This window comes from Plecotus auritus (assembly GCF_963455305.1).
Source record: "Plecotus auritus genome assembly, chromosome: 5".
Classification (NCBI taxonomy): Eukaryota; Metazoa; Chordata; class Mammalia; order Chiroptera; family Vespertilionidae; genus Plecotus; species Plecotus auritus.
The window spans coordinates 182,696,262-182,807,700 of record NC_137776.1 but is presented as its reverse complement, the minus strand read 5'-3'; the positions used below and the strand labels follow the sequence as shown (position 1 = coordinate 182,807,700).

The following is a 111,439-nucleotide window of genomic DNA, read 5'->3' as shown; positions in this document are numbered from 1 at the left end:
CACTCCAACACACAAGATAGCTGCCCCCATGTGGTCAAAGATCCTGCCCCCATGTGGACACAAGATGGCCACCACAAGATGGCCAGCAGGGGAGGGCAGTTGGGAGGGACTAGGCCTGCAGGGAAAGGCAGTTGGGAGGGACCCAGGCCTGCAGGGGAGAGCAGTTGGGGGGGACCAGGCCTGCAGGGGAGGGCAGTTAGGGGTGACCAGGCCTGCAGGGGAGGGCAGTTGGGGGGGACCCAGGCCTGCAGGGGAGAGCAGTTGGGGGGGACCCAGGCCTGCAGGGGAGAGCAGTTGGGGGGGACCAGGCCTGCAGGGGAGGGCAGTTAGGGGTGACCAGGCCTGCAGGGGAGGGCAGTTGGGGGGGACCAGGCCTGCAGGGGAGAGCAGTTGGGGGGGACAAGGCCTGCAGGGGAGGGCAGTTAGGGGTGACCAGGCCTGCAGGGGAGGGCAGTTAAGTGAAAACAGGCTGGCAGGGGAGCACTTAGGCATCAATCAGTCTGGCAGGGGAGTGGTTAGGGGGTGATCAGGCTGTCAGGCAGAAGAGGCTAGGGGCAATCAGGAAGGCAGGCAGGCAAGCAGTTGGGAGCCAGCAGTCCTGGATTGTGATAGGGATGTCCGACTGCCCGTTTAGGCCCGATCCCACCGGGATTGGGCTTAAACGGGCAGTCGGACATCCCTCGAGGGGTCCCAGATTGGAGAGGGTGCAGGCTGGGCTGAGGGGCACACACCCCCGTGCACGAATTTCGTGCACCGGGCCTCTAGTAAATAAATAAAAATAAAATAAGGCACCACCACCATGCTGGGGCCTTGGGGAAAACGAGGAGGCTGTTTGCTGTCTGAGCCAGCGGGCCTTCGGGTGCCCCCAGCTGACGGTGACCAGTGCCCACGCCCCTTGGAGTCAGGCCCCAGCCCCCTCTGAACACGCCCTCCACAGAGCCAGCCAGCCAGGCCTGGGAGCCCCTGCGGTGGGCCTGGTGAGGCTGAGCCACCACGTGGACGGGCTGTGACCTCACATCCAGGCCTCCTGTCCTCCTGTGTGACATGATGACGATGGTGACCACCATTTCAGATGGTGACCGTGAAGACGAATAACAGCAGCCATCGTAAAACGGTGCCAGCGAGCACAGGGCCAGGCTCCCTTCCGCGGGCCCTGCAGGCCTGGGGCAGCCTGGGGGCTTTTATTTTCTACCCCCATTTCGCAGATGCAGGCTCATAACAGCAGGTAACCCGAGCCCCAGCCAGCAGAGCCACGCCAGACCCCGGTCCCCGCGGGATGCTGGCACGGGATGCCGGCCCTGCCCCAGTTATCGGAACAAAAACCGCAGCTTCCCTGGGCCCCGCCTGGGCAGATACCTGGCCGATGGCGCGGAGATAGGGCTGCCGAGTAAATAAAAGTGCCGGCGGGGCTGCCAGCCCGGCTGGGGCTCTCGGGTTCTGGACACTCGAGCCTCCCGGACATTCCGGCGGGGAGGGGACGGGAGGTGGGGGAGGCGCTCCAGGGTCAGGGGGGTGGGGGGTTGCGGTCAGAGCCGCGCCCGCCCTCTCCACGCATTCCGTGCGAGCGGAGGGCGGGAGAAGCCCAGGTGCCCCCCCACGCCCCCCTCCAAGGACGGAGCTGTGCACCGTCCCCCACCTCCCCAGCCCTCGGGCCGGGACTCCCGGGGCAGGCGCGGCGCGACGGAGAGGGGGTCTCGGCTCACCGCCCCTCCCAGGCCCGGTTCCGGTGGGCCCGTCGCGGTTCCCTGAACGAGCCTTTCCAGGGCCCGCCAACGCCCGCGACCTCTCTGGCCCGCCGCCCTCCCTCGGGGTCTCGCGGTCAGCGGGGTGTCTCCTCCCCTCGCCGTTTCTGCCCCCCTGGCCAGGGCGGCCCCTGCCCCGCTCTCAGGACGGCAGCCTGGCCAGAGGGAGGGCGGCGCGTGGAGGAGGGGAGCGGAGAACGCCCCCCAAATTGCCACTCGAGCCCCTGCTGCCCGCCCTGGGGGGCAAGGTGGGGCTGCAGGGCCCCAGGACCGCGCCAAAGGCCGCCCCTTCTTGACTCTCCCCCAGGTGTGTCCCAGAGCTGGAGGGGGGCCTGGCCCAAACTGCCTGAACTCTCCACGGAGCCTCCCGGCCGCCCCCGCTCCTCCCCCCACATTCTGAGGGGTGTCCCAGGGCAGAGCCGGATTGGGGCCCCGCGGAAAGAGCCCCCTGCCCCTCCGCCCGCAGCCCGCCGCCCGGACCCACGGAGCCCGGGCTGGGAGGGGCGCTCATCGCGCACAGGGTCCCCGCGTCCTCACCTGCGTCCATGGCGCGGCCGGCGGCGGGGCGAGCGGGGCGGCGGGGCGAGCGGGGCGGCGCAGCTCCCGGCGCCCGGCGCCTCCCGCCGCCGTCGGACCCGGCTCCGCTTTCGCCGCGGGCTCGGGTTTCCTGGTGCGCGGCGCGCCCGGTTAATAATTGACCGCCGGGCTGCGCGGTGCCAACAGGTGGCTCCCGTGCGCCCAGCGCGCCGCCCGGCCGCCCACCCGCGGGCAGGGAGGTCGCGATGGGTTCGCAGCGGCTCCCGGCGAGTGGGAGGCGGTGGGAGGCGGGCAGCGACCGGGCTGCGGTGGGAGCGCGGGGCGATGCTGAAAGGCCCGCGGGCCGCGGGAGCCGGAAGAAAAGCGCGGAGACCCGCACACGGGCCCGCACAGTCGGGTGTGCTTTCTGAAAGGCCCGGAGGGGGCCGGGGCGCGCACCTCTGACACGGGGCCATAATGTATGAAAACAGATTTTATTCCCCACACCTGGGTGCAGGTGGGCTGGACCGAGAACGGCACCCGCGGCGAGAGCAGCGAGAGAGGTTTCATTCGTTTTGGGGGGCTGCAAGCCGCTCTGCTGACGTGGGGTCTGGTCCGTCTGGCTCCTCCCAGGCCCCGCGTCCTCTGGTTACCGGAGCTCTGCTGTGCTCACGGCTGCAAGCTCCCTGCGCGGTACCTGCCAAGCACAGGTCTTTCTCTGCCCGTTTTATTCCCTTTGACCCTCTCACTTCCCCGGATTCCGACTGCCGGCCGCGGAAGGAATGAGGGAAGCAAAGTCACCATTAGAGCTGACAACTGCGCGGCAGGACGCGCCGCGGGAGCTGGACTCGGTGGGTATTTGAAAGTGGTTTGACAGACACAGTTTATCTGCACAAAGGCCCTCCTCCAAGGGCCTAGGAAAACCAGCAGGTCTGCGCGTTGAAACGCAACAGGAAACCACTGGAGCCTTAGCCAGGCGACCACAGGCAGCACCATAGTGACACAGGCCCTGGCGCCGCCCCTGGGCCCTCACCTGTGCGGGCTCCCCCCCCCCCCCCCCAATGCACAGGCCCCATCACACACGGAACCCTCAGGCAAACCCGACCCGAGGGCCACTCCCAGGCGTGTGCTGTCTCTCCTTTCCGTTGGCATGTCCATTTGGCTCTGAAAGTCTACACTTCTTTTCATAATGTCTTCCCTGTCGCTATGCACTCTGACCCAGCTGCTTTCTCTTCAAATGGCTGTGAAAACTTTATTTTTTTAAATATATTTTATTGATTTTTTACAGAGAGGAAGAGAGAGGGATAGAGAGTTAGAAATATCGATGAGAGAGACATCGATCAGCTGCCTCCTGCACACCCCCTACTGGGGATGTGCCTGCAACCAAGGTACATGCCCTTGACCGGAATCGAACCCGGGACCCTTCAGTCCGCAGGCCGACGCTCTATCCACTGAGCCAAACCGGTTAGGGCGGCTGTGAAAACTTTACTTGAAAATAATGTCAACCTCGGGGGGAAGCCAGAAGGATGGGCACATGCCCCGAGAATGTCTCCTCTCACAGGGCTCTCTGCCCGGCGGAACCAGCTCAGGAGTGTGTGCTGCGCTCAGGGGCCATGTCTTCACTGCTAGACGCTTCTATACGGAGACAAGGCTGACAGGCACCGGTCCCCGCGGGAGTTCCACGGGAGACCCGGAGTTCCATCGCTCGCCATGACGTGCGCTGACCACCAGGGGGCGGCGCAGAACGAAGGAAGGCCTCGGCCGGCAGGAGCGAAGGCCCTGGCTTGAAGCCAGAAGGCCCTGATGGCCCTGGTCGCCAGCCAGGCCTAGGGACCCTACCGACCCCAGCACGGCCTCCAGTCCTCGGATGCTTTCCGAACCCGTGGGCAGATCTGGGGGCAGCTGTCCCAGGGCCTCTGCCATCTTGGTGAGGTCATGGTCAGCAGGAGCTGAATGTAAAGGCGGGGGGGGGGGGGGGGGGGGGGGGGCTCCGCAGGGCCCTGGGTGAGACAGCTCTGCCTTTGTCCCCTGGGGTCCTTGGGGAAGTCCCCAGGTGTGCGCCATTCTTTATGTCAGTTTCTCCGCTTGGGGTTTCTGCATGTGTCTGACCTGGGTGCCACCGCCTTAGGGACGACTCTCTTCCTACCCAGAGCCACAGGTGCTGGTTGGCTCCCGTCTCACAGAAGGGCAGTCCCTTTTAGGCGCCAGCTGTATGCAGAGCACCAGTCCCAGGACCCTGCTTGGGGGGCTGTGGCTTTGACTCCCGCCCCTAAGGCACCATCTGGTCCTGGCCCTTTATGGGCAGCTTGACTTCACCACTCGCTGGCTACGAGGACCTTCTTCCTGCCAGCGCCTGGATATCGTTGAATATGGTTGCATTTCCCTTTCCTGCCCCCGTTACCAGAACAAAAACCACAGATTCGGTTTAGAGTTCTGTATTCTGGTTAGGGATAGGGTTGGGGGTTAGGGTTACGGATAGGGTAAGGGTTACGGATAGGGTCAGAGATAGGATTAGGGTTAGGAATAAGGTTAGGGTTAGGGATATGATAGGCATAGGATTAGGGTTAGGGATAGGGTTGGGGTTGGGAGTTAGGGTTAAGGGTTAGGGATAGAGTTAGGGTTAAGGGTTAGGGGTTAGGGTTAGGGGATAGGGATAGGGTTAGGGTTAGGGGTTAGGGTTAGGGGATAGGGATAGGGTTAGGGTTAGGGTTAGGGCTAGGGTCACATCTTGGAACAGGGAGTGGGGCTATGATTAGGGTTAGGTTTAGGGTTAGGATTAGGTTTAGGGATAGGGTTAGGGATAGGGTTACAGATAGGATTAGGGTTAGGAATAAGGTTAGGGTTAGGGTTTGGGTTAGGGATATGATAGGCCTAGGATTAGGGTTAGGGAATGGGTTAGGTTTAGAGTTAGGGTTAGGGATGGGATTAGGGTTAGGGTTAGGGTTAGAGTTAGGGTTAGGGTTGGGGTTAGGGTTAGAGTTAGGATTAGGGTTAGGGTTGGGTTAGGGTTAGGGTTAGGGTTAGGTTAGGGTTAGGGTTAGGGTTAGGGTTAGAGTTAGGGTTAGGGATGGGATTAGGGTTAGGGTTAGAGTTAGGGTTAGGGTTATGGTTAGGATTAGTGTTAGGGTTTGGGTTAGGATATGATTGGCGTAGGGTTAGGGATAGGGTTAGGTTTAGGGTTAGGGGTAGGGTTAGGGTTAGGGTTTGGGTTAGGATATGATTGGCGTAGGGTTAGGGTTAGGGTTAGGTTTAGAGTTAGGGTTAGGGATGGGATTAGGGTTAGGGTTAGAGTTAGGGTTAGGGTTATGGTTAGGATTAGGGTTAGGGTTGGGGTTAGGAATAGGGTTAGGGATCCCAGTTACAGGCAGGGAGTCAACACAGTGGATTTGCACAAGGGCCACCCTAGACACAGAGAACTGCCCCAGTCCCTGATCCAAGATGCTAACCCTGACCCTGACCCTGACCCTGACCCTGACCCTAACCCTAAACACTAACCCTAACACTAAACCTAACCCAAGGTCATTTCAGACCAGGTGAGCAAACATCAGAATACAGAACCCTAACCCTAACCCTAACCCTAACCCTAACCCTAACCAGAATACAGAACCCTAACCAGAATACAGAACCCTAACCCTAAAACCCTAACCTGGCCAGGCTCACTGTGAATGCGTGAATGGTCCTCTGTTTTCAGGGCCCCTGTATGTTCCTCTCAGTTCGGGGGTGGCTTTCGCATGCTGCCCGGGCTGGGCTGCCTTCATCAGCTTCCCTCTGTCCAGGTCCACAGGCTCAGGAGGCCAAGCCCCTTGCACACTCTCCCCGATGGGCCATCCCGTGACATTTGCCCACCACGTGCCCGGGAGGTAACTTTGCAGCAAACATGCGCACGCAGAGCCGCGGATGTCCAGGCACCGCCGAAGAGCAGGGCCGGGCGGCTCCAGCATGCGAGCGCTACCGGCCGCCTCAGACTACAACTCCCGCCATGCCCCGCGCGCGCCCGCTCGCGGCGCGCTCCCCGGAAGTGGAGCTCCGAGGGGGCGTCTCCGACCTTAGCGAGGGGGCGGTCGAGGCGGCTGGTATAGGGAGGAGACCGCAGCGAGGAACCCGATGCCGACCGGCGGGGCTGTAGATGGCTTCGCCTGGAGGCGACGACCGCGGGGGCGCCACGCCCGAGTCGGACCGGCCTCACCAGCGGCCCTTCCTGATCGGGGTGAGCGGCGGCACCGCCAGCGGCAAGGTAAGGGGCCAGGCGGCCCGGCGGGGCCTGCGCGTCACCGCGACCCCGGGCCCGGCTCCGTCCGGGGAGGAGACCCGAGCCCCGGGCTGCGGGCGGGGGCGGGGCGCCGGGAGGGATGGGGCCCCAGCGCGGGCGGGCGGGCCCGTGTCCGGAGCCGGCTCGGTGCGGAAGCGTCCTGGCGGGAGGCGGCTTCAGAAGCCCCGTGTCTGCGTCCCAGTCCACTGTGTGTGAGAAGATCATGGAGCTGCTGGGACAGAACGAAGTGGACCACCGGCAGCGGAAGGTGGTCATCCTGAGCCAAGACAGGTTCTACAAGGTGCTGACGGCGGAGCAGAAGGCCAAGGCCTTGAAGGGCCAGTACAACTTCGACCACCCAGGTAGATCAGCCGCCCTGAGGCGGCCGTGGGACGGGGTCCAGGGTTGCGGAGCGCTGAGTGGGTCCATGCAATTGCCCAGACACCCCGAGGTGGAGTGGGCGCTGGGCCCTGGGCCCTGGTTGCAGCCAGCCAGTGGGAGGAGTCCACTCACCTCCCCCCGGGGGCCTTTGCACCCACCATTGTCCACTGAGGTCTTTCCCTCCCCACTGCCGGGGCCAAGTTCCTGAGAGGCCCACAGTGGGAGCAGAGCCCAGGGCCCTGAAACTTTGTTTCCTGGTTGGTCGGGGGCCAGGGGAACAGGTGGCAATTGGGGGGTTGGGGAGGGTCATGGCCAGAGGAGGCCAGCCTGCCCTGCCCGCCACGACCCGAAGATCGCTCTGCGGCTGACTCCCAGCTTCATTCTGTTCCGGGGACAGCAGCCTGGTGGGGTCAGCAAGGACAGGGCCATGCTGTGGGTGCAGGACTGCAGAGGGCGCTGCAAATGTAGGCTGTAGAGGCCACTGCCCGCCCCAGTGTTCCTGAGGTCCCGGTACCACCAGCATCAGCTGTGGCGGAGGAAGCGCCCCCACCCTCCCCCTCCCCCACCCCAGTCCCAGCACAGGACGCCTGGACTGTCTCGCCTTTGTGCCATCCCTGCAGATGCTTTTGACAATGACTTGATGCACGGGACCCTGAAAAACATCGTGGAGGGCAAAACTGTCGAGGTCCCAACCTATGACTTTGTGACCCACTCCAGGTGAGCAGGTGATTCCGGGAGACAGGGCGTCCCCTCCGGGGCTTACAGGCCGCCCGCAGCAGGCCTGACCCGTGGGTTTCTGTGGCCACCCCTCTCCCACTGTGATCTGTTTCCTCGGTGGAGTCAGTGCCGCTCCCTGCTCTCGCCCGCAGGTTACCGGAGACCACGGTGGTGTACCCGGCGGACGTGGTCCTGTTTGAGGGCATCCTGGTCTTCTACAGCCAGGAGATCCGGGACATGTTCCACCTGCGCCTCTTTGTGGACACGGACTCTGACGTCAGGCTGTCGAGAAGAGGTAAGGCGCTCTCGGCCTCCCTGCCCCTGGCCGAGGCTGGGCGGTCATGTCCGGGTCTGACGGCGGCCACCGGGCTCCTGTCGCTGCAGTTCTCCGAGACGTGAACCGCGGGAGGGACCTGGAGCAGATTCTGACCCAGTACACCACCTTCGTCAAGCCAGCCTTCGAGGAGTTCTGCCTGCCGGTACCGCCTGGCGCTTATTTGGGAATGCCTACGCTTTCTTCCTCCAGAGACACGCCGCCTGGTTCTGTGGGAGCTGGTGGGGTGCACGTGTCTGATTTATAAATGGGGAATTTAGCTGGTACCCAGCTACCCAGGGAGTTCTCAGCTCTCCAGGCCTCCTCTGCCCTTGCTGCTCCCTCTGCCTAGAAAAGCCACTCCCCGTAGCCACACCAGCTCCCTCCTGCTTCAGGCCTTTACCCTGGTCACCAGATTGCCTGTGCAGGGTGACCCCGAGACCCCTCTGCTCCTGGCCTCGAGCCTGCTGTCCCTGTTCCCGGGGGGCTTCTCTTCATCTGACGGCACAGGCTGTCTTGCTTACCCGCTTTGCTGGCCTCCATCTCCTGTCCGTTCAGCAGGGAGCCGGCCAGGGAGCCGCGCCTGGCCCTCCTGCAGGTCTGCTGCCTGCAGACACAGCTGCCCCGGGCTGTCCCTCCTGCCTCGAGGCGCATCTCTTGTAACATGTCTCCTTGGCCCAAATTCACATGCTGACACCAGACGGTTCATAGGTCCGTCCCCGGGGCCACACCGTTGTCTCCTCCCCTCCCTGTGCTTTGCCTGATTCAGGTGTGTCCCCGGCAGCCCTGCCCCTCCCTCGCACAGGGCTGGCGAGAGGGAGTGATGCCCGGCACGTTGGCAGCTGCACTGCGGCCGCTCTTGTGTGCTGTGCACCCTGCGCACCTGCCACTCCTGCGGGGTTCTTGCAGAGGAAGCACGTGGTGGGGGATGCCACGCTCCACGTGGCCCAGTGGATTAAGTTGTTAGCACAGAGACCTGTCCTGGAGACAGTTCGTGCAGAGCACAGCATTTCAGAGATGCAGGGGATACCAGTTCTGGCTGCCTGGCCACCTGCTGCTGCACTGCCTGGAGCGCCGTCCTCCCCTCCTTGATAACTGCCCATCCCTGCCCCCTACCCCTCCTGCCTGTGACCCAGGTCCCGGGCACCCCAGGGCTTGCTCCTCTGCCACTGCACCGAGCTGGCCCTGGGCTCCTGGATGTCACCTTGGCTGGGGCTGGGGGGTGGGCAGGTTCTTAGCGATCCTCCTCTTTGTGTTGCAGACAAAGAAATACGCGGATGTGATCATCCCCCGAGGGGTTGACAATATGGGTAAGAACCAGGCCTGATGGGCTGCCTGACCCCTGTCGTGCCCAGAGCCCGAGACAGGCACTGTCCCACCCGCCATGGTCACTGACCGCTTTGCATTGTGTGTCAGCTACACCTCCATAAAGCTGGTGGGCGAAGAACTGCTAGCACAGAGAAAGCTGGTGGCAGTCACTGTTAGCAGGGAGTCTTAACCAGGCTGCAGGTCGGCAGAAATGCTCGCTGACCCAGCCAGCAAGTCGGTGCCCAGGCCTGGACGTGCGTTTTCTGTCTGCTGAGACCCAGTGCCGGACAGACGTCGGCGAGGGGGCGGAGGGCGCGTGCGGCTGACGCGCTCTTGTCTGTCTCTGCGCAGTCGCCATCAACCTGATTGTGCAGCACATCCAGGACATCCTGAACGGGGACATCTGCAAGTGGCACCGCGGAGGGGCCAACGGGCGCAGCTGCAAGAGGACGCTTCCTGAGCCCGGAGACCACCCTGGGGTGCTGGCCCCCGGCAAGCGTTCGCACCTGGAGTCCAGCAGCAGGCCGCACTGAGGAGGGCGCGCACCTCCCGCCGGCCCCGGAGGTGCCCACCTGCCCCCTAACACCTGCTGCTTCCTCTCCGCATCTGGGACGGCCCGTGTGAGAGTCAGGGTCCTCAATACCGGGGCCCTGGAGGCATGGTCCCACCCAGGTCGATGGGGTGGGGGCAGTATCTGTACCTGCTCCCTCGTGGTGAGGAGGATGGGAGGGCCTGGTCACTGAGAAATGCCACAGGGCGAATGGCTCCCTGTGACGCTCGCTCGGGGAGACGGGCCATGTGCTGTGGGAGGAGGAGGGACGCCGACACTGTGCTCAGTGTTCTGACCGTGGTCTCACGGCGAGTCTTTCTGGTATGATCTCACATGTGCGACCGAAAGTGTGAAAATACTTCCCCTTTTTATGTTGTGTTTCCTAACACCGTGTAGTGTGAGCTTGTAACCCAGTTTGCTGACCCGCAGTGGGTGGTGATCTAGCCTGGACACGACGTGAGGACCAGCGATGCCTTTCTCCCAGCCTGGGCTCCAGGGCAGGGTGGGGAAGGAGCCTTGGGGACTGGTGTTTTTAACCAGCACCAGACAGGAAGCAGGGACGCCCACTCGCCCAGCCCCGAGCCTGCCCGGTCCCTGCTGGGGCGTGTCCACCGGGGACCCTGAGCCCAGGGTGCTGTCCCCACCTCTAGCCAAGGAGTACGCTGGACCCAGAGGCATGAGCGAGTGCTGAGGCCAAAGCCAGCCCGTCTGTCTCCCTCACCGAGTCCACGCCCCAAACCCCGTGGCCTGTGCCGTCCTGGAGTCTCCCTCCCCACACGGTGGCCACGCGTCACAGGGGTCCTGCCCCATCTCTGCTAACCTGTGGCACTCTGGGTCCTTTCTGTGGAGTAGCAGCTGGTCCCACAACTCCTGACGTGGGCTGAGCTGTGGCCAGCGGCTGGGGACTGCGACAGTTTTGTCAAGTGTGTTGTGCCCTTTGGGGAGAATCAATAAATAACCAATATGAACGCCAGTGGTCCCTTTTTATTGTTTTTTAAAATATATTTCTTGGTTGATTTCAGAGAGGAAGGAAGGAGGGGAGAGAAATATCAATGATGAGAATCACTGATTGGCAGCCTCCTGCACACCCCCTACTGGGGATGGAGCCCGCAACCCAGGCATGTGCCCTTGGCCAGAATTGAACCTGGGACCCTTCCGTCTGCAGGCTGGCACTCTGTCCACTGCCCCTTTTTAATTACACCAAAAGGAACAGATGACACACCTTGACTGTCTGCTCCTCACAGCCTCGCGGTTTGCAGTCAGTGAGAGGGTTGACAGGGTCACCGTCTTCACTCAGGGACTGCGGCCCCAGCCGGCTGGTCTCACAGCTCTAGCTCAGGGCCAGTGGGTGCTCGGGAGGGAGGACCAGGCGTGTCTGTTAGCAAGCCCGGCCCGTCTGGTCTGACCCGAACACCCATCACTCGCACTCCCTGCCACCTCTCCTCCGTTGCCAAGTCCCGCACTAGCCACTCCACACACGTGTCCCGTGTGGGGCTCCGGGATTCGTGGGCACAGCGTGTTCTCCATTGCCCACATAAAGCGCTTCAGGTGAAGGAAAGCAGAGGAGCGTGCCTGCCAGGCCTGGCCAGCTCCCGAGCGTGTCCCGGTCCCGGCCAGGATGTCTCGTGCCGGGTCCTGCTAGTGTTTGCGGATCAGGATGTCCCAGCTCTCTTTCCAGCGAAGGGCCTGGAGGTCGCTGGGTGACAGCGACTTGTCCCCGTAGGTCAGTGGGCGCAGCACGTTAAACACGTGGCAGGCGGCGGAGTACCACGCCACCACCAGGGCGCCGAACAGGCTCCTGTGGAGCTGGGACCTGCGGGCGCCGGAGCAGAGCGCAGGTGTGAGGGGCTGGCTCTTCCCCACTGTGGCCGCCGCACGCAGCACCCGTCACCTGGTGGTCCCCGACCTGGCCTCTTCCTCCTGCCACCCTGCCCGTCACCCCCTCACAGCCTGCCTGGCGCCCAGCATGACCTTCCTCGCTGGCCTACTTCTCAGGGCTCCAACCTCCGCTCCACCTGAACTTGAACCCGTGTATCACGGCCCTCCAAGGCTCCCAGGCCCGGGCGGCTCAGGTGACAGCTTCCTGGTCTACCTCCTCTGCGCCCTGCGATCCGGCCAATAGGCCAATAACACTGGCTGTTCGAGAACCACCTCCCCGCCCCGCGCCCAGGTTCCTGTTCGCCTTCCTCCTGGTCTTCTCGACCACAGGCCTCCTTCCCCTCTCCCACCCCAACAGCTGTGCATCTCCCAGACAGCGCAGGCTGTCCTCCAACCCAGGGCCTCAGCCCACCCCTCACACTGTGATGGCCCCGCAGGAGCCCCTGCCCTCAGGGCGCCCCAAGGCCCACACCTGCACAGGTGCTCGCTGATGTGCTGCAAGACCACGGGCAGCAGAAGGATCTGGAAGGTGAGTGCGGGCAGGTAGTGGTAAAGGAAGAGCGTCTTCTCCATCAGGAAGAACGGGAGGTAGTTCACCGCCCAGCCGCCGGCACACAGGGCCCCGGCCAGCACCCAGCGCAGCCAGGAATCTGGGGAGGGGGGTGTAGGCCAGCGCTGACCTAAGTCACCTGCAGGCTCAGCTCTCCACTCCTCACCCCCCCATCGCTGGAGGAAGAACGGGCTGGTCCTCAGAACCCCCTGCAGCGCCCCGCTGGGTCCTCACTGTCCCTCCTCTGAGAAATACCAGCCCTTGGGGGAGGCCCCGCCTCTGCTGCTAGTCAGGGTCCTGTGTCTCAGGATTATCGGTGGGTACGTCTGGGAGCTGAGGGGCCCCCATCCAGTGGGGAGGAGGGACCAGTTCCCGGAGGCCCGTGGTGGGAGGTGGTGGGAGGTGCCTTTGGGCCCTGCCTGCCCTGGGGCTCATTCCTTTTCTGTTTGGAGATGGTGCTCAGTGGGTTTCTGTTACTAGCAAACACCAAACCCCCGTGGGCCATGTGGGAGCTGAACTGCAACATTGTCTCTGGAGAGACAAAATAATTTATGTCCCTGGATGCAGAAACAAAGATGCCACCTAAAGGCAGAGCTCCCTGGTGAGCTGAGCTCTGGTCAGAACGAGGAGGAGGAGAAAGGGGGGGAGCAGTGCACGCACCCTCGGGGAGCTCACAGACACGCCTCCGGCGCTGGAGCAGGTACCAGCAGAAGAGCAGGGCATACAGCGCGGTGGCAAGGCCGGCGGAAGCCCAGATCACCACGTTCCCCAGCAGGTGGATCTGAGCCTACGAGGACAGAGATGCCATCAGCGGGCCTCCATGGGGAGCCCCAGCCCCTGAGGGCACAGGCCTGTTCCTGACGAGGCCCTTTCTAGGACTTTCTGGGACGTGCTGAGTGAGCTTCCCTACAACCAGGAGGAGCGGGATTGTTTCCGACAGCAGGCTGCTCCCAGAGGGACTCCCACCGAGCAACGCAGAGCTAAGGTGCGTCCGGGGCCATTCTGCGAGTGACCACTCGGCCGCGCTCTGGGCCGGGAGGACATGAGCATCGGTAGCTCGTGTCATCCCAGGAGTGATGGCTGAGCAGGCTCTGCCGCCTTCACTGGTGCAGCGACAACTGCACAGGTTACCGTCTTTCCTGCAGGGGCCTGGAGGGAGCTCTGCCTGCTCAGCGCAGGGGCCGCGCACGGAAGGAAGGCGCGGTGCGCCCAGAGCAAAGGGCCTCCTTCCGCCGCAGCCGCGCCCTTGCTCCTCGGCTCTGCGAGGCCAGCCCAGGAGCAAGCAGACGCTGCAGGAAGCAGAGGGGATAAGGCCACAGCGCGGCGCTGCTCACACTGGTCCTGGGGTGCAGCCAGTAGGCGATGTTGGTGTCCAGGGTGACCCAGTCCAGCGGCGTGGAGCTGTACTTATGCTCCGAGTCGTCGCTCCTCACCGTCAGCATCCTCCACTGCAACACAGCCAGAGGGTCAGGCAGCCGGGCACCGCACGTGGGGGCCCACCTCCCGTTCATTTGGAACGAGGCCGCGGCGGCCTGACAGGCAGGCTCGGCAGACCTGAATTCCAACCTGCTGGTGGCCAGGAAGTGGCCGGCCCCAGGGCCTCCAGTCACCTCGTCTAAGGGCACATCTAGACCAGAGGCCCGTGTTTCTGGTCTCCATCGCATTGACTGGGGCCTGGCAATGTGGCATGCTGGGTGGCTGGGTGGCTGGGTGGCGGGAGGGAGGGACACGCTCCTTTCCCACTGCGTCAGGTCCCAGGTAAAGACTGACTGGGGGAGGCGAGGACTCCACAGCCCCCGCTCCAGCCTCCCGCTCCGCGTCACCTGCAGCTCCAAGAATCTGGCCATGAAGCTCAGGTTCCTGCTGACGTCCACGTGAGTCGGCGAGTGCAGCTCCAGCTCCCTCTCCTTCTGCTCCTGGCCTGGCGGACACACCAGGCCCGAAAGAACGGGAGCCGGCTAAGGGCAGGGAGCCGGGCACAGCGGCGGGCTCGGCGCCAGCCGCTTCCCTGCCTTTCAAACCCCACGGCGCCTGGCGGCATCCCGTTCTGCTCCCCCCGAGAAACTACCGACAAACGAGGGTCTTTAGACCCGTGAAAGCTGGGCTCACACTGCCTGTCGACCGCCGGGTGACCCCCCCCCCCCCCCCGCCGTTGGCAGCTCCAGCGGGATGGGAGGGGTGTTGAGTGCGACAGTGTGGGAGCGGGCCGCTCTCACGGGTCCCCGGGGACCAGCGGACTCACTCCTGCCGTAGCGGTGCTCCTCCACGGTCCACACGGCGCTCTCGTGGGAGCCCCGCGACAGCTGCTCCCCCACCACCTCCAGCTGCCGAAAGCCCCAGTCGGGGAGATGGGCCCCACTCAGCTGGAAGGCGGACAAGAGGGCGTGAGGGGCGAGCCAGGCCCTGGCTCATCCCGCCAGGGCCCCATGAGGTCCTCACGCCAAGGCTCAGTTCTGAGGACTTAGAAAGGCCCCACCTGCCGTGGAAACAGCGCCCACTTGGCACAACCGCCCGGGGAAGGGCAGGCTCGGCCGGGAGCCGCGCAGATTTGTGGGCTGAGGTGCAGGCTCTGGGTCAGGCAGCGCGCCCTTACCTTCAGGACGGCGGACGTGTTCAGGTGCACGAGGCGCACCTCCGACAGGATGGTCTTCCAGATCGCGGCATCCGACTCTCGGTTCACGATGTCCTAGGAGAGCAGATCTCCCGTTACATTCCCGCAGGCTTCCTTCAACGGGAAGGTGAGGCCGGTCACACGCGCTGAAACTGATGGCTGATCCTGGGGGCCAGCGGGCTGATCCTGGGGGGCCAGCGGGCTGATCCTGGGGGGCCAGCGGGCTGATCCTGGGGGGCCAGCGGGCTGATCCTGGGGCCACACTGCCTCCTGCAGCAGCAGCTCAGCCTTCAGGCAGAGACCAAAGATGGTCCCGCCCTGCGTTGCTGGGATGCCTGCTCACCCACAGGGCTTAGAGCTCGGCCCAAATGCAAAGACGGAGCAATGGAGGTTAGAGACCACCCTGAAAGCTGTCCCGGGGACGCCTGACATCGGATAGGAAACAACTGACATCGGAGGAGCACTTGGCATTGTCGCAGCCTTGCGAGGGTGCCGTGAGGTGGCGTAGGGGCCGCACTGTGGTCAGCCTGCCTCCCCCTCCTCCATGTGGGGCTGCTGGGGCCACCAGCAGGGACTGAGGAGGAGGAAGAGAGGGATCAGCGAGGAGACCTCAGTGACAAGCCAGCAGCAGGAGGGCGTGGGACCCTTGGGACAGCTCCCGAAGTCACGGAGCAGGCACAAACAACTCCCATGGAGGCGGGAACGTCAGGGGAGAGGCCGGCGAAGCAGGTGCGTGAGAACATCACAGCACACGGACGTCTGTCGCACGCAAACGGGGAGGAGGTGTGCTGCTGGGCACAGAGATGGGAACCAGCCTCCACAGCCCCCACCTTGCTGAGGGCCACCAGCCACACTCATCACACTGGACACGCAGCTCACACCGCTGACCACGCGGGCTGAGTGGGGAGCTGCCGCTACAGGAGCCTGGGGAGGCGGCCCCAATGCCATTACTCAGCTCACGCCCTTGAACTCGGACAGCCAATGTCCAGGACACCAGGACGTTCCCCGCCACCTGTCCTAGGACATCGCCTGCAGCTCTGCAGAGCGAGACTCGTCGTATAAAGGGCCATGCCGCCCCGGTCGCTCGGAGGAAGGCGGCCACTATCCCAAGTGCCCTGGGAAGGGGCCGCCCCAGGACCCCCCGAGGGCCAGGCCTCCCTCAGGAGAGCCTGCAACAGGACAGGTGTTCCTGTCAGGCCAGGGCCGCCCGAGGCTCCTGGCTGACTGAGGGTGCTGGCGCCCCGACCCCGGCTTCAGTGACCTGGTCTTGATGCCGGAGGCCCCTCCTCCTGGCAGAACCAGTGGGCCGCCGAGCCCAGCAGCGAGCGTTCACCCACCGCCTGTGAACGATTCGTCTGACAGCAGCGCCTAGACCAGGGGTGGGCAAACTTTTTGACTCGAGGGCCACAATGGGTTCTTAAACTGGACCGGAGGGCCGGAACAAAAGCATGGATGGAGTGTTTGTGTGAACTAATATAAATTCAAAGTAAAGGAGCGGAGGGGAGAGCCAGAGAACCGGATAGAACAGCCGGATCCGGCCCGCGGGCCGTAGTTTGCCCAAGGCTGGCCCAGACCCACCATCTGCGGAAGTCCCCTCCCAGCGAAAACACCCACGATCTGTGAGGCCTGTGTCACTTCCCAGTGACCCCTGAACCTGAATCAGGCTGAACGGCCACTTCCAACGTCCTGTTAGAAAGTGTGCGTGTGCCGACGGCGGTCACTCCGGTCTGCAGTGGCCGCGGACTCACCAGCCTCCAGAGGCTCTGGGCGGGCATGGAGATGTTGTAGTCGATGTAGCAGGACACCTCCTGTGCGTGGGGGTTCAGGGGGGCTGCCACGTCGTGCCTGCAACACCAAACAATGCTCACGGGAATTCCTCAGCTCAATGTTTCTTAAAGGGGAAAAGCCGCTTTTCAGAATCAGAACCAGCTCAGCCTAAGGGACAGCAGTCCCGTAGTTGCTATGACCCAAGGATGCGATAATCACGTTGACGGGAAAGCATGGCGAGGCGCCTGGAGACGCTGGATGGTGGTGTAGTGAGGGGCGGCCCAGCACCCGAAATACAGGGGCTGCTCAGAGAGTTGAGTTAGGTCAGGGCTGAGAGCCAACATGTCCCAACCCTCCTGACCCCACTGAACCCCAGTCCCAGTCCTGCTGGGCTCACTGACACATCGGGGACACCACCGATGGAGGCGCCCCACTGCACCCTGGGCGCACGAGCCTGGCCGCTCTCCCCTCGCCTGGCCCCTCACTAAAGCCATCTCCCTCCCTCTGCTCCCCCAGCTGCCGCCCCTGGGGTCCCCGCCCGCAGGGAGAACAGGTGAGCACAGCCGGGAAGCTGGGAGGAGGAGGGGGCGGCTGGACTCACGTGTTGAGGAGGCGGCTGGTCATGCCGTGCACCAGCTGCACCACGTCCCCGTGCCGCACGGGCCTCGGCGGGCTGCTCACCTCCAGCTGGTGCCTGGGAAGACAGGGGCCGCACGTCACCTGTCATGTCGAGGGCTCTGGGTGCTCCCAGTGGGACCATTTGGAACGTGCAGCCACCCAACCAGTGTGTCCCTTGTACGAGGTGAGTTCGTGCCAACAGCCATGTTACTGAACTCGGTTCTGAAACCTATGGCCACTTTCCAAGCCTCCAAACATGGTTCCGTCCACCTTCACACTGGGGCCGCTCTGTTACCTACGAACACCGCGGTGCCCGCTCAGAACTCCTTCTCTCTCACAGACTTGTTCAGTGCCCACCCGGGAAAGGTGCTCCGGCCCACTGGCCCCGGCACCGGGCTGGGTGCTGAGCACAGGCTGCCACGTCACTGCAGCAGGTGAAAACCAAATCCGTGAGCAAGCGAGCCATGAGCAAGTGGCAGTGGATGAGATGAAGCCACAGGACGGTGACAGAGGCAGCGTGTGGAGCCCTGGAGGTGGTCGAGGTGCCTCCGGAGGAACTGGCCTCCAAGGGTCAAGTACGGAGGAGCCAGCTGGGCAAGACAGTTACCGGCTGTGGGGCAGACAGCAATGCAAAGCCCACGGCAGGAGGCCGTCCTGCTCTAGCCATGCAGGGGCAGGTGAGGGGGTGAGGGCGGGAGTGGGTGAAGGCGGGCAGGAGGAGAGGGAGCAGTGAGTGGGTGAGGGCGGGCAGGAGTGGGAGCAGGTGAGTGGGTGAGGATGGGCAGGAGGAGCGGGAGCAGGTGAGTGGGTGAGGATGGGCAGGAGGAGAGGGAGCAGGTGAGTGGGTGAGGGCGGGCAGGAGGAGTGGAGCAGGTGAGTGGGTGAGGATGGGCAGGAGGAGAGGGAGCAGGTGAGTGGGTGAGGATGGGCAGGAGGAGAGGGAGCAGGTGAGTGGGTGAGGATGGGCAGGAGGAGCGGGAGCAGGTGAGTGGGTGAGGATGGGCAGGAGGAGAGGGAGCAGGTGAGTGGGTGAGGGCGGGCAGGAGGAGTGGAGCAGGTGAGTGGGTGAGGATGGGCAGGAGGAGAGGGAGCAGGTGAGTGGGTGAGGATGGGCAGGAGGAGAGGGAGCAGGTGAGTGGGTGAGGATGGGCAGGAGGAGTGGAGCAGGTGAGTGGGTGAGGATGGGCAGGAGGAGCGGGAGCAGGTGAGTGGGTGAGGGCGGGCAGGAGTGGGAGCAGGTGAGTGGGTGAGGATGGGCAGGAGGAGAGGGAGCAGGTGAGTGGGTGAGGGCAGGCAGGAGTGGGAGCAGGTGAGTGGGTGAGGGCGGGCAGGAGGAGTGGAGCAGGTGAGTGGGTGAGGATGGGCAGGAGGAGAGGGAGCAGTGAGTGGGTGAGGGCGGGCAGGAGTGGGAGCAGGTGAGTGGGTGAGGATGGGCAGGAGGAGAGGGAGCAGGTGAGTGGGTGAGGGCGGGCAGGAGTGGGAGCAGGTGAGTGGGTGAGGGCGGGCAGGAGGAGTGGAGCAGGTGAGTGGGTGAGGATGGGCAGGAGGAGAGGGAGCAGGTGAGTGGGTGAGGATGGGCAGGAAGAGAGGGAGCAGGTGAGTGGGTGAGGATGGGCAGGAGGAGCGGGAGCAGGTGAGTGGGTGAGGGCGGGCAGGAGCGGGAGCAGGTGAGTGGGTGAGGGCGGGCAGGAGGAGTGGAGCAGGTGAGTGGGTAAGGAAGGGCAGGAGCAGGTGAGTGGGTGAGGACGGGCAGGAGCGGGAGCAGGTGACGGGCAGGAGCGGGAGCAGGTGAGTGGGTGAGGATGGGCAGGAGGAGTGGAGCAGGTGAGTGAGTGAGGATGGGCAGGAGCGGGAGCAGGTGAGTGGGTGAGGATGGGCAGGAGGAGAGGGAGCAGGTGAGTGGGTGAGGATGGGCAGGAGCGGGAGCAGGTGAGTGGGTGAGGATGGGCAGGAGAGGGAGCAGGTGAGTGGGTGAGGATGGGCAGGAGCAGGAGCAGGTGAGTGGGTGAGGATGGGCAGGAGCGGGAGCAGGTGAGTGGGTGAGGATGGGCAGGAGGAGCGGGAGCAGGTGAGTGGGTGAGGACGGGCAGGAGGAGAGGGAGCAGGTGAGTGGGTGAGGATGGGCAGGAGTGGGAGCAGGTGAGTGGGTGAGGATGGGCAGGAGGAGAGGGAGCAGGTGAGTGGGTGAGGATGGGCAGGAGGAGAGGGAGCAGGTGAGTGGGTGAGGATGGGCAGGAGGAGAGGGAGCAGGTGAGTGGGTGAGGATGGGCAGGAGGAGCGGGAGCAGGTGAGTGGGTGAGGATGGGCAGGAGCGGGAGCAGGTGAGTGGGTGAGGATGGGCAGGAGTGGGAGCAGGTGAGTGGGTGAGGATGGGCAGGAGGAGTGGGAGCAGGTGAGTGGGTGAGGATGGGCAGGAGCGGGAGCAGGTGAGTGGGTGAGGATGGGCAGGAGCGGGAGCAGGTGAGTGGGTGAGGATGGGCAGGAGCGGGAGCAGGTGAGTGGGTAAGGAAGGGCAGGAGCAGGTGAGTGGGTGAGGATGGGCAGGAGGAGAGGGAGCAGGTGAGTGGGTGAGGATGGGCAGGAGGAGAGGGAGCAGGTGAGTGGGTGAGGATGGGCAGGAGGAGAGGGAGCAGGTGAGTGGGTGAGGACGGGCAGGAGTGGGAGCAGGTGAGTGGGTGAGGATGGGCAGGAGGAGAGGGAGCAGGTGAGTGGGTGAGGATGGGCAGGAGGAGAGGGAGCAGGTGAGTGGGTGAGGATGGGCAGGAGGAGTGGGAGCAGGTGAGTGGGTGAGGATGGGCAGGAGGAGAGGGAGCAGGTGAGTGGGTGAGGGCGGGCAGGAGTGGGAGCAGGTGAGTGGGTGAGGATGGGCAGGAGGAGAGGGAGCAGGTGAGTGGGTGAGGATGGGCAGGAGGAGAGGGAGCAGGTGAGTGGGTGAGGACGGGCAGGAGGAGTGGAGCAGGTGAGTGGGTGAGGATGGGCAGGAGGAGTGGAGCAGGTGAGTGGGTGAGGGTGGGCAGGAGGAGTGGAGCAAGTGAGTGGGTGAGGGCGGGCAGGAGGAGTGGAGCAGGTGAGTGGGTGAGGATGGGCAGGAGGAGAGGGAGCAGGTGAGTGGGTGAGGGTGGGCAGGAGGAGTGAAGCAAGTGAGTGGGTGAGGGCGGGCAGGAGGAGTGGAGCAGGTGAGTGGGTGAGGATGGGCAGGAGGAGAGGGAGCAGGTGAGTGGGTGAGGGTGGGCAGGAGGAGTGGAGCAGGTGAGTGGGTGAGGGTGGGCAGGAGGAGCGGGAGCAGGTGAGTGGGTGAGGATGGGCAGGAGGAGCGGGAGCAGGTGAGTGGGTGAGGATGGGCAGGAGGAGCGGGAGCAGGTGAGTGGGTGAGGATGGGCAGGAGGAGAGGGAGCAGGTGAGTGGGTGAGGATGGGCAGGAGGAGAGGGAGCAGGTGAGTGGGTGAGGACGGGCAGGAGGAGAGGGAGCAGGTGAGTGGGTGAGGATGGGCAGGAGAGGGAGCAGGTGAGTGGGTGAGGACGGGCAGGAGGAGAGGGAGCAGGTGAGTGGGTGAGGGCGGGCAGGAGTGGGAGCAGGTGAGTGGGTGAGGATGGGCAGGAGGAGCGGGAGCAGGTGAGTGGGTGAGGACGGGCAGGAGGAGCGGGAGCAGGTGAGTGGGTGAGGATGGGCAGGAGCAGGTGAGTGGGTGAGGATGGGCAGAAAGAGCGGGAGCAGGTGAGTGGGTGAGGACGGGCAGGAGGAGCGGGAGCAGGTGAGTGGGTGAGGACGGGCAGGAGGAGAGGGAGCAGGTGAGTGGGTGAGGGCGGGCAGGAGTGGGAGCAGGTGAGTGGGTGAGGACGGGCAGGAGCGGGAGCAGGTGACGAGCAGGAGCGGGAGCAGGTGAGTGGGTGAGGACGGGCAGGAGGAGTGGAGCAGGTGAGTGGGTGAGGACGGGCAGGAGTGGGAGCAGGTGAGTGGGTGAGGATGGGCAGGAGTGGGAGCAGGTGAGTGGGTGAGGATGGGCAGGAGTGGGAGCAGGTGAGTGGGTGAGGACGGGCAGGAGTGGGAGCAGGTGAGTGGGTGAGGATGGGCAGGAGGAGTGGAGCAGGTGAGTGGGTGAGGATGGCAGGAGGAGAGGGAGCAGGTGAGTGGGTGAGGATGGGCAGGAGGAGAGGGAGCAGGTGAGTGGGTGAGGATGGGCAGGAGGAGCGGGAGCAGGTGAGTGGGTGAGGATGGGCAGGAGGAGCGGGAGCAGGTGAGTGGGTGAGGACGGGCAGGAGTGGGAGCAGGTGAGTGGGTGAGGATGGGCAGGAGTGGGAGCAGGTGAGTGGGTGAGGACGGGCAGGAGTGGGAGCAGGTGAGTGGGTGAGGACGGGCAGGAGTGGAGCAGATGGTGTGGGCCCTGCTGGCCACCGTGCGGTCAGGCCTGGAGGCCCAGGACCTGTACGCACCTCCCGGGGTCCTTGACAATCCACCAGTTGTTGACATCCTTGAAGGGGTAACAGGTCACCTGCTGCTGGTGGGAGCTGCCCCGGCCGTTCTCGTAGCTGCACGGGAGGACCAACAAAGACTGAGTCTGCGGCAGCTGGGCGGCTGGCAGCGGGGGAAGGGCCCATCGGCCTCTCCCCTGGGCTCCGCAAACCACCCAGCCTGGTGTTTAGGGGAAACAAGGATAAAACATAGAGTTTAAATCTAAAAGGGGCTGCAACATGGGACCCTACACAGCACGCACGGCAGGCGGAACGCGACCAGTGTGGGGTCACCAGGCTGCCACGTGGCATGCCGGGCCCTCTGCCCAGCGAGCCCTCTCACTGGCTTACACGCAGAAATACCAAGACTCTGAGAGTCAGACCCAGGAGCTCCATTCCCTGTCTCCCCGCCCCTCCTCACATAACGTGAAAGCTGGTAACGGAAAAAAACGACCAGCGTCTCCTAACTCCAGCGCACGGCCTTCCTCACCGCAGCGGGTAGGTGCTCGGGTGGGAGTGGAGCCAGCAGGGCGCAGGCTTGCCCGAGGCGCTCTTCAGGGTGACCTGCGAGCCGTAGGCCACCTCCAGGGGCTGGCCTTGCGTGATCCGAGCCAGCCCCCCCTACAGAGGCCAAAAGGGGCAAGTGAGAGACAGGGTCCCCCCAACAGCCCTCCCCCACCTGGGAGCGTATTCGGGGTGCTGGCAGTTATAATTACGTAAGACACAGCTCTGTTGTGTTACACTGATCAGAACCACTGACTGCATGCCGCCTTGGGCGGCGCTCGGCTAAGCCGTCCACACGCTCCCTGAGTTCAGACCCGCCTTGGAGACAGGCTAGTGTCCGCTTACGAGGTGAGAAAGCAGCTTTCCGGCACTTCCAAACAGGTCGGTGTGACTTCAGGCCACAATCCTAAGCACCTCCACTGGTACCTTTGACTGTTTCTGCAAAGTTCGTGTGCATGAGGCCGAGCTGATCTATCCTCTGAGGCCTATGCGCCCGCCAGAGCCTGTGGGACCTCGCAGGGTCTCGGGGCCACACTGCGGTCACCCCGAGGAGAGCTACCCCTCCACTCACGTCTGCACCCTCGGGACACTCAGACCGTGTGAAGCGCCGAGGCCAGGCCTTTCTCGCTCTGACTCTCCCTCTGATGCTCCTCTGAGTGTTTGTGTAAGAAGCCGAGCCTCCCACAGTCTCTCACCTCCAGGCTGGCCTGGAACGCGCTGGACATGATCTGGTCATGAGGCCCAGAGCGGCAGAGCAGCGTCAAGTGGACGTAGAAGAACAGCAGGTACATCAGGGCCGGGACGACCAGCAGAGCCACTGTGCGGGCCAGCACGTGGGCCAGCACACAGACCTGGGCACACACCACATGGGGGACACACCACCTCGCACGCAGGCTCTCCAGCTCCTGCGCCCTCCTGACGCCTGTCCAGCAAACACCCATCCCACCCCGCGCACCCACGCGCAGGCTCCCCCTACGTTTGACAGAGCCCGGTCTCCGATCAGGCCCCAGGTGTGCACGGCGGCGACTCCGAGCACCAGCACGTAAGTGAAGACGCCCATGTACTTGATGCTGCAAAGACGGATGGAGGGCAAGTTAGAACGAGACAGAGACGAGGAGGGCGCAGGCGCTGCCTCAGACCCGGCCGGACTCACCCGACGGCGCAGGCGCAGGCCACTCCGGTCAGCGTCAGCCACAGCCACCAGCCGGGGGAGAAGGGCCTGTGGGCAGGGCGGAGGCAGAGCTGCGAACGCGTCTCCGAGATCCCTAGGGCGGCTGCCTGGACCGAGCTTCAGAGACACGGAAAATGGACCCCCTTCTCCCCATCACTGGTCCCGCGAGTTCTCTCTTTGGCCAGAGCATTTCTCCGGTTAGTTTAAGTTACAGAAAAATGAGGAGGTACTTATGAAGCCACGAGCTGAGGGCCGGTCTGGGTGGCTGCAAGACAGCCAGCGGCACTCCTGGAATGAAAAGGCTCAGCCCTTTCTGGGTCCACAGACGGCCCAGACTCTTCTTTCTCGTTAATTAGCAGGACAGGTCCCCGGGCCGTACCTGTGCTTCTGGGAGTTGGAGAACTTCAGGTAGGACAGCACGGCCAGTAGATTGAAAAATATCAGCAGCGACTCCAAAAGCATGAGCCTGGCCTGCGTGACCAGCGCGTTCTCTGGGGGGAGGGGGAGTGTGTGTTGGAAGGAGGCAAAGGCGTGAAGGTGAAACACCCACAAAGCAAACCTCCCAGCCGCTCAGAGCGGGACGGTGGACGTTCAGCATCGGGGAGTCTCCACAGTCATGAGGGCAAGTTCTTGGGGGGAGTCACACCCCCTGAGACCATGTCACTGAGCTTCTCTGAGCCTTTCTCTTTCTCATTTGCAGAAGAAATACCAGCTCTGTGGGCGCCGCGCGTGCCACGGCCTGATGTTGGCAAAGGGCCTCCATTTTCTCTGTTGGATGGTCTGACTTTGCACGTGAGTTCATTTCATTTGTTTGGAGACCTGGCTGAAAGGCCCTTTCTGAGGATTACCCACTAACCTCTGCCATCGCCATGGGGGGCGCTGGGAGCTGGTGGAACAAGGCAGGCCGTCAGGGAGTGGCAGACGTGGGTGCAGGCGTTACCTGGGCACCTATCTGGACAGCCCTAATTTATACAGCCCCATCTCGACAACGTGACGTCTGGCCACCCACCTCCATAGCCCCCAGCCTGAGAGCAGGGTGACCCCCAGAGTCAAATGTGGACCCACTGCCTGAGCCTCCTTCCATCCTCTGCGCAGAAGCTGCTGAGGGGGGCACGTCTACTGAACTAGCTCTCCTGGGCCACACACGGAAGTGTAGACAAGGCCCACCCGTGGCTCTCCTGCACCAACCAAAGCCGGCCGAGGCCCAGGTCTTACCGATGAGCATCAGCAGGGCGGCGCCCATGGCGGCACAGTGAGAAACACGGAGCTCCCACAGGATCTGGTAGGCCATCGGCACCGACAGGGCCCCCGCGAGGGCCGGCGGCAGGCGCAGGGACCACACGGGCACGTTGCTGCTGTATTCTGGAACGCAACCACCGCGGAGCTGAGTACGCCGGAGCCTGCGGGACCTCGCAGGGTCTCGGGGCCACAGTGTTCGCAAACGGAGTTTCACACTCGTAGACTCCAGTACGAACGTGCACAACACTGGGCCTCATCGGGAACTGACGTGTGAGCGCATCTTTGAGATGCGCTCGCTACCGTCAGTGGCACACAGGAATGAGACTGAGGATCTGAAATTAGTTGTTGCTTTACCTAGTTACACGTTTACCCCACCTATCTCCGAAGTCATTGTGGCCACGCACACGATTTATACACCCAAAAGAGAGAGTAATCACTGTAACTAACCACTAAGGTGTTTACCAGATTTTTCGAAAGTCTGTCACGTGCACCCAGACAATTGATCACATCCTGGACTCACGTTAAGAAACCACAGTTGTTCATTCCTGTGAAGGCCACTAGCTCCCCATTCTAACACATGCACATTAGCAAGGGCCGTGAAAATGGGCATGTACCTGCTCCAATTCTGTTCCACAGAAAGTTGCCGTCGAACCCTCCCAAATAACCTGTAACAGGATTGATCAGTCACGATCCGTTCGGTCAGCAATACTTCAGGAGTGCCAAACAGTGGCAGCCAATAGCAAACAACAGTAAATAAATAATAAGACATGACTTCTGCCCTCAAGAAAGTTCGCATATAACTTTTAAAAATATGTATATTTTTTATTGATTTCAGAAAGGAAGGGAGGAGCGATAGAAACATCAATGATGAGAGACTCATGGATCGGCTGCCTCCTGCACACCCCCGACCGGGGATCCAGCCCGCAACCCGGGCCTGTGCCCTGACTGGGACTCGAACTGTGACCTCCTGGTTCACAGGTCGATGCTCAACCGCTGAGCCACGCCGGCCGGGCTCTCCTACAGCTCTTGAAGGGTTCCTACCTCCCAAGGCCAGCAGCATGTGGCCAAAGGGCGGTCCACTGCCATCCAGAAAGAAGACCCGCTTCATGTAGAAAGAGATGTACTGCCCGTAAAATACTTCATCGAAACTGAAAAACAAACTCACACTGTACTTCGAGGCACCAGAGTGAATGCACACCTGTTTCCAAGCGGCTTCAGGGAGCGATCGGCAGGGTCAGGTCTCCACCCCAACCACGGCGGGTCCCCAGGCAGGAAGGCCCGTGTACAATAGCCTTCCCCGAGACACCGGTTCCGTTTCTCGCCCTCGCTTTGGACTTAGGGGTGTGCCGTTAGCCAGCCCCTGAAAGGCCTCGCGGACCCGAGGCTAACCCCCTTGTCCACCAGCTCCATGTAGGAACCAACTGTGACAAAAGGCTTTCAGGTGAAGACACGAAGGAATCACCGTCCATTTTTTGTGATGATGCTACTGTGGTCGTGGGTTTTATTAAGAATCTGGATCTTTAAGAAACACAAGTACACTGAATTACTTATGAACAAAATATGTCTATGATTTGCTTCCAAAAATCCACTGCAGGGAGGGGGTGGCCATCCTATATAATAAAAGGCTAATATGCAAATTGTCCCCTCCACCTGGAGTTTGACCAGGGGGCGGGGCCTGCTGGCCCCCACCCATGAGTTGATAACTGTTGAAGCTGGGTGATGAATACAGGGGTGAGGGGGTCATCATACTATTTTCCCCATATTTGTATATGTTTGATGGTTTCCATAATAACAAGTTAAACGAAGAACACATGTATTAGACAACAAATAGCCCTTCAACAATTAAAGGGACCGTTTCCCATTGTAACAGAGAACACCTCTAAGGTCAACGAGGACTCAGTTCCATATTCCTCAGCCTTCTGCCCGCCAACCTCCAGGTCTCAAATGGTCACCTGAAGCTTCTGCGCCTGCCCCAGACCCACGGGCAACACTGGGCAAGTGGACTCTGCAGGGGTTTCCTGGGGACAAACCAGCCTCTCCTCGAATTGCCCCAAACCCCGGCCCCAAAAAGCCCAGCGTTTCCCTCTCCTGTTCATGCTGTTTAAGAGACACTTGCTGTCGCCTGAACCACACTGTTTGGCTTACACCACGGCCCGGGGGTAGGTGAGGCGCCACAGCCGGCTCAGCAGCCCCACCGCAGTCAGAGCCACGACGTTCAAGTTGACATGCGCGGTCACCACTATGGGGCGCTGCAAAAACCCCAACATCTTGTAGAAAAGCAAGCCGGGAGGAGTCCCTGGAAAAGACCTAGAGAGTAAATGGGTGACCGTCAGGAAGGCCCCGGAGGCTGTGGCGAGGACCTCGGATACGCCAGGGAGCACCGCACTGTGGGAGGCACCCGCAGTCACCCCAGGTGGGAATTCAGGAACCTCAAGACGGAATACTCATTCACGAAACACCTGCCGAGCACTTTGCGGGGGGGGGGGCGGGGGCAGAGGGGAGGACGCTGTGAATGAATGAGGCAGCTTTCCCGCCCTCCCCACTGGGCATTGTGGCCGGTGACCTCCACCTTCTGAACCTCAGAGCCTCTGCCCCACGCGCCTCCTTCCCTTCCCGCCTTGCGCAGCACCAGCCCCTGGCGCCCCCTTTCTCACCCGGGGGCTTCACCCTCCCTGGACCTCCACTCCTCGAAGGTACGTCTGCCCTGGATGCCCCCGCTCCTCTCCCCGGGCGCCCCCCTTCTCTCCCGCAGGCTGCACTCGCCCCGGACCACTATTCACCAAAGTTTCACCTACCCCCAGTGTCCCCTTCTTTCCCGGGCGCCCCCGCCCCCTGTTCGGACGGCACCCGACCCCGGGCCCCAGCTCGTCCGCGGGCCGCGCACGCGCCTCCTGCGCTGACTCTCCCGGTCCCTAGACTGGGCTCGCGTCCCCGGGGCCGCACACGTACTCACCTTCCTTTCGGTCGCGGGAGAGCAGTTCCCCCGGCCCGGCAGCGCCTGGGACCCGCCGGGGGTGCGGACCTTGAGGGACTCCTGAGGCGCACGCGCGGGGCGGGGCGTGGCGAGGCGAGGCGAGGCTCCTCGGCACTCAGCACCGCCCACAGCCCTGCTCGACGCTCGATTCGCGGCGCCTGCGGGGACCGTCGGGCAGCGCCGCGCGTGCGCACTGGGTGAGGGCGGTGCGCGTGCGCACTGGGCGGGCGCCGCAGGGGCTGCAGGGGCTGGGGCTGCGCGGGGGAGGCCTGGCGTTCGGGTGCGCCCGCGCCCGGCGGCACACGCTTATGCTTCACAAGATTCTCCCTAAGTCCTTTCGCTCGGTGGCGCGGACCCGCCGTGTCCTCACTGGACCGCGGGGGCCGGGACGATGAACCTCGGGAACTCGCCAGGTCCCTCGTCCGTGTGCACATTAAGCTGGACAGACGGCTGCAGACATAATAACTGCGTTTTCGCTGTTGCTAAGACTGTCCCACACGCTGGCCACCCTACCCCAGCATGAGGTGACTCACCCGGACTCGCTGCTGGGCGGGCAGGGCGTAGGGCGGTGTCGGGTGAGACCCGCGGCCCAGGTCCCCTCTAACCTCAACGGGCTCCAAAGGAACCAGCCCAGGGGCAGGGTTTCCTCGTGGACACGTTAAACTTACTTGGGAGCAATCTGTAAGTTGCCTACATTCTTTGGACCCACACCACCCCCTAAGGTAGGTCCTGTAGAGTCCACGTTCTAGTTAAGGAAACAGTGACAAACGAGGTCGTCTAAGGTCACACCTAGGAGATGGCAGAACGGAGAACTGCCGCCTGACCCCAGATGCAAGCTCTTGACCCTTCTCTGTCCCATGCCTTCTGGTCCTTCCTCTTTCCTACACTGAGGTGCAGCACAGCGCTCTGCAACAGCAGCAGAGCAGACGCCTCTGACCACCCACCTCTCCCGGGACAAGGGGCGGGGCGAGGGCAGGCAGATGTCATGCACACCCCATCACCATCGTGGGGACTGCTACTGCTGACACACTTGGAAAATGCACCTTACCCACAGGTTTCAGTCCGTGGTCGGCAAACGGCGGCTCGCGAGCCACATGCGGCTCTTTGGCCCCTTGAGTGTGGCTCTTCCACAAAATACCACGGCTTGGGCAAGTCTATTTTGAAGAAGTGGCGTTAGAAGAAGTTTAAGTTAAAAAAATGTGGCTCTCAAAAGAAATTCCAATCGTTGTCCTGTTGATATTTGTCTCTGTTGCCTAAGGAGATTGCCGACCACTGGTCTAAGGCATCTCGGTCAAGTCACTCATCAGCATGTGCTCTCGAAGGAAAACCACAGAAAACCCAGGGACACAGCCGGAGAAAGCATGTCCAGCTTCAGGGTGTTATTTTTTTTAAACTTTTTTTTTATTTAAATAAGGAGAATTCTTTCATATGGAAAGAGTTAGTACAATCACATATTTGAAAGGAGAAACAATAGGTACTGGACTGGAGGGAAAGGGCAAGGGGTGAGTGCCACCACGGCCTGGTGAACCCATGATTCCATTTCCCATCCCAGGCAAAAGCTTCCCCCAAATAATGTATGAACAAGCTGCACATCACACCTTTAGCCATCGTCTGCCCTTTCAAATATCTGTCTATGTGAAAAGACAAAGAGAGGAAAGGCCAAAATAAAAGGAAACAAAAACCCTCTCAAGGACAAAAAACCCCAAACCCTTTTCACTATGCGAGGCGAGAGGTCCGAAGCTTGCAGTCCAGTGTCCCCTGGGAGGCTGTGTAACATGCTGAAGACAGGGCCCTGGGGACACTCCTACCACCCTGGAGGCCACCCAACCTAGAAGGGGAGGCGATGGAGGCCACCCAACCCGGGGGGTGGGGGATGGGGAGGACTGAACGGCGGGTCGGATGCGCCTGGAAGGTCACTAGCCAAACGCGCTGGTGGTCTGAGTGGAGAGCTTGGTGGGGGACAAACTGTCTGACCCCAACGCTGAGCGTTCCTGTCCTGGGTGGTCTGTCAAGGAGGCCTTTAAACCGCAAGGGCTGGCTTTCTGAAGTCTGCACGTCCCGCTCATTACAGAGCACGACAAAGCACGCACTCGAGTATCCTGGTTGTCAAAGGCCACTTCCAACGACCTTCCTACCCAGGTGTGCTGTGCAGGTGAGAGGGACACGTCCAGGTGAGAGGCAACGCGCAGCTACTTGGTGGAGGGGAGCGGCCAGTGGGCAGGAGCTGTACCGTTGGCCCCACGACCTCGCACATGCACGCCCTTCCTCCTCGGCTCTGAGCATCAGTCACAAATCTCACCAACCATCCAGGAGGCAGGTCCGGAAGGCAGGAGGGCGAGGGCCCCCTGGAGCGCGGGCGCCGGTGTGTAACAAGATGCTCAGTATTCTGAGAAGTGGCTGGAATGACCCAGCTTTGAAAGTGGGCAAACCGATTTTTCTGAAATGTGTCCGTCATCCTGTTTTTCCCCTTAAGGAACGGAGAGCCAGAAGTGTATGAATTCCAAGTTTGCAAACAATAGTGTGGACAGAAGGGGGTGAAGAAAACCAGACCGAACAGCTGGCAGAGAAATCTTGGCTGGGTGGACGCCGCCTCTCAGACACGCGACCCCACACGCTGGGATTTCCCTCCACTGGGCAGTTGACGCTGGACAGATGCTACATCAGGGCTCCTGGTGCCGAGCGGCGGGCTGCACCATCCACAGCCAGGGCAGAGCTGCCAGCATCAGAAGGGTGACCAGCAGGCAAAGGCGCATGAGGGCGTGGACACCACCCCCATCTCAGCAGCAGAAAAGGTTAATAAGTGTGGGTTTTCACCTGTTCCCACCAAAGGCCCCAAAACACCCTGGCCGAGGCCTCTGCGTGGATATGCGCTCTAAAGAGGGGGGTTTGAAACCAAAATAAGACCCAAAGTCCTACTACCTTGAGCTTAGCTCTAAAACCACGTGAAAGGAAGAGATTGCACCTTAAAATATCTCTGCAGCAAAGACTGCATTTAATCAGACCAAGGAAGGGATGGGTGCCGGCAGGCCCGGGCCTACCCTCTGCCCGAGTCCAGCTGGAAATGTCTCGGTGGGAAGCGCCCGCAGCTGGGCACACGAGGTGGAGAAAGCACTGAAGGTCACATGCAGCTCCTGGCCTCCCTGCACAGGTCAGTCAGACGTATCTATAAATAGAGCAGTGGACATTGCCTCCTTCACCTAGACCTACGACGATACATATAAATAAATTCTAGTGTTTTCTGTTTTATTGGGGGGTCGGGGGGAGTAGAAAATACAGGGCAGAGAAAAGGGCTGGAGAGCAGGTGACCCCTTGTTTTTATTTTTCCTCAAACACAAGCACTGTCACTCTGTCGGGATCACCAGGGGGGCACACCTTGAGTCCGTAACAGCAGCCAGGGCTGTTCTGTGGGATTTCGCAATGAGAAAACCCTTTTTGCTTGAGACAAGCAGTGGACCCCAGAATCAGGTGGGCGGGGCTGGGCAGGTTTCCAGGTGTTCAGGCAGCAGTGAGCCTGTGGCTCCTGCAGGGCAGCGGGGTGCTAGAGGCAGCGGGGAGTGGAGGCAGCAGCTCTCGTGGGGGGGGGCGGGGGTAGAGCAGATGAGCACATGGGCAGGAGTGAGGACAGGACTCCAGAGTAAAGATTCGGGAGATGAAGGAGAGAGAGAAGCCAGCAGAAAGTGAGGTCTGAGGATGGAGACAAGGGGTGCGGAAAGCTACCACACGAGCAATAAAGCATCGTCCGAGGAAACTGGCCCAGTAGGCGCAAGACGGGAGCTCTGCCAGGCGGCTGTCCTGGCTTTAAAGCAGCCATCACGGACGAGCCACTTCAGCAGCCCAAGGGCCCTCTCCCTACACGGGACAGAGCTGAGGAACAGCTCAGCAGCCAGCACACACCTGCAGGGGCACCGGGTGGCACCTCGCCACCTTCCGCTCTGCTGAGCCAGGTTCCCTGGAACCAGTGGCTGTGCCCCCTCTGTAGGCGCTGCTCAGTTCCCTGAAGGGCGTGTGCAAAGCCTAAGCGTTCCCCTCCCTCTCCTCGGACCAGGGTCTGGGTGATCCCGGCTCGGCGTGAAATGGCTCCTGTGAACCTTCGGCTGGAGGCAGCTCTGCAGACTTGGGTGGCTGCCCAGGCTGTCTCAGAACCACGGTCAGCCCTGCAACACAGCCTCCCCTTGGACCGGCCCGCGGCTGGAAAGGCCGACCTCACCGGTCAGCTCAGAGCCTTGTCCCACCACCTGGGCCGTCTGCTAGGCGAGGAGGAGCAGGGAGCCCTGCGCTGCCGGGGGAGGAGGGGCCGGGAGGAAGGCGAGGAAAGTGGAGAAGGCTTCCGGAAAGGGAGGGTGAGTGAAACAGCAGCCCTGGGTGCCAGAGCCCTCAAGCAGACACGGGAGTTGGGGGGCGGGGGCTGCTGCCTGTTCACACGTCAGGCCAACCTGGGATACACCAGTGACTGTGTCTCCACGCTTCACCTCAGGGCCAGGGGCCAGCACGTCCACTGGCTTTAGGCTCCGGGACAGAAACCCCCACGTAAAACCCAGCTCACTGGGCCGCCCGTGGGCTCCTGGGGCGCAGCCGGACACCGGGGTGCTCGTGCGGCGCCTTGTGTGACCTCAGAGGCTAACCACCGAAGAGCGGGCGGGAGTCTCGCAGTGATGTCTGGAGCTAAACAGGAGCGGGGACGCCACTACTGGACAAGGGGTCAGGGCGACTGGCGAGACAGAGAGGTTCAGCTACACAGACAGACATCGCCGTTTTGTTTTCCTTTCTCTGTAAAAACCTGGCCTGCTTTAGCTGCTTTTTAAAACAGAAAGCTCCAAAGGAAGGACCTGCTGCCACACCACGTGCGGGACGGGAGGGGAAGCTCAGCGCCAGCCGAGGAGCTGCCCGAGGGGGCGGCCCCCGCCCTCACTGTGCGGCTGGATCCTCACGGCCGGGCCGGGCGGGCGGAAAGGAGACGGGAAGGGGTTGTTTGCTGTTTCGTGTGAAAGCAAGCAGGTCAACGCCACATATCCACGGTGCAAGCTGGTTGGACGTCGGAGCTGTCGGGAGTGGAGAGAGGATCTGCCAGCCGGCCAGGCGGTTGGACGGAGGGGCGGCTCTGCCCACGGCGAGGCGGCCAGGCCAGCACCTCAGGCCTTGCTCTCCTCCACTTTCACCGCCCGAGGCTTGATGGCTCCTGTGCGCTTCATCTGCGAGGCGGCCAAGGGGGCCTCCTGCAGCGTCACGGCTCCCAGGCCGGGTTTCTCATCCACTCGTGGTTTTGCCTTTGGACAGATGAACGGGACAAAGCAGTTACCCTCACACAGCAGCCGTCGGCGGCTACAGCCCCCCCTTCCTGCTCCTGAGCCCCACAGAGAAGAGCTACCCTAAGGAGTCCATCCTTTGGTGGAGGACAGACTAGAAGCAACTGTCCTAGGAAGGACACGGGTGGCGCTGCTGTCCCCTCCCGCAGGTGCTGAGTGCGGCGATTCGGAGGCGGGAAGAGCGGGGTCCTCGGGGAGCGTTCTGCGATGCCCGCAGGCCTCCGCAGGGCCACACATCTAAGGCCGACTGAAGAACCTCCTCCAATCAGTGCCCCCACCCCCGTGCCCCCAGGGACAAAGCCCCTGCAGAGACCCGCCTGTCTGCAGAGGGGTGGGGCCTCAGGCAGGCGTGGGTCTGCCGGACCTTCAAGAGCCTATCCCCAGGACCGAGTCTGACCTCCAGGTTCACATCAGGGTCTCCCTACTCTCAGGTCAGCACTGAGCAGTGTGCACCAGAGTGACCGGCCTCCACCTGCCCCACACCATGACCATCAGCTCAATCCAAGCAACTCCAGGAGCGGCCCTCCAGGGAGCCACGCCAGGAGAAGTGAAATGAGTGGCCAGTCCTCCGCCTCCACCAGCCAGGAGCTGCTTTACTTAGAAGCCTGCGCTGCCACGTCCGAGCCCCGGAGGCCGTCATGCTCGAGAGCAGCAGTGAGAACAGTGCCCCATGGCCAGGAAATGCCACGCCATCGCGGTCCCTCCCAGCCAGGACAGACGAGACATAGCACTTACTAGGGCTACATGTGCACGCTCACGCGCACGCCCGACTGCTAGCGCTGACCCACAGACCTAACCCAGTCCCAGCACCTTCACAGCCCGAATCGCTAGGAGGCTAGTCCACCTGCTGGCGTCACCTCTCCGGGGACTCCGCATCCTCCCTTCTCTGCAGGACAAGGAAGGATCCAGACGCCCGTCAGGAGGAGCAATGCCTTCGCCAGAAGGACTCGACCCCTGGCGCCATGCTCTAAGCGCTAGGGCACACCTCTCTTTATAAGAGGAGCATGCAAACGGGGTGGACAGTCCCTTCTCTTTTGGCGCTTGGAGACGGGCCTAAGCGTCGGGGCTGGAGGTCTGGAAAGCCATCTTCTACCTGGTGAGCGTAGTGTCCCTGCACAGAGCCCATGTTAACTGCTGATCCAGAGGGCTTCCCACTGGGGCTAGCAGAGCTAGGCCTGAAAAACCAAAGGCGGGGGAGAACACACACGTCACCACAGGAGGGCGTCAGGCCCGGCGCGCGGCCCTGGCTCGGCTCACAGACCTCCCGGGGAGGCAGACAGACCGCAGGCAGCCAAGCTCAGAGGAAGGGGGTCAGTCGCCCTGGGTCCTCCAACGCAGCTCAGGGAGATGCACCCAGGGGTAGAGACCGAGGTGGCCACTGCGGACAGACACTGACCAGACAGATGGACGGGCAGGAGGAGCAACAGTCTCTCAGGGCTTGGAGGGTCTGGACCAACGTGACGCTATGGCCAGATAAAAGGTCTCTAAACCTAAGAATTATGCCCAGTATTTTTTTTTATTTTTTTTTTAAAATGTATTTTATTGATTTTTTTACAGAGAGGAAGGGAGGAGAGAGAGTTAGAAACATCAATGAGAGAGAAACATGGATCAGCTGCCTCCTGCACACCTCCTACTGGTGATGTGCCCGCAACCAAGGTATGTGCCCTTGACCGGAATCGAACCTGGGACCTTTCAGTCCGCAGGTCGACGGTCTACCCACTGAGCCACACCAGTTAGGGCTTGCCCAGTATTGTTCTAGCCTCCCTTTCTTCGGGTGGGGGTGGAGGTTGGTGGGATGGCGAGACCAAAAGGAACGATACTGTAGAGCGCCTTTCTAGTGTGTTCCGTTGCCCAGACAACCAGTTTCCAGGAAGGGTAATTAGGTGCCAAGTGAAAAAGTGACTTCATGGTAAAAGTATGCGAGGCACTGTGTGCAGAGCTCACCAGGACTCCGACGGCGGGCTGTGCCCGGGAGCAGGCTCCCGAAGAGCCGTCCTGCACACAGCACCCCCCAAGGGCCGGAGCGGGGAGCCCGTGTGGCAGGACACCTTCAGAAGTCGTTTCCAGAGAAAGTGGGAAGTACTTCTCTATAAAAACATACCACGCTCCCAGCCCCAATGGAAACACCTACACGACAAAGGCTCCTTCGCTCAGGATTCTATTTTCTGGGCGGAGGGCAGTGCCGCCACTCCCACACGGGGCACACGCGGCTCGCGCTGGGGGAGGGTCCGTTTCCTGGGTTTGCCCAGGAAGGGCGGCAGCTGGGCGCTGCCGTGGCTGCGGGGAGACTGCATCACCTGCACACCCCAGGCCCCTCCCCCCTCCCTCCACATGCACCTGGCTCTGCGCTGCTGCCCACACGTGGCTTTCTAACGGTCCTGCTGTGTCGGCCCACGTGAAAAACGTGATCGGACAATAAAGCGAACTAACAAAAATAAGTGAAGCCAAGGGAGTGAAAACAAGAATAGAAAAGATGAAATGGGGGAAAAGTCACAAAAATCCCTCTCTCTGGAAATGCTGTTGGAAGGATGGGAGGGAGCGGCAGGGGCCGAAGCCGAGGCCTCGCACTCCAGGAGCAGCGGGCAGATGCCTGGCCAGAAGATCTGACTGGCAGGCCCCCTCCGCTGACCTCTCCCCGGGCACTGCCAGCGGCACGTCTGTCTGACTCATTTACCAACAGGACCGTTTCCAGGCGTCCCCCGCGCATCACAAGAGTCGACTGCACTGACCCTGGGCCCGAAGCCGGTCATGCTGCCTTCCCAACTCTACACGCGCTCCCTGGGGTGGGGAAGTTGGCAGAGCCAGAGCTTTGCTGCCTTCTCAACACGAGTCATTGAACCAGACAGTCCATACAGGGCCAGCTCTGATCCAGCTCAGGGCCCTGGGGCTGGTGTGGAGGCAGAGACGGGTGGAGAGGAAGCAAAAAGGTGCAGCTCGCCTGGGTAGCCAGGGCCCACGGCCCAGCAGCACCAGGTCCTGGGGAGGGAGCCCCTCCGCCCAGGGCTGTGCCTGCGTGGCACTGACTCCTGTTCTGAAAGCTGGCGAGAAAGCTGTGCGCAGCGGGGGTCAGCCGACACTGACCTCAGCTGCTCCTTTCCCCGCGCTCCCGGCAAGCTCTCCCAGTGCAGAGCACGAGATGAGGGCTAACGACAAAGCCAGCTCCCGACTCCTGAGTTCCCAGTGATGACTGAAACGTCATGGTGACACGCGGGCTTCCGAGGGGATGGGCCTCGGTGCCCTGGCCCCCCTCCCGGGGCCCTCGGCTTCTTGGGGACCCCAGCCCCGCAGCGTCTGCCGGCCCCTTTACCTGTAGGTCTGTGGTGACTGCACGGAGCCTCCTGAAGGAACATTCTGTTTACTGTCGGCAAAGTGGAAGCCCTTCATCTCCATCTGAGAGGACTAGAGAGACCGGGAAGCAAAAGCTGCTGGTTGGTGGCCCGGGAGACAGCCTGGCCCTCACTGCAGCACCCTGAGCACAGCCGTTGGGCCCAGGAAGACCCAGAACTTCTAGGTAGAGAGGCAGCTTTTCAAGGAATCGAGGCTCGAGGTCTTGTTCCTTTTTAAGGGGCTGAGCACCACCGCGGGCGCTGCCTTGCCGTCTCTGCCCTGAGGAGGAGCCCTCAGCAGAACCGTGGGGCTAGTGAGGAACTTGGGCCCCTGCCCAGCCCCAGGCATCCTCTACCTGGGCCTCCAGGACCCGCACCTGAACTGGCTCCTCGGGTGCTCCCGCGCCCACAGGGACCAGGCATGGACTGACACACCTCCTTCCTGCGTGGGCAACGCACACCTGAGCTCATCTACACGGCCAGCTTGCACACTAACCAGGGGCCCTGGCCGTGGGAAGGCAAGAGGCTGAGCCCCAGGCCCCTGGCATTTCCTGCCACAACAGCGGCGTCTGGCTAACCTGAGGGCTGGTAAGACCCTTCCAGGATTCCAGCAGGACGGAGCCGCGCTCACCTCTCTGCTGGTGTTAAGGACCGAAGGCTGGGACCCGGGCGGAAGAATTCTGCGAGGGGCCCCAACTGAGAGGCTCTGCCCCTGTGGCAGCTGGATGGACTGGGGCAGGAGCAGGGGCTGCTGTCCGGAGCCGTACCGCGGCAGAGGCAGCTGGGAGCCGGGCAGTGGCATCGTCAGCTGCTGACAACAGGGACAGTCAGGAAAGGAAGTGGTGGCGGGGGAGAAAGTCACAAACCACTGTTTACACTCACACCCAAGAGCAAGCACCCATCAGACTTCAGGTTCTTATTTCCAGAGTTACAGCGAGGCCTTCCCACACTGCAGTGGGAGAGACTCGCTTTCCGTTACAGCCGGGAGGTCACCCTGGACTTCACACCCGGCGGCGGGGACAGGCCTGCCGCTGGAACAGTGGGTGGTGAGGAAGCAGGCACGGGACGAGGGGGCAGCAGCTGGCCAGTGCCACCCGGTGGGGCGGGGCCCCTCCCCGAGGTGGAAAGGGCGTATGTGCTCCAGCCCTCCCCGCTTCCACCCTGCAGAGGCTCGCTGAATGCACACCGTGCGGGAAGCACCAGGGCACGGTCAGACCCAGAGCCACGAGGGCAGTGCAGTGCCACGCTGGGCACAGCGCGGTGCCAGAGCGCAGACTGCGGGCAGCAGCCCTGTGTGCAGTCCGTGTGCGGGTGGTGCGGGGGTGGGAGAAGAGCTAGGGAGGCCCAGGAGGCTCTCGGGAGGTGGCGTCCACGTGGATCCCAGGTGAGAACAGCAAGGCAGGAAAGGCTCCCTCGTGCCCTCCGTGCAGCACCCGGGCCAACCCGCCCCTGCTCTGCCTCTAAAGGTCAGAGCACCAGGCTCTGGGTCAGGGTTCTCGGAACCAAACTGGAGCCTCCTGGAAGCTTCTGAAGCACCTTATGACAGAAGAAAGTAACTGCAAGGCCTAAGCGACCCCTTCTAATGTCCAGAACCAGGTGGGTGAGAGGAGGGGGCAGAGGGGGCCACTTTTTGTCTCTCAGTCACTTTTCTCTTCATCTCCCTGCTGGTGAGTCCACAGTGGAGGGTCAGAAGGATCTATTGGAATTGCATCACCGAGACACGTGGCAGCCAGAGCCGCTAGGACCCAGGCCCCGCCCTGCATACTCCCCCCGTTTTAAAGGGAGGGGGCGGGAGCTCAGGCAGGACCCTGCACAGGGAAGGGGGAAGGGACGAGAGCCGGCTGCACTCTGAGTACTTTTCAAATGCAGAGCCGACAGCCCTGCTGAAGGCCCAGAGCGGGCGATGCGGACTGGACCACCTCAAGGATCAGGGAGAAAATCACGTTTTGGACCCGGTGTCTGAACAAGTTACGTTTGAGATGCCGTGAGACACAGACATTAGAGCACAGATGTGGGCAGCCCAGTGGATTTGAGTTCAGATCCAGAAGATAGCTGGGAGAATGGGAAGCATCGCTCACTTCACCTCCAGCTCCACAGCCGCGGGGAGGGGGGGGGGCGGTGGGGGGGGGAGGCGGGAGGGGTGCTCCAGGAGGAGCAGTGCTCTGAGGGGAAGCGGTTTTGGGGACAGAGGTGATGGGATCCCTCCGAAGGGGCTGAGCATGTGGCCTGGTTCCAGCAACCCAAGGCCCAGTCACCGAGGCTACAGCAGCAAGTCAGCACACACCGAGGCAGGCGAGGGAAAAGCAGGCGGGGGGGACTGACTCCTGACCTGGGGGAGCTGGGAGTCCAGCATCTGGGAGGCGCCCAGCCCGGCCGCCTGGCTGATCTGGCCCTCGTAAACCAGGGCTTGGCTTCCGCTCATGGGCTGGTAGGGGGAGCCGGACTGGGGCTTCACTATCTCCAAGGGCTGCATGCCGGGGAACGCCGAGTACGGGGGCTTCAGGGCTGTGCCTCCGGAGAGGATCATGGTGCTGGGCGGTGACAGGCTGGGGTGCATGTACACCTGCGACCTGCAAAAGCCAGACGACGTCAGGGCAGGCGTGCCAGTGCCAGCACGAGGCCCAGAGGGCTTGCGAAGACACTGCGGGCCCCACGCCTCGACGTTTACACGCCCCTGGACGGTGCCCCTGCTGCTGGTCTGGGGACCAGTTTGGGCATCACTGGGTTAAACAAATGGACAGACGTACAAGACGCAAGGAAACTATGTGAGGCCAACAGCACTGGACGGGAGACACAGCAAGGGCAGTGGAGGCAGTGGGCAAGGGCATGGGCGTGGCAGAGGGCAGCGTCAGGCTCACAGCCCCCCCTGCACACAGTTAAGAACGAGCTATCAGTGACCCCCCCCCCCCAAGGGGGCAAAGGGAACGCGTGCACAGGCTGCAAAGGTCTGAGCTCTGCTGTGAGTCGCCAGCCCTCGTCCTCGTCTCACCTGAAGGGCTGCAAGGAGCTGAAGATCTCCTGTGACTGGGAGACGGGGAGCCCGCCCCTCAGTCCCAGCTGGGCCGGAGCCTGCAGAGACGTGTGAAGGGAAATGGGGATCTGCTGGGCAGCGGCAGCCTGTGGGGAAGCCAGCAGGTCACTGCGGGGCCCTCCAAGCTGGTGCTCCCTTCCCCTCCGCACGCAGCTGGAACGCCGCCCCCAGTGCAAGTCCGAGCACCTCCTCCTGCGCTTCCTTGGGGCTACGCGTCGTACACTTCCCTAGCTGCGCGCGTCGAGGTGGCGCTCAGACGCGAGGGTGAGCGGACAACCACATACAGAACGCACGCGGTATGATCCAGTTCCGTGACGACCATCACCTTGCACAACTAACCAAGGTGATACTTAAGAGCACGTTTTAAAGCGGTCAGAACTGGCCCAGTCCTGTGCTCTGCCCCGGATCTGCTCCTGAGCAGCGCCTCCGCCGGAAGCCTGGTGCTGGTCTGTGCAGGCAAGGTCTGGCCCGCGCCAGCTTCCAACTTCCAGAAAGCAGCCCCTGCAGCACGGGAACTATGCCGGTGCTGCGTGAAACAACGCCTGCTCGCTCTAAAACTACCTCTTTCTAACGCATCCATGCCTGCGAGTCTAGGCCTTGCTTCTCTTCATCAGAAGGGTACCTGATCACCAAAGAGAATGCCGTTTCAGCTAGTTCCCCGGCCAGGACGCAGAGAACTCGAAGGAAACTAAGCAGTCTGGAGCACTAAGCTCCAGTCCCCTCCTCGCCTCTCGTGTATTCGGCCCCACACGCTGGCCAGCTGCCCCGGCATGCCAGGTGCTGGGCGTCACAGGCGAGGGATACAGAGAAAGAAGAAACCGAGGACTTCTGACACCGCCCCCCGTCCCCCGCCGGGCCACCCGGCCTGCGGCCATCACCTGCTGGTAACTCTGCTGCTGAGGTATCGTCTGAGGAACCAGCCGGGGCTGACTTGCAAACACGTGGCCGTCCAGGTAGAGAGGTGGCAGGTGGCTGCCTGGAGACAGAACCCACGGAGGCAGAACAGGATCAGGCCTCGCTGTCGCTGAGGACCCTCAGGGGACACGCTGTGCCCACCCTGCCCACGCCCCTCGTGCCCACTGCCCCCACGCAGGAGGCTCCACCGCATGCAGGCTGCCTCGGTCTCTCAGCCACGTTCCTCTTCATCTCCCTGCTATTGAGTCCACAGTGCAGGGTCAGAAGGATCTATTGGAATTCCATCACTGAGACCTCGGCAGCTGGGACCTCAAAATCCTCCCCCCCCCCCCGCTTTGGGCACTGACGCAATGACCAGGACGCTGGCAGGAAGGACAACATGTCCATGGCTGACTGAGGATTCAGCTGAGAGGAAAGCACTTCCAGGTGTGGCCTCTGGTCAGCGTGGCTATCCCCGGAGCACCGTCCTCACTGGCAGAGGTGACACCGCCCCCATTAACCCGGATCCAACTCAAAGCCCATCTCGGCTCGCTCCTCCCTCCAGGAGCTGGGACAGTGAGCCTCAGGGGAGCTGTGACCGCCCAGCCTCGAGACAGCCAGACTCCCTCCGAGAGTCATGGTGGGTGTGTTGAGGGCTGCCAGCCGCACACTTCTGTCCAAGCGCACGAGGAGGCTCGGGCCAATACCTGGGAGAGAAGAAGGTGCTACGGAGGCCACAGGCATGGGAGGCATGGAGACGCCGCCGAAGGAGCTGTAGTTGACCCCACTGGAGGCTCCCACAGAGGACGGGGGCTGGATGCCCGAGCCAGGGCCTCCCGGAGAGCTCTGCTCCGGCAAACTGGGCGAGTTCTCCCAAGCCTTCCGCGCCGACTCCATCTTTGGAAGCAAGGGGAGGGAGGGGTGAACATTACTAGGGCGAGGCGGTGGCAGTGGGTGGGGCTGCCCGCTCCCGCCTCCTCACAAGCCAGGGCACCGCTGGGCCTTGCCGAGCTCAGGACTGGTGTTACCTTCAGCGTGAGGTCGGCCGTGGGGAAGGACATCTGGGAGAGGCCGATGGCCCTCTGGATGTGATGGTCTCGCCGCAGGATGGGAATACTCTGTGTCAGCCCGGCCTGGGGAGACAGAAAACCGTGGGACACCCAGGCACAGGGAAGCGGGACAACGTGTCAGATCCCTTCGGGTTTGGTCGTGTGCACCTCAGACACGAGACGAAGCTGCCAGCAGCTGAGACCGGTTTATCTCCTCCAAAGAGCTGCCTTCACGGCTTCCCTTGACAGAGGCCTAGGAGAGCCCCCCGCCCCCACCAGCAGGGACGGGCATGTGCCAGCAACGTAACGACTGGCTGCCGGCACACAGGCTTGGGGACCTCCGGGCGGCTGAGGAAGAGGTCCCTGGTGACAGGTTCAGCGATGCCTGCCAGCCTCCCCTCCTGCGCTGGGCAGTGCCCGCAGCATCTGCGGGGCCTGAGCGCTCAGGCAGGAAGCGTGGTTCGCCCAGCATTCTCACACATGACACGGAACTTGGGAGAGCAGAGAACCAAAGCATGCTACACAAACCAGACCTTGGGAAATACATCACCCCGTGTTAAGGTCACAAAACCGGGGTGTAGAACACTGACACAACTAGTCGAAGATACGTAAGCAGCTAGGAATTATGTCATGACTCAAACCCAGGTCTGCCTGACCCCGGGGCCGACCAGCGCGGGGCCAGGGCCGGCAAGGAAGCACACTCACGTTACTAGCCAGGGCATCCTGGAGCTTGACCACTGGATTCCCGGCGGGACCGGGGGCAGAGCCCGGCGGCAAGCTGAAGTCGGAGTCCTGGAAGAAGGGGACAGAGTCCCTGGAGATCATCCCGGCTCACCTTGCGGCAGAGACATGGTCTCAGCGCCTCTAAAAACCCACCACGCAAGCACCATGGCCGCATGTTCCCCCAAGGCGCAGGAAGGAGGGTGCCGCCTCTCATCCTCTCTCCCTGCCGTACCCACTGTCCCGCCCGAGAGAGACCGTGAGGACGGCCGCCCGCTCGGCCTGAGAACCTGGTGGTGTCAGCAGGGAATCTAGGGGGCAGCTCACTAGCACCTCCCTCGGTCCACGGCTCACCCGCACGCCCCCCCCCGGTGCCGCTCAGCTCCCACCTCTGCTCTTTCTAGGAGACAACCTGTCCGAGCCCCTCCTTCCTCTCCAAGTACAAATAAAAAATAAAAATAAAGAAGAAATAAATCAAAGCCTCACTTTCGGGCTGACTCCGAACTCGATGGGCGGCACCGGGAGCACCGAGTCCACGTGAATCTCCACCCCGTTGACCGGCGGGACGACGGCGCCTGGCAGGCGCTCGGCCGCCTCGGAGCCCTTTCTGTTCTTCAGGGAGCGCTCGTTGCCGATGGGCCCTGGTCTGTGCTCCTTGCTCTGCGCTGAGCCTTGTTCTGAATCCTTGATGGGAAGGCAGAGAAGCCGAAACACAGACTAGATGACCTTGTACGCGCCCGGGAATCAGGGAGAAGACAAGACAGCGAGGCCTTCCGCCCAGGCCCGGCCCCTGCCAGAGGGACTCCCAGGTTACCTTCTGCTCAGGCTGCTTCTGGGCCTGCTCCTTATGGCCGTCAGCCTTGGGCTCCAGGTTGGACCCGCTCATCTCCTCCGGCTTCAGAGTGCCATACGGCGAGCTGCGCTGCGAGGAGGTCGCGGACGACTCTCGAGACTCGGCGCTCAAGTCCACACCACTGTCTCCCTGGCTGCTCTTAAAACCCTGCTGTGCAAGGCACCCAACGGGTTAGAGCCCAGACCCCCAGGCTCCCCGTGCTGCCTGCCTGTGCACAGTCTTGCCCCGCACTGGGCCCTGATCCAACAGCTGAAGGGATGTGGCCAAAGACACCCCTGCCTGAACCTCCAGACCCCCAGCGGGCCCCCGGCCGAGACCGTCACACTCATCTCTTGTGACCCAAACCAAACTGAGTGACCACCGTCACGGGTGTGAAGGAGAGCCCCCGACTGCTCCCCGACACGGGGTGGGGTAACCCCTTTTCTTCCTTCTTCTCACACAGGCACCTCACAGAGGTCAGAAACAGAGACTGTAGTCCAGCCACCAGCCGGGGCTGAGGAAATGGCCTCTGGTCCAGGCTCAACTGCTGAGGCTGCGGGAGGGTGTGGGCCGCAGGATGGACAAAGCCCAGCAGGCAGCCCTGTGGACGTGAGCCACCCGGCCGGTGAGCACCCACGCACTCACCTCGGCAGAGCCGGACTCGGAGCTGTTGAAGGCAGTGGCGGCTTTAGTCCAGGAGTCGCTGGTTGAGGCCTGAACGGGCAGGGCTGCCAGGAGGAGGGAGCAGAGAGTCAGGACATCAAAAAGGATCAAGGAGGCTGCCAAGGCGAGCACAGGCGTGGCTTACACAAACCCAGGTCCTCACGGCCCTCGTGGTCCCCACCCACACGCTAGCGAGCAGCTCGGATACCTGGGAGCTGGTCTGAGCTCACCCACCTGCCCAGCATCCTCAGGCAGACTGCCTCTCTGCTGTGATGCTCCCTTCACTCAAGCCCACTATCTGTTTCTACCCGCTGGGCGCTGCTGCCAGTCCCCGCCAGGCCCACGCCGCCACTCCCGAGACTCCGCCAGAAGCCACGGCCCTGTGCCTGTCCACACAACCTCACGTGTGACCTTCAGTCGCCCGGCCGTGGTCTGAGCGCTGCGGAACCGAGGGAAGGCCAGACGACAGAAGCCCTCTCCTGGGCTCCGTCCGCTCTAACCGGCCTGGGGCAGTACCTCCGGACGTGCACACGCTGACACACACCCGTCACACACCACCAACTGTCTGACGTCGGCATTTCACTGAGAGGCCATCGCTCTCTCCATCAGGGCCTTATTCTGCAGTGGGGCAGGCCACGTGGCGCAACTGCAAGTCCAGGCCCGGAGCCCGGGACCTCGGCCTGTCCAGGGCTCTGAGGGCGAGGCCCGCACCCCGAAGCCTGGCTGCGGTGTGTAAACACAAGCTGGCTGGGGGGGATTTCTCATGCTCCCCGGGGGGTGCTATGTGCCTTGTTCTATATTCCCTCCGGGTCCTGCACCAAGTGGGCATTCAAGAAGAATTGGTTCCATTAAGATGGGTTTGTTTTTAAAGTCACTAGAAAAATAGCGTTGAATATAGACTTTTTTTTATAGTTCAGGGAACCAATTTTCTAAAGATCAAGGTCCACCTTAGTCCGGTCCCGAGTCTGTCTTTCTCAGAGAGTGCCGGGGGGCTGACGGACCTTCCTTCCGGGCTGGGGAAGGCCAGTGCATAGATCCCAAAGCCCGGGCCCTGGTGGCCTGCTGGCAGCCATTCGCCGCTCCTCTGACATAATGGCAAAGGGAAGTGCCGTGGGAAAGGGAGCCAGGCCAGCTCGAGTGCCCTGGCGAGGGGGGCGGGGTCAACCCTCTCCAGGTCTCCAGACTCACGGAATGTTTTGCTGTTCCAGCAGCTGCAAGGCAGGGAAAGTCTGCCCCTGCTCAGGGGCTATAGCCACCAACGGCTACGGTGGGGCTAACACCAGCTCAGAGGACGCCCCACCTACATTCTCAGCCCTGAAAGCAGATGTTCCCCGAGAAGAGAACAGCCAGGGCTACGCGTCTGGGCCCAGACACCCCAGCTCTTACCCTGGCCACTGCTCTCCCAGATCTCGGTGCCCAGGCTGCCGCCCGGCACGGGCACATCGCCTTGCTCCAGTCCCAAGTTGTTCTGCTTTTTCGCAAACCGAGGAGGAATGCGGGAGGCAAGGCCCCGACCTTTGACAGGCACCTAAGGAAAGAAAGGTGGGAGAGGCCATCCTAGAGGGCACGCATGTGGCATGTTCTCCCAGCAAATGTCTCTGGGGCATCAGAACCGAGAGAACTTGCCCCAGCGATGCTGGGACGCTCGTCTCTCAAGACCTCAACCACGAGTGAGTGTGAATGCCACACCTGGCAAGGCTCACAGCCACTGGACTGTGATGAAGCTGACCACAGGGCAGTGTGCAGTGCCCTGCCCCAAGGGCGCCAGGTGAGCACAGGGTCCCACAGGGGCCGTGGGAAGAGGACAGACGTGGGGCTGAGGCCGTCTGCACCGTGCTAAGCTGGGCTCCCCTGCTGTCACCGGACAGTCCCTCTTCGAGAACAGGGATGGGGTCATCCACTGTGGGCGCTGGGGAAGGTGTCTGAGGGACACTCCTGCCCTCCTCCCACCTCCCTGCTCCACTCAGAACTCGGAGCCTCCTGGCTGTGGTTCCCGCCCCGGCTGCCCTCCAACCTGCTCCTCCTCTCCTCGCGCTCCTCACCTGCACGGCTTGCTCCTTCTTCCTCCTCTCCTCTTCCAGCAGGCGGCGCTGCTTCTTGGTCAGGATTTCGATGAAGCCTTCACCCACCATGGAGCCCACCTCCGTCTCCTCCCCGGGGCTGGACCCACAATTCTCGAGGATGGAATCTGAACCAAGAGTTCACGCAAAGGGATGGTGTTCCACTCACCAGAAGCCAAGAAAAACCCAGCCCTACAGCCACCTGACATCCTGGCACGGCTCAGCTCCAAAGGCTGGGCAGTGCCTGGCTGGGCACCTCCCAGGAGCCGTGCAGTGTTCGCTGTGTCTACAGAACGAGCTGGGATCCCACACCCTCTCACACGCGCTCGAACACACCGTTCACGCAAACCAGAGACCTAAGTGACGCTACAGCCCAGAAAAGTCTCTGGAAATAGAGACACTCAAGTCCCAGCTCTGCTCCTAATTGGCCATGTGACCCTGGACGAGCCCCACTCAGCCTCACTGGGCCTCGGTTCCCATCGTTACAGTCCCTGAACCGTGGGGCACTCGAGGGCATATAAGGCGTTTGGCAAGCTGTGAGAAACACAAGTGCAGGGGTCGCATCTGTCCTGCTCATCTCTGTGCCCTGGAACAAGGCCAGGGCCGGCCCCAGAGGTCAGACACAGTGCGAGGGCAGACTTGGCAGCCTGCAGGGCGAGGCCCCATTTCACCCGGCCGGGCTCCCTCCCTCCCCCGAAGATGCGAGGCAACAGACTCACTTCCGTAGTTCAGGTCAAACTGCTTCATGGCCTCTCCCTGCTCGCCCACCCTCTGAGCAGCCAGGGTGGCCTCCTCGGCCTTCTCACAGGCGGCTTCGGGGGCGTCCGAGGTGGCATGGACAGCCCGCTCCAGGGGGTAATGGCCGCTGTGACCTCCGGGCAAGGCCTCGTCCGGGGTCCTGGAAGGGAAGGGGGACCTCGTTAGCGCGGAAGCGACAGCAGGCTGGGGAAGGAAAGGGAAAACCACCTCGGCACACAGCACGCACCATGCCCTGACCTGCCCCCACGTGCCCCACCACCTGTTCCAGGGAAGCCACTCCCGGCAGCAGCGCGTCCCGGGCGGGCCACAGGGGAGGCCCCTCCAGCCGCGCCGCCCCTGCCCAGGACTCAGCGCTCTGTCTTCCCGCCGTGAGCCAAGCGTGGCAGGACTCCACAAAGGACAGAGCTGCAGGACATCCTCCTGTCACAACCCTGACCAGCAGCCGCCCAGGCCTCGGCCACCACCAGGCTCTCGGGGCAGAAGGCAGAGGCAAAGCCAGGCCTCGGCATCTGAGTCCTGGGAAGCTAGGCTAACGGACACCTAAGAACCCGCACGCCCTGTGGCTCCTCCTTTGGGGGAAGAGTCACCCCAGGCTCTGCCCCGAATCTGAGCAGGGGCAGGTGGGAGCACCTCCCGCATGTTGCGGTCCCTCTCCTGAGCCCAGGCAGCCCGCGGGCACTGAGCTGGGGCCATCCACATCACAGCCTCCAATCCCGGGCCGGCCGCTCACAGGCCTCAGGCAGCCCGTTCCTGCGCCGCCTGTCTCACCACGCACAGCGGCAGTGCCCGCAGGCGCCAGGCCTCCTCGCTGCTGGAAGGAGCCGCCTCGGGCAGGCCCCTCGCTGCAGTGGCCCCAGGGGAAGCCCAAGGGCACATAAGGAGGCTGAGCTCCCGGGCCAGGTGCCACGTAAGAGGGCCACTGGGGCGGGGACTCTGGTTTTGGTTTTGAAGCCACAACAACAAAACGCCACAGGAAGCAGACAAGCGGTGCAGGGGCGAGTGAGGGACTCGCTCACACACAAGGGCTGCGGCAGTCCCTCGGGCGCGGGGCGGGCACCTGACACACGGCGGGACACGCATGCATGGAGGGCTGCTCGAAACACCGGCTCAGTCACAAAACAAGCAACAAAAGGACCCGGATTGTGTTTTGTTTTTACCTTTTGGCTTTCAAAGGCGTCCCACTCTGCTGGCTCTCATAATGGGGGGAGGTGTCACCACCGCCTGGCCTAACAGCCTTCTCCCCAAACCCCCCCAGCTCCAGCTTGCGGCTCTGCCTGTCCACCAGGGGCCTCTGGCTGGAGAAGCTCCGCTTGGCCAACTCCTTCTTCTCCCCGAGGCTGGCCCCGGGCAGGCTGCCGTCCACGTGGGAGCCGGGCTCGGGCCCGGAGCCGTCCCGCCGCTCGCGCCTCTCGCTGAAGTCGCTGCTCTCGGAGGCCGTCTCCCACTCCTCGTTGGCGTGGTCGGAGGAGTTCTGGTAGGAGAGCTCGGGGGACCGGCGGCCCACGGCGCCACTCCTGTCCCCGGGACAGAGTTTGGACCTGGCCGGCCACTGACCCGCCAGCAGGTGGGGCTCCTCCTCAGGCCCCCACAGGCCCAAGGACTCGCGCTCCTGCCGGAGGCGCCGGAAGCGCGGGGGCTTGTCCTGGCGCGGGGGGCGCCTCCGCCGGAAGGGCCGGTTCTCGGCGCTCTCAGAATCGGCCCCGTGGTCGTCTGGGAAGAAGGCCCTCTTGTCCTCCAGGCGGCTGTCCTCGCAGCCCCTGGCGCCAAACGCGTCCGAGGGGCGGGCGGCCTCTGGGACGCAGTCTCTGTCGGGGGGCCGCCGGGGGCCGGTGTCGGGGGAGCCGTGGTCCTGCCAGCAGGCGCCGGCACTCCGGCTCTGCCAGTGGGCAGCCTCTCTGGACACGAAGGTTCTCCGCCCGTAGCCGCAGTTGCTCAGCCGGGGAGGGAGGGCGCGTCCGAAGGCCCGCGGGCCTCTGCTCTTCGCCTCCAGACCGCCGTGGTCGTCGGAGTACATCTTGTGGGACCGCCACGAGTCTCTGAAGTCGCCTTTCCTGGAGGCGACCTCCTCCCTGTCCAGGAGCGAGCCTTCGTGGCCGCTGTCCGAGCCCCTCTGCCGCCGCCGCTTGGGAAGCTCTTCGTACTCGGAGCCCTCGCTGTGGGTCTCGCTGGCGATGCGGCGCCGGGGCTTGGCTCGGGGGAAGTCCTCGGGCGGCCCGAACTCGCGCAGGCCCCGGCCGCGGCCGCTCCTCTGGCTGTTGGTGTAGATGCCCCGCGTCCCCAGGACCCCCCCGCCACCGATGCCGGGGCCGCCGCCAGCAGGCCGGCCACGGAAAGTGAATTCTCGGAACCCGCGGCCGCGGCTCCGGGCCTGCCCTCGGCCCCCAAAGGCTTGCTCCTCATCGATGAAGATCCAGTTGTTCCTCTTGGCCAGGGGCGTGTCGCTGGGCTCCCGGGCAGGCCTGGGCTCCCAGGCCCTGTCGGCCTTCTCGTCCTCTTCAGACTTGCTGGCAGAGCGGCCCCCGCCCTCTCGGGCCGCGCCCTGGGCCTCCGAAGCAGAGGGGGCGGCGTTGGCCAGCGTGGGGTCGTTCTCCTGGTCCTCGTCCTCGGCCTGGTGCCGGGGCGCCTCCGGCGGGGCGGGGCGGGCGCTCTCCTCCCCCGGCTCCGGCCTGCTCTTCTCCAGCTCCTTCTCCTTGTCTTCCACCTTGAGCGCCTTCAGCACGGGCTTCTTGATGGGCCCCGACCTCCGGGTCCTGCTGGTCTGCTCCTGCTGCTGGCTGCCGGGGCCCCGGGGCTCGGGGGTCCACTCGGGCTCCAGGGACGGCTGTTTGTGGGGGCTCCCTTCCTTCTCCCAGGAGGCACTGAAGGGCGGCTCCTCCCGGGGCGCCTCCTTGTCCACGCCGTTGGCTGTGTCGGCGGCCTTGGGCTGGTGGCTAACGTCCCAATTGCTATAATCTGGCTTTTTCTCGGCTGGGGCAAAGTCGGGCTCCAGTGGGGAACACCGGAGGTTTGGGGTGTGACCCCGAGGAGCACCTGCATCCTGCACACTGTCTTGGGGTGGAAACAAAAGCTCCTGGCCTCTTCTGTGGGAAGAGACACAGCTGTCAAAGTCTGCCTGGGCCTTCTTGTCGAAAGCACTCAAGTACTCCTCCACTCTCTCCTCAAGGAGAGCTCGCGGGGCGCCTACGCCCCCTGGCCTTCCGGGTGAGGCAGAGTAAGCGCTTTCATTCCTGAAAAGGAACCAGAAAAACCAGTCAATGTGGTTGGAGCCTGGTTCCTGCTTTCCATGCTGCACACAGAGCTTAGTTTTCAAAAGAAAAAATGTAAAAAAAAAAAGAAAAACGGAAAAAGAAAAAAAAACATAAGCACCAACATTTCCTCTATCTTTAAACAGGTCTCAGAGTGGCTGGGCCACAGACTGGTGGGTGGCCCTGGAGTCCAGAGTGAAGAAGGCGGTGGCCGAGGGTGGATGCGGCGTGCCCCCCTGGAGACGGGGATGGCGGGGATCCTCTGCTTCGGTCAGCGGGCGCCTGGGGTCCGTGCAGAGGTTGGCGCTGGCCGGCGGGGCCAGCGTGCTTTGCTTTCACAGGAAGGAGTCCCCACAGCCAACCTGCCTGCTGAGCCCGGAGCCCTCACCCCACCCGCCCCATTCAGAGACTCGCCTTCAACCGACTGCTCCTGGGCCTCAGTCCCACCCTCAGACAGCGACTCACACCAGCCAGCATCCAAGCCACCCCACGCTCTCCTTCCCAGAAGGCCCTGGCAGGCCCTTCCTGCGCCCTTCCCCGTGGCAGTGTCTCCTGGGAGAGGGTCTCCGTGGGTGCAGGCTGGCAGGACCACGTTTGTCTCACCTGACGTGCATGTCCATGGCCAGAGTGTCGCTGGGTTTGGGGGGAGGCAGCGAGTAGCTCTCGCTCTGCAATGCCATGTAGCCCTCGGGGCTCCACACAGGGGCGGGGTCGATGGCGGTCACTTTTCTTTCCTGCAGTTGGGGGGCGCGGCTCTGATCCTCAGAGCGACAGCTAGTCCCACTGACGGAGTCTGGGGGCACCAAGGGCTTCATCAGTCCTGAAGAAGGAAAGAACGGAGCTGGGTCATCCATTCGGAAACGGCTCCAACCTCAAGGTCAACCAAAGGCTCAAAGAAGACAACAGTGACCTGGCCGCCACATGGACCCGGCGCTCCCGAGGCCCGACCCTGGGATGGTCACCTGCTCTGAAGCCAGGCACGCCCTCTGAGGGGCCGAGAGAGCTGGGAAGTTTCCAGATCAAGAACCCCTGCGACAAAGGGCGTATGGAACTGGCAAGTGGGAACTGGAAACATCAAACCAGAGTCCACCAGTGTTGGCAGAAGGCCAGCGAGGGCCGGTTGGCAACGAGAATCTCCGTGCGCAGAGGGGCCGGACCCAGGGCCAGAGCTGCCCCAGAGCCTCCACGGATGGGCTGGCACGACCTGCTCCACAGCCTGGCAAGGAGCCAGACAGGTTTCATTCCTTCTGCTGCTCGGCCCGAGGCTGACAGCAACTCCACACTCCCACAGGGGGGCAGCCACGCTCCTACGGGGGGGCAGCCACGCTCCTACGGGGGGGCAGCCACGCTCCTACGGGGGGGCAGCCACACACCTATGGGGGGGCAGCCACGCTCCCACGGGGGGCAGCCACGCTCCTACAGGGGGGCAGCCACGCTCCTACGGGGGGGGAGCCACACACCTATGGGGGGGCAGCCACGCTCCTACAGGGGGTCAGCCACACACCTACGTGGGGGCAGCCACGCTCCCACGGGGGGCAGCCACGCTCCTACGGGGGGCAGCCACGCTCCTACAGGGGGGGCAGCCACGCTCCCATAGGGGGGGCAGCCACACACCTACCGGGGGGCAGCCACGCTCCTACAGGGGGGCAGCCACGCTCCCACGGGGGGGAAGCCACACACCTATGGGGGGGCAGCCACGCTGCGTAAGTAACACTGCACTGTTAGGTGGCCTGAGCAGTGTAGGCCCTGCCAGATAACAACGCGCTGGGGACGCTGCGCCCCTCCAGGCCTCTCTGTCCCCAGCTCCCCAACATGGGAGTCCAGCTGGTACACCTGATATAAAAGGTCTCATCGGCCTCAGTCAGTGGAGAAAAAAGATCTCATTTTCCAGATATTCTCTCCACAGTCTATCCACAGCCACACACGTTGCTGTGCCCATCCTTCGAGCTGAGCCCGGCGGGACTGTGGTTCTACCTCGGGCCAGGGCTTCCAAGCTTCCTCTGGCTGTGGGCCCCAGAGTCAGACCGAGTCGGGGAGTGGTGGGGACTCTCTGGAACCCCAGGATTACACAGCGTTTACCAAGCAGTGACGGAGGCAGGCTAACCTGCTCAGCACTGTACGTCGGCCTGCTTGTGGCGACATGGCAGAGCCTTGTTCCCCGACAACCCTCCTGCCACCACTTTCCACCACGAAAACGCTGGGCAGAGTCCCTCAAACACGGTGCCCGCAGAGCCCTGGGGCCCGGGAAACGCGAGCCAGGTGCGGGGACTGAGCTGGGGCTCCCTGGCGCCCTAACCCACGGGCTTGGTCTTCAACACACACGCGCAGGAATGGGCTCTGCGCAGCGCTGAGCTGCAGCTGGGATGCTGGTGAACCGAGGCCGCCAAGGGCCGTGTCCTCCACACCTGAGACCAGCTGCCTTTCCGAGTCCCAGCATCACGGCCCCCCCTCACCGCCCCGCGGACCCCCTCACCGCCCCGCGGCCCCCCCTCACCGCCCCGCGGCCCCCCCTCACCGCCCCGCGGCCCCCCCCTCACCGCCCCGCTGCCCCCCCTCACCGCTCCACGGCCCTCCCTCACCGCCCCACGGCCCCCCCTCACCGCCCCACGGCCCCCCCTCACTGCTCCACAGACCAGCGTTCACCTTCAATAGCTCAGCTGTAAACACACTATTGTAGCAATTATCTTGGTAAATATGATGCCAAGAAGCACGAAAAGGCCGGAAGACGGGTAATACAGTGTTGTAACTTTTTGCTTTCACCCGTATCTATCGTGAAGTTGCAAAAAAAAAAAAAAAGCAGTTGTTGAACCTCTTTCTAGTCATAGTTTTTAGAAATATGGGTGATTCCAGTAAAGGATCAGTTGACCAGTAATCTTTGCATTCGAGCTTCTTCATTAGTTCCATCAATACAATTAAACCAAGAATCTTCTTTATAGCCATATAAGTAACATTCGTCCGTGGTGAAATTTTAGCAGAGGTTTTGTGGTATTTTTGCATTTGGTAATGATATGAATTGGTTTGAAAAGTAATGAGATAGAAAAAATCCTTATAAAAAAATTGGTGGCTGGCCAGCGTGGCTCAGTGGTTGAGTGTCGACCTATGAACATGGAGGTCACGATTCGATTCCCAGTGAGGGCACATGCCTGGGTTGCAGGCTTGATCCCCAGTAGGGGGCGTGCAGGAGGCAGCCAATTAATGATTCTCACTCGTCATTGATGTTTCTGTCTCTCCCTCTCCTTTCCTCTCTGAAATCAATAAAAATATATTTTAAAGAAATAAATTGGTTACTTCACTTATACTTTGTGGGGTCTTCAATTATGCCGGAACTATTTGTATAATCCTCCAAGGCTGGCAAAATACTTTTTTCTGCCCATTCTTCTTCGGAATCACTTTCACTGGCAGATACTATCACATTTCTCTTTTGCCTTCGAGACGGTCTAATGTCAGACTCATCACTATCTTCCGACAAAGGACTATCTTCCAGCTGACTTCCAAGTCACTCGGCCAATCAGAGAAAGCGTCTGCACATAATTCACGCAAACATTCTTCTCTGCTGCGATGCATCTCTTTTAAAACTTTGGTCACAGTAAGAGATGGACGGACAGAACTAGATGTATTGCTCGCCTCATCTCTTTAAATACTGATTGACACGCTGAGAAAGAGACCCGAAGAGGAAAGCTAAGGACGGCCGAAATCAGTGCTGAGCAGCGAGGCGGTCTGTACCTGAGCCTAAACAAGCAGTCTACCACGCGCTGTCAGAACTCTCCATTGCTTTCAGACTCCGTGTAAGTGGAGACACGCGTACACTCGTGACCTGTCAGCAAGGTGCTAGGTACAGGCAGGTAAGAAAAACACACATGCTTTTGTCCAGGGAAATGACCAAGTTTGCGTCTTGGCGTTGGCCAGGGTAGGGGACCACCCTAGAGGGATGGACTCTCAGCCCAAGCCATACTGGGTCCCCACAATAAGTAGGCTCTGTCACACATGAACGTGCAATCCCAAATCACCAGAACACGCGTGGAAAGCAACCCACAGGTTATACACCTCCTCACGAACTTCAGATAACAGAATACTCTGTTCAACACTAGAAAACTATGTTTTAAATGACTAAAAAGCATAAGAGGAATTAAAAATGACAAAAAATAACAGATTTGAGAAAAAATTCTAGTTATATAGTCACCTAAATTAAAAACTCACTGCACAGTAGAAAAAAAAAAAAAAAAAAGGGCAGAGTAGACCCAGCTGGAGAGAAGACTAAACTGGAGTAAGTGCTGAGGCATTCCCCCAGAAGGCGCCTGAGCTCACCTCCCTTTCCTATTTAGGAGACTTGAAAGACAGAATGAGAAAGTACGAAAACTCCAAGTGCAAGTCCTAGGAAGAAAGGCTACAAAGAATGAGGAAAGTCAGTATCTGAATTGATGACTAGAAGAGAATGTTCCAAAAGTGATGCAAGACATCCATCCTCAAGCCCAGGAGTCCTCAGCAGAATGAAGGGCGCAGGCGCAGAGGCGGAGAGAACACGGCACTTTCCGCAGCAGCAGGAGCCGGACGTAGTGCACAGGCAACGCCCTCTTCACAGACGGACAGTAACTGCCAACCTAGAACGCTATACCCAGCTGTCCTACCATTCAAGAGAGCGTGGCAGTCAGACTTCCAGGCACAGGAAATCTGCCAAAAGCCTTTTCTGTAGGGCTTGGCAGAACACACTTCATGAAGAAGTGAACCAAACCCAGAGGCAAGGAAAAGGATGCAAGAAACTTGTAAACACGCAGGCAGATCTGAACGCGCATAGACTGGGTACAACAACCAAAACCACCTGGTGGGCATAACCACAAGGGAAAACTGAAGTTCCAGGCAGAAGTAACAGGGAAGCCACGATGCGGCACTCAGAGTTCAGGTGGGGTGAAGATACTGATCAGCCTTTGCTAAGTCAGGACACATGTTGGAATTTAATGTAACTACTAAGATAGTAGAAGGCAAACAAAAAGATAGGAAAACTTGATCCAAAAAAAAAAAGTAAAAGCAAAGAGGGACAAACAGAAAGTATGCAATAGGAGAGTAGAAAATTAAAACATAATAATCCCACTAATTCTATTCCTTTTTTAAAAAAAAAATATTTTATTGATATTTTACAGAGAGGAAGGGAGAGGGATAGAGAGTTAGAAACATCGATGAGAGCGAAACATCGATCAGCTGCCCCCCGCTCACCTCCTACCGGGGATGTGCCCGCAACCAAGGTACGTGCCCTTGACCGGAATCGAACCTGGGACCCTTCAGTCCGCAGGCCAACGCTCTATCCACTGAGCCAAACCGGTTTCGGCTAATCCCACTAATTCTAAAGGACCAGTTTTGGCAACAAAGTAACAGACTTTGGGAGTGGGTGAAACCACTCACACTGTACAAAGATACGCTCCCCAAAGGGGCTGGGAGAGGCTGGCCGCGAAAACTGGGAAGAGGACACCGGATGATCCCTGATCTAAAGAAAACTGGTCCGGGCCGTGTGGTCAGTGGGTGCAGTTGACCTATGAACCAGGAGATCATAATTTGACTCCTGGCCAAGTTGCAGGAGGCAGCCGATGGGTGATTCTCATCATTGATGATTCTATGTCTCTCCCTTCCTCTGTGAAACCAGTAAAAGTGTATTTTTTTAAAAAAAGAAAGAAAACTGGAATGATATTACTATCAGACAAAGTAGACATTAAAGGTAGGAAGCACACCCTCACAGGTTTGGCTCAGTGGATAGAGCGTCGGCCTGCGGACTCAAGGGTCCCAGGTTCGATTCCGGTCAAGGGCATGTACCTTGGTTGCGGGCACATCCCCAGTAGGGAGTGTGCAGGAGGCAGCTGATCGATGTTTCTCTCTCATCGATGTTTCTAACTCTCTATCCCTCTCCCTTCCTCTCTGTAAAAAATCAATAAAATATATAAAAAAATAAAATAAAATAAAGGTAGGAAGCGCAATCAGTGGTAACAAGGGTACGCCTCCGGAGAGAGGACGCAGACACCGCCAGGCTCACAGGACTGGACAGGCTCCCGGTCACAGTGGGGGACCTGCACACACCTCTGAGAGGCGGAGTACGGGACGAACCACTGCGGTGACACAGATGTTCCCACAGCACAAGCTCAGCTCACAGCCACTTAGAGAACGTCTACTCGTTTCAAGCAAACATAGAATGTTTACAGAAACCAGCGACCATGTTATAGCCTACAAAGAAAATCTCAACAAACACCCAGCAATCTAGACCCCGCCCTTGAGTGAAATCCGACCTGCCGCTTGTTTTAAAAACAGCTGCACGGAGAGCGAGGGCGCGCTCGCCCACCACTGTCGCCAGCTGTGTTTGCTCCGCAGCAGCAAAGCCAGAAACAGCCTTCGCCGCCTGGCATCACGGAGAACGGCTGATGGCCCCGGTCTCTGCCACGCAGCCCATGTTCACCACAAAGCAGACACTTTAGAAAATCACACCATAAGGACAATCTTTAAACTCTAGATATTTGGAAAATTCGCACTACACTATTAAAAAAATCATAATAAAAAAAGATAAATCAAAATCAGACGAACTTCTAGAACCGTGAGAGCAAAAGTGCTTTCTCGTGAAATTCATAGGCGTTCATAGCTCAGGTGATACTTAAATACTTCTATTAGAAAAGCCGAAAATAAATGAGCTAAGCATCCATCACAATTAGTCAGAGAAAGAACAGGATAATTTCAAAGGAAATAATAGGGGGGAAAAAGAAATTAATGAAGTGAAAATAAAATAAAATTGAGAAATTAAGAAATCCAAAAGCTGCTTTTCAAAAATGACTTTAAACAAACCCTGGCGAAGACTAACCAAGGGGAAAAGACAGAAGGCAAGAAGAACTTTAAGAATGATGGAAAGGGCCAAAACCGGTGTTGCTCAGTGGATAGAGCATCGGCCTGCAGACTGAAGGGTCCCAGGTTCGATTCCGGTCAAGAGCATGTACCTTGGTTGCGGGCACATCCCCAGTAGGAGGTGTGCAGGAGGCAGCTGATCGATGTTTCTCTCTCATCGATGTTTCTAACTCTCTATCCCTCTCCCTTCTTCCTCTCTGTAAAAAATCAATAAAATATATATTTTTTTAAAAAAATAAGAATGACAGAAAGGGACAAAACCACAGAGTAGAGACATAAAAGTTAAAGCCATCGGACAATGACATTAGGACTCTTCCCAACAATGCTTCGTGACAGATATATTACCACCCCCTCATTTTGCCAACAAGAACGTTAAAATCCAGACTGTCCTGTGACTTGCAGAGAAGGCTGGAGTGGAATCCCGGGGCCCTAACTCCTGAGGCAACATCCTTCACCCCCCCAACCGGGGGCCCCCCAGCCCACGGAGCTTACCCGAGGGGTGCAGGGCCGAGGGGTAGAAATCCACTGGGGTGCGAGTGGGCGTGATCCGAGGGTCCATGTAGGAAGGCATCATCATCCACCGCGGGTCGAAGCCCAGCATCTGAGGATGGTGCGCGTAGAAGGCGCGCTGCGGGTGGGAGGGCGGAGGGCACACCTGCGGCCAGTGCTGCATCCTGTACAGCTGCTCCTGGGCAGGGAGAGAGGCCGTCAGACAGGTGCTGCGGGCAGATGGCACCCCTGCACCCGCTCACCTTCCCGCAGGGGCACACGGCCCACCCAGGACGGAAGACCGAGAGGGAGGGATGAGCGGCTGCTCCAAGGGGAGACGCAGCGTGTTACGGCTTTCAGGCTGCGGTCCGCTCCCAAACCATGGACAGTTGTGTCGTCATCACAGCGGGAGCCATGTGCTCCGCCCGCACGCCAGGCAGCCTGGGTTTTCCTCGGACCCACGCCTTTCCTGGGTCTCCTGGAGCTGGCGACTGGCCAGCACACCCCTCCCAGGACTCTCCTTGCCCACCACCCGCTGAGCAGGGTCCCCAGCTCTCCTTCCTCACCACTGCCCTCTTCAGCCCGTTCTCCACTCCACAGGAGTGATCCTCACACACCTCTGCTCGTGGCAACCCCACGCTTCGGAAGAGCCTCGATGGTTCTCCACAGGGTGGCACGTCAGCCGCAGGGTCCTCTGGATCCTGCCCCGACTCCCAGCGGCACCTCGCACCCTGCGCCCTGCTCCTGCCTGCCTGCACGCGAGACCTTGTAACACCTGGGAGACTCTGTCTGGGAAGCTCCTGTCCCCACCGCCCCCAAACCCGGCTCCCTCACACTCTTTCTGCAGGTTCCCTTTAAAAGCACATTCCTCTGCGAAGCCTGAGGGAGTGAGCAGGTCCCCGTCCTCCGCTCTCACCGCCCTGACACTCTTCCTTTGCAGCACCAACAGCAGGCCATGACTTTCCACTGCCGGCTGCTCCCTGCAGCCTAAGAGCCGGAGCCCACGGGATCCCTGCCCCACCACGACCGGCATCTAGAACACTCGGCACGTCAGCAGCATATTCGGTACGAAAGCCTGCAGAGGGCTCACTGCACAGCCCGCTCCACATCAGTGCCCTCGGGGCTGCGCCCAGGGGCATCCGGGATGGGCAGCTGGCGGGACTCGGGTGCAGAGGCCGCCTTGGAGCAGGGCCCAGCCGCGCCACCCCCTCCCAATCTGCAAACAGGAGGGCCACCCACCAGCTGGCGGCCTGGCCTGGCTCCCTGGGCGCCTCCGTGGGCGCTCAGGGCACTTTCTGGGGAGCACTCAGCATTCCATAAATAGAGCCCTCCCAGCCCCACGGCAGGCTGCGGCCCGCAGCCACTCCTCGGTCTAGACACCAGGTCCCCAGGGAGCCTGGCTGGCCAGTCTGCTAGACGACGCCAGGCTGCCCTGGCGCTTTCAGACTCCTCTCTGTGCCTAGGGAAGGCTTGCCCATCGCTGCCCCCCAAAATGACCTAGAGCGACTGCTCCTGCTGCGTCCGGCTGGAGCTACGCTCCTCTCCGCAGGCAGTAACTGTCCGCCACCCTGAGTGCGCAGGGTCGCCCTGAGCCACGCTGAAAGGCACCAGGGCAGCGGCTTCTACTCAGAGCACGGGGCCTGGGGCTCCCGGAATGCTTCCTAGGAGCCCAAGCAAAGCAGGGTCTGGGGGGAGGTTTGTTTGGTTTTGGTTTTTAATTGATTTGAGAGAGAGAGGCAGAGAAAGGGAGATTAAACATTAATGTGAGACTCATTTGTGGAATATAATGAACAACATAAACTGATGAACAAAAATAGATACAGAGACATAGAAGCATCGAACAGACCGTCAAACCTCAGAGGGAAGGCAGGCGGGGGAGGGGTAAGAGATCAGCCAAAGGACTTGTATGCACGCATGTGAGCATAACCAATGAACACAGACACAAGGGGGGTGAGGGCCGGTGCTGGGGGCGGGAGCGAGCAGGGAGCGGTCAATGGGGGAAAAGGAGGCATATGCAATACTGTCAACAATGAAGAATTTAAATTGAAAAAATCAATGTGAGAGAGAAACATCAGCTGGTTGCTTCCTGTGCACACCCCGCCCGGGAAGCAAACCCGAACCCTGGGTATGTGCCCTTTCAGAGCACAGGACAACGCTCCCACCACTGAGCCGCACAGGCCAGGGCTGGGGCGAGGCTTTAAAGGCAACTAAATGCGATTCCAGGAAGAGGCTCAAGACTTGATGTTTGCCCCGGGCCCACACATGGGGAAACATTTTGGTTATTAGTAGTAATAATTTCCTGCACGCCTAGTTGCTGGGCTAAGTAATGTCCAAGAATCATCTGTTCCCACCGAAATGCACTGCTCATCAGTAATAAATCTGCTCGCTTATTACTCCTGTAAGACACACACTGCACACGAGTGGCTCCCGCGGGACAAGGGGCCAGGCTTGAGAGAGCCTGGGATGGTCAGCACATTCCCCACATGACCTTGTCCAGGGCAAAGGCAAGTCCTCTTAAGGTTTATGGAACACCAGTAACGACGATTCCCAGAGGTAGCCTACAGGTGTCGGACACCCTCACTGCCACGCTGGCAAGCACCCCCGCTTCCTGGTCAACAAGGAATCGTCTAGGCCACACACAGCTAGGAGAGCGCCCCACAAGGACTGGACTCACAGCTCTCTGGTTAAACACCGACAAACCTGCATCCTTCCCCAAAGCTCACACGCCTCCCGCTGGCAGCTCTACGCAACTCCCAGGCCGCCCTCGCTCCTGAGACGGCCCCCCAGTGGGGCCACTGTCAGTGTCCGGAGTGGCCACAGTGTACTGCTCTGAACGACAAACCACTCTTCCAGCTCACCCACACCACGTCCAAGGCACGCACCACCAGCTCCTCCTTGCTCACGTTGGACAAGGTCAATGAACTACCAGCAGGAGAAACCGCTTGGGGGGTGGTCAGAGCTGATATTCTGAGGCCCTGAGCTCTGAGGTGCAGCCCCTCCATCCTCCCTGATGGGACCGGGCAGGAGGGGGGTTTCTGCCGTTTGCTTTAATGGAAGGGGCCTGGGGAGGGGGAGGGACCATCACCCAGCAGGCAGGCCTGTTTACAAGGGCCTTCTCAATGTCTTCCTGTTTACCTGCTGCTGCTGCTGCTGCTGGCGCTGGAACCTGGGAGGAAGTGACTTCTGGTACTTGCTGAACTCCTGCGCAGGGGACCCAGCCTCCCCGGGCCCCTCCTCACTGCTGCCGCTCTGAGCCACAGCCGCAGGAGCTGTGGGGGCCTCTTCCGAGAATGTGCTGGGGGCTTCCTGGGCGGAGAACTCGGGGGAGCCTAGAGAACAAACGACCAGAGAACAGGCTGTAGCGGCCTCACGAAAGCTCGGCCAACCGAAGTGTAACAGAAAGTTAGAGCCGGAAACGTCACAGCCTCGAACCCTGGCACTGGCACCAGCTCGTGGTCCCACACCATCCCCACTTCAGGGGAGACGAAGGGCCCCGAGGTCAGGTGACTGCCCGAGGCCACAGCGTTAGCAGTGGAGCGGGATTTGGGTCCAGAGGAGAGAGGGTTCGTTAAAAAGGACCCTGGAAGTCACACAGCCACACGCTCCATGGCAGCCACACCCGTCGTCCCAGCCGCTGACTCACGACGTCCAAAGGCTGTGTGACCTGGGTGGGCAGCCTGGTCCTTCACCTGCAGAGTGAGGACAGCAGCTGCGCCTCCCGCCGGGACTCGTGGACATCAGAGGAGATAATCCAGGTAATGTGCTTAAACAGCACCTGACAGCAGTAGGCGCTCACCACACTGCCCACCACTATTCTCTCTGAAACCCCCTTCTTCCTAGCCCCCACCCCAGCTTTGCACTTTTTCCCAGCTTTTCTGAAGTATAATTGACACTTGCTTTCTTAATTCGACGGCAGAGGCTCAGGCCCGGGAGGAACCCGCAGAGGCAGGCGGTGCAGCGCAGCGCGTCCCGGGCCACAGGACCCTCAGGCCCACGCTGGGACCCGGATCAACGCGCCACGCTGACACCCAAGCCATCTGCTCCCGGGCGCTCAGCCCCGGCAGCCACCTCCGCGAGACCGAGAGGCGGGCCCGGCTTCACAGGAAGGACGTCAGGTAGACGGACAGGGCGGCCGTCACTTCCTCGGCCGGGGAGGGCGCCGGTCGCCATCAGACCGGGAGGAAGACCCCCATCCGAGAGGCTTTCCGGGACTGAAACTTGACATCGGCCCTTGTCTCCGAAAAAGAGCTGGTTTGCGTTGATTTTTAAAAACCACAAAGACCACGGTTGATCGGATTCTTTAAACCGCTCCGGCACACAGCGCTGTTCGACATCGCTGACCAGCCGTGCAGTCAGGCCTTTCGGCATTCATTCTGAAAACCGCGTGTGCCACACAGGCGGCCTTCCTTCACGTCCAGGGGAAGGACCCTGTGCGTTTAGTAAGAGCCTCAGCTCGTGCCCTAACCGGTTTGGCTCAGTGGATAGAGCGTCGGCCTGCGGACTGAAGGGTCCCAGGTTCGATTCCGGTCAAGGGCATGTACCTGGGTTGCGGGCACATCCCCAGTGGGGGGCGTGCAGGAGGCAGCTGATCAATGTCTCTCTCTCATCGATGTTTCTAACTCTCTATCCTTCTCTCTTCCTCTCTGTAAAAAATCAATAAAATATATTTAAAAAAAAAAAAGAGCCTCAGCTCGCACCTTCGGCTGGGCAGAGTGATGACCGTGACCGTGACGACACAAGGGGCACCGTTACCAGCAAGTGCACGCGTGCTCTCTAGACCCAGAAGCTGTGCCAAGGGCTCTGCACGCATCATCTCGGCTGGCCCCTCCGCATGGAGGGAGGGGCATACTGTTTCCATCCCACTTCACAGATGCGGGACACGCTCCCGACGGGCGAGGTGCGGAGCCAGCGTTAGCGTGGAAACAGGGTGTGAATCCAGGCACCTGACCCCGGCTGGAGCTCTTACCGACGATGCTTCCCAGCATCCTCTAGCTGTAGCCACAGGTGGTACCAGGAAGCCAGGGAGACGCAGACCAAAACGAGGAGCGCAGCGCCCAGGGCTTCCAGTTTGTGGGACGAACGCCCCGCTTACCTTTGCGGACGGCGGGGCCGTTCTCCGGCGGCGGCGGCGGCGCCTTCTCGGGGCCTGGGGACCGGGGCGCCTCCTTCTCCGCCGGCCTGGGCGCCTCGCTGGCCTTCTGGGCCTGCTTGCACTTCTGGTCCAGCTGCTTGAGTTTGGCGGCACAGGCAGCCAGCCGCTCCTCCCGGGTTCGGCGCTCCTCCTCCTCCCGGCGCTTCCGGGCGCGCTCCACGGCCTCGGACATCTCCGACTGGATGAACTTCTGCCGTGGGGGCGGCTTGTCCTCTTTGTCCTCGACAGACTGCTGCCGGAACACGCTGCCCCCGGAGGACTTCTGCCAAGAGAGAGTCTCTGATGAAACCAAGAGACGGGGCCGCTCCCTGCGGGCCGGTCCTCTTCCCAAGGCCCTCGAGCACCTGGGAGCCGCGGTCCTGCGCTAGGCGGGCCTCGGTTCTAATCCTGCTCTGCCCCTTCACTGAGTCTGGAATGAGGTCTGGGCAAATGAAGACCTCCTGCCGCTCGGCTCATCTGCGAACGGGATAACGCAGGAAGCCCTTGGGAGCGTGGACGCCCTGGAATGTGACACGGACCCGTCTGCACTCGCCAGGGGCACGCGATCAGGGCTCCGTGGCTGATCGACCGGAGCGTGGAGCACACTTTCGCCATCTCTCACTCACAAAACTGCTCTACTTCCCCCTGAGAACGTGTCAACCTCGGGTAGGAAGAGGCACGAGAAACGGAATTCGTGGTCAGATACACGGTTTCGAGGTGATTCTTTATATAAAGACAAACAGGCATCTCCGGAAACACCTCCTGTGGATGTTCCCTCCACCCCGATCTCTCGCTGACTGCCAGTCACTGGACAACAACCAGAGGCCAAGGACGCAGCGTGGAACACGCACATGGGGAGTTCTCACTGGTGTGCGGGCGGCGGGGGGGGAAGCTGCGTGCGGCTGTACGGCAGCACCAAGGACCGCAGCCACGCAATCCCAACAGGGCTGTTAAGAAGGCACAGCTCCCACCCTGGCCAGTGTGGCTCAGTTAGTTGAGCACCATCCCATCCCATGTGCCAAAAGGCTGCCCGGGCTGCACGAGCTCTACCCCCAGCAGAGGGACGTGCAGGAGGCGGCCAATCAAAGTTCCCCTCTCACATCGATGCTTCTCTCTCCCCTCTCCCTTTTCTCTCTGAAAGTCAATTAAAAAATCTTCTTTAAAAATGAGAAAAGCAGACTGTGGTCCAGTGAAGTAAATAAATAAACTCACTCCACGCTGGCACCTGGTAGGTGGCCACGGGAAGAGCCAGTGTCCTTTTTGAGATTCCAGCCCAAAACGAAACCTGGAACCTCATCCCAGGGAAGGGCCAGACCACCCCAACCTGAGGTGCATCTCACAAAGCCCCGAAGTTCAGGAAAGGCCGTGCCAGGCGGAAGGGGACGAGCGACAGGACCACCGAGGCAGGAGGTGACGCCAAGCTGGGGTCTGCGCGCAAAGGGCACTAACAGGCCGCCGGCAGCGCGAGGGCAGGGGCTGCGGCTGCCTTCCTGGCAGGGGGCACCGTCGGTACCAGCTCACACCACAGCGTCTGTGCCGACACGCTCGCCAGGCAGGCACCGTGCCCTCCCTGGCTCAGAAAACGTTTTCTTTCTACGTACTGCCGACTTTCCTGTAAGTTCGTGCCTGTTTCAAAAGACATTTCTTTAATTAAAAAGAAAGAGCGATATCCTCCAGGGACTTTCAGAAACCCGACCGCTCAGCTCAGCAAAGTACAAATGCGAGGGCATCCGACAGAGGACCACTGGTCTTCTTCTTGGACCTCATGTCAAATGAATGGGGGGGGGGGGGAGAGTCCCCGCTAATCACAGGCAGATCCCTCCGGTGCCCGTGGTACCTGGTAGTCAGGGCCCGAGGCCCAGCTGTGAAGCTTCCTGGAAGGTGGCTGAGGTTCTGGCACCTTCCGGACGACACGAGCCATGCCCGCTGTTTCGCCCCAGTCCTTTCCTTCCTCTTGGGCACGCTTGGCGTCAGCACTGTCTGCAGAGCTCATTGACAGCCCCCGCCGCCTCCTCGGGTCCCAGCTGTTCCTAGGACAACCGCAAGCTGTTAGTTTCCCAGTCGGCCGACAGGGCCCGGCCTTCCTAGCCAGAGGTCCTTCGTCAGCTATCTATACACCCATTTCCTTCATCGGAGCAGACCCAACTCCCCACCCGCCACGGGTGACAAGACATCCCAGAACACGGAAATTCAGCACCAACGTTTACCCATTCACTCTCCACACAAAGCCCAAAGCTCCAGCTAGGCTGTTCCACGCCCATTACTTTATCTTATGGCGGGGCGGGGGGGGGGGGGGGGGCTCATTCTCCCCCTTTTAAAGAGTTGAAAAAAGATTCTCAGAGAGGTTGGGCGGCTGCTCGCCCAGGGAGGAGCTAACAGATTTGAAGCCGACCCCAGAAGGAGGTGCTTCTTTTACTACAGCCCCTGCCTGTGCTTTGCACTGAAGGGCGCTCAAACTGCTCCTCAGCGCAAGGGGCCGCTGCAGGGCCACCGGGAAGAGCAAGAGGAGAAGGGAGCTGTGCGTGCTCCCCTCCGTGCTCAGGGCAGAGCTAGACACAGGCACGGGGCAAAGCGTGAGGACACGTGTGCGCCTCCCGCACGGGAAACAAGTGCGCAGTCACCCGGCAGGAGTCCAGAGAACAGCAGGGCTCGGGTCTGGCTACTCTGTGTGTGTGCATGTGTCGGTGCGCACGTGTGCGTGAGTGGGGGAAGGTGAGGCAGGTAAGGGAGGTTAGAGATCACAGCAGGGCAACAACTGCGGGCGACCGCTGACTTTGCGGAGAGAGACAGGGAGAGAGACCACAGCAAGGGTTCCGATGCACCAGAACAGGCCGTGTCTTTAGACGACAACTGGGCGCAGTGTGAGGGTAGGAAAACGTGGAAGGAGGGCGCGCTGGCTGACCTCTGCACGGTCCAGCAAAGAAAGGAGGCCAGTCCCGTGGCCCCGACACAACCAACAGGAAGGGATGAGTCCAGGGAAGGTTCAGGAATCATCATGGAGGGAAACGAAGATGTCAGAGGGACTCTGAGCTCGTTGTAGGAGTCTCTGGGGGTTGGGCATCACCAACCAGCTCAGAGAATATCAAAAAAAGAGCAGGTTTCGCCCGGCCAGCGCGGCTCAGAGGTTGAGTATCGACCTATGAACCAGGAGGTCACGGTTCGATTCCCTGTCAGGGCACATGCCCGGGTTACGGGCTCAATCCCCAGGGTGGGGTGTGCAGGAGGCAGCTGATCACTGAGTCTCTCTCATCACTGATGTTTCTATTTCTTTCTCCCTCTCTCTTCCTCTTAAGTCAATAAATATATATAAATATATATACCATATTTCATTTCCTCCATGAATTAGTTGATAGACATTTGGGTTGTTTCTACCTTTTTTTTTTTTTAATTTCTTGATTAAGGTATTACATATGTGTCCTTATTCCCCCATAAAAATATATTTTTTAAAAAGAGCAGGTTGCCGAAACCGGTTTGGCTCAGTGGATGGAGCGTCGGCCTGCAGACTGAAGGGTCCCGGGTTCGATTCCGGTCAAGGGCATGTACCTTGGTTGCGGGCACATCCCCAGTGGGGGGTGTGCGGGGGGCAGCTGATCGATGTTTCTCTCTCATCGATGTTTCTGGCTCTCTGTCCCTCTCCCTTCCTCTCTGTAAAATATCAATAAAATATATTAAAAAAAAAAAAAAAAGAGCAGGTTTAAGGAGGAGGTGCCCTCAATCTGAAGTGTCCTTGGTCGTAGCCGGTAGCAAAGCTGGTTCCATGTCTAGCTCCTTCTGCTGAATATTCAATTAACATCAACTGAGAGACAAGAACAGTGTCCTACTGCCCCAATCAGTCTGCAAAGTTTTACATCTTTGCCTTTGACTTAAATTCCTGGTCACATTTCCTTCTAAGCTCAGTGTTCCAAGAACTGATCCACAGATAGTCCCCAAGTGCATCGAGCTGTGTGAAAATGAAGAACAGAGCCTCAGTTAACTGTGTGCCCTGAGCGGCAGAGTGTGTTACCAGCTTCCTCCAGAAGAGGGCGCTGACTCCAGGAGCTTAGAAGTGAAAGATGAAACAACAGACTTGCAGATTGGACCATACACACACTCAATCACTGACAATAAAACAAAGGGGAACATTAAAGCACTAATATCTAAAAATATTTTAAAAATCCATTTTTGAGGAAAGCATAGTAAGTCCCATAGGTGATGTATAAAGAAAACAGGAAATGCCACATGAAGGGAAAAAAAATCCCATGTGCTGGTACAAAAAAAAAAAAAAAAAGAGAGAGAGAAAAGGCAAATTAAAGCGACCAAAGGCGCTATTCACAAGTATTAGCCAATAGTGGGGTGAAGGCCTGGGGCGGGGCGGGGACTGGGTGGAGGGAGGTCGTGGGGGGAAATAGGGGACATCTATAATAGTGTCAACAATACAAAATAAACTTAAAAATGCGATGATTATTTTTGGATTTAGGATTAAAGGATTTCTGCCTTATTTTTAATTAAACATTTTTGTATTTTACAAAACATGTTGTCCACGTGGCTTTTAAACAGACGTAAGTGCAAAAATAAACCAACCAACAAAGGTCCCAGCCAAGCCGGCCAGCGCGGCTCAGTGGCTGACCATCAACCTATGAACCGGGAGGTCACGGTTCGATTCACAGGCTGTGGGCTCGATCTCCAGTGGGAGGCGTGCAGGAGGCAGCTGATCCATGATTCTCTCTCATCATTGATGTTTCTACCTTTCTCTCCCTCTCCCATCCTCTCTGAAATCACTAAAAATGTCTATAATAATAAAAGCATAATATGCTAATTAGACCGGACAGCCAGACGACCTTCCTTCCGGACGACCTTCCGGACAAAGCCAGGGCTGTGAGGGCTGAGGCAAGCTGCTGCAGCTACAAGGGCCAAGCCCCTTGCACGAATTTCATGCACCGGGCCTCTAGTGTTAAATAAAAAAAAGCACTAGCCAATACTACTGATATTATGATAAAAACAAGAGGGGCTAGAGTACAATTAAGTATTTTCCAAAGGGCATTGTGAGTAAAATGTGTCCAATAAAATGATCCAGAAAAAGAGAGAAAAGATTAAATTGGTCTAAGAAGTTTAGGAAGCCCAGCCACCTCCCCGAAGATTCCCGGCATGCTTTTGTACGCACACCCCAGAGTGCAGGCGACCCTGGAGGAAAGGGGCAAGTTGAACCCAGGCGTTTCCCAAACTCGCTGGGCCACAGAAGGCTTCTGGGGCAGGACATCCACCATCACGCTACAGAACACAGTCTACGCCACCCCAGGGAAGCGCCGGAGCAGTGGTTACAATCACTGGGACCCAGCCTGCCACGCCCAGATGCAAATCCTGGCTCAATTCTCGAACGGCTGTCCCCAAGTTTAGCCCTCTCATCTGCAAAATGAAACAGTATCTGCCCTGGGAGGCTGCTGGAAACTGGGAAATGCACTGGGCACGGGACCAGCACACGGCAGTGCCGCTAAGCATAAGGCTGCGCTGAAGCGTGCCCCAGCACGAGGGGGGGAGCCTTACCACTGTGGCCTGCCATCCTTCACCACGTCCTCCTCCTCTTCATCATCACTGAACTTCAACTTCTCAGAATAGTCCACTTCCTCATGGAGGCCTGCAACAGGACGTGGGCCAGGAAGAACGAGAAGAGATGAGAATTTCAGCTGCCAGGAGTGCCACTTCAGTCCGGAACCATGCCAACCCAACGGAGGAGTAAGGCGAACCACGCGGCTGCCACCACCATAACAAACTGCAGCTAAATGGAAGGAGCTCTGGCTTCTGGTAACAGTAAGGCAGCCTGGTCAGACTAACCCTGCCCCCAGACAACAGCTCCTAAATCCGGGCAATCTATAATAATAAAAGGGTCATATGCTAATTAGGACGGACATCCTTCTGGAAGAAGCCGGGGCTGCAAGGGAAGCCCGGGTCCCGGGTGCCAGAGGGAAGCCGGTGCTGGCAGACAGGGAAAGGAAGTCCTACTCTTGCACGAATTTCGTGCATCGGGCCTCTAGTGCAGGGGTGGGCAAACTTTTTGACTCGAGGGCCACCATGGGTTCTTAAACTGGACCGGAGGGCCGGAACAAAAGCATGGATGGAGTGTTTGTGTGAACTAATATAAATTCAAAGTAAAGGAGCAGAGGGGAGAGCAAGAGAACCCTCCACTCTTTCGGCTCCGCGGGCCAGATAGAACAGCCGAACGGGCCAGATCCGGCCCGCGGGCCGTAGTTTGCCCACGGCTGCGTGTGTGTGTGTGTGTGTGTGTGTGTGTGTGTGTGTGTATATATATATATATATATATATATAGTGTGTGTGTGTGTGTATATATATATATATTGTGTGTGTGTATTGTGTGTGTGTATATAGTGTGTGTGTGTATATATATATATATATATTGTGTGTATATATGTATATATATTGTGTGTGTACATATATATGTTGTGTGTGTATATATGTATATATATTGTGTGTGTGTGTACACTCACATACTGTATATACTAGTATATATACTAATATATATGTATTTCTTAAGATTCTTAAATTTTTTAATCCTTTATTGATGTTTAGGGAGAGGAATAGAGAGAAACATCTTTGGTGTGGTAGTCTAGTTTTCCTAGTAACTTTGTTAATGTGCTGTGAAAGACTGAAAATTTGATTATGTCATATATATGATATTAATTGTGAATTAGTGGGGCTTTGATGTAACAGTGTATCAACATTTAAAGATACTGGTACTTGATACTCTATTAAAGAAAATTAACCTCCAAATTTTAAAGTGGGAAGTCACTGGAATAACTGTTTAGAAAAAAAAAATCACAACTACATGACTTTACATTTTGGGTAAGTGTGTTAAGAATTATATACAGCCCAGCCGGCGTGGCTCAGGGGTTGAGCGTCGACCTATGAACCAGCAGGTCCCGCTTCAATTCCCGGTCAGGACACATGCTTGGGTTGCAGGCTTGATCCCCAGTGTCAGGAATGCAGGAGGCAGCCCACCAATGATTCTCTCCCATCATTGATGTTTCTATCTCTCCCTCTCCCTCTCTCTCTTCCTCTCTGAAATCAATAAAAATATATTTTTTTTAAAAAGAATTGTATACAAATTGAAATATCTGTGTACTTATCATCAAAACAAACAATAAAAGCACAAGTATGAAAGAAAATAAATGCAATCCACAAGATGACCACAATAACGGAGAAAAACCATATGATCACAAGGACAGAAAAAGCATTCAACAAAATTCAATACATACCCATTCATGCTTTAAAAAACAAAACAGCAGACTAGAAGAGAACAATCTCAACCTGGTCAAGAATATCTCCAAAAAGCTATAGCTAACATCATACTTAATGGTGAAACACTAAACATTTTATCCCCACGATCAGAAACAAAGAACTTGAATACAACATTGGGCTGGAAGTGCCACAGTGCAATTAAAAAAAAAAAAAGGCATAAAGTCTGAAAAGGAAGACAAAGCTGCCCCTATTTATAGGCAACATGACGGTTACGTAGAAACGCTAAGAAATCAACAAAAACTAGTGAAACTAGTGAGTGCATTCAGCAAAGTGTCTGGTATAAGGTCAATACACAAAATCAACTTGTATTTCTACATAATAACATCGAACACTTGAAACAACATTAAAAAAAAAGGAAACAATGCCATTTGTAACAGTATCAAAGACCATCACATACTCAGGAATAAACTCAATGATATCTAGTCAAGACCTTGACCCTGAAAACTATAAACCACTGCTGGGGAAAGGAAAGACCTAACAGATTCACTGGTTCCTGGATAGAAGATTCAAAATTAAGACATCATTTATCCAGAAATAAATTCAATAAAACCCTGACCAAAATGTCTGCAAGCTTTTTGTACATATTGCTAGGCTGATTCTAAATTATATGGGAATGAAAAGAACTTAGAATAGTGAGACAATCAAAAACAGAAAAGAGCCCTTGCCGGGTGGCTCAGTTAAGATCACTGTTCGAGCACCAAAGGGCTGCGGCTCCAATCGCCGTCAAGGCGTGCCTGGGAGGCAACCCGCCGATGTTTCTCCCTCAGAATCAGTGAAAACCTGTTCTCAGGGGAGGATGGAAAAGCAAAGCAAAACAAAAACAAAAAACAAAGTGTGAAAACTTACACTACCTGAATTTTTAAAAACGTTGTCGGTTTATTTTGTTCATCAGACTTACACTACCTGAAGTTAAGACTTCAACTACAATGATCCAGTGTGGCACTGGCCTAAGGATGGATAAACGGATCGATGGAGCCAACAGGTCCAGAAATAGACCCACACTTACAAGGTCAACTGGCTTTTGGCAAAGGTACCCAAGCAATTCAATAGGGGAAGGGAAGTCTCCCCAACCAATCGTGGGGAGCAATGGAGAGCCTTCTGGTAAAAATAAACGTCACCTCCTATCTTACACCTTACAAATCAACCAATTCAACGTGATACACGGTAAGAGTTAACACTATAAAATATAAAGCAATATCTTTACCACAAAGGGGAGACAAAAGATTTTTTTAGATATGACACAAAAGTAATAACCATAAAAGACACAAATTTATAAACTTTATCAAAACTGAAAACTTCTGTTCATCTGAACAGTGCTAAAAAGAGGAACAGATGCCCTGACCGATGTGGCTCAGCTGGTTAGAGCATTGTAGGGTGCACCAAAGGGTTACAAGTCCTATTCCTGGTCAGGGCACATTATCCAGGTTTCGAGTTCAATCCCCGGTCAGGGCGTGTATGGGAGGCGCCGATCAATGTTTCTCTCTCAAATCAACGTTTCTCTCTCTAACTCTCATTCTCTCTTTCTCTCTCAATGAAAAAAACATACCCTCAGGTGAGGATTAACAAAAGAATAGAAAAGGCAAACTATGGGAAAAAATATGTGTGAAATGTAAGCTGCAAAGGACTTGTATCAGACCACTCAAACAGGAAAGAAGAAGATACACCTCTCAAGTAGCACAAGAAAAGGTGTTCACTGGCATTAGTCATGGCAAAATGCAAATGAAAAGCACAGAGATGCCACTGCACCCCCACCCCCACCCCCACCGAGTGGCTAAAAGCACCAAGTCTGACAGGAAGGTGGGGTCGCTGCTCGGCCGGTGGAGAAGGTCTCTGGTCCTTGTGCACCTCATCACACACCTACCCTTTGACCCAACACTTCCACTCCCCCTGGGGCACTCCAGAGACGTGAAAATAACATACACAATGGCGCTTTAAAGTGGATCGGAAAGTTAAAGTATATTGATACAATAAGATATACCCCGGTAATTAAAAGCAACAATTGACACATATAACAACATTAATGAATCTCAAAAATATGACACAGAGGAAAAGCTGTGTGACTCCACTTGCCTGTAATTATACAGGGCAAAACCACTCCAGGTGCGACGCCAGGAGAGGGGCAGGCCCTGGGCCAGCGGGGGAGGCAGGCCGGGGGAAGGGACTGGGGTATCCCTTTGTCAAAAGTGTACAATGAAGATGTGTGTCTTTCAATGTCATTAAAATTGACTCGAAAACAAGAAGGATTGTAAAGGCGTGTAATCAGGCTGGGGCGGAGAGTGGGCGAAAGGAAAGAAAGAAGAAAGGCAGAACGGTGGTACCTGCCGAAGCTGGTGCGGGAGCTGGGGGGTCATTACACAATTCTGCTTCGTTTAACTTTTCCCTTAGAAAAAGAAGTCTTTACAAAAAGTTAACGGCAAAACCTACCACAGCTCTAAGATCAAGACCGAGGACCAAAAGAAGACACGGATGGGCCAGGAAGCCCCGCTGCCTGAGATCCAGCCAGGACCACGTGCTCGGTCCCCGCGCCCAGGGCGTTCACCCTGGACGGACGTCAGCCTGCCTCGCTGACCCACCGGGCTAAGCGCACTCAGAAACACAACCCACCTGCCCAGCCATCGTCGGCATCGGTGTCCAGGTCATCCAGGCCCTTGAGGTTCTCCGCGTTGATGATGGTGGGCCGCGGCGCCCGCTCCACCAGCTGCCGGAGCGGGCGGGGCGGGCGGGGCATCCCCAGCCGGCTGTCTTTTCTGATGAGAAAAAAGTTAAAGACACTGGACTTATGTCAACTACACATATGGAAGCAAAACCAAATACTTCTCAAAGTTAAGTCCTGAATCGCCAAGGTCCGTGTGTGCGTTGAATGGGTAAGCCACCCCTTTGGACAGAAACACAGCGGGAGCGGAGGCCCCGCCCGCAGCCTCGCCTCGGCCCGCAGCTGCCCCGCTCAGCACTAACGCCCAGGGCAGCGGCCTCGGCCCGTGCCAAAGCTTCGACTGTGCCAGGCACTGAGTCATAACCCAACCTCTCGCCCGGCCGTCCTGCGTCCCGCACACCCTGGGCCCCGCGCTGCTTTTCAGGGCACTGCGGCCTTCAGACGACAGAGCACTGCCATTCGTCTGCCCGCCTTCGTGTCCAAGATCACCACCGTGGGTGAGCTGCCCCGGCGCGGGGGCCGCACATCGCCTTCCGCCTTACCCGTCCTGGTCACTCATCTGGAACTGTCTGAAAGGAACTCGGGGTTCCAGGCGGAGCTGCGGAGGGGGGAAGGATGCTCGTTCCGCTGTACCCGGGTTCTCGGATGACTGCGGCGAACACATCTGAAACAGAACATCAATGAACGGGTTTTCTGGCAATGACCCGAATTCTCCGTTCCACCTGCCTTAGAATTTGCTTTGGAAAATGAAAAATGGGAAAAAGAAACAGGAACTCTTGGGGTTTCCCGTTTCACATGCCACCATCTCCCCATTTCCTTCCTGCTGCTAGGACACCTGGGCCTGTGTCTTGGGGGACACCTGCCTCTCCCTTTTCCAAAGAGCCGAGGCCGAGCTAAGCACACCAGCAGGGAAGGCAGCCGGAGGCCCTCAGGCCTGGGAAGGAGAGAAAGCGGAACATTAATGGAAACCTCCCAGGCAGGGCTTGGGGCAAAGTGTGAAGTCGGGGGGAGCACGGAAGGTGACCCCCCGACCCCCGTGAGGCAGTTCTACAGGGCATGGACGAGCTGACTGTGGGGAAACGCGCCCCCTGAAGACTTACAAAAGCAGGAAGCATGTCGTGGTATGTAGGTGGGTGGTATGCATTGCCCATGAACTGTGAAGCCCCTTTGCGAACAGGCTGAGCCGGGCGGAGAGAGGGGTCCTTAGAGTCGCTGGCACATGCCGAGGAGGGGGCTCCGTCTCCCACACTTGAGTTCCTGCTGCCCAGCTCAGTGGGGGAGGCGCTCAGAGACGTGGCAGAAATTATGTTTCGCCCACCGCCCTCCCTCCAGCTTGTCACATCTGGAAATTGAAAGGGGGCAAAAGGGGAGAGGAAAGAGGAAGGGAGAGGAGGGATTGGATGAGGTTCTGAAGGTCAAGGGACCCCCTCATTCACCAAAAAAGCCCCCCAAAAAACAAAAAGTGAAGAGTAGAGTCCTGGTCACGTGTGGCAGGGGAGGGGGGGCAGACACACTGGCCAAGGCGTGTGAACTTGCTGAGGGAGCCTGACTGTGGGACAGAACGAGGCCGCCCCGAGAGGAGAGGAGGCAAGTGCGCGTCTGCCCCGATGACAGGAGCCCGTCCCCTCGGCGCTGCCGCAGCGGCTCCAGGCAGCCCCATGCAAACAGCCGTGGCTCCTTCCACAGGCGCCCCCAGCCCCCGAGGCCCGGCACTGCCCGCAGCCCTGGACTGGACATTAAACCAGAGTGAGCTCTGACGTGTTTCACACTTTGTTTAGCGGTGGCCCCTCTAATCAAGATCGCCCCAGTTCCTAAGACGAAGCAGAGCCGCTCCTGGGGGGGGTGGGGGGTGGGTGGACCAGACCTTCTGGCTGGAAGGGTCTGGACCTACCACAGGCCTTGGCCCCGCCTACGCCGCACCAGCCGGGGCCTCCTGCAGGGCCCAGGGGACCTGCCGACCCAGCTGTCTTTCTCCCTGATGCTTCCTACCGCCCAAGGCGGCCGGTCTGGTGGGTCACAGGCCGGGAGCCACAGCAGGAGCCAAGGGGCTGCTGGTTTCAGTTCACTTGGGTGACGCGTTGAAACATGCAAGGCCCTGAGGGTGGGACCCTAAGAGAAAGACCAAAGGCGGAGCCACACCACGGGGCTCAGCTCTAGCCCTCCAAGGCCCCGCCTGCGGGCGCGGGTAAGCCCTGTCTGGGTCACCCCTCTGGCCATCTGCTTCTTCCTCTTCTCCAAAGAGGCGATGGAGCCCATCCCAGAAGCTCCTCCTATAAAGCAACCCATCCTAATTAGACCCAGGACGTCCCTGCTCCCGGCCTAAGCAACTGGAGGGCGCCTTGGAGTAGACGAAGCACCTCGGCGCAGGCCACTGGAAGGCGTGCGCTGAAGGGGCGCTGCACCGTGATCCTTCCCTTCACAGGACCTCAGCTCTTGGGGGTTAATCACGACAAGCAAACACAAGTCCCGCATATTTCAAGACCAGGTCAAGCATCCCCCCAACAACCCCCCCAAAAAAACAAGAGCCACTTCAGAATCTCTGGTTAGAACAGGTAGAAAACAACACCTTAAGCCACCCGCAGCCTCTGAAAACATCACCAGCAAGTAGCTCTCCACACACCTGCCCCCTCCCTGACCAGACCCCAGAGGACGGGCCGTGGAGGTCAGCGCTGAGGGGCTACGTAAGGGCGTGTGTTAAAAACAGGGCTTCTAAGTTGGCGGGGGTGGGGAGGCTGGAGGTCACACCTTTCACACACTCCCCAAGTGACCCTGACGGCATTCCACTAGGCTTGGGAAGCGCCCGTTTGGAAAACCGCTCCTGAATCAGGGACCAAGGCCGTTGGTCCTTGGCCCGCCCATCCTAGCCATGACCTCCTAGCATAGCAGAGCTTTCTAATGACAGCAGGAAGGCAGGCGGGCCTGGCCGACCCAACAACAAGGAAGAAGGGGTGACCTCCCAACCAGCCTAGGGCTCAAGTCCAGTGGATGCAGAGGTCAGGCAAAGGTCAGGCAGAGATCAGGCCCCGCCTTCGGGCCCCGCACACTCCTGTCTGAGGCGGGAGGCAGGGGGGAGTCTGCGTCCCCACGTGCCGCATGGGCTGCAGCTCACTCACTCTGAGGGCGGAGGCTTGGTCCTGGCCCATACGACAGATCGAAGACGCCCTTTTCTTTGCCAGCCTTGTCCTGCCCTCCAGCTGCTTTCAGCGTCGGAAATTCCTCGGGAGAGAAGGATAAGAGTCGGCTTGAGCCCCTTAAACCTGTCAAGGAAACCGGAAAGACGTATGGAGCCAGTGAGGTCGGCACCAAGGACTCTCAGCCTCAGCACCTCCAAGCCCGGACAGCCACGCGGTCAGGGTGGGCTCCTCGGGAGGGCGTGGCGCCGCGCTGGCAGAGCGCACTAGGGCTCCCCAAGGGCCCCCGGATGCCAACCCCGACACGCCTTCAGCACCAGCGCTTCCTCCCTGGGGCCAAGGCCAGGCCCCCAGAGCAGTGACTCTCAGGTGAGAGACTCCACAAAGCTTTAGGCCGAGACAACCTGGACCCACCGGAATGGTCCCAAGAAGGTGCGCATCCGTCCTGCCCACCTCTTCCCACCTCTTCCCACTTACCACCTTCGTGTCCTGCTGGCTTTCCGTTCAGCTGTGCCCATGACTTTGGTCCACCTGGCACTGTATTTGTGTTCTGAAAAAGGGAGAGAGTTAGAGGAGAGCCAGCCAGCCCCAGCGGCCTGCTGTCCATTCCCCAAGCAAGTGGGAAGGTGTTCATGGCCGCCCCCCGGTTCCACCACGATGCCCACCGGTCCACGGCCACGTGCCGAGCGGGATCAGCATAGGAGCTCCGCCTTTTTGAACAGCATTCAGCTGACGAGCCCCCTCCCAAAGGCAAAGCTACAGCACAGCGCTCGATGAGCAAAGCCTCATCCGTTACTGGGTTAGGTACCAAATTAAATAGGCGCCCTTTCCCCTGACCCCTCTCTCCAGCCCTCCCCCTCCCGCACACACTCACGGCAGGGGCTGTCCCTTACCTTTAGCGCAGAGCTGACTGGGTCTAACAAGCCATTTACTTACTGGGAGTTGCCCTGAATGCTGGCCGTGGTGGCTGGAATGCCCCCAGGTCTTGCCCATAGGACCACATAAGGGGACCATGCAGCTGGGGTGGACAGCCCCCCCCAGGGGGGGTGACCTCCAGAGCCAGCAGGAAGCAGAGGGGCACCAGGGCCAACCCACAGCCTCCCATTGGGTGTCTATACGCAGCCAAAGGCACTAAACTGGATGAGGTGCCTACAGGGCCAAGGAGGGGTCACTATGATTGCCAGTGAACTTCACCCCAAGAGAACCTACGGCCTCGGGTGCGGTTTCAGAAAGTGGGAGTCTCTTCCCAGCACCTCTGCATGTGAGCGAAGGCCAGGCAGCAGCTGATAAGAGCCGAGTACCGGACAGGGGCTGTGCTACCCCAGGCCGGGCTCCGAGACGGTCCCCTATACAATTTCTTCTTTTTTTTAATTATTTTTTTAAATATATTTTATTGATTTTTTACAGAGAGGAAGGGAGAGGGATAGAGAGTTAGAAACATCAATGAGAGAGAAACATCGATCAGCTGCCTCCTGCACACCTCCCACTGGGGATGTGCCTGCAACCAAGGTACGTGCCCTTGACCGGAATCGAACCTGGGACCTTTCAGTCCGCAGGCTGACGCTCTATCCACCGAGCCAAACCGGTTTCGGCCCCTATACAATTTCTTTTAACAGGTGCCCCTCCCGGCTCTCCAGGGGTGAGGTCCAGGCACATTATTTTCTTTCACCAAGCTCCAAAGGCAAGCGAGCTGTGCAGCCAGGGCTGAAAAACGGGCTTCGCCCTCTCGTTTAGTTTCAAATTCTGAGAAACACACGAGTTCAACTCTACATACTCGCAGACCCCCGTGGACTTAGGCCAATGAATAGGGAGCTTCACACAAATATGATTTTTTTCTCTTTCATTTCAAAAGTACTGTTTGGTGTTGTCGGGCGGGGCTTCCTTCTGGCAAAGCTATAAACTTCCCCGCAAACGGGGGGTGAGGTCTCAGACCCCCCACTGCCAGGCAGCGCAAGACTAAAGTTCGGTAGCTCAAGTTGTTTCCAAGAGTCTGGTGAGTGCGAGGGGTCTTGTCTAGATTTCTTTTGATCTCAAATACTCAACACTTCTCCCCCGGGGTTCTAGCCACCAGCTAGCGTGACCCTGCGGTCTCTGGGACCCACACAGTCTCCAATGGGCGCGGTGTACCGGGAGCGCTTGCTCAGCTAAGCCACGCCTTTCTCTCCGGGAAAACATTTTAATGCATCAACAATAAGCGACTATTGCAGCTGGGTATTTCCCAAGGAGGCTCTGAGACACAACTAGTCCCTAGAGACCTCGTTAGAAAGGTTTCCGAGGGCAAATCAATTTGGGGCCTGCGGTCCCTGATGGCCTCTCTGTCAGGGTGCACGTTAGCACGTTAAAGACGCTGAGAAGACGTCCAACAGCAAAGGAGCTTCTAAATGCTGTTTTCCAGACTCCCCCTCTCCGTGGCCCACTGCTTATTGTCTGCTATGGCACTGGTCTCGGAGCACAGCTGGCAGCCCGACCTAGCCCGTTTCTACCTGAGCGACTTCACCTCCACAGGAGTCAACAGACTCAAACTAGGTGTCTGTATTCAGCTCTGCCTGGGGTCTCCTCCATCAGTTTGCCGTTGGTATAAGCAAGCCAAGCAAAGGCACCCGTCTCGGTGGCGGGTGTTAGGTGGCTCCGACATCTGGCCATTGGGGCGGGGTCTCCAGCACCTACCTCCTGACTGATTGACGGAGTCGGTTTCTGTAAATTGGAGACAGATTTCTGCAAACCCGGCTGCGGCTGCGACTCCGGCGGCTGAGAGGCCGTCGCACTGGAACTAGACAGAGGCAGGACACATGGTGAGGGTCAGATGCGGCACAGGCCACGCCGACAAGGTCCCTTTGCATTTCCAAAAGCCACAGCTGCTCCTCAGAGGCTCACTGGCAGCAAGACCCCCTCTGGCCAATAGCAGCAGTGCCTGCCCCGGGAGACGCGCACGCTGGCAGACTGCCACGTCTGCCGCCTACTCACTGGCATCGACAGGGCAGAACAGGCCTCTGTCTGCAAACACTGAAAGCTCATGTGAACAATGAAGTCATGGAGGATCTGCCGATGGGGAAACCGAGTCACTGTAGGGAAGGGGCTCTGGGTCCCTTCCTCCTGACCAAGCGCTCACAGCTACTCAGGGGGCTGACTGCTTTGAAACAGCGGATATAAAAGCATTTTTACCATCTCCTGGCTTGTAAAATATATATGCTTATAGCAAAACTAAATTTATAAATATATATAACAGAATTCCTCATGATCTCATCCTCCAGAGAGAAACTCTAAGCAGTTTTTTCTCAACATAATACAGTATTTTTTAACACAAGTGGAATAATGCCATGCATACAATTCTGTAACTTTTTTACTTAATTTAACATCTTTTTGTGACAATACATAGGGACCTTCCTCTTTCTTTTAATGACACAGTACAACTGTGAACCATAATTTACCAATCTCCGTTTTTTTCTATTAAAGATACAACTGCAATGAACATTTTTGTATAAATAGCTTTGTACACCTTTGTATAATTCAGAAGTGTAAATTCTTAGAAATGGAATTGCTGGATCAAAAGATGTGGGGTTTTTAATTTTTTTAAATATATCTTTATTGATTTCAGAGAGGAAGGGAGAGGGAAAGAGGGATAGAAACATCAATGATGAGGGGCAATCATTGATTGGCTGCCTCCTGCATGTCCCCCCCCACTGGGGATCAAGCCCACAACCCAGGCATGTGCCCTTGACCAAAATCAAACCTGGGACCCTCAGTCCGCAGGCTGATGCTCTATCCACTGAGCCAAACCGGCTGGAGATCAAAAGATGTTTTGAAGTTTAAAAGATATTGCCAAACTGCCCTCCAAGAAAAGGTTGCATCAGTTTTCACCCCATAGGTAATCTTTACTTTTTTAATCCTCACCGGGGGATATTTTTCCATTGATTCTTAGAGAGAGTGGAATGGAGAGAGAAGGGGGGGGGGAGAAATATCAATGTCAGAGACCCATTGGTTGGTTGCCTCCCCCACTGGCCACGACCTGGGAATTGAACCCAAGACCCTTCAGTCTGCAGGTCAACACTCTAACCACCGACTCAAACTGGCCAGGGCCCCACAGGTCATCTTTTGAGAAGATAACAAGAAAGGGTCCTGAAGGAAGATTTCTGCTGACTCAGCAGCCTTCCAGTCTCTTCTATTCAAGCTTCTGCCGGGCAAGATTCGAGGAGGTCGGCCATCCACTCGCCAGAATCCACCCACTGCTGGTGCTTCCTCTGTAAGCTCAAGTCCAATCCCACACGACACTAACTCTTCCGAGGTTCACTGCACCCAAGTACCTCATCCCCACTCGTGACCCTTACAAAACGAAGGCCGTCGATCCTCTCACGTGACCTTCTACCCAAAGCAGGAGCTTCCAGGCAGTGCTGCCTAAGTGTTCTCCCGCTAAGCACTTGCTCCCCCTCCCACCTCTCAATCCGCCCAAGGAGGGCAGGCCCCGCAGCAGCAGAGAGCCGGGACCTGGGTCTGCTGCCTTCCTTCTCACACTCACCCCTCCTCCCGGCAGCATCATCGACCCCATGGGAGCTGCAGCGCTCTGTGCCAGCGCCGCCTGAGGACAGTACAGGGCGGGAGCGCGCTCCGCCTCTCTAGAATTGTCCGTAGCACGGGCACTTCACGGCCTGTGTTGAAATGTGTCACATCCATGTTTCTGGAGTTTGCAGCGTCCACCATTTGATTAGAATGACAATAACGGCGGGCACCTGCCACGCACTTCCTCCAGGCCAGGCTCTGGCTGGGGACCTGGCTGTGTCCTCTCCTCTGTCTCTTGTGACTGCCCCTGGAGCCGCGTGTTATTCTGACTCCACAGGCCCAGGAAGCTCAGAAGCAAATGGCTCCTCAGGTGCCATAAAGCTACCGGCCGCTTGGCTGGGCACCCGCACGCTGACCGTTCCTAAGTCACACTACAGCAGTGGTCGGCAAACTCATTCGTCAACAGAGCCAAATATCAACAGGACGACGACGGAAATTTCTTTTGAGAGCCGAAATCCGACTTCTGCGCACGGGCCACGAAGTTTCAATCGCACTGTCAGTGCGCGCCCGCACATGGGATTTTGTGGAAGAGCCACACTCAAGGGGCCAAAGAGCTGCATGTGGCTCGCGAGCCGCGGTTTGCCGACGACTGCACTACACCATCAACCAGCATGATGCCCAAGCAAACTGTCAGAAAATGTTAAATAGCGTTTAGGACGCTACTGTGGTTACTGCTGCTTTAAGATCTGACTATTTGCTCACTCTCCCAGGCGTCCTCAAACTATGGCCTGCGGGCCACATGCGGCCCGCCGAGGACATTTATCCGGCCCGCCGGGTGCCGCTGCCTGTCCTGCTTAGCAGCCGACGCGTCCCGGGCCCGCAGTGCGCATAGGAATTTGTTCATAGTTTTTTTTAACTATAGTCCGGCCCTCCAACGGTCTGAGGGACAGTGAACTGGCCCCCTGTTTAAAAAGTTAGAGGACCCCTGCTCTACACCCTGCCTGGAGTAACTACAGAGAAGTTTCACAAAAGCTTGTGTGGCCGTTTCCAGCGAGAGGGAAGGACGTCGGTCAGCAGCTGTTCTGGATCCCGAGCATCAGCAGCCGGACCATGAGATGCAGGGCAGGAGGTGCACCAGCCGGGACTGGGGAGCATTCATCCCAAACAGGCTAACCTCGGCCGAGGTTTCTGTCTCCCCCCAGCACAAGTCCCAAATCCTCTTCCCTGGACACCCCTATCCCTGGCCAGAGCCCAGTCAGGAGACAGCTGGGGGCTCAGGCGCTGGGGAAGGCCCAGCTATGCGCCCCGCCACGCAGCAGCCCAACAGTGCTGCTTCCCTAACGACTTCCGGCCAGACCTGGGTCATGAGGCTGCGGGCTGTTCTCCCTCGGGCCCGCAGCAGTCTCTGCTGCGGGAGGCCGGCTGCTGGCCCACCCACAGGGACCCCATAATGGAGTGTGCAGGCGCCAGCTCTGCCCACAGAGGCTCGTCCAGGAACTGGCTCGGAGTCGCCGCATGCGCACCTGCGACTGATGGGCCTTCTCTAATGAGGCACCGGGGCTGGGCCGGGGGACCAGGCGGCCCACAGAAACGCCTGTGGCTCCAAGAGGCAGGAAAACGGCAGGCGGGGAGCGAGAATCGAGGCAGCAGGTCAGTACGGAAGACACTGCCTTGGGACTCTCCCGTCCCCAGCGCCGCGCTGTGCAGGCAGGGAGGGTGCCGGAGCCGCCTGCCCTCTGCTCTCACCTCTTTGGGTCTGGCTGGTCCTGCTTGTTTGCCCATCCCGTCCCGTCCTTGGGTACTATAACGATGTTGGGGTCGTTTCCTTTGTTTTCAGACTTCAAGCTTGGCAGGTTTGCGGGCGGTGGCATACGCCGGGCTGTGGCAACTTTCCCGAGACTCTGTAAGCCATGTCTAGGAATAACTGCAGGGCGACAGGGACGGAAACAGATACCACACGGGCAGGTTACAGAAGGACAGAGGCCAGATCACTCAGCTGCTCTTTCAAACCCCAAGTGATCATGACAAAGGCAACGGAACGAAAATGAGGGGGGCTCTGCCAGGGAAACCAACAGCACTGCCTGGGGGTCACTTTAGTCACTTGGCAAGCCCTTCGCCAAGGCCTTGGAGGACCCGGAAGCTTCCATTTGCACAGCAGGCAGAAGGCTCAGGAGCTGCTGACCTGTGTCAGGAGCCAGGCCCAGAAACCTGGGTCCCACACGGAGAGCACCTCTCTGCAAGTGGAGGTGCGCTGGCCTCGTTACAGCAGGGCTGAAAGGACCAGGCCTTGGCCGAGTCCACGCCAAGCCTGGGCATTCATAAAACCCCATGGGGTAGGGATAGCATCGGCAGGAATTTTTCCCACCACGTTCCAGAGTCCGGGAACCATGAAATCTAAACCGGGTGAGTCTAATGCAAATGAAGCTCCATTCTAACCACCAGGCTAAAAATACCCCGGGTTTCAGTGAGATAAGAGGAGGGGGAAGCAGCCCCCACAGCCGTCAGGGTATGAAATCAGATTTCAAGCAGGAGCGAGGGGGTCGGGGGGAGGGGGGCTGCTGCCCAGAACCACCGGTGACCACTCCCTGCCCACAGGAAGGACTCGGCTTCCACGGTCCTTGACCAGGCGTTTCTCACTGAAGGCAAAGCGGGAAGGCCTGGCCCCACCCGGGTCTTACCTGAGGATCTGACTGCGTCTACTGATTTTCCTTTATACTTATCAAACAGGCTGAGCGTCGAATACTTGCTTTTCCCATCCTTGCCCTTGGTTATTTGCCCCAAACGATCGGACATTGCGATGAAATGTCATCTAGTAAGGAAATTGTTCTCGGCGCCGCCCCGATCTGCCTTTGAAATGAAAAGAAAGAGAGTGTCAATCCGCCGAACCTCTGACCCAGCGAATAAATCCTTTAGGGGTCATGGATCTCCTTGCGGGTCTAGAGAAAGCTGGGCACTCCCCCTAGAAGCCACCCTTACCACGCACAGGCAGTTCTGCTCACGTTCACAGACTTTCTGTAGACTTGCTGATCCCGCCCAACACTCACCTTCCCCCTCACCCTGCTCCCTCTGAAATGACCCAATCCTGCTCATCACCAGCAGGGAGTACCAGCTCTCACGGCCTCTCCATGTAACATCAAAGGTACGGCGGGCAGAACCGGGAGGTGGGTGCCGACCCACCCCGGAAGGACAAGCAACCAAACCCAAGGGAAGCAACTGAAGGCCGTCTGTCGCCCGGAGCAGCCGGGTGTGCACTTTCCGAAATAAAGAACCAGCACCCAGAGAAGACGTGCTCAGGCCAGGAGAGCGGGCTCTCTGAGATGCGGCGTGGAAACCAGAAACAAGCGCTCCCCAGAAAGCTGGCGAGTCCGCAGAACGGCAGTCTTTAGCTAAGACAGGGACTGGGGTTTCCGAACATCAAGAAATCGTTGTCTTGCTCCCATCTGATATTTCTGATGCTCCCCCCGACCCAAAGGTACAAATGACATTCAAAGCACAACTATTTCAGATCCAGAAGCTATTACTCAAACACAGTTCTAACCCAGCGGTACCAAAACATCTCCTTCTCCAGAAAACCCAAGCACATTCAAGTGAAATCCTGGCCGCTGTTTGGCTTCAAGGCCGTTCACTGTGGAAATAAGGAAGGCTCCCTCCAGCGCAGCTGGTGTGGCTCAGGGGTCGAGCATCAACATATGAACCAGGAAGTCACGGTTCAATTCCTGGTCAGAGCACATGCCTGGGCTGCAGGCTCGAACCCCAGTGTGGGGTGTGCAGGAGGCAACCAATCAATGATTCTCTCTCATCATTGATGTTTCTATCTCTCTCTTTCCCTTCTTCTCTGAAATCAATAAAAATATATTAAAAATAAATAAAAGAAAAAGTCTTAGAACAAGCACTTTCAAAGGTCCCCCATCCCGGAAGAGGCCAAAAGCTCGAGCAGGGGTCCAAATAGGAGCCACCAAAAGGCACACGGGGGGGGGGGGGGGGGGAGGGGGGAGTGTTGTCCGGCAAAGGGACAGAAATGTGCCTTTTATCCACCAGGAGGAGTTATCCATGGACGCTCTAGGGCTGCTTAGGAAGCACTTCATTCCCTTACGACAAAGTGAGGGTGTTTTCAGCCTCAGAACCTGTGAACATGTCACTGCACATGGTCAAAGGCATTCTGCAGGTGCGATTAAATTCAGGGTCTTGAGATGGGGAGATTATCCTGCATCATCCAGGTGGCCCGATGTCACCACAAGGGTCCTTAGAAGAGGGAGGCAGGAGGGGGGGTCAGGGGGCGTGGCAGTGGAGTGATGCTCTTTAAGTTGGAAGAGGGCCGCGGGCAGAGAAGGGGGGGCCTCCAGAAGCCGGAAGAGGCAAGTCAACAGACTCACCCTGGAGCCTCCAGAGGAACACGGTGCTGTGGACACCCCGATTCTACCCCAGCAAGACGCATTTCACTCTGACCCCCGAACGGCAAGAGAACACAGCTGTGTTGTTTTATGTCACTAAATGTGTGGCAATGTCCTATAGCAACAAGAGAAAACTAATACGCTCATTTATTCAACAAATTTGTTGTTTTGTTGTTGTTAATCACCACCTGAGGATATTTTTCCACTGATTTTTTTTTTTTTTTTTTTTTTTTAGGGAGAACGGAAGTGGGAAAGATAGAAATATCGATGTGAGAGAAACACATCAATTGGTTGCCTCCTGCACGAGCCCCGACCACGGCCCAGGCCAAGGAGGAGCTTGCAACTAAGGTACCTGCCCTTGACCGGAATCGAACCCGGGACCCTTTGGTCTGTAGGCCGACGCTCTATCCACTGAGCCACACCGGCCAGGGCTCTTCAACATATCTTTCTTATGGGCCTGGGACATAGACAGCAGAGCACAAGCTGGACACAACCCCCAGTTTGCAACGTCCAGCCCACAGCAATGAGGGCCCCCCGCCCCCACAGTCAATGGGCTAATTACAAGAAGTATGTTCTGGAATCTTTCACTCTGGCACAATGATGAAAAATGCTGAACTGCAGCTACCTCTGGGCTTTCACCTGACCACTGGCCCACCAACATTTCTCAATAAAACCAGCGGTGCCTCCTTCCCACCCACACACCTCGCAGGACTGCAGGTTGAGCGTCATTAATTTAAATTCACATGGCTAGTTCTTACTAAATTAAAAACCAAACTGGCAAAGGCAAGAGAAGGCAAAATCATTTACCAGCCATCCCGGCTCACCAAACTTCCACATTAAATGCTATCATGCGTGATTGCTAAAAATCCAGAGTCTTTCCTTCCGAGCCTTGACCAGAAAGCATGCATTTCTACAGGCACCGCTGAAAAGCCTTCTTCAAATCTGAGCCCAAACTCCTGAAGCGCGCATTTTCCTTACGCTCCGCCCTGGGCAGAGGTCAGACTGGACAGACAGCTCTCAGTCGTCTTCCTGCGGACAGGACCTCCTCTGAGAACTCACCGGTCCCCACCCCCACCTGCAGGAAGCGCTAGGAGACTGGCAGGCTGGCCACACCTGCACTGGCACCGCTGAAAGAGAAAGAAAGGAAACCTGGCCAACATGAGCCACCCCCCTGGGAAGTCAGAATTGTGTCTGTGAGGCGTTAGATGCTTGAACCTGTCCTCTCAGCAAACGAACCATTCACCAAGTAGGAACGGAGCACCTACTGTGTGTTCAGATGAAATGCTTCCCATCAGAGGCTCAACCAGAGAGACGCAGGAAACCAGACGGGAACACACTGCACTAAGGTCTGCACTAAACCTGCACGATTTTCTTAAAGAGACACCCCCCCCCCCATTTCTTAACCGAGTTCTGCACTAGCTGGGCACACGACTGGCTTCTCTGGACCTCGGTTTCCCCATCTAAGACTAGGTTCCAAACGTGCCAGCCAGTTCCAAATGCGGGTAACCCACAGCCATAGAACTGCAAATGCTTCACTGTCAAAGCAGCGTCTCTTAGCACTGCTGGGGCTGGATCCTACATTCCTCAAACCTGCTGCTGCCAGACAGTGCCACTGAGTCACCATTGCTATGGCAACGGCGCCTGTGGGGGAGGAGCTGATAATTGTTCATCTTAACCTTCCACAGTAAGGCTGCACAGACGGACGTCTTCCTGCCCCAGCGTCCCCTTGGAGCAGGGATTGGCAAGTTAGTCAGATCCAAGAGGAACGTGCAACAGAGGCCCTCCAGGGCCCACGAAGTATAAACGAAGTTTTACAGACTCACACGCCGGCCTCGGAGCATGCGAGGGTTCTTTCACGAAGCCAGATTTCGCTGGACCCAAACTCAAAATACAGATACCATCACTCAGTTCCCCCCAACTGTATGTAGTGTCATATGTGGGGCCTAGCCCAGCCCCACACCCATCTGGCTACTCTGCTTGCCCCGCTGGTTTCCACAAACATCAGGCCAGGAGCACTAACTGTCAGTAGGGATTTAAACAGCTTCCAAAGACCTGCTCCATTTCTGTCTGTCTCATCTGTCTGTCTGTCTCTCTCACTTTCACACACACTCCACTCGCCACGTCCCAGGGCAGAAAGAAGTGCAGCAAACAGCTGGGCCGCTGGGCGTGACTCACGAGCGGGTGAGGTGAGAGAAGGCATTTCTCTGCTTTCTCCGCGGGTCAGAGGAGAGCTCATTCCAGCATGACTCACGCCTGGACGAGAACTGGCTGAGAGGCACCAGGTCCGCACGGGCAGGCAGAGACCCAGCCTGGCCTCCGCATTCACGCTGCTTTCCCTCTCTGTTGCAGGCAACAGAATTCATTTTTGGTTTCCCTCCAAACAAAATCTCGTTGGGATCCTCAGTGTCACATAAAAACAGATGTGAGCCACATGTGCCCTGCCTGGGGGAGTCCCGCCTGCGTGCCAACCCTCCCTGTAACCCCTCCTCCCCGAGGCACTGCCGTGGGGCCAAGAGCATCTTGAAAATGGCTGGCCTGAAAGAAAATGCTGCCATTCGGCAGAGGAAGCAGGGTCTAAAATCCAGGGCAGACAGCTTTGGGGAATGAAGAGAAGGACATTTAAGAACAATTTCAGGTCTGCGTGTTTTGGCAAGTCATCTAAAGACCTGCTCAGAGAGGGGCAGGCTTCCCTGGAACCAGACAGCTCCAAACATTCCCAGCAAAGGCACTTAACACCAAGCCCGCCTCCCCAGACAGCAGTCCCACCTGTCCAACAGGTTGCGGGACTGCCAGCTCGCTGTTCCTCATCCCCAACCCCCAGCCGCCGCGAAAATCGCCCTGCACTCCATCTTATCGAAAGCCATTTCCGGGTACAGGATTAATTTCACTCTGCACTTGGGTACCAGCCAGGGTCAGCCACCCAGCCAGACAGGCAATTTCGGATGGCCTTGGGACGGCTGTAATTCCCTGGAGAGCCACTGCAGCTACCCATTCAGGGCTATCGAAAGTGGCCTCCAGCATTCCTGAGAGCCAGGCACCCTGCTGAGCACCCACGCCTCACTGAGGACCCCTCACAACAGTTCTTTCTCGAAAATACTACGGTCATCAGCCTGCTTTACCGAGAAGGACACTAAGATACAGAAGTAACTCGTCCAAGGTCACGGGACTACCTAGTGTGGGACTTTAAGCCCAGGGTGGACACGACCAGGCCCAGACCTAGTGCCCAGAGGACCCGACTCCAGGCCGCTGCTGCTTGGCTGCGGGAGGGCAAGCGCACAGACAGGACAGAGATGCACTGCTTCTGAAATCAGTCACCCCAGGCTGAAGGCAGCCTCTGGCCAGCTGCACAGAAGATGGCACTGGACAAAGTCTCCAAATAACAGCATTTTCTTTATCCCAACATCCAGCTCCACATGCAAGGCAAATCCGGCTCTTCACAGGTCTCCCTGGTCCCAGTAACACAGGCCAGAAACATCTGGTTTCTCAAGTACTCCTCAACCCTCAGGATACCCGGACACATCACCACGTGGCCCTTTCCTTCAGTCACCAGGGCTGACAAAGGACCCGCGGCGTGCTCCAGCCCAAGCCTGCCTTCCAGGGCACAGACAGTCACGGGGGAAGACCCACCATCCGCCAACACCGAGTTCAGCAAGTGTGCAAGGGCTGAGGCGCGAGCAGAAGCCCCGGCCTGAGCGCGGGAGCAGGGCAGGCGGAGCGTGTGTACAGAAGGAATGGAAAGATCCCGCCGCTGGACTGCATGCCGAGAAGCCCGAGCAACGGAACGGAAGGCGAGGCAGCAGGCTGGCCAGCGCCCGGGGGCAGCCCGCGGTCAGGAAGACGTGGTCATTAGACAGCGCACTCGCTCCGTCCCACTCGAAGCGTAAAGGACCGTCAGCACGAGGTCCAGGGGCAGGATCAGTCACCAAGTCCCTCCTTCTCCAACATGCCCAGGTCTGGCAAACAAGACCCTGAACGTAAGGCAGGTGCCATGTACACACCACACGCTCAGACGTCCACGGACCACGAGGCATGCCAGACGCCGTGCTGCTCGGTGCTGGGGTGCGGAGACACCGAGCACCGGTCCCTGTCGTGGGCTCCACGAACGCCTTCTGCGAAGGGCCAGAGGGCATGTGTGGCACTGCTGGCCACAGGGCCTCCCTGGCCACGACTAAAGCCTGCCCACGCTGCCGCCGCGGACAACACAGACACAGGCATGGCTGTGTCCTACACAAGCTCCCCTCCACGGACGGGGCGGGCGGATCTGGGCTGCAGCTTGCTGACCTCTAGCCTGAAGGGAGAAGCGGGTGTGGGAAGGAATGCCTTACCATGACATGACTGCCACAAAAAGGCTTCCACTGGGCACCAGACGGGGCGGGAGTAGGGCCGGGTGGGGAACCCTAGCTGGGTCTTGCAGGGGGACTGATGCCGCACTCAGCAACAGCAGCAGCACACACCCGCCACTCCACACTCGCACCCACTCGCGCTGTCAGAGGCTCCCCAGAGGCACCAGTCAAAAAGGCAGGGCTGCCTGTGGAGAAGCCGAGCGCCCGCCTCCCCCACTCCCTGGCAGCCAGGCGCGGGCCATCTGGAGAGCTGGGCCCAGGCTCGGTTCGCAGCGCAAGGCACCCTTCTACCTGCAGAAGCCCCCGGGGGCAGGGGGGCTCCTTAGGAAAGGTATGCGGTGCCCCGCAGATTACAGACAGCCCCAACCTGTCCAAGATCAGCTGCCTGAAAACAAGGCATGCCGGGACCAAGGGGAGGATGTGGGGCTCCTGTAACTCAGTGCTCCGATGGCAGACACCAGCCACCACCAGGAGAGGCCACGCCCCCTGGAGCCAGCACCTTTGGGGAGCAACAGAAATTCAAAACCAGAAACAAGGCCTGTGCTGCGGGGGCCGAAGCACTCCTCACGCCCAACCTCCTGCAAGCCCCATCCTTGCCTCCCTGACCAGTCAGCTCTCCCTGCCCCGTCCTCAGTCCTCCTCTGCCCGACCCAAGCCACAGCACGAGCACCTGCCCACACACCATCCACGTCCGCCCACTGCTCCAGCGGCAAGTCCCAACCCTCTGGCCCCGAACCGCCACCCAGTCTCATGCCCACCCCGCCACCTCCGCTCTCCAACACACACAGTGTGCATCTCACCTCTGCCCCAGACTTTAGGCCTGTTTCCTCGGGGGTTAAACACAGACGGGTACCATTAGTCACCTCACGGGGTAGTCGGGGATAAAGGAGAGAACAAATGCCTCAGTGGTGACCGGTGCTCGCCCGCCCCCAGAAGGCTCTCTCTCTACCAGTGGCAGCGATTACCCTGGCTCTGCGCTGTTCGCCTCTCAGCTGCCCGTCCCACTGTCACCCTTTCAACAGCTCATCCCTCCAGACTCCTGTGCAAGCAGGGAGGCCTCCGGTTCCCGCACACCCCTGGGCTCCTCCGCCCTGGCTGCGGAGCACCTGGTGCCCCTGCTTCCACCTTCTGTGTTCCAGGCCCCACTTGGGCGTATCAAGCTTAAGGGCTACGATGCAGAGCGCAGACCTTCAAAACCAGAAGGATCAATTCGCGGATGCAGAGGATCCGTCGGTGGACCCCTTAATAAATTCCCAGGAGAGAGACATGCCCTGGAACTCTCAGAAAACCCTCCTGAGATATGCTCTCCCTGTGGCTCCATTTTCACCACCGCCAAGCTGCCCCGTTTCAGGGCTCCCCGCCTTAGCACCAGCAGCACGTTCCACACCAGGCGGCCTCATGGAGGTGGGGGACCAGCCCGCTCACGGGTACCCTAACAAAGAGTTTCAGTTACAAAGGAACAAATGCTTGAAACAGAAAAGCTGCAAAGCTTTACAGAAACCCAGGGCATGCCACCGTAACCGCCCCTGGCCACACAGGGCTCCCGCACCAGGACAGTCCCACGGCGGGGCCCTGGGGCCGCAGGCTCACTGTCTGCCTCCTGTTCTCGCTGCTATGCGGTGCTTGCGTCCTGTTTCAAAGGAGTCCAGCAGTGAAGGTCATACAACACTGGACGTGGGTTCTCAATGGATTTGCTACTTGTTTTTAAAATCGTGAAGATGGCTTTCAGGAGAGCTTAGAGGAGACGGCGGGCAGGCAGGCGGGCAGGCAGAGGCAGAGGACGAGGCACCACGCGGGTGCCCCGGTGGCTGCGACCTGCCACAGAAATGATGTCACCGGAGCAGCGGGGCTCCGGGCACCAGAGGACAACTCGGTAGGCAGCCTTTCGTTCCGACAGGAGCAAGTCTTCCCTCCACCTTCCCAAACGCACGTCCTCACAGACGGGCTGCCGCAGAACAGGAGAGACGGTGGTTCTGCCCTCCCTCCACCAAGGGACAGCCACTGCTGCCCACCTACGGCAAACCGCCTCGAGCCCACCAGCCTCGCACAGGGTGACGGCAGGAGCCAGCGGGTCCCGCGGCCTCGGCCCCTTGGTTGGCTGTCTTACTCCGTGGGGACAGGACGCGTGCAGAGGCTGCTGGGAGGATAGCGACCATGGCCACACGTGTGACAGCACACGGCAGCCCAGGGAAGGGATTCCAGAGGCTGCTCCTGCCCTTGAGGCCGCACTCTCTGCACCTGCAGGCCCCTCCCTTCTCCAGCGCTGCTGAGGGGAAGGAGGGAGTCACTCTCCAGCTCTCCCCAGTGGTCGGCAAACTCATTAGTCCACAGAACCAAATATCAACAGGACAACGATGGACATTTCTTTGGAGAGCCACATTTTTCAAACTTAAACTTCTTCTAACGCCACTTCTTCAAAATAGACTCGCCCAGGCCGTGGTATTTTGTGGAAGAGCCACACTCAAGGGGCCAAAGAGCCGCATGTGGCTCGCGAGCCACAGTTTGCCGACCACGGCTCTAGAATAATAAAAGCGCAATATGCTAATTAGACCGGACAGGGCCGCCAGGGAAGCAGGTGCAGGCAGCCGGGGGAAGGAAGGCCTGCTCTTGCACGAGTTTCGTGCATCGGGCCTCTAGTGTCCTGGTACAGATAAGGAGCTGGGGCAAATGACTAGACGTCCCGCCCGCCCTGGCACCTCTGCAGCCTCTCCAGCAAATGGTAGCTCCAGCCGACACAAGAAACGAGCATGCCTGATCATGTGAGAAAAGCGGCAGAGCGGCATAATCAACACATATAACACGACTGCTCAAACACGTGTGCATAAATGTGTACACACATCCCAGAAACGGCCCTGAATTCAATTCCATTCGGTTCATAAAACACTATTTAGATTACAGAGGGTCCTGATTAAGCAAAGCAGGTCACAGGCATCTATGGCTCACCCTTGCAAACCCCTAAAATGAAAATAAGCCTTAGCCAGTTTGGCTCAGTGGATAGAGTGTCGACCTGTGGACTGAAGGGTCCCGGGTTTGATTCCGGTCAAGGGCACAAGCTTGGGTTGCAGGCTAGATCCCCAGTAGGAGGCATGCAGGAGGCAGCTGATCAATGATTCTCTGTCACCATTGCTGTTTCCATCTCTCTCTCTCTCTCTCCCTTCCTCTCTGAAATTAAGTATTTTTTTTAAAAAATGAAAATCCTATCTAATAAAAGAGTAATATGCAAATTGACCGTACCTCTGCTACACCCACAAGCCACACCCACCAGCCAATCAGGAGCGTTTATGAAAATTAACCCAACCAAGATGGCTGTGGCCACAGAGAGAGCAGGAGGCTTGGGTTTCCCCAGCAATGGAGGAAGCCAAGCTTTCCGCCTGCCCTGTCCTGCCTGGGCCTCCACTCAAGGCTACAAAGTTTCAATAATAGAAGATACATAAATCCAAACAAAAATGGCGGCAGCCACGGAGCTGGAGAGAGCAGGATGCTTGAGTTGCCCCCGGCGATGGAGGAAGCCAAGTTTCCACAACCCTGGCCTGCCTTGGACTCCGCTGAAGGCTACAAAGTTTCAATTATGGGAGATAAATAAATCCCTGATACCAGGGCCTCCGCTTGGGTCGCCAGGGGGCGTGGCCGGCCTGCAAACCACCACAGGCCCCTTGCCCAGGCCTCCCCACGCCCCAAGGGAACCCCCACCCTGATCCAGGACACCCTTCAGGGCAAACCAGCCGACCCCCACCCGTGCACCAGGCCTCTATCCTATCTAATCCTATCTAATAAAAGAATAATATGCAAACTGACTGTCACTCCAACACACAAGATGGCTGCCCCATGTGGTCAAAGATGACTGCCCCCATGTGGACACAAGATGGCCTCCACAAGATGGCCAGCAGGGGAGGGCAGTTGGGGGTGATCAAGCCTGCAGGGGAAGGCAGTTAGGGGTGACCAGGCCGGCAGAGGAGGGAAGTTGGGGGTGACCGGGCCTGCAGGGAAGGGCAGTTGGGGGGGACCCAGGCCTGCAGGGGAGAGCAGTTGGGGGGGGGACCAGGCCTGCAGGGGAGGGTAGTTAGGGGCAAACAGGCTGGCAGGGGAGCAGTTAGGCATCAATCAGGCTGGCAGGGGAGTGGTTAGGGGGTGATCAGGCTGGCAGGCAGAAGCGGTTAGGGGCAATCAGGAAGGCAGGCAGGCGAGCAGTTGGGAGCCAGCAGTCCTGGACTGTGAGAGGGATGTCCGACTGCCCATTTAGGCCCGATCCTACCGGGATCGGGCCTAAATGGGCAGTCGGACATCCTTCTAGGGGTCCCAGATTGGAGAGGGTGCAGGCTGGGCTGAGGGACACCCTCCCCCCCCCCGCCCCCGTGCACGAATTTCGTGCACCGGGCCTCTAGTAAACAATAGAGAACCCAAAAGACAGGGCCGATGTGGGCGGGGCAGATAAAGAACCGACAGAAGTGGCAGTAGGTGTGGCAGACTGGAGGGCCCTGCAGACGACAGAGCTGTAAGGGCTGAGCTGTAAGCCGGGAGGTGGGGACTGGAGGTGGGAGTCGGGGAGGGGCTGCACCTGCCCAGCTGGCCTCCCGCCTCTCCTTCTGGATAAATTAAACAGGAGAAGTCTGGGCTGGAGAACACCACGGTCAAAGTGGATGGGGTGGGGAGAGAAGCTAAAAAGAGAAGCGAAGTAAAACGGGAGGAACCAGTCCCGGCAGCCGCAGGCCCCTCTGCTGCTGGCCTCACAGGAAGGCGGCAGACAGACAAAGCTCGTCCCTGTCCCGCCACGCCCAGGGCAAAGGCAAGGGTCTGCTCTTGAAAACCTTTACAGACACTTGAGGCTCAAGAAAAAAGGCCGGGCTCCCGGTTTCCAGTCAGCTGTGTGTGCCCAAGACCACAGACATCTGAGACTTCAACGAGAAGACCGACCAAGCAAACAACGAGCCTGGCGGAAACAGACAATGCCAGAAACAAGTTCACAAAGTAAACAATATAGATCAGTGTCCGCAGAAAATCCAGAGAAGATACTGCACCCGGGCAACCAAAACGGGATTTTCCCTTAAGGGACAATCCGAACACGGAAAGCTCGGGAAGGGTTACACACGTGAGCCTGTAGTTTCAGGTTGATCATAAGCCCAACGCCAGCCAGAGGCCAGCTGCGGGGTGTGCTGTGAACACCAGTGGTGCTCCTGAAAGCAGGGTCATGAGAAACTAGCAAAGTCTGACAACTCATAGTCCAGAGCAGCCTTGGGCAAACTACGGCCCGCGGGCCGGATCCGGCTGTTCTATCCGGTTCTCTTGCTCTCCCCTCCGCTCCTTTACTTTGAATTTATATTAGTTCACACAAACACTCCATCCATGCTTTTGTTCCGGCCCTCCGGTCCAGTTTAAGAACCCATTGTGGCCCTCGAGTCAAAAAGTTTGCCCACCCCTGGTCCAGAGCAACTGCGGAGACCTGGCGACGAACGGGCACCTGACCAAGGAAGGGCCTGGGAAAAGGAAGGAAACCAAATGAAGCGCAGACGTTAGTTCACAACGACGTCTCGGGTCGCTTGGTCAGCTGGGACATCCGTACACACTAACTAAGATCTGCATGGGGGAGACTGGGAGCAGGGTACACAGGAACCCCAACTTTCCTGTAATCCAAACGGTTCTAAATCGATGGAACAAATGGCAGAATAAAGTCAATGAAACCTCAGAAAAACTAACAAGGAGATGAATGCTAGTCTCTCCTGCACTCAAAAGGAAAGGAATAGCCGAAACCGGTTTGGCTCAGTGGATAGAGCGTCTGCCTGCAGACTCAAGGGTCCCAGGTTCGATTCCGGTCAAGGGCATGTACCTTGGTTGCGGGCACATCCCCAGTGGGAGGTGTGCAGGAGGCGGCTGATTGATGTTTCTCTCTCATCGATGTTTCTAACTCTCTATCCCTCTCCCTTCTTCTCTGTAAAAAATCAATAAAATAGATTTAAAAAAAAAAAATGAAAGGACTAATCCAGGAGTTCGAATTTCCCTAGGAGTTCCAGAAGCACGGAGAAAAAACAGAGGGGAGGAAATTACCAAATAAAATTACAAGAAAAATTCCCAGAGTCGAAGAAGTCCTCAAGATCACAAGAGCTCAGAATAACGGATATAAAACAACACCAGGTACAACGTGAAATTTCATTACACTATGGCTGAAGAGCGCACAGCCTCTGAAATCCCTACCCCGCCCCCCCCCCCCACAACCCCTGCCCAAAGGTCCAGGGAAGAGCCAGCGGATGCAACGAGGCGCCTCCCTCTCGGGCAGCAGCAGCAGCGTGTTGCTCCCAGCAGCATTCCCCTTCCGGGGAAACTATTTTCCATCTAGAACCCAATACTCAGCTGACCAGATCAACTACGGGGACAGAAAAAGGCTTTTCCAGGTTCATACAAGGACTCAAAGAACACGAGAGCAAAGCAAGACAGAGGCCAATGTCACAGGGGCCACTCCTGCCTTTCTCCTTCCCAAGAGATGGCATCTTGTCCTGCCCCAGGCAGCCCCCGGACCTAAAGGGGCTGACCCCCCCCCAGCTGGGGTGGAGGGGAACATGCTGGGCTAAGAGAAAAGTGCCCTGACTGCTAGTGATTGGCTGGGAAGGGGTCTGACCTACCCAGGCAAGTAACACACCTGGTTCCTTAGCGACAACATGGAACACTGGGCCAGCCAACCCACCTGCAACCTGCGCACCTCGGACTTGCACTTAACTGAGCCGGAAGTGGTAGTGAGCTGTTGTTTAAGGCAGCTTTAAAGAGTTGCTGATGCTTGATACTCCAGTCTCCCAACTGATAGACACGGGATCCCACAAACAAGGGGTTCAGCAGGGGGCGCAAACACAAGTCCCAGAATGACAACCAAGGAGGCACCACAGGCAGGAGAGCTGAGGAGGGCTCCAACCATGAGCTTCTCTAACGTAGCTGCACAATTAGGAAGGAGAGCTGAGGAGGGCTCCAGCATGAGAGATTCTCTGACATAGCTGCACAATTAGGAAGGAGAGCTGAAGAGGGCTCCAGCCATGAGGTTCTCTAACGTAGCTGCACAATTAGGAAGGAGAGCCGAGGAGGCCCCAGCCATGAGGTTCTCTAACGTAGCTGCACAATTAGGAAGGAGAGCTGAGGAGGCCCCAGCCATGAGGTTCTCTAACATAGCTGCACAATTAGGAAGGAGAGCGGAGGAGGCTGCAGCCATGAGGTTCTCTAACATAGCTGCGCAATTAGGAAGGAGAGCTGAGGAGGGCCCAGCCATGAGGTTCTCTAACGTAGCTGCACAATTAGGAAGGAGAGCTGAGGAGGGCCCAGCCATGAGGTTCTCTAACGTAGCTGCACAATTAGGAAGGAGAGCTGAGGAGGGCCCAGCCATGAGGTTCTCTAACATAGCTGCACAATTAGGAAGGAGAGCTGAGGAGGCTGCAGCCATGAGGTTCTCTAACGTAGCTGCGCAATTAGGAAACAGCGCTTGGCGAATTTTACCGGAGCGCCTGTAAAATGTAGAAGACACAAGTTTTATGCAGTTGAATTCATCAATCTTTTCTATTTCGGTAGTGTCCGGTTTAAGAAATTTTGTCTTCTCCAAGATCGTAACGAGATTCTCCGATGTTTCCTTCTAGCCGCTTTGTTGTTTTATCTTTCCTGTTTGGCTCCATACGCTCAATGTGCTTGTGAATATGAGGTAGATTTCCCCCCCACAGGGAGAATCTAATATCCCCAGTACTTTGTTTGAAAAGACCATCTTTCCCCTTCGTCATGTGACACCATTGTCATAAATTAGGGGACTACTTATGCGCAGTCTGTTGAGACCTCCACTCCGTTCTCGCGGCCTATGTGTCGGGCCTGCGGCCAGCGCTGTGCTGCATCCACGCCTGTAGCTGCTGTAAAACCCTGACGTCCAGGAGGACGCGTCCCGCAGCTTTGCTCTTCCCTGGCAACGCCCGATTGTCCTCGGCCCTTCCATTTCATTCCAATTTCAGAGTCAGTTTGTCCATTTCCACACAAAACAACCAAAGAAAAGCCTGCTGGGAGTTTGACTGAAATGACAAGGACTCCAGAGATCATTTCTGGGGAAAACCACCATCTTTACAAAGCCAAGTGCCAGTGAGTATGTGGCGTGCACTACAGGTGGCCCTGTCACCTGGTACAATCACTGGAAAACTGGCCGCTGCAGTGGCCTGTGACCCGGTAATTCCATTCCTACACTTATACCCAACATACCCAACACAACATGTGCATGCATGCACCCAGGGCCAGGTGCGAGAATGAACAGCTCAAAACGGAAACAAGCTACACATCTACCACCAGCCAGAAGGAATAAATCTTGTATGCACATAAGGGAATACTATTCAAGATCAAATAAATTTACACACAACTACAGGGGTAAAACTCACAGATATAACATCTCATAAAGAACCAGGCACAGCCCTAACCAGGTTTGGCTCAGTGGATAGAGCGTCGGCCTGCAGACTCAAGGGTCCCAGGTTCGATTCCGGTCAAGGGCATGTACCTTGGTTGCGGGCACATCCTCAGTAGGAGGTGTGCAGGAGGCAGCTGATCGATGTTTCTCTCTCATCGATGTTTTCTAACTCACTATCCCTCTCCCTTCCTCTCTGTAAAAAGTCAATAAAATATATTTAAAAAAAAAAAAAAAAGAACCAGGCACAGCCCTGGCTGGTTTGGTTCTGTGGATGGAGCATCAGCGGACTGATGGGTCCTGGTTCAAGTCCAGTCAAGGGCACATGCCCGGGTTGTAGGCTCGATCCCCCGAATTCCCCCCACCCCATAGGCCAGGAGGCAGCCAATCAATGATTCTCTCATCATTGATGTTTCTATCTCTCCCTTCCTCTCTGAAATCAATAAAAATATATTTTAAAAAAAACAGACACAAAAGATTAGGTTGTAGGCTCAATCCCCAGCCCTGGAGGCAACTATTCAATGTGTCTCTCTCACATCGATGTTTCTCTCTTTCTGTCTCTCCGTCTCCCTCCCACTCTCTTACAAATCAATGGAAAAATATCCTTGGGTGAGGATGAACAAAAACAAAAAACAAAATCTACCCAGGAACTGGCAAATGAAAAGAAATATATGGCACAAAGCTCTATTTCAGTTTCTCCTTCCTTTTCTACCTCCAAATAATGGTGAATTAGCAAGTGAGAAGTACTTTGCAAATGCCACCAAAACCTAAGTCTGTATTGTAAAATCTGATTTGGTAGAGAACAGAAATTGGAGATGGCATTTGTAATGGCCTGTTCCTTGTAACCAAATCAACAGAGCGTTTTCTGAGGGCCACTGACCCAGAGTCAGCGCCAGGCGATTAAATCGGCGGCTTCATGTGAACCACTGGGCCCGGCACCAGGACCGGGCACTCGGGATGGCTCCTGGCAGGGGGAAGCTCTTGCCAGGAAAGAGCCAATAATGCACCACACCCAGTCCTGGCCCTGAACGCTCCCCACGGGCGTGTCTGTTCTTTAATTTATATGGTAGTTATCTTTGTAACTAACACATAACACCAACACACATTCGCTGTAACAATTCAAGTGATACAAACGAGTCAATCCAACTCAAAAAGTAACCGTTACCTTGATGGATAACCTCTGCCCTTTCTCAGCTTGCATAAACCTGTCAGTAGTTTGTGGTCTTCAATTTTTATTCTATAAATGTGGAAGTTACCACTACGCTGCAGCTGTCTTACACTGAACTGTTAAATAGCGAACTATGTTGTAATTGCATTATAGCGCGCAATGCTTTCTTCTCCTCCTATAACCATGGCATCTTTCCAGGAAAACGCACGCTGATCGGCCCCCTCCTCCTTAGCCTCACACAGCACTCCCTCAGCAGTTGTGCCGCATTCGCCATGGCCCTACAGACATGCAAAGTACTTCCGTTGTGCACTGTGACAGGTAATGCCACCACCCACCCCAGTCCCTTACGTTACACTCGGACCAGTATTCCGATGAAGCACATTTGTGGTTTGTGTGCGAAGAACTGGAAGGCAGGAGGAAGGGCAGGCGGAGGCGAGGAGAGGAACCCTCCCAGGGCCCCCGCCTTCCATCAGGTCAGTTACCAGGAGGCAGAAGCCCTTCGGCAGCAAATGCTGGGGGGACACCCAGCTCAGCCCACTGAACAAGGCGCAAAAGCCGCTCCCTACGCCAGCCCTCCTCCAACCAGCCCTCCTCCAACCGCTGCCTCCAGCCTTGAGGCAGGAAAGAGGCAACAGTGGCTTCCTGGGAAGCCCGAAGGAGACTCCTTAGTAACAACAGGTCCCACCTGGGCGCCGTCTCCCTGTGCTCGGTGAGGGACTCCCGGGCTGCTGGGCCGGCACAGCTGCGCAGAGGCTCCTGCAGCCACTGCCAGGTGGCTGTCCTTCCCATCACCCCCACTTCCAGATGAGGCCATGGAGGCCCGGAGGGCGCGCAGCAGGCCCAGGTCACTCCGCTGCTCCTCGCTCGGTCACATCCTCTCCGAGCGGAGGCCTGTGCATAGGCTGTTTGCTTATACAGAGATGGTTTCTCACCGACGCAGCCCCACAATCCCCAGTCTCTGATGAAAATGAATCCAAGCAGACGGAAGACAGAGGTGAAATGGGTGAGGTGGTTTAAATCATCTCCCAGAGAGCAAGCCTGCGGCTCTTTATTCTCCAAGCCTCAGGCGCAGAGGGAAACCGGGAAGACACGGGTCACTGGACCACCAGTCAGGCAAGACCGGGGCTTACGTAACAAAAAAGAACCAACCCAGAAATAAGGGCCTTCACAAGCATGCCGCCCGCCCCTGCAGCGAGGGGGGTCGGGAGCGCGCCCTCGCTGCCAACACACCAGCTTTCTTCACTTGCTTTTTTATAACCAGCAGCACCAAGACCCTCCTCACGCGAACAGAGCTCTTCTCAGGAGTCCGTGACCCCCCACTCCAGTCTCCCCCCCATTCCTAGACGATCACAGACGGGCTGCCCCCCTTCACCCTACCAGGTTCACATCACAGAGCACACAGCCCACCTTGCCCCTGCGCCCCGGCTCCCGTGTCAATACCAAACGGTTAGCTTCCAGATCCTTGGCGAGCAGCCCTTGCTGGTTAAATCTGCCCTGTGCCACGGCTAAGAATTACCAATAGGATGTCGGTATTTCCGCGGTGGGCACAGAATTACAATGGTCTCGTTCCCCTGAAGAGGACAGGAAAGGACCAAAGTGATGCTGGAGACCCGTATGTAAGATGTCCTTTACGTACACCGAGAAACATGCCTGTTTTCCAGTGTCACTTCAGGGTTTTAAAACTCATATGCATAGTTAGAACATTCCCGTTAGTAGAAAACTAAACTTTTCAAGATGGTACTCTTTTTTTAAAAAAATACATTTTATTGATTTTTTTACAGAGAGGGAGAGGGATAGAGAGTTAGAAACATCAATGAGAGAGAAACATCAATCAGCTGCCTCCTGCACACCCCCTACTGGGGTTGTGCCTGCAACCGAAGTACATGCCCTTGACCGGAATCGAACCTGGGACCCTTGAGTCCGCAGGCCGACGCTCTATCCATTGAGCCAAACCAGCTAGGGCCGGTACTAACTCTTGAGCTGAAAAAAAGGCCTAGCAGGCAGGCAGGAAGGACTTCCATTTCCTGCTCTGCGGTTCTGAGTATCGGGTTTTCTGTAACAAGCCCGCACCGCCGCTGTTGCATTGTGTTTCAAGTCTTGCTAAACTGAGCAACGCGGCATCAACACCTTACGCCGTTCCTGCGTGGACTGGCCGCCCTGCCTCGTCCACTGGAACTGTCAGCAGCAACGCTGAGCAGGTCCCAACCTCACTGCCTGAGAAGGAAACGGGCTCAGAGGGGTAAACAAGACTCGTTCGAGGTCCCGCTGCGTAGGTGCGAGATGCGGAAATGAACGCTGCTCGCCTGACTGGCTGCGCCCGCCACCCTGCAGAGCCCTTGCACCCGCCAACTGCCTTCACATATACCGCCCAAGACCTCACCGAAAACTCTCCAAGAGTAGAGCAGACGCAGTGTAGGGGGCAGCCAATGACCAAAGCCCTCGTCAGGGGGATGGACCTTGGAGGCAGGGAGGCCCTGGGTTAAGGTGTCTGAGCTCCTGGAGGTGAGAGCAGGGGCTATGTGATTTGGGTCGAAATCCTCAGCATTTAGCACTGAGCTCAGCACACAATTAGGAACACCAACATCTCGTAAACAAACGGCCCCAAGTGTATACATGCCTGCCTGCGGCAAACCCCCAGGCCCTCAGCTGGGGCTGAGTCCAGGAACCGTTAATAGGCACGGTTTTCCCCAGCCCTTGCCCGCGCCAGGCACCGTACAAACACCTCCACCTCCAGGGGGAAGGGTTACTGTCACCTAGTGCAGGAGGAGGTGGCTCCGAAAGAATACTAGCACATCACCTTCATCACCCCGCTCTCAAGGGACAGAACTTGGACTTCCAGGCAGCTCTCCACCACAAAGGGGCCAGGGATGTGGAACGCGCCCCTCGGGCCCTCAGAGGGGCTCGGCGGGAGCTCCGAGGGGGCGGTCTGAGTTTTATCTGCCAGGCTCTTGTGTGTAAAACCTGGAGGAAAACATCAGTGACAAATGCCATCGTTTCAGAGGACACTGAAAATCAAACTCGGACTGGCGTCCTGTGCCTCCCTCCACAAGCCCCGTCTAGTCCCCACATCAGCCTTCACCTGGTGAGGGGCGGAGGGCAACTCCTGCCCCGGCCCCTTCTGCAGGGAAGACCACGGTGAAGTCTGGGACACGCGTGTCCACACGGATCAGAACCTAACATTCTCCACCAACTGCAGCAAGAGCTGGGAAACACGACACCCAGAATGCCCCCAAAAGGCTGTTCGCTGAGCAAGGTCCCGGTCAGAAACACCCACTCACATACAGTTGCGTGTAAACTGACACCATTTTCTGAAGAGGAATTGAGCAGAATTCTTCCCGAAACAATATCCAACTACAAGAGCCAACACTGCAGACACTCTCGACAGGCTTACACACAAATTGTAACTTCGGAGGGAAATTTGGCAGAATTTTACCAAAGTCGCGTGATATCCAAAAATTAGAAATAGCCCCTAGTCCAACAGGAAGTGGGTAAAATCAAGGATCTCCACAAAACAGCCTCTGCAGGTGCTACAGCGGGTGATGCAAGGACCGGCACGGGCTGCCGGCAGGACGCCGAGGCGTTTTACTAAGGGGAGGGGTCCGCGTGGGCATGACACGCAGCATCTTGTCTCCTGGTGGAACCACAACAAGCTCCTTGCGGCGACTTCGTTCCGGAGACTGGAAAGCGCCTGTACCTTTGAACGCAGCTTGAACTTCCCACTTCGAAAAAAAAAGACAAGTCAACTGGGAAAACACGGGCCACGGGATTATGAGCTATTTTTGTTTTCTTCACACACTTGTGTATTTTTTAAAACCTAATACACATTATTTTTAAAACGCTGAAAGTGTGGTGCATCTGTCCCTACTGATATGGAAATGTTCGATAGATGTTTGAGAAGGAAAGTGGCAGTTCGAGGAAGAATAGGATCGTTCTGTTCTTGCTTTTTGAAAAACCTCCCTACGAAGGGCCGTATCTGTGTAGGCTGAGTCTAGCAGGATAAACACACCAGCTGTAAACAGTGGTTACTGCCTGGGAAGCTGGAGGGAAAAGAGCTTTCATTTTTCTTCATGCGCTGGCTTTTCCTTTTTTTGTTACGAGTACATATACGCTTTCTTTTTTAATCCTCACCCGAGGATACTTTTTAATTGATTTGAGAGAGGAGAGAGAGAAACATGGATTGATTGCCTCCTACACCCCCCCCCCGCCCCAACCCCAGGCAGAGATCGGACTCGAAACCTGGGCAGGTGCCCTGACCAGGAACCGAACCTACGCCCCTTTGGAGCACGGGACGGCGCTCTAACCACTGAGCTCACGGGCCCGGGCACGAGTGTGTATGCTTTTGTAATTAATTATACATCAGGGGGAAAATTCCAAGTTATGCTTCGGGACATGGCTCCACCCGCCGCAGCTATTTCTGAACACTCAGCCCATTCAGGCACACAGACAGGCCGGCCGGCAGCAGTGCGGGCCCCTCCCAGGCAGGCCTGGGCTCCTGCACTACCTGGAACAGAGCTGGGCTTTTGAGCTCTGAGCCGTGTGTAAACAACACCTGCCTGAAAAAGCTCGGAGGACACAAAGGAACCATGGAAAGCGCGAGATGACCTCCTTTTTCCGGCTGGCCCCGCGCTGATCCATCCCATCTTTCCTAACAGAGAGATGGTCAACGGGAGCATCCTGAGCCCGCGGCCCAGCTGCCCTCTCTGCCGGGCCGCCACTGGCCACTCTGGACCATTTGCATCATCGTGCTCACATCCCAAGGGCTCTGGCGGCGCTCGGGAAAGCAAGCTGACCCACAGGCTCTCTGGGGCCCATATATTTTTTATTTCAACTTAGAAACGTATTTTTAACCCGATGCACGAAATTCGTGCAAGAATAGGCCTTCCCTCCCCCGGCTGCCGGCACCAGCTTCCCTCTGGCACCCGGGACCCCGGCTTCCTGCGCAGCCCCCGCTTCGTCAGGAAGGTCGTCCAGAAGGATGTCCCGTCTAATTAGCATATTACGCTTTTATTATTACAGATACTGAGGCTTGGCACACAGTTTCCCAGAGGTGCTATTTCAAGTCAGCTACACGTTCCAGAAGGCGTCCTTCACCCCTCGCACCAGCTGAGCTGGGCCTGCCTGCTCGGTGGGCCCCATGAGAGCCTGGTATGCAGCTTCCTGCTCACCCTACACACCTGTGGAAGCGTGTGTGAGACACGGAGCACCGGGAGGAACAGGGAGCAACAAGTCCACTCCATGTGCCCTACTCACTCCCTCCGCTGGGGGACGGTCCATTCAATAAATAAAAGCAAAACTATATTCCTAAATTGTTGCCCACCAATACATGAATGGGTGAGCGTGCCATACCCATTATCTTATTTACGTGTATACTAGAGGCCCGATGCACGAAATTCACGCAAGAACAGGCCTTCGCAGCCGCAGTGGCGGCCTGGATCCCTCCCTCGCAGCCACTGGGGCTGCAGCCCTGGCTTCATCCTGGAAGGTTGTCTGGTCTAATTAGCATATTACACTTTTATTATTATAGATAGATGTGTATAAATAAAATAAAGAGCCGAAACCGGTTTGGCTCAGTGGATAGAGCGTCGGCCTGCGGACTGAAGGGTCCCGGGTTCGATTCCAGTCAAGGGCATGTACCTTGGTTGCGGGCACATCCCCAGTGGGAGGTGTGCAGGAGGCAGCTGATCGATGTTTCTCTCTCATCAATGTTTCTAGCTCTCTATCCCTCTCCCTTCCTCTCTGTAAAATATCAATAAAATATATTTTAAAAAATAATAATAAAATAATGAAATGTTATTCAGCCTTAAAAAGGAATGGAATTCTGACGTGCCACAAATTGGATAAATCGTGAGAAACTAATGCTGGGTGAAATAAGGCAGTCACAGGACAAATACCGGATGATACCACTGACAGGAGATACCCAGAGTAGTCAAACTCACAGAGACAGAAAGTGCAAGGTGGTCGCCAGGGGCTGGGGGAGGGGCGGGGGGTGGAGTTGGCTTTTAATGGAGACAGAGTTAGGGTTGGGAAGATGACAAAGTGCTGGAGAATGATGGTGGTTGCACAATGTGAATGTACTAATGCCATTGAAGTGAACACTTAAAAACGGTTAAAATGATAGCTTTTGTTATGTATCTCTTAGCACAATAAAATAATAGTTTAAAAAAAAACTAAAGCCCTAGCCGGTTTGGCTCAGTGGATAGAGCGTCGGCCTGCGGAACAAAGGGTTCCGGGTTCGATTCCAGTCAAGAGTATGTACCTTGGTTGCGGGCTCCTCCCCGGCCTGGGACCCTGGTCAGGGCTCCTGCAGGAGGCAAACCAATCCCTGTGTTTCTCCCACATCGATGTTTCTCTCTGTCTTTCCCTCTCTCTTCCATTCTCTCTAAAAATCAATGGGAAAATATCCTTGGGTGAGGATTAACAAAAAACAAAAAATAAATAAAGGTGATTAAATGTTAAAAAAAAACAAAAAAAAAAAAACCTAAAGTTGTAAAAAGAGCTCTAAAGAAAAGCTACAGGGGCTAGGAAAGAATCACCGGAGGGTGATGACAAAGTTAGGTTGAGGGGTTCCCAGGTTGAGGGGTCCCAAAGGCCTCTTTACGGAGGCACTTGCCTTCCTCCCACTGGACCATGAGCTCCCGAGGAGCACAAGTGGGGTGTCCACATCTGTGTCCCCGGAACAATAAAAGTTTTAGTCAATGCACGTGGCCAGACTCACATCATCCAAGGGCTCAGCCAGGACTGAGACACCAGGACTTAGCGGCCCGTGGGGGAAGCCACGTGTGCACAAGGCTGAGAGAGCGACGGGGCGGACAGGGAAGCGGGTCCTGAGCCAGAGCTGAGGAGCCACAAGCTCTGCCAGAACGCCGCTGGTGGGAAACGACACGCAGCCCGCACCAAGGTTCACGGCGAGAATGCGTCCCCAGGCTTTGTTTCTCGGAAGGGAATGGGGAACAGTCTAAATGTCCAACAACAGAGGAGGAAATAAATCAGGTCACGTCCTTATCACAGCAAGTCTGCAATCATCACAAATCACGCTCTCAATCATTTAGGGAAATACATTATAACATTAAGAGGAACTATATACTGTCAATAGTGTACACAGTATTTTTTTCTAATTTTGAAAAACCCAGCACGTAATCAAAGGAAATACACCAATCCTTACTGTATGGTGAGGTTACAGGTGATTTGTATTGTTATTCTCGTCTTTATTCTTTTCAGTATTTGGATTTTTTTTTTCCAGTGAAAATGTTACTTTTACAAATGGGGGGGAATGTAATGAAAAGGCCTTGCAAAATGCCTGGCAAATAAGAGATGGTCAAGGAGTATCTGCTGCATGACAGTGACTTAAAAAGCAATAAACAGCGCTTCTGCACCACCACCGCGAGGAAAGGCTGTTGGTTTCCTTGGAAGGCGGGAGGGGGTCCAGAGCCGAGCTGCCAAGTCCGCTGCTGACGGGGGAGCGGAAGGAAGCAGTGGAGCATGTGCAGGCGGCCAGCAACGCAGACTGCATTCTGCCCTCAGACACCCCGTGCTGCATGCAGCGCTTCACAAACCAGGGCTGCCAGGAGCACCCCAGCCCCTGGCTCGGGCCACAGGCCAATCAACACGTCCAGTGAACAACACTCAGCCAGCACTTCTGGCTCCAGGCCCTCAGGAGCAGGGCCCTCCCACATGCCACCACAGATAGGGCAGGGATACCCCGGGCACAAACCCCAGCCTTCGAGCTCCCAGGTAAGGAGGTGGGGGTCGGGTCCAGATGGCACCTTTTAAACCTAAAAGCTAGTCGTGAGAATTTTATTTCACCAGCAAGCTCATCTCTCTTTCTGATCTCCAGCACTACAGGCAATGCCCTAACTTCTTTGTCCAAAAGGACAGAACCAAGGTTCCTAAGGCTACACACGTCTCAGGAAAAAAATCTGAAGACAAAAACCGAGTTATGATTTGAAAAGCAGATAGTCTGGTTGGCCTGGACTGAAATCTGAGATTCGGAGCACAAAAGCCAGCAGGTCTCTGAGGGACACTCCCTTTTCCAGAGGGAAATGTACTGCTTAAAAATCCAGTAGAGATGGGCCCTGTTTAACGCCTGCCCACCCTTAACAAGATCCGTACTTTTGACAGTAGAGAAGCCTCATTATCAAATTTAGAAACACATGTTCTGGCCCACGTGGCCTATTACGGTTTGAAATAGAAACCGATATAGAAATGATCAATCTTAAACGGTAGGGTAAGGAGACATATACCCAGCACACAGCCATTAGCAACGTGAGTCAGTGCTTTGTGCAAGGTGCAAAATAAATAAATAAATAAATCCCAAAAGTACAATAAATTAACCCTTCAGGAAAAAAGAGGACTGGGATTTTAAAAGGGGGTGGTGTGAACAGGCGAACCAAAAGGCATAACCAAAAAAAACACCAAAACAAAAAAACCCATCTGGCCAGGCCCCAGGCCCCAGGCCCCAGACGGAGCTGGAATTAGCTCTGACTTGCCATTCCTGAAATTCCACTCTCCCGGGGTTTTCTGGCTCTTCCTGCTCCAGGCTTTTTCTTTACCCATTTGGGCCTGACGGAGCCTGGGAGCTGTAGGCGGTGGTTGGCCCCCACAATGGGCAGACAAGGCCCGCCCCCCGCCCCCCCCCCCCCCCCGCAGTGCATTCCCAATGCCCAGGTAGTCCAAAGCTGGCTGGGAGGGACAGCGGGTCCATCTCCTTCCCTAACCCACAGCCCACAGCCAGCCCTGACAGGGCCGAATGAAAGCCGATAGAAAGGATGGGCCGAGAGGCAGGAAGGGGTGCAGCCTGAAAGGAGGGCGCGACCCTGGGACGTCTTCAGCCCCACAGCCAGCCAGGAGGCCTGAGGGGGTTACCAGGACATTAAAACACCCTCACCCTAGCCACAACACCTGGACAAAACCAAGGTGGTGTGGGAATGCCAAAAGAACCAACACAAACTTCCCATCAGATTGCAGAACCGCTGGAATCCAAGCAGTCTCATTTACAAACGAGCTACAGGTTTGGCCCAGGGGTAGCCGGGTCTCAAACTGCACCCGCAGCCAAGACTGGGGTCAGTCTCCCCCTATTAGCTGCAGTCCTTCCTATGGCCTCCAGTAAACAGCAGACACCCCTGTCTGGCTGGGCAGTATCGCTCTCCTAAGCCATTCTGGGGCTTCCAGGCGGGGGAATGGTCATCATGACACCAAAACATGAACCGGGGCCAGGATTTGGGGAGGGAAAGTCACAAGGGCCATCAACGAGGAGAATTGGAGAAAAAGACCAGGAATTAGGGAAAATAGAACCAGAAAACTAGGTAACCACAAACACAACAAACATTTTTCATCACCCCCTATGGATAGAAGCACCTTGCTACAAATAGGATGTGAGGCTCCCGAGAGCCCCAGCAGATTCATTACGACGAGGCCTAATTATCCCCATTTTACAGAGGCAGGAGCTGACCCAATGCGGCCCAGAATCCAGGCTCCAAGAGACATCCTTGCCCAAACAAGCAGAGGGTCCCCAATGAGTCTCCGCCACTCCCCGAGGAAAGCAGTTATCCTCCAAGGCAGAACCCCTGGGTCTCTGCTTGTTGTCCTCGGTCCCTTGTACTATCCCAGCTCTGCCTTGAACCGAACTGTAAGAACGGCTCAGAAGGGACAGGCCCCCCTGATCCAAACACAGGGACCGAGGACCACATCACTGCGGTCTTTTTTTTTTTTTTTTTAATATATTTTATTGATTTTTCACAGAGAGGAAGGGAGAGGGATAGAGAGTTAGAAACATCGATGAGAGAGAAACATTGATCAGCTGCCTCCTGCACACCTCCTACTGGGGATGTGCCCGCAACCCAGGTACATGCCCTTGACCGGAATCGAACCTGGGACCCTTGAGTCCGCAGGCCGACGCTCTATCCACTGAGCCAAACCAGCCAGGGCTACCTAGTTCCTTCTTGAGGGCTCCCCAGTGCCATTCCCCATCCTGGCCTCCCCACAGAGGCCCAGCCCTGAATCATCAAGTGGCCATTGCTATTTTGTGCCTTGAATTCCTTCTCCCTTGACCAGGCCTCGGCCCAGCACCTGTGGCTGCAGGGCAGCTGGGCTCTGGACGGCACCTCAGGTGGCTAACTTCCATCCTGGGACTTGATGGCAGTTATACGAACCACTGCGGAACCCCAACTGTGTGCCAGGCCCTTCACCATCTTCCCGACCAGACCCTCCGAGGTGGAGAATGCAACGTCCCTACGTAGGTCACTGACGACTGAGAGAACCCCCGAGCTCCCTGACAGAGGAGGATTGGCACCCCAGAACCTGGGCCTCCCCAGTCCCACCTGACACCACAGCGCTGTGCACAGACAAGCCTGAATGGCTTTGGAGAAACCCTGCTAGGAAGGACTGCGAGTGGATGGTTACAGAAACCCAACTGGATGGTAATGCATAAAGCCACATAAAAACGCTCGTAAAACCCTAAAGGAAAAGGGAAATCGCAGGCACGGTGAACGATCCTGTAAACCCAAGGCTTCTAAAAGGTTTCTCCCAGGCAGCCATTGAGCAAATGACACACTCAGAGCGCCTCCCAGCCCCCCTTCTCCCACTCCTTCGGGCGGACCATTCCCTGGAAAAACACCTCCTCCTCCAGCCGCAACGTGGGCTCGGACCTCCCACGATATTTACAAAGAGCGAGAGAGAAAGAAGGGGGCCCTCGCGGCCCTGCGTTTCCAGCCGCCGCTCCTCACCCAGGAGGGCAAGGAGGGCAGGGGAGAGGAGGGGAGGGCCGGGGAGAGGAGGGGGGAGGAAGGGAGGGCAGGGAGGAAACCCAGCGCAGAGCCGCCTGGCAGACCCCGAGCAGCGACATCCTGTTTATTAGTCAACATCTCGGCAGCAGAGGCGCGGCATTTTCCCAATAACCCCTTGTGCCCGCACTCCGGCCGCGGCCGCGTCGGCGGCGGTGACCCCGCACACAGGCCAGCAGCCCCGGCCACCAACCGCGGTGACACTCAGGGGGACGGCAGACCCCGCGCCCCGAAACCGCCCAGCGGCCGCCGCCCCCCCCGCCCCGGCCCTCGGCCCAGAGGGCCGCCCGCCCCCCGAACCCCACCTCGGCGGGTGGGGTGGGGGCCGGAGAGCCGCCCCACGTCCCCGGACCACACGGCCTTCTCGGCCGCCGGACCCCGGGCCGCCCCGCACAGCGGCCCCGACCCCGGGGACCGCGGCGCCCGGGCCCGGTCTCCCGGCCTCCGACCCGCCGCCGAGCCCAGGCCGCGCGGCGCCGCCACAACAATGGCGAGGGCCCGGCGCCCGCCCAGGCCCGGCCTCCGCCCGCAGCCCCGGCCCCGCCGGCGGCCCAACGGCGACAGCGCGGGGCGGGCCGAGGCCCGCGCGCTCGCGGACAAAGGTCGCCGGGCCCGGGCCCCGCTGTCAGTCAGCGCCGCCGAGACAAAGCCGGGTCGCGCCTCCATCTTAGCGCCGCCGCCGCCGCCGCCCCGGCCCCGCGCCCGCCCCGGGCCCACCTGGTCTGGTTCCGCGGGCGCGACGGGGCCGGGTGATGGCGGTCGGGCGGCGATCGGGCGCGGAAGCGGCGGGATGGCGGCGGATGGCGCGGCGGCGGCGCGGTGCCTGCTCCCTCGCTCCCTCCCTCCCGCTCGCTCGTCGCTCGCTGGAGCCTCCGAGCCTGTGTCTCGCCGCCGCCTCCCTCTCCTTCTCCCTCTCCCTCTCCCTCTCGCGCTCCGCTCCCCGCCCCCCGCCGCCGCCGCCCCCGCCTCCCCCGCTTCCCCCGCTCCCCCGCCCGCAGCCGCCGCCGCCGCCGCCCGCGCAGCGCCCCCTGCCGCGCCCCCCGGGATCGCCGGCGCCCCCCGGCCTGAGGGGCTGGGGTCCGGGGCGGGGGTTGAGGGCGGGGGCCGGAGCCGAGGGGAGGGGGCGAGAGGAGGGGCCGGGAGGGTCAAGGGAGCCCCCTGCAAGTGGAGGGGTTCGGGAGGCGAGGGGAAGGAGGCGGGAGAAGGGCGCTGGGGCTTCGGGAAGGGGCGCGCGGAGCGAGGGGGGCGGAGGCCGGGAGGGGGAGGGGCGGGCCGGAAGCGGGGGAGCCGGGGCGAGGGGCCGGCAGGGGGTGGGGGGCAGGGGGGCGAGAGCCCGGATCTCCGCCCCTCCCCCCTCCGAACCGCAGCGCCCCCGACAGACCCGCCCGGATTCTGCGCGGAAGGAAACAGATGCTGCACTGCTCAGTGCGAAGCAAGGTGGTTGCACGCACTGTGGGCGCTCCGTCCCCTCCGAGCGAGGGAAACGCCAGGCCCGTCCCCCTCGGAGCGTGCGTGTTGGTGTGACAGCCAAACAAAAGGGCCCGGAGGGCGCTCCGCTCTGTCTCCTTGGCCGTCAGGGGTCGGTCGGAGGTCAGGAGAGCTCCCTGGGGTCTGGCTTCCTATTCTAGATAAACTGGCACCTGGAACAGTAATCTGAAAAAGCAAAGACAAAAAGCCCAGCCGGTGTGGCTCAGTGGTTGAGCGTGGACCTATGAACCAGGAGGTCAGGGTTGGGTTCCAGGTCAGAGCACATGCCGGGTTCTGGGCTCGATCCCCAGTAGGGGGCGTGCAGGAGGCAGCTGATTAATGCTCTCTCATCACTGATGTGTGTCTCTCCCTCTTCTTTCCTCTCTGAAATCAATAAAAATATTTTTTTAAATAAAGAAGAAGGCAAAGACAAAACGGAAGGTTGCTGGGGCAAGTCATGGGCGCCCCCTCTAGCACTTGTCCGTACCCCCTGTGGCGTGGCCTGTCTCATTTCTACAACCTTCGAGAAAATGGAGACCAAGAGGTTAAGTGACTTGCCCAAGCCACACAGCTCGAGCTGGGAGGACAGCTAACCTGCTTCAGCCTGGGTAACCGCGTTAGGGTCCGCCAAGCACAGTGCCGCACGCGCCAGGCCCTCACACATGTTGGTTGGTTTGTTGAATGGAGGAAGGAGTGTCTGGCCCTTGACCTTCCTGGCTGTGCAGTAAGGACCCTGGGACTCGCTCACCTTCTGTGACAAGCGGGAACCTGAGAAAAGCCTGGGCACCTTGGTGCTCTGGGAGACAGGGGGACGGATTAAAGGGGCAGGGGGGAGGTCAGCGAATGCTCTGCTCCTCGGGGGACAGCAAGGGCTGCTAGGTCCTGGGAGTGAAATGACAGCAGGTGCCCCACTTGCACCCCAAAACCCTAGGGTTTTTGTCCCGGGCTCAGGACACCCTTTTCTTCCTGCACTTCAGTGGGGTGACAGCCACGACAGGGGCCTTTTACTGAGCACCTCTTACTGAGCACCTCTTCCGGGCAGCGTGCTAAGCCCTTTACAGAGGTAACTGCATGCGTGGGAGATGGTTCTTACCGTCCTCACTCAGTGGATAAGGACGTTGAGGTCAGAAGGTCCGTGGCCTGAGCCAAGGTCACATAGGACCTGGGTGGTGGAGCAAGGATTTGAGCCCAGCAGCGCCAGCCTCAGAGGTCTGAGCCTTTCCTAGAGAGAGGCAAGGCCGGGATGCCGGGGTGGGGAGGGGGCCGTTGACTGTGGTCTGAGGCTGTCAGCCAGGGCTGGCTCCTAGGGTTTCTCCAGGGTCTGAAGGCCCCCCTCCAAAGCACCCCAGAATGAGGACCCAGAGAGCACAGAGGGAGGAAGGGGGAAGGAGAGAGCAGAGCATGGGTGCTGGAC

At 58.2% G+C, this 111,439-nt stretch overlaps 4 protein-coding genes across 11 annotated transcripts in view; 1 reads left to right on the top strand and 3 right to left on the bottom strand.

Annotated features, from left to right (window-relative positions):
- PRRT1B (proline rich transmembrane protein 1B) overlaps positions 1 to 2,289 on the bottom strand; it is a gene marked incomplete at both ends in the record, with an annotated part of 8,339 nt that extends 6,050 nt beyond the window's left edge. The window contains one exon of the mRNA XM_080668342.1: positions 2,280 to 2,289. Coding sequence (XP_080524468.1) covers positions 2,280 to 2,289 — 10 coding nt within the window. The remainder of the gene's footprint in view (positions 1 to 2,279) is intronic.
- Positions 2,290 to 6,269: 3,980 nt separating this feature from the next.
- On the top strand, positions 6,270 to 10,744 carry UCK1 (uridine-cytidine kinase 1). 2 transcript variants are annotated; one of them, XR_013960721.1, is made up of 8 exons: positions 6,270 to 6,492; positions 6,710 to 6,869; positions 7,509 to 7,605; positions 7,758 to 7,900; positions 7,990 to 8,084; positions 9,180 to 9,228; positions 9,578 to 10,232; positions 10,273 to 10,744. XR_013960721.1 is itself a non-coding variant. In XM_080670867.1 (7 exons), exons 1-7 carry the CDS (start codon positions 6,385 to 6,387, stop codon positions 9,757 to 9,759), a joined length of 834 nt encoding a protein of 277 aa, XP_080526993.1. In that variant the 5' UTR covers positions 6,283 to 6,384; the 3' UTR covers positions 9,760 to 10,744. The 2 variants fall into 2 exon arrangements, 1 of the variants encoding a protein (XP_080526993.1); XM_080670867.1 differs by having other exon boundaries at positions 6,283 to 6,492; positions 9,578 to 10,744.
- Positions 10,742 to 27,642, bottom strand: POMT1 (protein O-mannosyltransferase 1). The gene is made up of 20 exons (XM_080670866.1): positions 27,517 to 27,642; positions 26,709 to 26,870; positions 25,605 to 25,711; positions 25,178 to 25,228; positions 24,540 to 24,686; positions 23,704 to 23,815; positions 23,307 to 23,372; positions 23,130 to 23,223; positions 22,849 to 23,004; positions 22,140 to 22,270; positions 21,632 to 21,727; positions 17,184 to 17,276; positions 16,564 to 16,660; positions 14,798 to 14,890; positions 14,447 to 14,567; positions 14,028 to 14,125; positions 13,539 to 13,652; positions 12,865 to 12,991; positions 12,127 to 12,304; positions 10,742 to 11,589 (listed from the first exon to the last, which is right to left on the bottom strand). Exons 2-20 carry the CDS (start codon positions 26,828 to 26,830, stop codon positions 11,415 to 11,417), a joined length of 2,178 nt encoding a protein of 725 aa, XP_080526992.1. The 5' UTR covers positions 26,831 to 26,870; positions 27,517 to 27,642; the 3' UTR covers positions 10,742 to 11,414.
- A 1,274-nt stretch (positions 27,643 to 28,916) lies between these two features.
- PRRC2B (proline rich coiled-coil 2B) lies at positions 28,917 to 109,493 on the bottom strand. Of its 7 annotated transcripts, none has more exons than XM_080670324.1 (32): positions 109,276 to 109,493; positions 82,156 to 82,324; positions 81,224 to 81,401; positions 77,651 to 77,753; positions 75,461 to 75,533; positions 74,966 to 75,109; positions 72,953 to 73,194; positions 72,395 to 72,516; positions 71,804 to 71,946; positions 67,430 to 67,520; positions 63,747 to 63,939; positions 61,871 to 62,192; positions 59,914 to 60,107; positions 56,782 to 56,977; positions 50,023 to 50,239; positions 47,332 to 49,401; positions 46,135 to 46,313; positions 45,398 to 45,543; positions 44,742 to 44,883; positions 43,338 to 43,420; positions 42,675 to 42,863; positions 42,347 to 42,544; positions 41,846 to 41,932; positions 41,120 to 41,224; positions 40,799 to 40,988; positions 40,076 to 40,173; positions 39,156 to 39,283; positions 38,496 to 38,736; positions 36,798 to 36,974; positions 36,148 to 36,239; positions 33,934 to 34,015; positions 28,917 to 32,801 (listed from the first exon to the last, which is right to left on the bottom strand). In XM_080670324.1, exons 2-32 carry the CDS (start codon positions 82,268 to 82,270, stop codon positions 32,667 to 32,669), a joined length of 6,675 nt encoding a protein of 2,224 aa, XP_080526450.1. In that variant the 5' UTR covers positions 82,271 to 82,324; positions 109,276 to 109,493; the 3' UTR covers positions 28,917 to 32,666. The 7 variants fall into 7 exon arrangements, with proteins under 7 accessions (XP_080526450.1, XP_080526451.1, XP_080526452.1 ...); XM_080670325.1 differs by having other exon boundaries at positions 42,675 to 42,860; XM_080670326.1 differs by having other exon boundaries at positions 56,782 to 56,974.
- Positions 109,494 to 111,439: the final 1,946 nt, after the last annotated feature.

Coding starts and splice junctions, on each gene's coding strand:
- UCK1 (XM_080670867.1), top strand. CDS start 6,385: ATGGCTTCGCCTGGAGGCGACGACCGCGGGGGCGCCACGCCCGAGTCG. Junction 6,493..6,709: donor GCGGCACCGCCAGCGGCAAG/GTAAGGGGCCAG, acceptor TCTGCGTCCCAG/TCCACTGTGTGTGAGAAGAT. Junction 7,901..7,989: donor CGTCAGGCTGTCGAGAAGAG/GTAAGGCGCTCT, acceptor CTGTCGCTGCAG/TTCTCCGAGACGTGAACCGC.
- POMT1 (XM_080670866.1), bottom strand. CDS start 26,830: ATGTTGGGGTTTTTGCAGCGCCCCATAGTGGTGACCGCGCATGTCAAC. Junction 22,271..22,848: donor CGTTCCAGGCCAGCCTGGAG/GTGAGAGACTGT, acceptor TGGCCTCTGTAG/GGGGGGCTGGCTCGGATCAC. Junction 14,891..16,563: donor CCCAGAGCCTCTGGAGGCTG/GTGAGTCCGCGG, acceptor CTGCTCTCCTAG/GACATCGTGAACCGAGAGTC.
- PRRC2B (XM_080670324.1), bottom strand. CDS start 82,270: ATGTCCGATCGTTTGGGGCAAATAACCAAGGGCAAGGATGGGAAAAGC. Junction 63,940..67,429: donor AAGGATGGCAGGCCACAGTG/GTAAGGCTCCCC, acceptor CGGTTGTCCTAG/GAACAGCTGGGACCCGAGGA. Junction 32,802..33,933: donor AGGGACACTACGCTCACCAG/GTAGAAGATGGC, acceptor ATCTGTCCAAAG/GCAAAACCACGAGTGGATGA.